Below are 126,812 nucleotides of genomic sequence, written 5' to 3'. Positions count from 1 at the left end.
ACTGCATGAAGACTTTCTTGAAGTGACAGAAAAGACAACATCCATCCCTAAGATCTGTTCAACCAAAGGGGTGAGTCACCCTTACATCTTGCCTGGAGCATTGTGTGTCCCAGGCCAGAGGTGCTAGCAAAATCTTGAAACAGTGGTCTGAGGAGAGCTGAAAGTATTGTGAAAGACTCCACCAGACTGTTTGCAGAGAAACCCTATCTTTGTAAAATGCTAATCAGAGCCAGCAAATTTCCAAGCATCCCAAGATGAGGAACTCATCCACCTAGTACTCTGTTGATGGTCAAGTAGGAGATCTGTTTCTAAGGACCACTGTGCCTTAGGACATCAGCTCACTCTTCAGACATCTTAAATGTACATAATAAAATAAGTTAATATGAAGTTAAGTTGTTTGCTGGAAGAAAAAAATAAAGGGAAAGAAAGAGAAGAAACAAAAGAAAGAGCAAGTAAAGAGCAGAAGCCTCCTTGATCTAGCCATCACTTGGCTGAATGGGAGGCACAGGTTCACATTACACTCCTTTGGAATGATAATCACACCCTTCTTTGAGGCTGACACACCACTGGGAGGATTATCTTTGCAGGGCAGCCCAGATCCTTCTCACTGATAAAGCTGCTGTATCTGAAAAGTATTTGGCAGAACTGTCACCATACACACAAACAGAGGAGCTGACTCTCCTAACCTCAGAGGCTTGGTATGGGGAGTTGTCTGCAGCAGCTCCTGTGCCCTCCCGATCAACTCTACAGATCACCTATGTAACTTGGAGAAGAAAACATGGTTTCCTTGGGGAGCTTTGAGGTGGTTTTATTAATGGTTTATAAACCTTTTGAGGTAACATTTTCAAGGTAACAAGCGTTTTCTTCACCCATTGCTTTCCCACCCACATCCACTTCTGAACAAACAGCTTTCTTCTCTCTCCTTATGGGCTAAGAAGTCACCAAAAAAAAAATTCCTTTTTGCTTTTCTTTCCAAAATTAAGAGATACTGCTTCTTCTACCCTTGCATGATCAATTGCACTTATTACTCCCTTTTTCTGGACTCCTTATGACTTACGTCATATAACATCATTTTTCCAGATACATTTTCTGTTTAACATTCCTGTTTACTGGTAGAGCCGAAGCCATAACTCAGTACTATAGGGGAAGGTCTGTCCCTTAAGACTTTTCATCATGGGTGTATAATAACTAAGCAATTACATCCCAGAGCTTGGTTTCTGCATGATGACACTTATCCCCACTGTTTTTTGGAATGTTCTATCTCCACCAGCAGTGGTTACATTGTATCTCAAGCATCAGGGAAATAATACCTGTCTACATCTACTTAGCTGGCATGTAGAAGTTTAATTTCTTCAAGTAACATGTGTCCTTTTTGTCATTTAGGACTAAAAAGAATCTGAACAAATTATCCAGTAGATGTGCTTCATTGGGACTACTCTGATCTGTCAGAGAAAGAACTCTCTTTATGGCCAAATAATGCTTATAGATAGACTTGCCAAACAATGCTTTTCTTTCCAAGGACCCATAAATCTCAGAGTACTTTTGAGAGTAATAAATGTTGCAATAATGTTGTTCTTGATTACAGGCAAGCCTATAACAGCTCTGACTGGTAGTGATTCCATAATTATATTTGATTACAGACGGGCTCTGTGCAGTGCAAGGGGGTTATTTGTTGCCTTCTATCAGTCCTGGATTCCACTGGGCTCCACTGGAGACCAAGAGCACGCCATGCCAGCACACACAGCTTACTCAGCTGCCTTCCTCAGAGCTTTGTCACTAAAGCAAAGCATTTAATAGCAGGAGCTGTGATAGTTGGGTGTGCAAAACCTTATATGGGACAGCAATTAAGCCACTCTGTAACTACATCAAGCGAGGGCCACTGCCTAAGAGGATCCTGAATTTCAGGAGCCCTTGAGGACCTGATCTTGCATACTTCATAGTGTGCAGGGGCTAAAGTTACTCGTGCCTTTATTACAAGGACAGTAAGGGCCAAAGTGACAATGAGAAATAAACTGTATCTGTAACATTGTCCACACTTTCTATTACTAAAGAACTTTAAAAAAGGAAAAGCTCCATTAAGTCAAATAGCCCTCCCTCTGTCAATGAACAAAAAAAAAAAAAAAAAAAAAAAATATCATGCCTTACAATTTATTCTCCAGTGCTTTGTTTATTTGGTATTAAATGACTCATGGAATAAGGTTTCCACCTCTCCCCGTGAGAGATTATTCCAGCTGCTGAGGGCCTACTAGCAGCTCCCTTTCTTTCCTTTCTCTTTTAATGATGCCGGAGTTTTGCATTATATTTTAGTTGTAAAAGAGACACAGGAAATTCACATCCCCAAACTTGCTTTAAAATGCAATTAAAGCTGTTGACATGAACTCAGAAATCTAAGGACACATGCAGTTAAAATAGAAATGCATCATATATTTCACTTAAATACTTGTGCCACCTCAACAGAACACATTTAAGCTAACTGCACACTTCCTTACTTTTACAGGTTTGTTCCTTACTGTTATGTAAATGCACTTTTATTGTATTTAGCATATTGTATTGTAAATTAGCATTAGGCAAACTCCTAAAGCCTGTTTTATAGCTGTCACACCAACAAACCACAAATTTTTATTTACAAATATTATTTACAAATAAATATTTATTTACAAATAAATATTTGTTTCTACAGGGGAGTATATTACCTACTTGGAAATGATAATTATTTCCAGCATTTTGACTCAGTGCTGGGACTCTGCTCCGGTCCCACAACCTGTTGTATGCACAGAATGGAAGATTCTTACAAAGAATACTTTGCTTATAGCGTAGCATGCCCTAAAATTATTTAAATGTGTCTCTCTAATGCATTTTATTGTTATTATTTTTACCAGGTGCTGCAAAATCTATTTAAAAAGAGAATATTCTCCTGCTTTAAAAATTCATAGCGTGTTTACCTCCCAGTAGTAGTTGTGGAGTCCACCATGTCACTCAACAGCATCCCATTTGGCTGGTAAAGGAGCAGTGATGATAAGTTCCAAATAAAATTAAGTCCTGTTTGTTGTGCCTAGAAAGAAAGGTCGTGGTGAACAAGGCTTTATTTGTCAGAAACAGTGAAGCAGGATAACTAGAGGGGTAGAAGCAACACAGAAAAGGACTCTCTGGAATGAAGGTTGAAGTTCCCTAACCCTCAGATTTGCCTTTTAAACTGGTATTGTCAAAATGTACCTTTATTAATACCAGCACCAATCTGACAGCTAGGACACTGGTGTGGTAGAGGCATTCATGCTTAATGTAATTCAAAAAAAAACAACATAAAACCAGATACAGACCAAATCAAGAAATCTTAATAGAAAGATGTCAGGGACTCTACTATCAGACACTTATTACTCTTTTAATGGATCATAATGGCTTCAAATCTACCTCGTTAAGGGGATGCTGCTCATTTAAAAAGTTTAATATCATACAAATCAAAGTACTATACAGTACATTTGTGCTTTCCTAATATCCTTAGCAAGGTAACTGCTCACATGAAATGGTGCTCTCCTTTTTTTTATTATATTGGTGTGAATGGTAATAGATATAACAGTATCATTATATTTAAATTGCTACTGGCATTTGCTTACTGTTTCTACCTTTTTCCATTAAAGATACTGTTGCTGTGCATAATACACACTACCTAAGTACTCTGAAAACAATTTTTTCCCCTCACAGATGGTTCTATGATGTGGCATGAAGATATTTTAAGAAATAATTACTTTTGTTAGGCCAACATGAAGTGTTGCATTATTTTGCTGTTATTATTGATATCTTTCAGATAAGAGACTGGCAAGAGAAATTATAGTAAAGAACTGCTAGAAGTGTCCTTTACATTTAACATAGCAAATTATCAGAATACCAGCCATTTTACCTGTGTTTCAATCAGTTTCACTTTGGAGAACAGCAACCACACATACTTGTCCAAAAGTATCCTCATACCAATTGCCTAGAAATTGAAAAGATGGAAAATAAACCTGCAGATCCCTCAGCTCCTCATTTGAAAGAACTTGGGTTTAGCCCCAGCTGTGCAAATCAGACTTTTTCCCAGATTATGAACTGGGGAAGGGAGATGGAGATGGTTGTTGAGTCAAGCAACCAAACTCAGAATATTAATGTAGGGCAGGATTGCTGCCTGCAGAAAACTCAGCTTCCCATGGGATATGGTCTGACATGGTGAACTTGCTAGTAAAGGAGAGCATGGAATGGAGCTACCTGTACCAATGAATAGAAAGAAAAATTTAAGACTGAATGCAGAGCTGGAAGAAAGGTTTGGTGATTTTAGCTGTGTGTTCAATGTTTGCCTTTATGTTAAAGCAGATGCCTAAGGAATACATAATTCAAAAGTCCAAAGTGGTTGGCCTATTTTCCTGAAGAAGACGATGTAGTAGTAGGTCTGATTCCAGATGAGATAAGACTTTCTTATGACAAATGTATATTTGTTCTGGTTTAAGTGAGTTATTCAGTATCACAAAAAGACTTCTGACAGGTAGGGAAAAAAAAGACAATTATCCAAAATGGTATTCAATTTTCTTAAGGGAAAAATCTAACAGCTGGCTCTTATTCTGTAGTTTCCTTGCTTGTTCATTATGCAGACCTCACTCTTAGTGACAATCCTTTGCAGTGAATGAAATAATGTTAACAACAGCATTTGACTAAAAAGGAAGTACTATAATACCTTCTGGCTGAAATTCGACTGTAAACTTGACTCTGAAATTTTCTGAAGTTTGTGAGTCAAATACTAAATTTGACCTAGTATAAATACTGTTGGACCATAGGTCTAACAGCCCTTTACTTAATGCATTTTCCCCATATGCAGGAAAAAAAGACACGAAAAAAAGAAATCTAACACTTGAGCACATGCTTGGCCCTAAACTGGATAATCAGCAGGGTTAAGGTAAGTCCTCAGTGGTGGGTTTCCTTCTGTTGGTGGAAGATAACTTGAGTGTGTAGCGACTCAAAAGTGATCATGAGTTGGAAGTCTCATCCCTGGCTAGTATCAACAAAGCCAGCAGTGGGGATAATGATGTTGTATCCGCAGCCCTGGAGAATTCAAGGGCTCAAATGCAAGGTAATTCCCAAGAGGCTTGGGGATAGAGAGTGCTTGGCTGATCTGAGGAGATCATATCTGTGCCACTGAACATTTGGGAGCAGTGAGAAGATGGAGTGTGGTTGATGAAGGCAGTGTCTGTTTGTCAAAAATCCTTGTAGTAAAAATAATTCCATATATATTCTTTCCCCATTACTGTCTTATTCTAGCTAGAACTTTGTTTGAAGGCAAAACAGACCAAAAATGAAACCAACATCTCCACAGCTTGAGACACATATTTTCTAGGAAAATGGGCCACTGCTGCTTCAGCAGAGCTGCTCAGCTCCAGACAGCAGCTGCATTTCACATGGGGGTCCTTACTATGTTCCTATTCCTGCCTAGGGATGCTTCAAGACCACAGAGGCAAGCCTCTGTTTTAGCCTCAGTTTTGTCATTTGAGAGCTGCAGTTTGGGTCATTAGGGGGTTGTTCTAGTTTTTGGCCACAGATAATTTTTTCTGGTCATCATCTCTTTGAGAATATTACTGGGATGTAAATACTTCTTGTTATTTCTCTCTTCCCAAATGCAATATTTCCAACTGTATATTCATTACAAATAACAGAAACACAGGGAATGGACCTGAACATACATGAAGATAAATGCACTCTTTCTCATTACTGTTTTGTGATAGACGCTGTGTGAATACCTCAGAGACACTCACAAAGGACTTGATTACAAGTGGAATGGGAAAATGGCAGCAAAGAAAACATAGAGGGAGATAAGAGAGACATAAAAATAATAAAACAAGCAGGTAGATACACTGGGAGCAGAGTATTGATGGCCTTATGCCCCTGTAAGAGCACAGAAGTAAAAGTTATGTTCAGATTTGAAGAGTTTGCCCTCTCTAAAACCTTCAAGTAGGAACAAAATAAGGATTAGGATTGCATAGTGTCTAATGACTGCTTAAAACTTCTCAGTTTCCATGGCTCATGGCACTCATGTAAATCTGTTTCTGACCTCAAGAGATGAACCCATTATCAATTGATAAGAGTAAGAGAGATGTAATTTTGCTTCAGTCTTGCCTGTCATTGCTCTGCTCCTAGAGTTCACTCCCTTGCTGTTGTGCTCTTGCTGTGATGCATAATTTCCACTGTTCTCAGGATGCCTCTCCCAGAAGCTGTGTTAATGATGTCCTTGTCTCCTAGAAGGATTTAAGATTCAGAAATACCTGTTACCTCCAGTATAAACTCCCTTAAGCACATGCCAGCTGGCAAGGTCGTTCCTTGAAGTGGAAAAGAGAAGCGAGAAATGCCTTTAACATGGCTTTTGAAAAGTTGAAAAGGTTATTTAAGGCAAACGTGTTTTTGAAAGATATGAAGATGCTGATAGGAGCTCAGCTTTACTTCACTTTCCCTGTAATATCTTCTTGGTATTATACAGCAGTGGTATTCCCTGAGAGAACCACTCTGGAACCTAGATGAAAAACAGTGAAAAATTCAACAGTTTTTTAAAACACTCTCTTCTAGAAAATACTCTGTTCATCTTTTCTGAAATCACTTTTTCCTAGGCACATGGCATGGTGCTGTAACATGTATGCTAACTCTAGTTTGGAAGGAATTAGGATGGAAATAACTTTTGGGGAGCAAAGTCTCCTGTTGCTGTGCCTGGTAACACTTTGGCTGGAAGCAGTCCCAGTGGATCTTTTTGTCTCTGGTTGCTGTGAAGGCAAGTGAAGTGGTGATTCAGTTTGGACTGTAAGGCTGTGGCATGGTCCCCAGCTTGTTTGGGAAGGAAGAGTTGCTACTGATATTTTACACTAACATGCCCTGTGGTTGGGGGTGTGTGGGTGTTCTTGTTTTGGGGCTGGTGGGATTTTCTTTGTCAGACATTTACCTTGTCTTTATGCATCTATTCTTCCTATCCAAATACCTTGCTTGTTTGATGTGCAAGAACATGGAAATTGTAAAATTTAGCCATTGTAAAATAGTATTTAAACAGACAAACTCAAGAGTTACATTAGTTCATTCTTATTTTAGCCTGACACAACCCTCAGCATTGGCAATAGCTGGAATGTATCAGCTATTGTTAGTCAAAGGGGTACTTTCTTTCTCAGCTGACACCAGATGATTTTTGGTTTGCAAGACACTACTGTATCAGCAATGCTATCTGACAAAGGTACAGATGCAGGAAAACGTGCTTACTGTTTAAAAGGCTGCTGATATTACTGTTTGGCAGATGGCTACTACAGGTGAATGCTTTCCAGTCATTTTAAGCCCAGTGCACTGAAGCAGAAAAAAAAAATAAACTAGATGGACATCATAGCTGTGATTAAGCACAGTGCAAAATCCTTAGGGGAAAAAGCCTCTACAGTCCCGTTTTACAAACAAATTTGGCTCATGCTAGCAGAAAACAAAAAGACCAGACTAGTGGAAAAATACATGGTTGCTGATTTTCGTTAAAATTAATTTATACGAGAGGCTTTGTTGAGTGAGCATGTTCACGTGGATGTGTGGTGTATTATTCCAACCCCTTCTGTAACATAACCACGGTGACTGCGTCACATGGTGCTAGTGCAAACAAAGTCTTGCTAACAGCCCATGAATAGAAGCATTTTCCAAGAATACGGTTTCTCATTGGGACTATCGACTGATTCCTGTGCTACCGAGGGATAAGGATAGCTAGGGACAGCTTTGGAGGTATATAAGTGCAGTAATCTGAAGCATGAAAAAAAAGAGTGTTTGCTACATAATCAGAAAATGGTACAAGGGATATAGTTAATTCTGTGGCACTTGTAATTAATTCCTGATTGGCAGGTGATATCAAAAATAATAGAGTGTATCTTGTTAAACATTCTACTTCTGTGTATATTCCATGTCCTTTTTGTTCTCCTCGTGTTTGAATCTGAGAGGCCATCACTGAGCCGACTTCCTCCACATAGCAAGACTCCCTGCATTTTCCCTTGTCCTCCATTAGCATCCTATTTGCATCAGATCCAAAATAAGCACTTTTTTCTTGATGGATTCAGCTCAACTTATCTTTCTGATCTCACAGCCATTTGTTTTCTTAGCTATTAAGCTACTCATCCTAGCCTTCATTTTGTTTCTCATTGTCTCAGGTTATGAATTCATCTAATGGCAGCTCTTTTTCCTAGAACAAAAGCACTTTCTAAAAATATCGCTACAAAACTTTTTCTTTTCCTCTTGATGTTCTCCGAGAAGTGTTTTTGGATGTATATTAGGAAAAACAGAGTAATATTCTATATATACTTGTAGGAAATGATGAAACCACACTTATTTAGACTTTGAAGAACAACTTGATTTTTTAACGACAGTAGAAATACTGTCAAGGTTTGATGGACGTGAACAGACTTTGTTGCGAGAAATTCTGGCTGTTTCTGAGCCTTTCCTTCATGGGAGTGGAGTAAGTGTGGAGGCCGACAGTCCCCTGGGAATAGGGACAGCGCAAGACTTGGTCCAGAGCACCGCCTTTCTGCAGTCAGTGTTAAGCCGGCACCCCGTAAAGCCCACTTTGACCTCAGCAGCACATCCCGGCACCTCGCCGGGCTCACACCAGGGCTGCTCTGCCCCGTTCCCCGCCGGGCACGGCACCGCATCCCCGAGCGCCGAGCCCGCCCCTCAGCCGCCGCCACATCCCACTTCCCCCGGGCCGCCCCTCGGCCGCCCGCCACGCCCCCGCCGCGCCGCCCGCTCCCATTGGCTGAGCGCGACGAGCGACAGGGCCGCTGGCCAACGGGACGCGCGCTGGTGCCGCGGTGGCGCCCAATGGGCTGGCGCGCCCCCCACCCCTGCCCGTCGCGGCCGGGCGCTGGGGCTGCGCGGTGCCATTCGGAGGGCGGGCGGCGTGGGGAGCGGATGGTGCGGGTAGCGGCTCCCGGGCGCTGGCGGGGGCAGGAGCAAGAGCTGGCTGCGAACGCCTCCCCCCTTCCCCATCCTTCCCGCTCCGGCTGCGTGTCCCCTCGTCGTGCTGTGCCGCCGACCGCCCTGAGCCGGCAGCGCTGTACGATGTGAGCGGTCGTTGGTCTCGGCAGCGCCCCCGGTGCTCTCGACGCTGGGGCGGGCAGCGATGGCCAGAGCTTGGCGTGGAAGCAGCAGCCGCCGTCGCCGATAGGAAGCGCCGGGGGCAGCTGGGCAGGCGGCGCGGAGTCTCCCCAGGGCCGTGCAGCGCTTGTCCCGCCCCGCCCCCTCCCTCCTTCCCTCCCCTCCTCCTCCTCTCCCCGCGGCCGGTGCATGCGGGGCGCTGGGGGCCGAGCTCGGGTCCCCCGCAGCCACCGGAGCGAGTGACCCGCGGGGGTCTTGCGCATCCCCGCTATGTCCTCGTCCAGCTCCTCGCAAACCCCCCCGTCCCACCACCAGCCCCCGCCGCAGAGGATGAGGCGCGGCGCTGCCGGGTCCCCCACCGCCGGCACGGCCGGGGGCCCCGGTAACGGCGCCGGGGGAGGCTCGGCGGGGACCAGCCGGCTGCTCCAGCCTATCCGAGCGACCGTCCCGTACCAGCTCCTGCGGGGCAACCAGCACAGCCCGACCCGGTCCCCATCCGCCTCGGTGGGCAGCAACACGGGGCCGGGGGGCGGCGGGGGTCGCGGCGGAGGCAGCCCCCCACCGCCGCCCAGCGCGACGCCGCCGCTGGCGGCGGGCGGCGGCGGAGCGGAGCCGGGCAGGGTGAAGGGCAGGCAGCGGCGGTCGCCGGAGAGCGGCGGCAGCAGGAGGAGCAGCTCACCTGAGAGACGGAGCCCCAGTTCCCCGGTGTACAGAGGTAAAGCACCGGGAGAAAGCCGGTCTCGCTTCCCTGCCCCGCGGGGGTGCTGGCCGGGCTGGGGCCGCCCAGGCTCCGGGCACCCTGGGCTCTGCTTTCCGCTCCTGGGCTGCGCCCTGCCTTCCCCCCGGGCCAGCGGGGGTGGGACACCGGGGACTCCCGGCCGGACGGGAGGAGCCCCGCCGGAGCCTTAGGGAGCGGGTCGGGGGTCGAGGGCGAGCTTTAAATCCCCCGCCCCCGGGGCAGGTGTCGTGCCCGGGTTTGCTTTGCCAGGAAGGGGGGCAAAAGCGCTTCGTCCCGCCGCCCTGCCCCGCGATGGGGGGAGGCGACGCCTGAAATGTCATCCTCCTTCTCGGGCAAGGTGAGAATCCTGCCTAGGAGCCCCCCCCGGGCCGGCCTTGGGAGGAGCGGCGCGGGGCGAGCCCGGGGCCCGGCGGCGGCTCCCCTCACCGGGGGAGAAGCAGTCGGGGGCTCCGGCGGCGCTGCTCTTGCCGCTACTACCCTTGGCCTCGGGCTCTGGCAGCGGAGATGTGTAATAGGGAAACGAGCCTAAAATTAACCCTCTTCCCTTTCTCTAGTTGTAACTGTCTAGTAGGGGTGATAATGAGTTAGATTTGTATCTGGGGTGTCACAACCCAGTTATGAAGTGTGTGTTAAAACCAAGCCTCCAAAGCTCTTCCTTTCTGCAGAGCTCGGTTTCTTAAAATACTTACATTTTTGTAAGATCATAGGTTAAAAGATGTGATGTTTTCAAGCACAGGCTCCAAAACAAGGAAATTCCCATACTGAGGTGCTTAAAAACAAGTCTGTCTCCTTGTGATATTTAGTACTGAATCCTTGGGACTGTAAAAAACTCAACCAAACAAAACCACTACAAACCAACCCCCGTGTAGCCAAAATAGGCCTATAAAATTTAAAATCTAAAATTGATTCCCAGCAAGTTCAGCTTAACCTGTGTCAGGTTGTCTGTTAAATTATTGAATGTGTTAAAGTGGCAGTGGCCATCTTACCTCCCCACTCCCTTCTGCCTTCCCCCATCACTTGAGCAGTTGAATGAATTGGGCTAAATGCACTTTTTATGTTGTTCTGCTGTAGCTATCAGGTATCGCACATCATCTCTTTCTGGGAATGCTTTCTGTGGTTCAATACCACTTGCTTTTTCTGTCCCTTCCATAAGTCTTAACTGTGTGTGATTTTTGTGGCAAATTGTGGTCTATGTTGGGTGCCAGTGTGTGTTGTAGCAGTGGAATCTTACCTTCTTTCCTCTTCAGTTTTTATGTGTAGTAAACCCTTGCTGTGTGTAGTATTTGCAACTTGGGCAGGTCTGTCATCGGAATTGTACTAGGTCAGGGCAGCATTTTACAAATGAGCAAAATGTCACTGCCAATTACAAATGGAGTTAATTTGCCCTATGCATCTGCTTATGCAGATGACCTAATTGATTGTGCTATAATATGGCTAGAGATACTTTGTAATGCATTTTTCAAAAAGAGTCTATTTCTGCAGAGGGTTTTGCGTGCTTGAAAATGGAACTGAGCTTCTGTGGTTTTGATTCATTCAAGCTCTATTTAAAATTTTGAAGATCGTATTTTTCTGACTGTATGGAGCACTAAATGTCGATTTCCCTTTTGCCTTTTAAACCTTTGGAAAATGCTAATAGGAAACTAGGAAAAAACCAAAATATCTGTGTGTATGAGTAGTGATAGTGCTGACGATGAGCAGTAAATTATTTAATTATGGGAACCCGGAGGAAAACATTGTAGTGGTGCAGTGTATAAAGCCTACACTTAAGGTGTATTGAAGAGGGAGGAATATGGGCAGCTACCTGCAAGCTAGAAAAATACTGCAAAGCTGTGAAGTACTTCATTAACAGGTATGATTTTTTTGTTGGAGGGGAAATTTTAATTTTAGAAAGTGGTTTCAGTCTTCTTCATCTGTGGGCTATTTTAGCCTTAATAAATCAGACTATAAATTAGTACTGAATGACTTTTCTGTCATTAAACTTGTTTGAGCTTGCCTCCTGGTGAACTGCGTCACAGAGCTTGATTTGGTTTAATGAGTGCAGTGTATAAAATCATAAATGGTCCGTCGAGAAATGCACCCTGTAATCTGTATGCACTGCAAAGACTTCGTTCCCCCTCCTCCAGGTCAAGCCAGCTGCTGCTGCAGAAGCTGACATCCTTTAGCAAATCCTGAATGAATGAATGAAAACAACGTGATCGCCCTAATAATGACCACAATTGCACACGTCAACAGCTTTATTTTACTGAAATACAGGCACCATTTTCTAGCAGGCGAGAGTAATAAGATACTCTATTTCTTCAGTCTTGCAAATGAAAAAAGGTTACCAAACCTCCCCTTCATCTTCCCCTCCCCCCCCCCCCCGCCCCAAAACTAGAGGTGTTTTTACACAATTTGGAATATAGTTCCATGCCATGGGGCAGTATTTTGTCTTTGTTTTTCTGCTTGTTCTCAACATTTTAGTAAATGACGTGTGGACACTAAAAACATGTTTGTAGCATGTATGGTGATAATAGTATATAGAAAATTGATTGCTGAGCTGGAGGACTACTGCAGTAATAATGGAGAAAAATTTTAAATGTTCCATTTTCAGACATGGACCATTTTGCTGTGGCTTGTTAAACAATGCTACTCCAGCTATTTATAGCTGTTATCAGTATGCAAGTCTTGGGGAAGTGGCTTGATTAAGTTTTTTTGTCAGTTTTTCAAAGCCATTTCCCACTGCTGTAAAATGTGAGCTTAGGCTCTAGGTTTAATCCTGTTGTTTTTCTCACCAGTGCAGGAGATGTTTGTCTTTGGCTCTGCAGTCTGACTTGGATTGTTTCACAAATATGCTCGTTCTAGAAACTGCTTATGATTCTGATGGATAGATGTTATTCTCTTAAGACACCTGTCCCTTCCCCACCTCCTTTCAGCCTTTTTCAGTATAGAGGCCTTGAACTGGCTATCCTACTAAACCATTTTGTGTGGATATTTTAGTGATTTGCTAGAGGTTCCTTTATGAAGGAGATTTCTGTGCAAACACTTCAGCTTTGAGCCTCTACAGGTCAGAGCAGCTACCACTGCAGGCACTGACATCACTGCTACATGAATGAAAGCAGCGTGGTCTGTTTTTTCTCCCATAATGATGTTTTCTACCCCTTCTTTGTAGTATATTGTAGAGGTTTTTGTTCTGTAGCAACACCCTGTGTTTTTATGACTGAAACTTTCAATAATGTTATATTTTCTTTCAAGTAAATTTGAGGACTTCTAGTTGTTAGGAAGCCATCAATGCCAGTAGCAGTATTTATTTGGTTAGTACTGTTGCTGAGTGGGTGAGAAATCATGAATGTTACATACATATTTTTAAGGTGCTAAAAAGAGGGAAAAAGAAGGGAAAAACCTGATATCATGGGATAAATCTGTGATGTGCAAGTCTATGCCTTTGCTCTTTCTTGAAATGTGTTTATTCCTTACTCGTAGATATTTTTTATAGTGTGTGTTCATGTTTTGGAGAGCTGGCAGTGGAAAAAGTGTCTGGTTGAATGTAACAACACGTGGTTTTCTTAGAGGGAATATATCTGTTAGATCTCTGAGTGCATAAAAGTAATGTCAACAGAATCTGAAGCTGTGTGGTTTATGACAAAGGATATTCTGGTAATAACCCAAAAAAGCCAAACCCTTGGACATGTCAAATAAAACTTGCTATTTGCCTGTGGACACATCTTTTAAAGAAAAAAGCAACTTGTTTTCCTCCTTGCCTTACCTGGATAAAATCAGTAGTGTCTGCTGTTATGTAAAGTAGCTTGTATAAATATGAGAGTGGGTTTCCTGTTTAGTTTCTTTTTTTATGATACATTAATATTTTGTATACAAGGAGGGTGTAAATTACTTCTATGATTCAAGCTCAACACTGCTCTCACCAAATGCTTTGATTTTAGTTTTAACTCTAGTAGTACTGTAATATTATGCCTCATATTTTTCTAACTTTCACTTACACATTTTATAGAACAAACGTTTTGCCATTCCATTTCAAATGTTAAAGACAAACATTAGTTTTAAGGACATATGAAAAATACTGTGATCAGTTTGGCTGCTAAAGGTTCCCAGTGTCTTTTACTTCCCAAAATAACTCCTGAAGATTTGCCAACATGAGTGAGAGAAAGGAATTACAAAAGATGCAAAACAACTGTATAACCCAGTTCAATATAAGAAGTATATATATCTGGTTTTAGGCTAGTGGAATTAGGAGTGGAGTAAAACAAACAATATTTTTGATCTCTAGACTTGTAAGGGATGTCAGTATTAAAAAAAAAAAACACCCAAAATTTGTACTTCAAAAGGTAGAATTAGTTTAATATACTAGATTCAAACCATCCAGTATTTTGGCATCATAAGCATTTATACCACAGATCAAGAAGATGTTGCCTTTATTTCTAGCAAATGTAGGTAAGGAAGTAATTTTTGTGACGCTTCCTATTTCCTGATCCCTGAATAATGCAGTATTCCCATAATTGTATGGCCAAAACAGTTTTGCTCCAGCTTTCTCCCTGTGGCTTCCCAAAATAGCTTTCATTGGAATATAATATGGTGACATAAAAGACCCTGAACTCAAAGCCTTTTTAGTTATATGTTTTAACATGACTATAAATGAGAATTTATTAAATGTCTTTAATAAATAATGCTTTTTAAAACAAATTAATTGAGCTTCTTTCAGGTGTTAAATTGCAGGAAGAAAAAAGAGAAAGTTATTTTCTGTATTGAACTTGAATAGTGCTGTACCAAGGCATTAGCTTTGAAGACAGAACCTCCCTGTTTCATGGAAAAAAAACCAAACAAACCTAACTTAAGAAGTATATGATTATACCTGTTTTAAATCACTACTTGATCTTTAATTCTTATTCTTTGGTCATAAGCAAGTATTTTTGTCTTACATGTGGCCAAACTGAAGTTACTTGCCGACATCTGTGCATAGCAAAACAGTGGCAAATACTGAAATTTGGTTTCTGAAATTCATGGTTCCTGTGTTTTGTTGTTTTCTTTCCCATGGTGGTGGGGTGAATGGAGGTTCTTAAAATGTATTTTAAAATGCAGGGAAGGTAGATCAGTGGAGTGTGTCTTAGAATCTTATAAAAAAGGCAGTGTTCATCAAGTATAGACTGCTGTATTGCAAAAATTCACAGTGGAAAGCCAGTTATTTTTAAAATGGATTTTGTGCTATTACTCTATATCATTATGAAAAAAAACCCAATAAAAATAACTGATGCAGTAATTCTGAAGTTTCAGTTAAGTCCAGACTTGAAAGCAGTAGTTGTAATAATGCAAAATGTATTGGAAATAGAGTATTTGCTCCTCAGTGTTTCAGTGTGACTGTCTGCAATATATTTTAAATGGGGCTTTGCCAGTTGATTAATTCTCTTTATCTGAAGAAGATAATATTTTTTTAACTTGCAGTGAAAAATGAAAGTTCCTCTTTAAATCAGTTCACAGTTACTTCACTAGAGAACAGTGTTGCCAGCACTTGACAAAATAGGTAGTTCTTCATGGATTTCACATGAAATGCATGAGTTCTTGGGAAGTTGAAAATAATAGAGTTTAAACATCAACTAGCATTTTTAATAAGTATCTCTTATTGATGAAAAAAATGACCGTGTATTAAACATACATAACTGGAAAATTGTGCTCAGGTATTTAACTGACAATGATCATAATTTTGCTTTAGTGTTAGTATTTAAATGGATGTTTATGTTAGTCTTTCAGTGCTGCCTCCTTTTGTAGTGCTTAAACAATGGCTTAAGGCATTTTCAGGCAAGTAAAATATTATTTACATCTCATCATTAGAATACATCACAGCAACTTGTCAGCCTGAAATTATGACCTTTTCCTTTGTGTCACCATTTTTGAGGTTTGGGTACTTGCACAATGAAGAGCATTGGAGATCAGGGTAAAGGAAAATGCGTGTTTGTACTTAATAATCAAATTCTGAATAGCAATGTATATGTATATTTGAATGTATATTCACTTCCCCAAAATGAGATAGTCTTTCAGTTATGCTTTATTTTTTCCCCATCTCATGTGACTCTGAAGCTCTTCTCCACTACAGTTTTGAATTGGAGATTGAATGCTGAGGTGTAGAAAGGGATCAGAGGCTTCTGCAGTATGGGTAGCACACAGAGTATCATGACCCAGTGTGTAATAGAAATCCTTTGGAATGGCGAGTTGGGCTCTCTGGTTCTTACCTTCCCGAAGCTGAGATGGTGTCCATGGAAGCCTTCATCCACAGCTGAAACTGAAAAACATGCACTCTGAGGAATTCTTCTCTGCTCTCCCAGCTGTGTGAGTCTGGGCTTAGGACCAGAGCTCTTCTGTTACATGGCCCCTTTGGATTGTCTGGTGATAACTTTGCTCTGCCAAGGTCTCCTGTTAGTAGGGCAGGGGAAAACATTTAGCTTCTGGAAGTCTGTTGTGGAAGGAAGCACAGGCAGGCCAGGTGTGGTAGAGTTGAGGAGTGCCCTCAGCCTGCTGGCTCAGGCCCTGTAATACTGTCTGCCCTGGGTGTGTTCATTTCACTTCTCCTCCTTTGGTATATGCACTTCCTAGCTGCAGCTGCTGATTCCTGCCAAACTATTCACCCTGTTAGATTAGTTTTCTCTGACAGGGAGAAAAAACATCCAGAAGGAGTGAGTGTCTGCACTCAAGCTATAACAGTTTTCTGCACAAAAAATTTGTAAATGGGGGATTAAACTAAACGGTTTGTTTTAGGTCATTGAAGATGGTTGTGATGGGAGGTTTTCATTTTTTGTAGTATTTGATCTTAATTAGCTTTTCATATTAGATATTGTTGCTTTGCAGATTGTATTTACTTCCCAGTAGGTGACAAAATGTTACCAGCTTGAGTTTTGAAACCTTAATGCAAAGTACACTAAACGGTTTGTTTTAGGTCATTGAAGATGGTTGTGATGGGAGGTTTTCATTTTTTTGTAGTATTAGATCTCTTAATTAGCTTTCTCTATTAGATATTGTTGCTTTGCAGATTGTATATACTTCCCAGTAGGTGATGAAATGTTACCAGCTTGAATTTTGAAACCTTAATGCAAAGTACTGTATGGTTAGGCTTCCTTATTTAGTGTTGCATATGCCCCAGTGATAAATGATGCCACTGATGTTGGTGTTTATAGGATTTGACTTTCACTGCTGCTGGTGTTAGATTGAGGAGTAGCTGTTTCCAATGGATATTGTTCTCACATGAGTGAATGATAGCCTTGGCTCTTACGTGCTATTTATTTTGCACAACTTGAAACTAGTTTTGCCTAAACTACACATTGTTTCCTCTTTAGGAAGAAAGTGTCTTGTATTTTGCTCACAAGAGCAGTAGGTAGTAGTTTTGTCATAGTTTTTGAATAATCTAATATCCTCTTTAGAATATTTTCTTCTCAATCTGCTGAGAGATAGCCTAAACAAGAATAATAATTTAAGTGTCTCATTCCTTGAACAATGCTAGTCACCTGTTTGGAAAAGGTTACCCTGAGCCTCCTTTCCTATGCCCTTACCACCAGGCATCAAGCAGTGTTGTAAAAACACTTCTGAACATCAGGAATGACTACTGATTTCTGACTGTCAGGTCATTGCAAGATGACTAACATTCATACTTGAATTTGAAATGAATTTCTGTAGCTAAATTAATTTTATATAATAAATATAAATACGTCTTCTAGAAATGTTTTGTGTAACAGTAGTTACTCAGTTGTGAACTGATTAAATGTATGGCAATGTGGGTATTGTTATATTATGTGCCTTTTAATCTCAGGTGTTTTGATGTACAATGCCTATTCTGGAGTTCTGAAATAAATAATTAGTAAAGGTTGGCTAGCTGGATTATCTTGGTGTTTACATTTTTAAAAATTCTACATAGTTAGAAAAAGAACCCCAAACATTTTAATATAGGTGCTTGGGCTGCAGTACAAAACTAGAAAAATCAAAACTCTAATAATTGTTTGACATTTGTCAGCAGTTGGAGACCAAGCTATCATTTGGAAATAACATGTTCTTACCAGGGAACAAGTTTTTGTTATTCAGTGTTCAATTACTAGCTAATTCAATTAATCATAGGCTGCAGAAATTACCCTGTAAATACAAACCCCACTTCAAATTATGCCATGAAGTCAGAAGTTGGCTCTTTGGGAGCAGATTACCTAAGTGCAGATAAAAAACTCCAGGTTTGTGAACATGTGGCTTTCAGGGATAACAGTGCAGTTGCTTTCCTTAGATGAAGTGCTGTGTCCATGCTGGATCAGAAATAAACTGGATAAACCTTGAAAATCTTGTGCTGTGTTCCCATAACTCAGGCTACAGAGACAGCATAGAGGAGCCAGCTCTTCAAGAGCTATGAATTTCTGTAGCTATTTAACGTGATCCCAGTACCACTCTTTCTGCATGCCATGGCAGAGCTCCCTAGCCCAGCAGGACTGGAAGATGGTGGTGGCTATAGTAGGTACCTCAGTGGTGCTGTTTGTGCTCTGGAAAGGTTGGGTGAGTCCAGTGCTCACATATGGAGTCCAGTTCAGTGCTGAGTGTCAGCTAGTCAGTCTTTCTGGAATCTGGAGCCATGGAAAGTACATTATGAAAACCAAGTGGCTTTGCAGCTTTGACTCTAGATGTTACACCTCCATATTCAGCATATATTATTCTAAATCTTTGTTATATGTGATGTCTTAACTTTCTGCTTTTCAAAGCAATGAAGAGTTGAGCTGCTTGCTGAAAGTTAAACCCAGATTTACGCTGTGTCCCGGAACAGACTTTGACCAGTGTGACTCTAAAAATACCAGCTAACTGCTGAAGAATGCAGAATGAGACTTAGGTTTACACAGTAGCTGGGAAACTGCCAGGTTAAAGGAGAAGCTGTCTTCACAGGAGTAAATTTCTGTTCAAGGTCTTAAAATCTTCATTCTTAACTGATAGCTGTGTTTGCTTAATTATGGCAATTGATAGTGGAATACCACACTTCCTTTCTCTCATACTCTGATTCCTCTTCTATTTCACCTTCAGTGGCTCCTTTGTTATACCTGATAACCTGCCTGTAATAATTATCTCTGCAATGTTTTCTTCACCCACAAAGAAACGATAAAATACATTTGAAATACTTTCTGTTCTTTTCAAAGGGAGCAAGGAAAAGGCCTAATCTGGAAGAGAAAAATTTCTCATGGGCAAAAATGTGATTAACTCACGCATGTTTAAAAGTAGTGTGTATTTGAGAAATGTCCATACAAGGAACTGACTGAAAACACGTACTCAGTGTAGGATATTGTCCATGTGGAAGATCCAAATAAACTTTGGTGTTGCTGTAGAAAGAAAGGCTCAATCTTTCAAAACAAGTTGTTCAGCAAAGTGTGCAGTCCATATATTATTTAAAATATTTTGTAAATCTGTTGTGTAGATCTACCTTAATCTCTTCCAAAGAAGGAACTAGGCTATTCAGATAATTGGAGGCTCATGATTTTTCTTTAGTGGTGTGTATAGCCTTTAATATGAAGTTGAAGGATACAGGGAGATCTTTTCACAGCAAGATTTATAGTAGAAACTTAGATTGGCTACATTGAAGATCAGAATTACCAACTGTAACAGCTCAGAATTTCGGAGAAGCAGAAGAAATGGATGTGCTGACACTGTACATGAAAGAAATGTTAGATCTAGCCTTTGTTTAGTCATGCAAATTTGCATGCATATACAGCAAAAGAAGAAAATCCTATGTAGAGGTTTGTTTAAAACTCATGCATCTGGAGTAAAGTTTTGGATTTCAGAAGGAAGTAGTTTGAAAATTTGTCTAAATGGGGTTGCTCTGCCTTGAATAATAGAGAATCTGTTTTAATGAAAATTGTTAATACTATTGGAGTCTTTCAGACATCAGAAAAGTTCGAGGATGTGATCTGATTGCATGGACACTGACCTCAGAAAGGCTGCTAGGAATAAGCAGAGCGCCTGCAAGAAACTGCAGGAAGAACTGAGGAAAGAATGTCATGTTACCAATCAAAAGGTGAACCTTAGCTGAGAATTGTTAAAACATGAACAGGCTTGGACTTTGTGTGGTTTAAGAGAGCTAATAGAAACATGCAGACTGAAAAATGAGGAAAAAGTTGTAACCATTTGGTATGAAGAAAAAAAGATCTGAGAATGATCTGAGAGTGATCTGCTAGAATGTATGGTTTCAAAGTCAGATCCAAGGAGTAGTGGCTACAGTCTCAGAGGAAATAGCACAGATATTTATTCAATGCTTTGCACTCACTAGAAAAAAGTCTAAGAAATCACTTTCCGTAAGGACAGTGATTTTTAACCCAGAAAGGTAAAAAAACCACCAAATTCTAAGGGACAAGGATAATTTGGAATTAGGAATTACCAAGACTGTAGTAAATACAGATTGCATATTTCAGTAAAGTCAATTCAGAGATGTCCATTGCAGGATTCTAGGAAAGCCTACTCAGAAATTGACATTGCCTTCAAATTTCTGAGGAAGTTGTGTTGGTAGAGAGAATACATACGTCCTGAGTATAGCAGGTATATCAGCAATGCTGATGTTTTAAAAATGTGAAAAACGTTGTGTCTAGTTCTAAAGTATGGAGAACTATTGGTGGAAATTGAGAAAAAATTGGAAGGGGTGGTAGAAACCAGGGAGAAATGTTAAAGTGCAAAATGAGCTTTCCAAGTGTTGTAATGCTAACCTGGTCGATTTGATAAGAAAACTGATCCCCTAGACGGGAAGTAGATGTTATCTGTTTAGGCAAATTTTGAAATTAGGGTGATGAAACCATTGATGAATATTGAGAGGTTTAATTAGTACACAGGAAGATTATGCAAGAAGAGTTTAAGAGCCATGGGAATTGAAGTAATAAGTTAAAAAATTACATTTAAAAGTAAAAAGTGGAAGTTAATGTATGTGGGGTTGTACTCAATCAGAGTATCTTTTCCTCACAGGAGGAGCATCTAATTTGAAAATTCTGGGGGGTGGAGTTGGGTGATGGTAAGATCTCTGAACTGCCAACATGAAGTAAGTGAAAAACTGGGCACAAGTCTGATCTCATATGAAGAGCACTTGGCCACACAGGGGCTGCTGAGGCATTAAATGGTGTACTCCACACTCTTTTCATGCTCCGTAGTTCAAGAAAGGTAAAGTCAAACTGGAGCTGACTCAGAGAAGGACTCACTGTGTGAGTCCTTAGAAGTTTAACTGTGTGATTGTAAAAAAATCTGGATAAAAATACAGTTGCTTTGTCAGAATCCAGGTGAGCCAGGAAGGGAATGAGCAGGTGGATTGGATTGACAATGTAAATATTTATATATTAAACTGTAAGAGGGCCTGAAACCATCAGGAAAAGAAAAGATCCTGCGTTATTTTTCTAGTAGGAGTTGTGATGCCAAATATCTCCTGTAAGACTGACTGTATACTCTGTTTTGAAGTGATTGTGTTTTGTCAGTGATAGTTGCAAAGTGGGCTCCAGATTTGGAAGTTGTTTCTAGTCCTTTGTTTCTATGTCTTTACTGATAATGAAAAGATTATTTAATCATCAAAGTTGAGCACTCTCATTTAGGCAATCAATTTTAATCTGGTTTTGCATTTCTATTTTCAAAAATTTTTTGCAAGAAAATATATTATTGTTGTTTAGTATTATTTGCTCTAGCTAGGAGAATGCTTTCTATCTCTAATAATTGGTGATCATTATGATGGCATTGTATAGCTTCTGTGCATTGATTACAGTTCTTTGTGTATTTTGATTATGGAAATGGTGAGTTGTGCCTTCTGATTTGTTTTATTCATTATTATGTCCAGCTGCATTTTGATGGAAAGAAGAATTAGATTAAAGGTTTACAAAAGCCTGACTTTCTACATCTTGTTAAATTTTAACTATTGACTTTGAAGGGGTTTTTTGTTGTTGTTATAAAGACATCAAGTTTATTTGAAAAAAGTGTTCTTCAGTTTCTGAACAAACTGCATGTGTTTATATTGACCCCAAGCACCTCAAGCTTTAGTGCTGTTCTTGGTTCCCAGTTTGATTCTCAATATTGGATACATAGAATAGATGATTCAGCTGATCTAAATTAATGAACTAAGAGGAAGGAAATTCTTTGTATCTGCTGAAGTGTCCAGCAGTTGATGGTTGTTTCATTGTGCTTTTTCCCAAGTGCCTAGCTGCTGAGCTCCAATCAAATTTGTCTTAACTTTAGAGTACAAACACTTTATACCTAAAATTAGGTATTTATACCTAAGTTTAGGTATTTGTGTAGTATTTAAATTTGAAGTAATGATCTTACAAAGAAAACTATATTCTAAAAACATAAAATACATAAAAATATGAAGGTTTGGAATTAGTGCTTTTTACCTACATGTCATCTTGTTAGAAGAGTGTGAGTGTGTAGGTTACATCTGTTGAACAAAGCAGGCTTTTGTGATATGAAATCCTACAGGTCCTATACATGCCAGCAGTAATCCTTGTTAGAAGAGTAGTTTAGCTTTAGCTGGCTGAAACTTTCTGCCATATGGTTTGTTTACTTTTCTTATGGAGATTAGAGCATTCTTTCTGTGTTTGATCCCTAAGGAAAACGTTGATTTTTAATAGGGGAGTTTTGCTTCTGACAAAATCTGACTTCTGAAACATATTCATAGTCACATTTTACCTGTACCTCTGGTTGGGGGAATAAGGGACATGAAGCAGAGACCTTGCTTCAACATACATGCATGGGCAACCAGGACTTTTGTCAGCTGCAGGTCCAGTGAAATACGCCTACAAATTCATCCATGTGTTCTTCTTCCACTGGTGTCCATACTAGCCCTGCCACTGTGCCATCCTGTGTGGCTAGGTGTCCTTGAGAACCTTGCATGAAACCTCCATTATGGAAAGAAATGCCTTAACCTGTGTGGTTGTTCAGTGACTAACCAGAAGATCTCTTCCCTTTTTAGATGACTTAGTCATACCTATAAAAGATAACTCAATATAGTTGATTGCTAAATCCCATTCTGTGGGTTGGTGTGTGTACAGTTTTCCTTAGAAGGAACCAGCTGGTTTTGTCTTAAGTTGTTTTACCAGTATAGGTAATGTCCTGCCTTGATAGACTTCTGTTTCTTGCAGTTCAGTCTGAATTCTCATAAGCCTTGTCAGGTACAAAACCAAATCAATCCTGACTACCAGACTGTAAAATGATCTGTGTGGAAGACTGGCTCCCCTCTTTATTTATTTATTCTTTTCTCCCTGAAGAATTCTGGATGTAGAAGGCATATGATTCATGGACCTGGATCTTTGAAAAGCTCTTCCCTCTCAAGAAGTAGCCTGCTTTCTGCATGGTTTTAGTTGTTGGAGCCTTGGTTAGATTATGGTGCTGCTCTGTGCTGCCTTTATTTTTCCCTTCAGTTAGGATGAGGAGAGGAAATTAGAGTGGATTTTGTCTGTCTCTTTAGGGTAGTAACTTCAGAATGTCAACCCTCTTCATTTTTAGTCATTCTCTCTTGTGATTTCTAAAGATAGAAACTGGGGAATAATTTCTGAAGTTGATAAAACTAAACCAAAACCAGTGTGGTGCACATAATGAAAACAAGTTTTAAGGAGCTGAATGTAAAATACTTTAGAGATGTATCGGAGGTAACTTAAAAAGATTGTCTCTTCTTATATTCTTTTAGAATTATCATTTTGGTAGCAAAGCATGGTGCTGCCTTTTAAATGTTTCAAAATGCTAGTATTTTGTTTTAAGCTATTAAAGAGATTATGCTATTTAATTTGAAATTATGAAGGAAGAGTGCAGTAATTTCATGGTTTTTTTCTTTTCAATTACATAGAAGGGTGCTGTGGGGTTTTTTTAAGATCCTATTTAAAATCCTATTTTTTGTTATTTTGTGTGAGCAGTACATGGCAAACAGCATGCTCTTTGTTGCTCTGCACCTTTCTGAACTGTTAATGCAGTCATGCAGCCATTTAGCAGATTGGGTCAGAAACAAGTCTGTCAGTCACTGGCAACTGGGAAATGTCTTTTGAGCCAATAGATCTCTTTACTTCTCTAGAGTAAAACTTCAGGGGACCCCAAATCCCTTGTTAATCTTTTTCATGAGAGATTTTGGCTCCAATTACAAGAGAAAAGCCTTCTTGAGAATAAAGATTGAAATATTTTTTTAGAGTGGCCTCTAAATCCCCATTATTCAATCTTTTTCCTGGCAGAGTCATAGAGACAAGTTCTGCAAATTAAACATGCACCAGTTTGACCATCTACCTACATAATTAGAGCAGGAGAGACCAATAAGATGTACATTCAGATATCAGTACCATGCCACTATATACATGCTTAAAAAGCAAGCAGAAAAACCAAACAAACGTCCCTTGACCAGATTCCTCAGAGACAGAGTTCTCTTGAATTAATTAGAGCAGGAGAGACCAATAAGATGTACATTCAGATATCAGTACCATGTCACTATATACATGCTTAAAAAGCAAGCAAAAAAACCAAACAAACCAGACTCCTCAGAGACAGAGTTCTCTTGAATCCAGAAATCTGCTTTTATGTTACTCAGGGAATCACTGTCCAAAGTATGCAAGAGCAAGTGTATCTCTTTTTCATGCTTTTACAGGGTGCTTTTATGTTACTCAGGGAATCACTGTCCAAAGTATGCAAGAGCAAGTGTATCTTTTTCATGCTTTTGCAGGATGTAACAGGAGAGGGGACTTTAATTAGCTGTAGGACAGTCATCAGTAGCTGCTGTGGGAAATGTGACTTAAGTGATGCCGGGCCATCATTCACTGTGGGTCACCATTCCTCAATATTCAGCTTTCCATTTCTAGTTTTTGATTTCCTAGACTGCATTCCCACATAATTCATTATTTCAGAAGCACTCACACAGGCACTTCTGCATCTCATTGGGTTAGTAGAGTGTTGTAAATTTCTTGTCAGATCTGATAGGAATGTCCTAGAAATATCTGATACTATTTTATGGTGGTGTACACAGTCTCTGAATATTTTTTGGGCCAGACTATTTGAACTCTGACTTTGTGGCTCTTGAAAAGAGTCTTAAGCAGACTAGGATATCCATCATAGTGAGTCTTCCCAACAGTATTTTTGGAGAAAATTCTTTTGAAGTTAGTATTTATTTCCTAGATAAAATCTGAAATTCTTCAGGAATGGATGAGTCCTAAGCTTGGGACTCATTTCATGAGTGGCTTGTAACCAGAAGGTTGTGCAGGGTGCAAGCAACTAAACTGAAGAGAAACGACATCTCATGAAAATTATTGTGGAATTTACTACTGATATTTCATGGTCTCAGGTTAATAGTTCAAGTTCAAGAACTTTCGAGAAGAGAAGTTAAGACATTACTTTTGGCAGGACAGTGTCACAATTAGCCGACATCAAAAGGGAGATGACAATACTCTTAGTTTCAAAGAAGAATGAATTTTATTTTTATTTCATGTTTTTCACTCAGTTTGAGAAGAGTCTGTGTTATCTGAGATTCTCAGGATAATTTTAGTCCTTTAAAATTAGTTATATCTATGTAAGTAGTGGAAAAGTTCTGGCCAAATTTGAACTGGATTTGCTAACTGTTGAAAGAAACATGGGAAGAAAAGATGTTGACAGGTGAGCTCTGGTGGATTGAGCTGAACCAGTTTTTTTTACTGCTACCAATGCTAGCTGTCAGTCTTGCTGTTCTGCAGGTGATTTTCCTCATTGCACATGTGGCACAAAGCTAGTTAAGCTAAAAATGGACTGTGAACATGGTTTTCAGATTATGTGCAGGTTAGCTGCCTCTATCCTAGACGAGAAGGCAAGCTCTTCATTTTAGAGTTTCAGCAGGTTTTATTTATTTTTATAGGTTTTATTTGAGCCCCCTGTCCTTCTCAAAAGAGCTGTCCTGTTAGGCTCTTACTGAATTACATTTTGCTGTCAGAGAAATGGAAACCTTTTTTCAGTCAGTCTAGGTGGCATAACTAGGATTCTCTTTGCTCTCAATGCAGCATGCAGAATCATGATTTCATGCAGGTTATTTTAGTTGATTCCTGCTGGGAGGTAGGATCACGCTGAATTTTGCCAGCTGTAGTTTTCAGGTGCTCCATTGTGTCACTTTGTGTAACATTCATAACTAGAATGGTGCAGCAATTTGTCCTAAATCCATGCCATTAAAATTTGTGACATGTATCAAGTAACACATAGAATCGCAGAATATTCTGAGTTGGGACTCACAAGGATCATAGAATCCCACTCTTAAGAGAGCAGCCATACAGGGGTCAAACTCACAACCTGGGCATTACTATCATCATGCTCTAATCAACCAAGCTCATCTCAGTGGTTGTGAGGTATTTTGCTTTGCTGCAAGCATATGCCTTGCTTTTCTTATTTCTACATAACTTCCTCAGGTAATGTTACACTGCTTAAGTGCTGTGATCTTAAGTTTGCTTATTTTAAGGTAGGGCTGAGTTTCATATGATATGTCTCACTTGTCACTAAAACAACAATCCTTTGACTTACTGCTGCAGTAAAATCCATTCATACCCTTGGGATATTGTCAGATGGGTTTTAGTCTGAAACTTGGATAAAATCAGTCTGTAATTTTAGAGATTTCTTAGTATTGTTGAAGCCTTTCTGAATGCTGAAGTCTGTTGGCTATCTTCAGGAGCTGTTGAAGCACTTCTGCTATTTTGATTCTCTGAGAAAACTGAAGCATGAAGTTTCCAACCAGAGAAAGAGAAGGGTATTCATTATAGTAGCATCAACATTCCATTGATAATGAAAATTTGGGAAGTGTTATGTAGTAGCTCCCTAGAGTAGTGGGAAGCCAGATGTATGATGAGGTGAGAAAAGCAAGATTAAGAAATAAACTCTGAGAGCAGTTCTAATATTTAGAAAACTACTTAAGCTGATCTGATCTGCCACTATTGGGGTCCAGTACAGTGATGCTCTCCAGGGCATCCCATCATGTCTGAGTACATTACTATACAAGACACTCTGTCAAATGCTAATTTGCAAAACTTCTTTCAAATGTCATGCTTATAGATCCCTATATTCTCCTTTATTTTTTATGTTCTAATGATGCATCGTAAAAGGTGAGGAACCAAAACTGTTATTGAACAGAATACAGGGCTGCTCCTGTTCTAGCTCTCCTGGTGGTTTCTGCCCATTATGTTGTGCCAACTCTGCTGTAATGGGGAAAACCCTGTGTTTATGACTTTAGGGACTGCACTTTAGTTTTCATTACGTTAAACTCAGTGGATTATTTTGCCAGGTGGATTCACACATCTGTCTGTGCATGCCATCTCAAAGGAGATGGAAGGAGTGCAGAAAACAGTGGAATAGGGATGACATTAAATTAGTGTTAACTTGAATTGGTTTATGCAGTTGAGAAGTGGTTTATTTCCTTAATTCAGGGAAATATTGATGAATAGTAGGGGCTTCGGAAACCACGTCTTGAACTTCTTCTCTCAGCTTTAAGGCTTGACAGTGTCTTGCAGTCCACTGCCAAGATGGCCATGGAAAAACAAAACTAGTAATTTTTGGTGGTGTTGATTTCTCTTCAGTTTTAATGGCATTATTTTAGTTATTAATGTTGGGGTTTCTGTTGCCTTTCCTCGGGGTGTAGAACAAGTTGCAAGCCTTAACTAATTCTCTGGTTGTATATATTTTGTTGTGTCTTTTGGTCTTGTGTTTTATTTGGTTTAGTCCTTACTTCCTCATCTTCAAACATTATCTTGTGCATTGTTTCTGACTTGTTTTAAAAGGGTTTTTTTTAAGAAACTTTCAAAACTTGGGCTGAGAGAGTAGCATAGAGCCATAGCATGACAGGGAATGTTGGAAGAATTCTTTGTTGCTTTTTATCCATTAGGTACACTTGTGTTTCAGTGCAAATGTAAACACAACTTTAATGTTTAAAATTTGTCATCTCTGTTTTGCATTTCAGATTTTTTTAGTTTTAATAGTTCAAGGATCATTCTTAAAATGCAGATTTGTCACAATTGGAATCCTGTGAGGATAGATCTGTTAGAAATGGTAGAGATTTGATTTATAGGTAAGGCAGTCAGAATAATTATAGTATAAAAGTCAGCATGATACATTACATCATGTCCAATTCACAGCATTATTTAGAACCCTTCACCTAAAATGAGTAGCTAATGCAGTGTTTCAGCAGGTCTATATATTTGTCTAAAATGGTCTGGGTTAACACTGTCTTCATATATCATACTATAACCATACTGTATTAGTGCAAGCTATACCCTAATTGTGCTGAATGCTATACATCACATTGATGATGGATTCTGCCTTTTGAGATCCATCAGTTCTAGGTAATACACAAATAGAAAATACTTGTGAAGGCCAGTGGCCATGTTTGGACTCAGAAGGGTGCCAGCAGATCTGCTCTCACGTTTGGTGGGTCAGATCAGTGCATGGCATGTGACTAACTTGGAAGTTATGTCACTTGTGAATTTCTTTTAGTACGGGTGAGCAGAACACACAGTAGCTGCCATGTAGGGCTTAGGTTGGCTAATGTGAAGTCTAGAAAGTGAGTATATGAAGTAATTTTGCCTAAAGGATAAAGGAGACAAAGACAATCCAGAGACCATGCCATAAAATTCTGTTCTTTCCCACATCAATCTCATGAATCACCCTGCACTTTGCTCTCCGAATGAAATGCAAGAAAAAGTGTTCCGTGATCTGGGTGTATGGCAAGAATAGTACAGGGAGAGGTCGAGGACTGCAGGCACAATGATGAGTGAAAACAAACAAGGCAGCTGCTCTGACCAGCACTCTGTCAGAGGGAAAGATGGAGTCACACTCTCAGCTTGCTAAGGCCTGCAGTGAGATCTTGTAAATAGTATGGAATTGATTTAAATCATGAAATAATATGGAAAAGAGTGTAAATTTGATATGCATCCTCTTAACAACCATGATTTTTCTCGTGATTTGCATTTTAGTATTTAGAAAGCTAAGCAAGCTGACTTAAAAAGTGCTGTGCTATATTTTCTATTTCTGCATGTCTGGCTTTCCTGAGTTGCATCATAACTGTATTTAAATTTGCTTGGTGTTTTTTGCTGATGAAAATACATAGCATAAGTAGCCCAGTTCTTTGTGGATATGAACGCCTTAAGGACTGGGGTTTTTGTAACTTTTACATTTTCCCTTTTCTATTTGTTTTTCTTTTGTCTGTTGTATTTGCTTTGATGTGATGGCATTCTTTTCAGCTTGGCATTTAGACAAAGGTTTCTGATGTATTCTTGCCATTGTGTGTCATAGCTAGCTTTTAACATTTCACATCAAATTTAGCCTGACTTTTTTGTTGATTTTGTTCTGGTTTTCTACAGTGGACAGGCCAAAATCCCAGCAAATCAGAACTTCTGGTACCATAAGGCGAACTTCTTCTTTGGACACAATAACAGGACCTTACCTCACAGGACAGTGGCCACGTGATCCCCATGTACACTACCCTTCATGTATGAAAGATAAATCTACTCAGGTAAAAGCAGTAAAACAAGACAACAGAGATGTTTCATATAATTGATGTCTGCTCAATTCTGAAGAAATGTGGATTCACTTAATTTTATGAGAAATATGAAATCCTAAAATAAGTTACAGTAGTCTTTTTTTAACCTTTGCTAATGCAGTAACATGGTATGCGACGATAATATTTTTATGCTTTTAGAAAACAGTTGTTAAAAATCATTTTCTCAGTGTGGGCAGATCTGTTGAGCTAAATAAGCAGATATCAATCTTAGCCTTGTATCTGGTTTATTTTGAAGCTGCTATATGCAAAATTGTGCTGAGTATTATTTAAGAAAAGGCGTCCACATATCAATGGCTGACAAACTAAAAGATTTTACTAAATCATGGTAATAAATCTGTCAGTCTCAAAAACTGTGTGTTTGTCTGTGTGTGTGGGGCTGAGGGAAGGCCACTGAGGTTATTCATGCCTGATAGTCTTGTGATAGTCTTGGATTCTCTTCAGGGCTCTGTCCTTAGTAGGACCCTCTGGCAGGTAGGTTGCTGGGGCATTCTACTGCTCCAGTGCTCTTTGCCTAGAAAGGTGAATGTTCTTTCTTGCCTGCTTCCTCCTTGTGCTGGAGCTTGTTGCCTGCAAAGATGATCACTGTCAAACAGATTAAAAAGACATAATTCTAACCACCCCTCCCCAATTATTATCAAAGGAGCTGCATTCTTTTTTCCAGCAGTGCTTTTGAGGTTTGGAATAAGCTATCTGAGGTCCTCGTCCAAACTAAATTGGAAACTAGAAGAAACCAGCTCTCTTTAGTTACAGTTTCAGTCTAACAGGCCATGTAGATTTGGTTGTTAAATCAGTTGTTTATCTCTTGTGCCATGATTCTGATCCATAGTTATCACGGGTCTTGAAATAGGTTCTATGATTCTGATCTTTTGTGTAATACTGAGTTTCTCAGGACAAGTTAGAATGTATATAGAAGTTTCTTCATCTCTAAAATATGGTGTTATGCAGCACAGGAAGCCCTTTGATGGGGTAAAGATAAGCACAGAAAGCTTAGAAAAGAAAAAAGTGTGTCTGTATGTTCAGAAATATTACTTAATGAATTTGAGAAACTGATGATTAAAATGTTCCAAGAAAATTTTTAGAAACTGGAATGAGGACCCTTTGTAAAAGGCTGTCTTCATGTCCTGCTTATTTTGAAATGAGACAGTCAATTTTAGCCAAAAAACAGCAGTCATATTTACTGTCAAAAAGATCTACTTAAAAAGCCCTTAATCCTGGATTTATTTTCAAGATGCCTTACTTTCACAATACTATGACTTTAAAGTCTTTCTGTTTTGAAAGCTTTGTAGTTACTGTATTTCTCAACCCCTTTCTTAAAATGCATATGCGTATCAATCTTTACAAATACTCATATGAATAGAAAATTTAGAATATTTAAACATTCACAAACAAACATTTTCACTAGTTACAGAAAAGATAAACAAACTGTTCTATAAATATTTCAGCTCCAAGTATTTGGCAGTAAAATTGCTTTCCTAGCGAGCTCAAGTAAGTGTTCAGGTTATGTGAACATTTGGCTGCCTCCCTTTGCCTCATTCAGAAACTAAAAATGAAATTTTACCTTTTCAGCATAAGTATAAAAGAGAGGAAAAGCATACTGTTGTCATTACAAAATGAAGTATTATTTCAAAGGGGAAGGAGCAGGGAGATCTCAAGGTTTGTATTTGTGGATATCTTCCAGCATGGGATTATGTTACCTGTCTTTTTATTCAAATTGTGCCAGACTCAAGCATTTATCAGTGCTTAAGTTGAGTCACTACTTGGGACTATGAATATGTAAAATGGAACAAGCATATTGATATGCACAGTGATTTCCAGTTGGAGGGCTTTTTTTGTTTGGTGGGGGGTCTTTTTGTTTGGTTGGATTTTTTTGGTTTTGGGGGGTTTTTCGCTTTTGTTCCTCCCCACCCCCCAAGATAAAATGCTTACTAGGGAGGCTTGAAGATGATCATAAAACATTGTCTTATGTTTTGGTGTGTGTCTGGGTTTTTGTTGTTTGAGCTCTGTGTAGTTTGAAGTATATCTAATTTCAAGAACTGAGGATGAGTTCCAAGTCGTTGATAGGGTGCATGCATAGCAAATTAAGTTAAATAAAAAGAAGTTAATGAAAATCAAGAAACCATTTTTCTGTATGAGCATATTTCATTGGAGAATAAATTATCTCTTGTTTAACTTCTAAATTCAAGAACAATGCTGTCAGTATAACTTACATTGTAGGTGGAATAATTATTTCTCTTTCAAAGGTGTATTTTGTTCCTAATTAAATATTAACCTAAAATCCAAATTTTGTGTAGCTTTGTTAAGGTGGCGATTATGGCTGTTCCAAGTTTCTTAGAATTCTTGTTTTTAAAAAAAATGTTTCTGGTCTTCATGGTGATCAGATGAACCTTTAATGAGCTTTATTCCAAGTCCTTGTTTCCACTTAAAGTCTTTCAACTTGTACGATACTCATTAATAAAATGTTTCTTCATAATAATATAAGGGAGGGAACAAAATTTTGCTTGGTCTAGTTTGTCGTATCTTATAGAATAGGAACTACAGTTCATATTTCTGTGTCCGTCTCACCCCAAGTGTTTTGACTGAAAATACAGAAGAGAAATGAAGGTTGTTTGCTTTTGGAGAAATGCACTGTAACACTGCATTGTGGTATTTGTACAATTCAGTATTTTTCAGAATTCTGTATGTACGTTTGTGTGTGTATATGTGCATATGCATGCAACTAGCTGATCTTTAAGGAGAAGCACATTTTGAACAACCAGAGTTATGCAATTTTATTTAGTAGTGTTTTAAGTATTTCAGAAATGCAGGTAAACTTCCTACCATAAGAAGTTACTTGTGTTGATGCACTTTGTGATCCCCTTCCCGAGTTCCTCCATTGTACTTTCTTCTCCCTTTGTAAAATCTGAACTTTTCATTAAGGCCATTTAAAACTCAGTATAATTTCATTCTCCATTTTTTCTGTCTCTTCTGGGAGCACTGATGGAACAATTTTGAACACCACTTCTTTATGCTTTATCATTTAAGTATTTCCCCCTTTACAGTGTAAAGAACAACTTAATATTGAAATGGCTGTGTCTAACCTTGGAGTCTTCAGAAACATTTGGATAATTGTCAGAGTGGATAAATATAATTATTTGGCAGTAGCTAAGTAATTTAAACGACACTTATAAAATTAAAGAAGAGAGATTAAAAAGAAACGTGATGTTGATGTCATGACAAAAGTATTGTCGGTTAAAGTTTGTCATGGAGTCTTTCTCAATCTAAATAATACAAAGAAATGAACAAATGGCCTAGTGGCATTTTATTATCCAGTGATTTCCAGTTGATGACTTAGGCATATCCAGCAGTATTGGAATCCAGTTTTTCTCATTGTGTATGGCAATTAGGTATGGAACAAATGAAACTGAAGAAAGTTTCCAAAATGCCTTTCAGAATTTTTATTTCTCTTTAACTTAGAGAATAGTGCAGAGTTTCTAGGCTTAAATGTGGTCAAGGTAGGTCAAGGCTTTAGTATAGCTGGCTGTCATTAGACACTTGTTTTTTTCTTATGGGTAGATTTTTTTTTTCTGTAATATTAACAGACGTGAACAAAGAGGCTCAGTTCCGTGAAACTTTTTTACTGGTATATTAGTTGTAATTGATTTTGTGGGATATTTTACATCGGAAAGGACAGGGAATAAGATACGTTGTAGAGCTGTGGATTTGTCATTCTAACTTAACCTGTCTGATGTTTAAGAGTCATCATCTATAGTCAAATTGACTTCTTAGGCAATTTTTCTTCGTAAAGTTTCTAGATGACCTTTGAATGCTTTAGAAATACCTGAAAACCCATCAGTTTTTATTTTCTGCCATTGGGTTTCTTTTGAATGTGAAAGTTCTTCAGAAACATGTTGCTTTCCCTGTAAAGCATAGACTTATGTAGATATTCCAGAATGTGGGTTGGATGTAGTAATTGGAGTGAAGGCATGGCAATAAATATGAGATACTTAAGGTTATACAGTCATATTTTAGGTTTAGGTAGGTTGGTATGTTATGCAGTCATTCTGATCTAAGTGGAAAGAATGTAGGTGTATGTCCCTGGCATGGGTGGAAAAGCAAGGCATGGTTACCAAATATGTTGGAAGAAGTGCTGATCTCCACAAAGCTGGGTGAGTTAGAACTGTGGTAATTGTGATTTACATGAAGACTGAAGAGAGCAAACAGACGTGGCATTCTGAGCATGTCTTATCCCATGTGTCAGCTGAAATGGACCACGAACCTTAATGTCTTAAAAACAAGGGATCCATGTCCTGTAGGTACAGTATGCATTATCTAGTGTTTTCAAGGATCTCCCCCTAAAATCTTAGTTTCTTAGTGTGGCCTTGCAAGACTATTCCTTCTTCATGAAGTTCACCACATCACTTCTGTGGTGCTCTGAAATGTTACCAGTTTCAGAGATAGTGCCTGACATCTCTTGCTACGAGAGGTACTTTTACTCTCCTTCTGACTTGAAGTACAGCAGCTGTGGTTTTGTTTGTGATTCAGAAATTTTTCTTCTAATACAATTCTGAATTACATTCTGGATTTAATATTTTTTTTCATATATTTAACACTTCAGAAGTACACTTGCAGCTTCAAATGAAGGCTTCTGTTGATGAGCCTGTTTTGTGGAAGTTGTAAATAAGATGAGAAAACAACTTCCATGAAATGTGACAGATTGTGGGTGCTACACACCCCCATCTTATTTGTGATCTAAATGACAGCATTTAAGTGAGATATGAGGTGTTCATGCATAAGCTAAACTTAGAAAATCAGAATTTCTGTTTGAATACAACAAGTCTGGGGTGCTTCTGTTTGTTTTTTTAAAGCTTTTGCTTGAATACAAAGATTTGTTGTTACAAACTCAAAATTATTCTTTATATAATGTGGATTCCAACATATTGCAAGCAGCAATTTCCAGGGTTTGAAGAAGACTATCTTGCAATAATATTCTAGTAACTCCTTATGTATTATTTTTGTAAAGCTTTTTCTTTTTTAAATTTGCCTCTAAATAGCACATAAATGTGACACTGTCTGACTTTAGTACTGTGCTAGGGACATCATACAATGTTTGTGATCTAATACTGCAGGTAGAACTGGGGATCAGAAATAGTGTGCCCCCTGTATACTGTGTATATCTGCAGGTTGTGTCGTGACTCAGTTTACCTGGGGCTGAAAGCATCCATGTAGTCCTTGTCTCAAGGGAGATGCTATTTGATTGGAAGAGAATGTCAAAGCATTCTTGAACAAGTACAAAATTTAGTATTACATGAATAGATATTTTCTGATTTTTATTTTTGATTTGTGAGTAGATCTTCTGCGCTATAAGGATTCCCACCTGTCTCTCCTAGCAGTCAGTGGTGTTGTTGATGAAGGTCTTCAGGGGTTGATCTTAGGTTGTGTTTTGTCCTTGCTATCTGGATCAATATCTGTGTTTATTAAAATACAGTTGGGCTCGTGTGTTCTACATATTTGGTTTTTAACCGTTTACTTCTCTATATTGAGAAAGTCAGTTTGGCTTTTTAGATTCTTGGTATCTTTTCAGTTTAGTAAGCTGTAGTTGAAAGGATAGGAGCTTACAGTGATCCCTGGTACATCCTTCTGCACTACAGGTAAGTATTTAAGCCCCCAAGCTGCCTAGTTCTACTTCATCCTGGTGTTCCCCAAATGGTGGAGCAGTGCTGTATTCAGAAAACACTTTTTAGAAGATAAATTTTCTTGGAATTCCATTTTATTGCTGGTGTTGTGTGAGGATATGGTTCCAGCTGTACTTGGGATATAGTAAAATATTGTAAGAGAAATTAAAATTGCAAATTGTAACAGATTGTGAAACCCTGTGATTTTAAAAAAAGTAAAAAAAATGTTCCCCATTTTCACTAGTTCAGTAGGAATCTGCAAGCTACTTCAATGTTTTTTATAAAAAAAAACCAACACTTAAACCCAACAGAATGTCTTCCACACAAATTTCAGGGAGATGAATCTGCAAAACCAAGTAATTATTTAGAAGGTGGCTCTGTTAAAATGCAGAGCAAGCAGATGCACACAGCACAGGTAGCACATGCATGTGGCAGAGGCTCTGCTTAGGGTCAGGAGAGTTAACTGCTGCCTGGCTGAGGGACTGCCTTGTCTTTCACATAGTTTTAAGTAGCTGTTTTAACATTTCACATTTGATTTTTTTTTTTCATAACCACATTATCTTCTGATTTCTTCCCCATGCCCAACAGTCATGTAGTCAGTACACAGAACTCTTAACTTTTCATATAGGGACTTATTTTTTTCTTTTTTGGGGACATGAAATAAAAACTTCAAGACTGACTTTTTCCATTTGGCTTTCTAGTCACCCACACAGCTTGCTGGGCCTTTGGTTGAAGTATTACTGGTGGTGTAAAAATAACAGAGAAAAAGCCCCACCAAAACTGTGGAAAGTGCAGGGGTGGCAGAAAATACAGGAGGGTTATGTAGGCCTGTGCACACAGAGACTGAGCAGATGCAATATTAGCACAGATGAGGTGGGTGCTGGGCTGTAGGCTGTGTAATCCCATGGCAGTGTGGTGGTTATGAAGGTGCAGCCCATGCTCTGAAGTTACAGTTCTGAGCTTGGTGCCGTGGCTGGCCTGGGGTGGCCTGGCCCTGGGGGCTGCTCCCAGCCGCCTTGCAGGGCACTGAGGAGCTCTAGGGGTTGTTTGATGGTGTTCTCCAGAGTGGTGCCCAGCCTCCTGCCTGGGCCAGACAGTCTCAGGGATCCATGTGGGTACTGCAAAAGCTTCTAGATCCTAGATGGGAAGCAAGAGTAAGGAAAGCTGTGGAGGAGCAGGGTTTCCATGCATGAGAACAAGTCCCACAGGCATGTGGATCCCAGATCCTATTTGTCTTGTGGGCTGGGGTTTTGTCTCCCTAGAAGAAGTGTCAGCAGTGGTCCCCTCCCTTAAAAACCCTATGGGCAAATTGTTATTTTCAGTGGTACAGTTTTATTTCTTGTGTGCTTACTGGGGAAGAGTCAGCTAATACTAGTAGGAGTTGTTGGGGAAAAAAATCCCAACATAAGCAGATTTATATTTATGTGCTTAAGAGCACTGAGATTATATAGTTCATATGTCAAACTCTTCCTGAATTTTACATGTTTTCATTGTTCCTGTGACTCTCTTGTTCAGGAATTCTGGTGGATAACCTCAATTTTCATGATAGCCTTGTGGCAAGTAAGCATAGTGGTTGAGAGTTTGGGCTTTCTGATGCTTCTCAGTCTTTGGGGTTTAATTTTAACTCCTACATCTAAGGACAGTCACTAGACTTACAGGCTTTGAGATATGGTTGGAAAAGGCCTGCTTGTCACTGTGCTGCTCATGTAAGTTGGTGCCAAAAATAATAAATGGTGTATAAAACTCCTATCAAGTTAGAGTTAGGAGAAGGGATTGGTTTTGTGGTCCAGTGGTTGAGGAAGACAGGCTTGAGTTTGTTCTACAGTTTTTTTTAATGGTGTGGTTTTTTAAACTGTCTGCTAAGTGAAATGTAGACATGGATGCCAAAGCACAGTGGGAGCATCCAGGTGACGTTTTTTGTCAGGCCTTTGATTCCTTCTTCAGTAATGTGCACTCTTCCCATCCTTTGTAAATGAGAAACTTTTTTTTTCTGTGTTGCTTTTTATTTATTGAGATTATTAGTGCTGCGTATTAGATTCTAAAATTTATTCACATAACTCTGACACTGCCTAAAGAGTAAAGCAGTAATGTGTGCCAGAGGTTTTTCTCACCTGGAGAACTCAGTACAACATATTTTCTTCTTTTTTTTCCCTTGTAGACACCCAGCTGTTGGGCCGAAGAGGGAGCAGAAAAGAGATCACATCAGCGCTCGGCGTCGTGGGGAAGTGCTGATCAGCTGAAAGAGGTGAGAAGTTTTGCACAGTGGAGCCCTTCAAGTTTTGATAAGCCAAAGACATTTTTTAAACCCTATCTGGAGTCCAGGAAGCTGCACCCTTTCCCTCTCCTCTTTTGCTTTTGAAACAGGTTTACCCCCGGTCTGAGAGTTGTTTGAAGAGTGATTGTTATTTTTTGCTTGTTGGACTTCCTCCCTGCATACTGTGAAGTATTGGTTGTGAAAGAGTGGCCAAAGTGAGGAGCCAGCTTCTTGTTGCTTTCTGTTCAGTGTTATGTTAGTTTTCTGACCTTTAACACTGCTCTCTTGGAAGAGGCAAAGTGTCAGGTGGTATGTTCACATATCCTTGGTCAGAAATGTTGTTCAGATTTTAGGCTGGAGATGGAGAGGACACCACTTCCAGAAAAAAGTATTGATACAGTAATGGTATAAGTACTTGAAATGCTCTTTAATCATAAATATTTTGCTGTAGACTATAATTGCAACTAGAAAGAACCTACAGAAAGTGGATTTGCATAATGAGCAAGTCGATACAGTAAAATGGTCTCCAGCTCAGCTGAAATGACAGTATCTCAGTTTTTGTCCCAGTAACCTCCATTTTGTCCAGAGTTTGAGTAACTAAATCTGTCCAGAACTTAATAAGGGGCTACATTCAGCCTCATGCCCCTGTCAGGAAGAATGTATGCTCTCTTCAAGAACTGCACTTTTCTTTTAGAAAAATGAGTCTTGCAGCATGTTCCCATGAGGCGAAATTTTTCCCTCATACTCTGGGCTTCTTGCATTCTCTTTCCTGACTCCCTGTTGAATAGGGCATTCAAAAATGAGAAGGAATGTATAGGTTATCTAAGGAGAAGAAGTTAAAAGGCAGTATACATTCTTCTTCTGGACAGCCATTGATAGAATAATTGTCAGAAGGAGTGATGCAAGTTTAATTACTCAAATTTTAAAATCACATTTGACAAATAAGGAATAATCTTGCAATCCATTGGTGGTAATAACCTCTTTTTCGAAAGTGAGGTCCTGGGCCAAAGACAGGTTGATCAAAAGAGGGTTTTCTGTTCCCATTTCACCGAATACATCTCATGAAACCTTGATGTATTGACACATGGGCCTTCAATTGCCTGAATGACTTCATCTGCAGCTGTGAGGAAGCATTTGGAATCACAGATAAAGTGACCAGAAATAAGTGCGGAAGGAGTTTTGTGTCTGAAAAGTTTTGGCTTAAACCTTACCTACCAGCACAAAGAAATTGTAATATGGACAGGAGTAGCATCTGTTTCTCTAGGATAATGTTTCCTTGCTTTTACTGAGAGACTATCCTTCATACTCTGGCAGTTTCCTATCAAGTTGTGCAACAAGCAGCTCTTCTTCACCACAGGCCTGTGGCTGTCAGTGATAGTAAACCCTTCAGCATGTAAGCAAGTCTCTGCCATTTGATAACTGTGAGCCATTGTGCTGGGTTGCCACCCTCTTGCTGTACTGACCACAAGAGAAAGAGAAAGATAAGAAGTGTGTGGCCAGTGTGTTTCACAGTTCCTTTTTTTTTTTTTTTTTTTTTCTAGAATGCCTTAATAGACAAAATAGGTTCTGTGGAAGAGAGTTGTTTCTATCCAAACTTTGTAATGGCTGTTCACCCCAAAACCTACCCTTGTCTTCTTCAGCATACAGTTCTTCCCCTTCCTCTGTTTTCCTTTCTCCAGCTACTCAGGCCAGTTTTCTTACCTTTTCTAGTTCCTTGGGTTCATAACCCATGTCATACTTCCTGCATCATCCAGCCACTATTCAGCTACCCTATTTGAGCTCTTACTCTGTTAACTTCCACCTCCTTGTTAGTTCTGGCTATCCATTGTTTGGCTTCTTCTTTTTCCTTTCCCTCAGTGTCAGTCTGTGTGGTGGATGTTAAGTGTTTGTTCAATACCAGCAGTATCTGTACACTCAGTTTCTTTATGCCACATTAATCTGTAGTTCCTGGAAGGAGAAATTCCCTGGGGTGGTTCTATTCAGACTGTAAAGCCCACAAGAGACAGAATTGTTAACAAGTGCAGCTGCCACTTCCAGATATCTTTCTTGAACATGTCCAAACTGAATTTTTTGCCAAAGCTTCACCTAATGTAAAGATTCTTCCAAAGGACTAGAGGAGCACATTCACAGCATAAAGGAGTCTCAGGCAAATGTTTGGCTTTTTCATCCAAAACAGTGGAAAACAGAACCATGCAGGTAAAAAGCTTAAAGTAATGTGCCTTGGCACATAAAATGGTAAAATCTCTTCCACCCTCTTTTTCATTTTAAATCACATTCTTAAACAGCCCTAACACTTTTACTGAAGTCTCTGATGGGAAGGAGATATAGAGCAGAATGTTGCATGGTAGACATTTGAGAAAGCTATGGGCAACTGAAAGCAAGAGCATAAGTAATGGAAATAAAAATATCACCTTCTCCTGGGTAACTGCATTTCTTATGTGTAGTGTAGGTAACATTGTTCTGCTCAGAATTTTGAATTGTTTTCTGCAGTATTTGACAGTAAGCAAGTAGATAGCTGATGGCAGTTTCTATGTCTTGTTTTAGCAATTTGTATTCATGTTTTCTTGCTTCAGAAAGTAATGCAATGATTTCTAGCATTTTTTAAAATATGTTGGTAGTGTAAACTAGCTAAACACTTGTATGATAGTTACTGGTTTTGATAAAATAAGACTGTTTAAGTTAAAAAAATAGTTTTTTCCTTGGTTAATTTGAGTACTATTAAAATTAAATAAATTTATTTAATGCAACTGGTAGCTCTTTTTAAATGAGCTACATCATAAAAACAAAAAGCAAGTGTATAGGTTTGACATCCCAAGCAAGCAAATTAATTCAGAATTACCACTTACAAATACGATTTCAGTTTGGCTAGTGAAACTTACTTTGCCCTTAATTGAAAAACTGTGTGTCAGGATTAAGTCTGTCTAGCACTAAAATAGATATATATTTGCTTTCTTGTTGTGAGTCTATTAGAAATTTAGAAGTCCTTACCTCTCAATATAAGCTTTCCTTTAATAATTTCATAATGAAATCTACTTGTAAAGAATTGGTTTATTCTGAAGGGCTCTACTTCTTGATTTTAAGTCTTAAGCTTAACTTGTCTAAGATGATGACACGCTACTTTAACATTACATGTCTTGACTGGGACATAAAGATTGCTGTCAGTCTTTATACTGGACACTCGTATTTTTTTCCCTTTTCAACCTGAATAACTAATTTGAAATTCTCTTGATGTTTTTCAGGGACAGTTTTAGTTACAGCTTACCCTGAACTGGAATTTACCCAGAACTGGGAAAAACCCTTTATTTAAAACTAGTAGTTTTCGCTTTGTATAGGTTTTTAAGGACATATTTCAGACAGCTGATTTTTCACTTCCCTTAAGCAGCTCTCTGTGTTGTATCTGTTACACAGACAGCAGCAGCCCCCCATTGGAAGGTCCCTTTTGCTTTAACAGAGTACTTGAAAAGGACTTAGGAATAAAAGAGAATTGAATATGAGAGCTTGCATGCCTAATGTGCTTTCATATAGCAATTGAAAGATTGTATTCAAAGGTTTAGGGGGAATTTCTAATGCTTGTTTTGCTCTTTGACCTACTGGTTAACTAGTTTATTAACAAACATTTAATGAATGAGATGGAGCTCACTCATTAACAAGGAGTTTGTGGCTGGATCAGCTTTGGGAAGTTACCATGTTGTGTAGCTGAGCTGTAGAAATACAGCCTATTGACTGGTAAATATTAGTGAGCAATTGAGAGATATGGTGGGATGTGTCAGGTTCCTTCATATTAGTCTGCATCTAGGTCCCTTCAAAAGGGAAAAATTACCATAATTAAAATTAAATAATCTAAATATTATCCCAGTGCTGTAAAGAACTGACCTAATTTGGTTGTTTCTCAATTTTGTGCCATTAGTTATATTAGACTGTATGCTAGACTGTATGCATGTCACAAGTGGCATAGACAAAATTCATGTTCGTTATACAGCTCCAAGCTATAGAAATACTTAGCAAGCAAGAAAGATATCAGGGGGTTTTCCTGATTTGTTTGTTCAATAATCCTGGATGGTCATCTTACCTTTGGCTGACATTAAACCATGAAGACCAAACTGAAACTTTGTGCCCTGAATGACTTTGTGTAGGTTTCTGATACACTGCTCTTTGTTTTCTCAGTGTTTTTTGTTGGTGGGAATTTTTATAAATTACTTTAAAATAGGTGAAGAAAAGAATCTTTCCACTGCATCAGCAGTGTTGCAGAGAACAGTCATTTGGAAGAGGAAAGTCTAAAATTTTCTTAATTTTTGTTGAAACGTGCGCAGATATGTGCTGTGTTTTTCCCCTCCATGCAGTCACATGAGAGTACTTGCCAAATGTGAATGAAAATATTTTTTTTAAATTTACTACCATATATGTTTACACATTGAAATGTGGCAAGACAGTTTTAGATAACAAATGGCATTTGAACATTGCAAGTAGTGTTCAAATTGAGTTTACTCCTTGATGAATTCCTGATTTTTTTTTTAAAGATATGTTTTACTTTCAGCTATATCCTCTAAGAAAATAGCTGTATTTTCTAATGATAGTGTTATGCCCTCTTCAAGTTAGGTAGGCAGAGAGAGATTTGAGTTGGTGTACAAAAATAATTCACATTACGGATCTAAGTGCACATATGTGCAAGGCCAAGGCTTAAATATCTCGAACAAGTGGGTGCTTTAGGATACAGATTAGATCTTTTCATGATGATTTGCACATGTTCCTTCATATGACTGTGTATATCCCACTCACACTCATGCTCAGTACTTGGGCATGTGGGGGAAGTGGTGTCCCAAACCCTTTCTGTTCTCAGCTGCTTGGTGAAAATGGAGTGTTTTCTTACTGCCCTTTGGTTTGCCCAGTGTAGCACATGGTTCCTTTCCTGCCACTTCCTTGTCGCTATTTTCTTCACACAGATCTGGTCTAATACTGGATCTTCAAATGCCAGTTTTCCTGATACCACTCACTTGGCACCATTTTCTTTACACAGCAGACTCCCTAGCTCATATTTGCTGCATCAGTTGAGTGCCCAGGAGATGAGATCTGCTGCTTCTCTGAGATAACTGGTAAAACAGGTGCCATCAAGGCATATGTTTCAGACTCTTTTCTTACTTCATGAATTATATTTGTTTTGCAAGAATATGCTGTAGATAATTTTGCTTATGTTTGGTGCTCTGATGGTGCTTCTCTGCTGCCTGAGAAGAAGGTGTAGATAAACTTGGAGGAAGCTAGCACAGCTGTCTATTTCTGTTAGTAGCAGTGGCTTTATTTCAGCTTGAAATAGAAAATAATTGGTAATTAGAAGATAATCTTGTAGAAGAAGAAAAGCTATTGCAATTTCAGGATTAGCAAGTGGTAGAATCACTGTGGGCCCCCCTTGGTGAAGAGATGGAGCATCGTTCAGTTCAGCAGATTTGGTGTACTCGTTGACGCTGCCAGCTTGTGGTTGTCTGTGCCAGCAAGCCTCTGTCTCCCAGGTCTGCAGGATAAACAGGAAATGGCAGATTCCTTTTTATATGCCCATTGTTACTTTCTTGTTTTCTTGTCCAACAGTAACTACCTTATCATGGACAGCTAGGGTCCTGCAAGTTCAGGGCTAAGGACATATGATCTAAGAAGGCACATCTGTTTCTACACTGCATTGCTTGTTTGGCTTAAGAGATTGTATCAGCTCCAGATACAGAGTCAAATCAACAATTTCCTATCTTCTGTTTCTCCTCAGTGACCCCAGCACTCTTTTCTTTGTTAGTGTCAAGAACCTACTGACTGCCAAAATACACATACTCTTGAGGTGGCTGAGAGAGCCTTAAATTCCAGGGATCCATTGATTCCTTTCACAACATCAGAGCTTCAAGGTTTCTGGCTAGCCTAGAGACATACCAGCCTATCAACACTCTCCCATTTAGAGTTTTCACTATCCAAATTTTACAGTGAGAGGCTATGTTGTCAAAGATTTGCAAGCTTATTTGTAACAGAAATCAGTCATATCTCTGAGGTGGTATTGTGTAGATATTTTCTTTTCACAGTGTGCTCTGGAAGAAAGCTCAGAAACTGTATTTCATTTAGATTAAACAAAGTAGTGTATGTAACTTTTTGACTTAGGAGGAAGTGCACAGAATCAAGGAGAGGCAGTGGAAATGATAGATTTATATACAGCACTCTCCTTGCTTTCTGATTATTCTTGTAGCCAGCCATCTCTGTCCACAGCTGTCTTCTGAGTTGGGCATCATTTTTCTCCTCTCCTGTTTTTAAAGGGGAAGATGAAGATTATTTCTCAGTTCTCCCCATTCTTCAACATTCTGATGTAAGACACAAATATTTGTAATGTGTGTATATTTACCAGAGTAGTTACTTGCATGTTTTATTCATCTATGGAGTTAGATTTCCTAACTGCTGTTACTCCTACAAGGAGAACGGGAAATTTCTGGACGAATGGATTTCTTTTTTTTTTGGAGATGAAATACCTCTTCAGACTTCAAGTTTCTTGCAACCTGGTGCTCGAGTTGCACCTTTGATCAAGAGTTTAGTGTCTCCGTTCTCTAAATGTAGCTCCTCTGTGTAACTAATGTGGTTGTATTAGGGCTCTGTTTTTCTGGATATATTCAACACACAGACCCTTTTGGAACTCTTGAACTGTTTGTCTGTTGTTTAGAGATCAAAGTATTCAGCCATTTCTGAGTAGCAGTTCTCTAAATATGGGTAATGAGCTGTGGCAAAACTTGATATGAAGCCTTAAAGATAGATTGCTCTTCTATGAGTGCTACCAGAGACAGCACAAAGAAGAGTTCACAGCCTGCAGCAGAGCTCCATCCAAACCTCTTCACCAAGCACTGTCATCTCTGACACTGTGAAGAGTGATGTGAAGTGATTCTCTGACATGGAGTTGCTTTGCAAGAGTACCAGTGATATATTTAACTACATGGAAATAACCACAGAGTGCATGTACTTGTGAGTTGTCACTCAGAGAGGTTAGTTTCCAGCTGATGTATGAATTCCATGTGCATTTATTCTCCTCACTTGCCCTTCAGGTTTTTAAAAATTGTATCTCTAGCTGAGTTAAAAATGAAATGAGGCCATGCATGGCCTTATATTTCAGTGTGCTGAGCATGAGGAACAGTGGGATTTGAGCCTAAGGGAACAAATTATCCAGTTTTAAGGAAGTGTCTGTACCTGTTGTGTGAATTTGCACACAGTCTAAACTTCTGAGACAATGTTTATAGAGGTAAGTACTCTCTTTCATGTAGAAGTTTCCCAGGAGGAATAAAAAAGTAGAGGAATCCCTATTTGGTTTCTTGTTAAGGAACAGGTCAAATGGATAATGGCTTTAGTTGCATTTGACATTTAAAATGTAACTTTTGATTAGACATCTTTGCAGCAGACAGCAGGAAAGATAATTCCATCTGCCTGAAGGAAGCTGTTGTAATATTGCCTGCAGGGAAGTGCTCTTAAATGTATTAGTAAGTTCTCTGTGATTAACAGTGCATTCCGAGTGACAGTTGTTTGTGAAGGTTAATTTATGATGAATTGTCACGAAAAACTTTCGTTTTGGTTTAAGATCAAACAAATTAAATGGTAGGCTTCAATGTTCCCAGTTTAAACCAGTTACAGATTAGAAGATGCTACAAATTGTAATTCTGACTACTTATATTTGCATCAGATATTACAGTGCTTGTGTGTAAATGAGGAAATACAAAAAATAAGCTGAGCCTGTTGTCATATTTGGGCTGGTGAATAGGGCAGATACTTTGGAGTAAGTATCTGATAAGCAGAAAGAAGCTTTAATGCTCATACTTCAAGGAAAGGCAATCCTATATGCCTGTAAAATCCTCCAAAGAGGATTAAAATGTCCGTGATTCACTTCATATGTGAAGATTTGAGCAGTTACCCATTCGATAACTCATTCTCACGTCGCCTGAACTTCTCTCCAGCAGATTGCCAAACTGAGGCAGCAGCTGCAGCGCAGTAAGCAGAGCAGTCGTCACAGCAAAGAGAAGGAACGTCACTCACCTCTCCATGGCAACCATATAGCAATCAGTCAGACTCAGGTAAGTGGGCAGCTCCTTATATTAACAGCCTCCCACCTTATCAGGGTTGGCTGAATAGCCTGCTGAGCCTTCCCATCTGTCTTGTGTTTGTTCTCTTGTGTGGTACATCAAATGCCTAACAGTCTGATACTGCTGTGCCTTCACTGGAGTTTATCTGTTGGTCGTCATATAATAAAAGAAGGGTTGCACCAAGATAGCAACTGAAATATATTACAATGCTGTAAAAGTTACGGGCATGGCCAGATAAGGCTGTGCTTCCAGGGATGCATACTTGCCTCCAAGACTAATTTTTTTGTGGTAAACTTTCAGAGCTCCTCTGGAAAGTATTTACTTATCAGTTTTGCAACCTACCTAATTCCATTTTTTTGTGGTAAACTTTCAGAGCTCCTCTGAAAGTATTTACTTATCAGTTTTGCAGCCTAATTCCATCTGGGCTAGTTAAAAAAAAAAAAAAAAAGGAAAAAGAAAGTACCAAAGCAAGGTGCAGTGGAGGATACCCCAAAGAAGTCATGATCTAGTCACTACAACCTGTCAGCAAAATTGAAACCCCATTGAAGTTCTAAAGCTCCGGTGAGGTTCAGCCAATATCTTCATAAATCTTAAGGCACTTGTAGAAAGCATTTAACCATGGCTTATTTGAGAGTGCAGATATTTGAGTCTTGATTAAATTTTACCTATAGTAGATCCTTAACTTGGACTCCCTGTTACTAACAGGCCACTCTTTGAACATTTGAAATTTTGGCTTTATAATGGTATTACCCGAGTACCTTTATAACTACCTGGTGTTCTATAGCAGCTAGTTACAGTAGCTGGTTGAGCTGTGAGGGCTTATTCCTTACATACCTTCTGTATGGATAAAATCTTGTGGTCAAATCCTAATGCATGAAGACTCTTGGAATTTGATGCTCTTCCTGAGCCTGTTAGCCTTTATAACAAAGGAGCCTGCTACATTTGGCATAGAAATGGATTTTACTTTACATCTCAAAGTAAGCTGTTGCAAGTACCTGTGCCATTATAGTCACATAGCAGGCAGTCTTTGACATGGATTGAAACCCACCTAGGACATATGCTGTGAAGAAACTTTGTTTAGTGCTTGGAGCTCACTTTGTCATTGCTCATGTGACATTTTGGTTTCTCAGGAAGATGCTCTCTGATAAAGCCATTCTGCAGGCTCTGTGTTCTGGCAGTCAGAGAATGCTTGCAGGCAAATGACTTGCACCTTGGGAGCTGCATGTTGTGCAAGATTCACTTGATAAGAACTCAAAAAATGTTTACATTTTGTCTTAAACATCCTGTGATTCTGTGAGGAGGAGAACATGTTGATTGACATATGAGACTGTTCATGGCTGTCAGTGTAGCCAAGGTGAAGGTTTTAAGATTGACTGTGCAAGACATGTGTGCACTCTTGGGAATGTTTCCTGTTGGTAACAAAGTTCCACTCAAGAGGGTTTTCTGAAAATCATATTTGTACTTCCTTAGATGCTTGTTTCTTAAACTCAAGATGATTTCTCTTAAGGCCTTTGACATAAAGCTCTGAAAAGGTGTAAGCTAATGAAATTAAAGGTTCAGAATGAATGTTTTATTTTGCATTCACTAAAACCAACCAAAAGAGAGTAAAAGTATATTAAGTGAATATTTTGGTTGAGTCATTAAGCTTCAGGAATGTTATGAAATGCCTCTTGGATCCCAGTCAGCATCAGGGCCCCATGCACTCCCCATACCCCTGCAGTGTAAACCTTTGTGCTTTCCAGACGCACAGACTTACACCTGTCTACTTACTACCAAGTGAAGTCATAGAGTGCTTTGATTATATAGTTTTTCTTTGAGTTAAGCAGAGATGATTTTATTGGCTTTTGATTTCTGCATTTGTTTTTATTTAAATTCACCAAGTAAAGATGATCTTCTAGATGGTAAAATTAATACACACCTTCCTTAGTAATGCTTTTAGTTTTGGTCTCAGACTTCTGCCTTTATTTGGTTTTCCATCTTTAAATTATGTTGCTGTCTACCTTCTAGGCTTGTATTTCCAGATCTGTCCCTATGCCACTGTCAAGCATTTCAGTGCCAAAATCAACTGCTTCACGTGTGCCGTGTAATGTAGAAGGAATAAGCCCTGAACTGGAAAAAGTATTCATTAAGGAGAACAGTGGAAAAGAAGAGGTATCCAAGGTAAGCGTATAGTAACATGTTGGTGGTTGTTATCTCTTTGTGATGTATACACACAGGGAAAACCTTCTTCTTGAAGAACCTTTGTTGTGGCTGAAATTACAAATAATTTTCTTCAAAGAACTGTTTGTTTGAAAACTTTGTTTCAGTGTTTTAGCATGGTGGGTTTTTGTGTTTTCTTTTTTATTTTTAAAGGGTTTCTGGCCAAACCTACTTTGTTTAGAATGCCCTTTCTGTAGAGAACTTGCAAGTTTTTGTGAGAGATACAAGTGTTAGAACATTCAGACACTTTAGGCTGCAGTAATAAGTAATGAGAGATCAGGAGGTTGTTATATTTGCTTCATTTTGCACTCTTTTTCTTGAGCAAGATATAAGTTTCCAGTGCTATGCTCTCCTTTTTGATTTTAATGCTTTTTTTCCCATGAACTGAATATGGACCATTTTGCTGCCATGAAACCTCTATGATCTGTCATGCGAGATCTCTGTATGGGAAATACTGACAAATGGGGCAGCTTTGCTTTGGAGCATTGGACTTCTCATTGAGGAATTTGATGATACTGAAAATGTGGAATACTTCGTTTACATCCACTGTTTCCTAAACAGCCAGTGAAAATTTTCTGCTGTGGAATAAAGTACTCCATGTTGTTTTTTTCTAATCTTCTCCAAGTTGTAGATGCTTTTCTCATGAATGGTCATATAATAGCAATTCAGTATACAAGTCAAGCTATAAAAATTCTATCAGAGGTTTAAGATTCTGCAACCTTACATATTTGCAGTTCTTCATATCATTAGTAAACTTAAAATTTTTTGGAGTAGTCTTGGCTTCTCCAGACCCCTAGTTGTGTGGACAAAGCAGTCTTAAGAATGTAGTAGTAGTTCTATGCTAAGTTTTCTTTCCTAAGGCTGTCTTATCCTTTAGGAGAGGTGTGTTTTGTGCCACGGGGATAAGGAAAAAAAAATCAAACATGCAGCCTGAATGCCCAGCTCAACAAGCCTTGTTGCAGCATCTCCAAAAAGTACAAAAAAGTGTGTATTGTAGTGCCACCGTTGATGTTGCTATGGCTAGGGTTGTAATCTCCTGCAGTTGGAAGATATTTCATTTATCTATCAGACAAATCATCCTTGTAAATGCTGTCCTTGGGTTTTAACAGCTTACTGCTTGGGATGCAGAGCTCTCCTGTGTTACTGAATGTACTGACTGTGATCCAGTAAAACAGTTAAGCACATACTTAAGTGCATTGTTGGCTTTGGGCCAGAGGTGCTCGGAGTTTACGCAACCAAGGCCATAGTGAACCCTTCCTCCAAACATTCAGCTGGCAAGAGCTTCAGACACAAAGGAAAGTCATAAATCACACATTGCCCTTGAAGTCAAGTCCATCTTTGTGGGCAGAGGGTTGTTTCCTGCTATGTAACTGTTAATTTCTGTGAACTCTGGTCTTGTGGGACTGCTAGCACTGTCTATGAGATTACAAGATCTCAGTTTGCTTATGGAAGATCATAACAAGATCATAATTTACTCAAATCTTATGGCCAGTGAACTTTCTCCTAATACAACAATTTAGCCTGGGGGACTGGGGGCAGCTGGGTTAAAGGTTAGGAATCACTGGACAAAAGACAAACCATAGGAAGCCAAACTCTAGTGAACCTGTTTTTCTTTCAGTTTTTCTGACATTCTTTCTCACTGTAACATTTTGTATTTTTAGAAACTATTTTAAAAGCACAGTCAAAGATAGTTTGTTGCTTTGGAGTACATCTTCTGTCTTTACTCATGCTGATTTAGTTCTGTTACTTCTCTGAAACATTTTTTTAAACTTTGTTTTAATATCTTAATGATGGTTAAAATTGTAGTTACAAAAGCAAAAATAACCCAACCACTCTTGTGTTGTCCACTTATTTTAGTATTTCATGAAGATAGTTGAGGATTAGTAATGTCTTTGTGTCATTACCTTTTAAAAATCCAATCGACTATGAGGTTTAGAGAGGTTGCATAGTGGTCAAAATACTAACAAAATTTCATTATTTGCAGTTTAGCCATAACTGTTTTTTCACATTCATCTTGCTTTGCTGAAGGTGTTTCCTTTTTGCATTCATAAAATGAATTTGTCCTTTTTGAGCCACTTCTTTAATCACCTCATTCACCTCTAACTTGTTAATAAACTTTTAATTAATGTTCTAATGCATTTATTCAAAATTCTTGGATATATTTTCCTTCTTTTATAACTTGCTGATTAACTCGGACAAGGTGTGATGGGGTGTCTCTGTTCTCACCATAACTTGCAAGATGGAATCAGCTTTTTGTGAATTTGTTGCAGGCTTTTGTTCTTTGTCCCATTGTGATTCCAGAACACCATCATTGGAGACTGAGGTACAATAAGGTGATGGACTTTTTGTAGGGATTAGGGGATAAGAGGTGTTCCCTCCTCTGGAATACAATAGTGAAAATTATGAAAAGTGCCCTGTAGCAGAACACAGACATATTCATAGGCCTTCTGTTATGAAAAACATTCTACCAGAACTATCAAGTATACAGAAGTAATTAAAAATAAAAAAATTCTGATGGACTGTCACACACAATTTCTGTTGCTTCTGGAAGGAGATGGCAAGGTGGTTTTACATACCTATCTGGAAACTGAATCCCTTAATAAAATGACTTCTTTTATTTTGCACAGATGCAGAGGATCCTTACTTAACTCTTCATAGACTTTATCTGAAAACTGTTTTTTTCCTAAATGTTCCTTCCTAGGATACATTATGGTTTTTGTACTTGCACCTTGTCTAGTGCATTGATGGCTTCACTGATGCCAGCAAGAAGAAGCACTTTTCTATGCTGGCCTTTGTTCCAGTGTAGAGGAAAATTTTTAAATCAATAGCATTGAATGCTTTGAAGAAGTTGTCTCCCAAGTAGAGATAGCTTGTGAGGAGACTCCCACTGATAATGCTATTACAGACTGGTAGCATTCCTTATTCTTCTAAGTAGAGTGTTGTGGAGGTTTTTTCCAGCAAAAAAGATTGTTAACATTCACCAATTGGTTTTCAGTAACAATGTATTGAGAAATGCATACTTGTTGTCAAATGCAGCTTTTTCATACCTTTGCTGGGAGATGAGAGCAGTATGTAACTGTGTCCAAGAACACACATCCAATAGGGATGGACAAGTTTCCTGTCAGAATGCATTTGGCATAAGGTTAAAGCATGACTGGACATACTTGAAAAAAAAAACCCCTCATGAAATAGCACATAGAATGCAGTAATTTCTAGAATGCATTTGGCATAAGGTTAAAGCATGACTGGACATACTTGAAAAAAAAACCAACCCTCATGAAATAGCACATAGAATGCATAATTTCCAGTTGTTTTCTATGCATTGGGCATTATGGGAAGTAATAGCAGCTGTACCAAATTAGTTACCCCTTTTCTTATCATGTAAGGTTGTGAGAACTTCAGTTTTAAAATAGTTCAGGCATGACTCATAGCAAGTAACTTCAAAAGTAATTTTTTACATTGATCAGGTTTTATACATAAAACTAAATACTTCTAGTTGATATTTTCATGGAGATTTTTCCACTTGTCAGCAGTGAGGGAAAGATAAATACAAGAACACAGTAATTTGAGACATTAACTGGCATTTTTTATGCCTATAAATGTTATTGCAATTGCAAAGAATGATAAATATTTAGCTTTTTCGGTTTGTGTGTATATTTAGATATTTGTCTAAAAGTATGGATTATTTTTGTACCTCAGGCTTTAGTTCAGGGGAGATTGAAATATGTGATGTGGGATATACTTCCTGCCTGCCTGAGACTACATTGTTCCTCCAGGTGTGGAAGAACATCTGTGTTATGCTGAGGTCTTTAATTATGTGATCACATGCTGTTTTTTTCCCCTCCCTGGAATCCTCATTTTACCTGTTACATAGACTGTAGTGTATGCCCTTAATGAGCAGCTGTTTGGTGTTTTTTCCTTCTCCTCCTTAGATTTGTGTCCTCATGCTTAGTGTTACACCTCGCTTTGAAGTGAGAAATCTGAATTTTTGCCTGAGATTTTGCTTCTTTATAATAGGAGCATGTCCGAAATTTTGTTTACTTTACATCACAGTTATGTGAGAAGAAAGATGATGTTATTTACACTTCATGGATGGGGAAACAAATCCATCAGGGTTCTATTGTGTGGTTGTTCAGGTAACTCGGGATGTTGCATTCCATTTTAGGAGTTCATAACGCTGCTCCTGTAGTCTCTTTCTGCATCTGTTAATGCAGAGGACTTACAAATCAGACCCATTTAAACTGGGCATCCAGAAGAGATACTATGAAAGACAGAGGTTTGTTCAACTGATTCCCTGACACCACACAGAATTTTTGTGGCAGAGAGAAATAAAAACGTTGTTTTGTATGTCAGTTTTTGGGAGGATTTTGGTTTTTTGTTTTTTTTTGGTGGTGGGGGTCTCTATTTTTTTTTTTGTATGGTCTTTTTTTCTTTGTTGGTTTGGTTATGATATTTATAAGACTGCTTTCTTTCTACAGCTGCAATCTTGTTTTCTCTCTTCTGTCTGTGTAACAAATGCTACAGAGCTGCAGGTCTGTCTTGAGCATTGAATGAGTCAGGGCCTGTTGGGGTGATGGGACTGGAACACCAAGTCATGTTGTAACGCATATGCAATGTGAACTGAGCTGTTGGAACAGACCACACAGCTGTGCCCAAACCTTACAGCAACTGTAATCTTCTCTTTATAGTGTGTTTCTTTGCTCTTATTTGAAATATGAAATGGTATTAACTGGAAGAGTCATAAGAAGAAAATTACCTTCCTGCTCTGCTATGTCTGCCTCTGTATAATATGTGGTGGTTTTCTGGATAGACTGTTGCTGAAAAAGGGAGAATGTGATACTCAGCCAATAGGTGTCATGTCCTCGTTGCTAGCAAAAGTGTTGGGTTGAATTTTAGGCTCTGGAACAAGCTGTTACAGTTTTGGAATATATGTGGAAGAGAGGCAATAAAATGAAAATGTTCACTTGAAGTGAGAAGGAAAATGACATTAATATTTTGTAGCTAGAACATTTAAGCTGTTCTTTATGGTTTGGACGCAGTTCTCACTGAAGTGAGAATAAATTTTTTTTAAATCTTGCAGACATTTTTTTCCCCTTTGCTTCTAAGCAAGACTCTAATTCCCACTTGGCTACTTACTTTTAAAGCAGCACTGTCTTTACTAAAAAACTAATTTCCCATTGGGAAGGACAAATAAGTAGAGTGTGCCAGTCTACTGCTGTGAACATGTTGCAGAATGGATGCAGCTTCACTGGCCAGTGCCAGCTAGGCTGATATGAGCAGGTAGAGCTTACTAGCTTTGGCTCAAGACAAAGCTTGTGAGCCTTGCTACAAGCCTGTGTGTGTGCATCATCTGTAGAAGGATGGAATGTAGGGGTATGCTGGAGAATTGCAACTAACTAGCAGAACTTGGATGGTTTCCTTTTATAATTGTAATTCAGTTGGTTGTTATGGCAATAGTATGCCATTGTATGTGACATTTTCTACTTTCCCTTTTATCCAAATGTGATCTCTGTCGGGGTACTTGTTTTTGTATTATAATAGCAGTGACCTTTATTGAAAATTGTAGTACTACATATAATTAGTGAGGGAGGTTTGCTTTTTAACTGCAGTAAAAACCATAAAAACATAACACTGGCATGTGCTGAGTTGTGGATGTTAACTTTGCATAGGAACGTGTGCACATTGCTCCGGTACTCTGTGTAATTAATGGATGTTGTACCCATTGTACACTGCATTATTTTCTTGTGTGAGAGCTCCCTGTTCTTTCTAAATTGCCATGTTTGTTCTTCTTAAGGCCTTTGCTTAGGGGTACTAGAGGCTGCCATTGCTTGTGAGTTTGATCTTTTCTCTGTAATTGCCTCGCAGCCTTTGGATATCCCTGACGGTCGGAGGGCGCCGTTGCCTGCTCACTACCGCAGCAGCAGCACCCGGAGCATTGACACGCAGACCCCGTCTGTGCAGGAGCGCAGCAGCAGCTGCAGCAGTCACTCACCGTGTGTCTCTCCCTTTTGCCCTCCTGAGTCTCAGGATGGGAGTCCCTGTTCAACAGAAGATTTGCTCTATGACCGTGATAAAGGTGAGAGTAGAATGGCCTGCCTTTACCTATGGGAGGCATGTGATGTCATGCTTTTACAACTACCTTCATTTTGCTCATTACATCAGTTTTTGTTTTTGTTTGATGGTTGTGGAGGGATTGAGGATTTATCTGAAAATTGGTTTTGTTTGTTTACATATCTTTTTCCCTCTTGTTTGTGAAACTTCACAAACATCTTCCATAAATACGTCAGAGGAGCACAGCAAACAGTTACCTATTTATGAAGATTCTAATGTGAAGAATTCAGACTGTAACATGTTTACATATAAGAAAGCTTTCAGGAAGGTTTGTGGTAGGCTGTGTATTTATCGTAGGTGATTTGCTTGCTGTTGAAAATGGTGATGAAGTTTTGGACTGCTTTTAAAAGAACTCTACTTTTGAACTCTTACATTCTACTAGAAGCTGTTTGGTGAGGAACGCAGATACCTGTTGGAACAACCTGGTGGAGGGTAATTACTTCTCTGTGTATGCTGCATAACAGCTCAAAAATTCTGAATAATTTATGCGTTTCTCAATATCCTACGGTTTTTCCGAAGTCTGTAAAATGTTGTTTGGTTTTAAAGTGGGAATATAACTGGAGTTTGGTAATTGAGTTACTGACAGACTATGGACTATGAGGCTCTAGGCACCAGTGTAAAAAGGACTGTGGCTTTTTTGACAACTGTTTACTAATAAAATTACCCTTGTGCTTCTGGTCAGCTAGCTGAAACATGGACTCAGTATGGAGGATGTAGGATTTGGGTAAATCATGCAAGCTAAGAGGAGTAAGTTTCACAGAGGAAATGAAAACTTCTAAGATTTAGCATATATTTATTTACCAGTGAGCTAAAGATGGCAGAGTTTTGAGGTGTAAGGTTAAACCTTTTTTTGTAAATACTGTTTAGTTAAAGTAATTTGGGAATAGGATTGGGGAAGTCAGCATGAGAGACACTAGCTTTTCTTGATTTCTGAAAAGTATTTTTTTCCATATCTTGGATTTAAAAGGAAATAGTGGAAAACAAATCCATCTGCCCAAATCCTGAACTGGGGGTGGGTGTGTGCAAGTTAACCACATTAAAGTAAAAGTCTTAGCTCAACATGAGAGTTGGCTATGCTCCAAAAATAGCAGTGTTATTAGCTTGCCCCCACCATACTCCTCTTTCTTATACTATACATGTGAATATTAATATGTTGTCGAGACTGAATCATTGTAGAAACATCTGCTAAAGTATTAGCACACAAAAAACCATCCTGACAGGAAAATTGGTTCATATATGTCCTGATAACAAATATAAGTTAAAAAGCAAGGAAATGAATAATTTCTTCTACAGTCAGTGCTCCGTTATCACAGTAATGGGAATTTTCAGTGGTACGTTTATTGGCAGTAGCGAGTGAAGACAGTTTGAAATAGTGCATCTAGCCTTTTTAATGCTTTTCAAGGCTTTTTATCTCTTGCCTTGGATTTTTGAACAGCTGACTGGAGTGAAATTTATGAATAGATACTTATTTGTGGATTTTGGCTTTAAGACTGGCTTTAATGCTAGGCTTGCATCAAAAGTCTTCTCCAGGAGAAGTGTGTAGGTGATGATGATAAACAGCCAGTTTTTTAAGTCATCACAATGGCATTTTAAACTTGGTTTAAGTAAGATACATAATACTGTGCATACAAAAGATAAAACCTTGAACTTCTCATCACAGCTTAATTTTTTAAGAGCAAGGTAAAAGCTAGGAAAATACATAGCAGTTTTCCAAGAGAAAGTAATTTTTTCAGAGGTTGCCATAGTATAGTCAGGTGCTTTTTGCTCTCATATCATCCAAATATTACAGGCTGGTTGTTCTGAATTAGAATGTTGCTTCAAAATCATTAGATAGTAGAGATATGAGGGATGTGGTTGGAAATTACAACAGAATAGCAAGTTTGAGGGACAGTTTATTACATTTGTTGTGGCTGTTAATTGCCCTATACAATAAAAACTTGGGAAGGTTCTCACACCTTCATTTTAAAAGCTTTTGTGAGCTAGAATAAAACCATCAGTTTTTTTGTGAGGCCTGTTAAGTTTGGAAATACACATTGTATAACCAAATGTAGATTTTGACGACATTTTCTTGTTACTTTTTTAAAGGTTTAGTTTTCCTCTTGATGAAAATAACTTGTCTTTACCAATAAAAGGTGGAGTTATTGGTGTTACTAATGGTTGTGGGGTGTGTTGCTGAATAGGAAAGGAAGGTTAGTTTGACTAAGAGACTAAGCAGTGAGAGGAGCCAATGTTCTGTACAGACACAGCACTGCTTTACTGTTTTACATTCCTAAAGCATCTTTTACTTTTTGTGCAAAGCTGTGCTTTGGCCCGAGGCCCTCCCAGCTGCCCTTTGGACTCTATCATTGGGTTAACCTTTCTGAAAGAAGCTGTTAAATAATTGAATTTTTCAAAAGCAAGAGAAAGCTGATTTTCAGAAGAGGCCCACAGTATTACTCTGAACAGAGCAGTGATACTTCACAGTACTGATTAGAGCAGACAAGGAAGGGTTGGGAAATAACGTGTTTTCATGGCACTGGCTTTATGATTTTGTATTAAAACTACTGGTTTCACTAGGTCTGTTTTGTGATACTCTGGTCTATGAAACTAATTCAGGAGCCCTACATAGCATCCTCAGCACCTGTGACAGGTGAAATTCAAAGGCCATCTGAAGGTATAAGCAGATGAAATCCGGAGGGGTTTCTTTCTACAAATACAGATTGTATACCCTGTTTTTCGGGGATTTTGATTTAGATAGCATTTAGTAGTCCCACTGTTGCTAGCAGGCTCTTCCAAGTAACATGTTTGTGAAGATGCTTGTTAAATTCTGGGCATCTGATTCATAGTTCTTTAAAGGAAATTTGCTAGTTGAGTCTTTGGATGGTCTTGTTAGTTATTTTTGAACCTATTAAAAGTAATGCTAAGGCTCGCTGGCAGAATTTCTTGTTAAAGTATAGTCACTCAAAAAACTGTTCTACAGATTGTTTTTTAGTGACTCTCTTTGGTTCTAATATGTGCAAGATATGATTTCCTGTATTAAGGTTAAAATAGTATTGTTAGTGTTTTAATTGCAGTCTTAAAATGTTTTCTAGATAACAGAATATATGTCTTTTAAATATGCATCCAGAAATTCCATGTGCTAAGGCTGTGTATTGTCTGCTGTGTGTTTGTGGCAGCGGAACTCCCTTTAAAGATTCCAGGATCAGTCACCGTCAGTGGGATGGAATGGAGCGGAATGGGATGGAATGGAGCAGAATGGGATGGGATAGGATGGAATGGAGTGGAATGGAATGGGACACACCGGCAGGGTGCTCCCTGCTGGAGGGAGCTGAGGGCCTGGCCTTGTGGCCTCGGGGGGCAGCGAACGCGCACGTGAAACCCTGGGACAGCACACGTGGATTTGCTGTGCCATCAGGGATTGATGACGGGACAGTTCAGCGCTGCAGAGCTCACAGCATGCACAAGTGGAGCCTGGCTTAAGCTGTGAATTCCACCTCTTGCCACTTCACTCGTGGCCTGTGTTCCCAGTCCCTTCTCCTCTCCCCAAGGCCCGGCTTGTCCGTGTGGGTCTCCTCATAACCGCCGCGTTCTCAAAATAGCGCGTGCCGTGCGTTTGGGCAAAACAAAAATCTAACAACTTTGTAAGCTTTAAAAGAGGGAGGGTAAAGAGAAATACTTGTTTAGCAGCTGTCTCACGTAGAAAGTTTCAGCCAGGCAGGGCTAACTAAACCAAAAACTTGATTGAAAGCTGAACTGGCTAGTAGACAAGACTCTTAAATCTTCCAAGAACTGACTTAACTTTGAATTCTGTTTGATTCTTCCCTTGGATGTACTGCCATGGTTTTCCACTATTCAGTGGAATGAACAGTAGTACATTTTATGTCTCTAATTTTTTAAATAGAAACTTGGATGTTCAATTTTAAATATTAGCAGGAGGAAACAAACTGTCTGGGTTCTGTTAATGATTTCTGTGTTTGGAATGAGTGGTGTGGGCCAACAATGGAAAGATGCCAACACGACCATCATGCTCCCAACTTGGCAAATATCTGTATCGTCTCTAAGCATTTTCTGCCTTCGTAGTTAACACCAAAACTTCTGTAAATAGAAGTTCTGTATTCACTCTACAGCAGGAAAGAGCTAAATAATCAATATGCTACTGAGGTTCACTTGAACATTATTTTTGTCTCGTATCTTTCATAATAGATCTTCAAAGGGAAGTGTGACATTTGAGTTGATTTGTTTCTTCTTGTAAGAGGAAGCAGAAATGTTTCAAAACATCTAATGATTAGCCTTAGTATTTGAGTCATGGTAATATAATGGTTTGTGTAGTTACTCTTTGCAAGCTGTTAAAGACAAATCTGTCCACTTTGGTGAAGTTAGATCATAGTGCTTGAAGCTTGGATAGCTGAAAAGGCAACACACATGCACAACTGGAAAGTAAACAAAGGTTATAAACTTGAGTTAAAAATAATGTACCCCACATTAGTGGAAAGACTTCAAAATAGCTAAAGCAAGAGCAGCTATTTCTCTCCAATTAAGGTGTATTTGTAAGTTGGTTGGTCCTTGTTAATTTTGCTATTTCATTTTTTAATTGTCATGCTAAGCAGGGAATAGGGAAGCAATAATACTACCTTGGGAGAGATGTTGCACTTCGACAAGGTAGAAGCCACTGCAGAAAGCTAATTTTCTGTGGAAAATTCTGTGGATAACTCTTTCTGTACCTACTGTATTTCCTTAATGCATTTACTGTCCAGTTGTCAGCATGACAGTTTTTAAAGTGAGCCCTTTCACAGTTTTAATATTTGAGCCTTTGTGCTTCTGTCATTACCAGACTTGAGCCTTCTCTCATACTTTCTGAGAACTACAAATAAATCTTCCCACTGCCTTTTGTCCTAGATCTTCACACCTTTAATTCTATCTGGCTAAAATACACACAGACAGCTGGAGTTCTGAAGACTACCTGTATCATGTAGCCAGTAGTGATGAGAGAATTAAACTGTAGAAGTTTTATTCTAGATACTAAAGCAACTTCACAAGCAAGTGAAGCAAGTAAAATAAGACACTGTAATGATGAGGTAGCAGTACCTGTGTTACTAATGTGTTTTGTTTCATTCCAACTTCTGAGCTTTCATGAGACTAATGAGATCAATATTCCAGTGAAGACTTATGTTTTAAAATAAGATACAAGTTGTATACACTGTTTATACAGTGAGAAAGCATTTTATCATTACCACTCATAATTCTTCTGCATGTATTATGCATATTGCCTTGTTCATTTATGGTTTTTGAACTATGTAATAAAGAATGTATTTGTTTCCAGGATCACAGCTCTGGTTTGTTCCAATTGCAGTGTTCTGGATAAAAATATCCTCCTGTTACGTGTTGTTATACAATAGATTGCTGCTGCACCGAAGCTGTTACTCAGAAGAAATGTGCTATACAAGGGTGTTAGAAGTAGCCTGCAATAAAGGAAGTGTTGTGGTAGAAGCAAACCAGCGCAGTGGCTAAATTGTGAAAAAAGGCATCTTGTTTGGAAATCGAATTTAATTAAAAAGCACTCTCAATCTCTAGTAATATAACTGCTTTAAATTTTCAGACAGTGGGAGTAGCTCACCGTTGCCCAAGTATGCCTCATCTCCCAAACCAAACAACAGCTACATGTTCAAACGAGAGCCCCCAGAGGGATGTGAGCGAGTGAAGGTCTTTGAGGAAATGTCGTAAGTAATGCCTTTTATATCAGCTGGTATCTGCAAAGCAGTAAACCTGTTTACTGAGCCTATCCAACTGCAGATGAATAAACTATTCCAGCTGATGGGTTTTTCAGGAGCAAACTATTCTTATAGTTTGTGCAAGAGAGAAGTTCAAGTGTTTACATTGGTGTGAAGAGAAAATGGAGTCTTTTACCTCTTTTTGTGCATTTACAAAAGGCAACAAAAATCCAAGCAGGAAAGATAAGGTACATTAATTTCCTAAGCATTTATATAAACCTCTTTCCATGTATTTTTTTAACATTTTAAATTTTCGTGGCTTAAGCAAAAACTAGCCTTTTCATAATTATTTGTTTCAAGTATAGGTTGCATAAAACATAGAAAATGGAATGAAACATATGAAAAGTGTTTGTAGATGGTAGTATGCTTACAGCATAGACTTTGCTCAATATTTTTGCTGAGCAAGAAATTGGAAATTAAACTCTTGGACAGCATGTCTTTTTTCCCTAGACCCAGCAGTATTTGAGCACAGCACATGCTGTTGAGGTTGCATGCTAAGCTCCTGTGGATGAAAGAATTAAGGAGGGGATGTTTCTTGCTCTAGCAGCATTTGTTGCCTTCTGGGTGGTAAAGGGAGCAATGTTGGATTGTGGAAAAAGCCTCCAGACAAATTATGGAATATGGGAAATTAGAGGTCTGTTTTGTGGAGGTCCTCAAAGGAATTTAAAATGACTAAATGTGTTGTTGCTGCATCGCTTATCAAAGAAGAATATGTGCCATTCTAAATTAATTGTGGCATTTTTTCATGTGCATATGTACTGCAGATTTTTCGTGCTGGAAGTTGCATGTTTGTCCAGTAATTACCAAGTCATTTTTTGTGATGGTACTATTTTTAATGCTGTGGATCAGTTAGCTGACTACCAATATGGAAGATGTTTGCCCCTTTGTCCAATTAATCCCATTCCTTGTCATTCACATTTTAGCAATGTATAGAATCACAAAGTTCATGATGTGGAGAACATCTCTGAGCTGGCCAGATATATAATCTTTTTTCTCGTTGTAGGTCTCGTCAGCCTGTCTCAGCCCCTCTCTTTTCATGTCCTGACAAAAACAAGGTTAATTTCATCCCAACCGGATCAGCTTTCTGTCCTGTAAAGCTTCTGGGCCCCCTCCTTCCCGCTTCAGACCTGACGCTGAAGAACTCTCCAAACTCTGGTCAAAGCACAGGTTTGAGCACCCTGACTGTTGAGCAGCTTTCGTCTCGGGTCTCTTTCTCATCTCTGTCAGATGACACCAGCACAATGGACTCCCCAGAGACCCCGGTTCAGCAGCCGTCCCAGCAGCAGCTTCTGCAGGAGATTCAGACTGAAGAGCATTCCTCTCCTCAGAGCTACGTGTTAATCTAGAGCAAGGTGGAGCAGGCCTCTGCCCCAGACAAGGAGTGAGGAGACTCTAGTCCAGATACATCTGCATGAGGTGGCAACCTTTCAGAACACCATGGAATACTTAGCAGCGTTCAAAAAAATATCTCAACACTGTTCTTGGCAGGGACAGAATCCGTATTCGGCATTTTTTGTGAGACAGCAGTAATGCCTGCAGAATCCATATTACATTAAACGTCTTAAGTGGAGACTATGCATTTCATAGTACGTTTGACCAGATTAGTACTGTGTTCTGTGTTCTGTTTCAAATTCTACAGTATAAATAAGCTCTCTCTATATATAAAAAAAATGTTGCCTGTCTGAATAGAAAATGTCTTGCTGTGTTGTGTCCTATGGAAAATACTGTACTTCAGGATTATGTTTACAATTGATCCAGGTGTTTATGTTTCTAACTTCTGTAATACACACAATGCAAAAAAAAAAAAAAATGGCCACAGCAGTTGCACAGTGCCCACCCTATGGCCTAGCTTCAGGTACTTCTCTTGAAGTGTAAACTCAGGTAACTTGGAATGTATATCATATTGGAATATAAAATATTTTACAGCTACAAAGCTAAAGAGGGAACATCACTCTTTTGCCTTTCCTTGTTTTATGCATTATATTTCCTCATTACATTCCACTTTCTTGGAATAAGTGCATTCAGATCCAGGTGAATGATGACCCTGGACATGGGTGAACATGAGGAGAACCAGCAAATCTGTGATGTATATCACTTTGTCATGTGCTTACAAGTAAAACAACTGTTGCATTTACTGTCATTTCAATAGATGTAAAATTGTGGCATTTAAAGGTTTCAGGTGTTGCTCAGTTAATGACTGTTAAACTGTTGCAAATAAAGTGTTCAGTACTAGGCTGTACATGAGAAACATTCCACATTGTGTGTGAGAGGATTTTGAAAGACAAGAATGTTTTTGTTAAAGGACAGAAATTCTTTTAGGTTTCACGGGGTGGGGGGGGGTGATTGGGGATTTCCTCTCATGGTTTTTGTTGGCAGTTAAGGATGTGAAATGCTACTGTTACCGTCTAAAAATCAAATTAATGTTTAGTTTCTCTTTTGGAAATGTTCATTCATTTGCTGGTTGGAAATAGGTTTTCACATTTTGTTGAGCAGTGTTAGATGAGCAGCATTTTATTTATGTAGTTAATTGTGTTTGGATGAAAGTCCAGAAGTAGCAAGTGGGTGTTCTAAGAGGGGTGGGGGAAAACAATAGTTTTAAGTTCATGTTACTTAAAGCTTCTCCCATAATTTTCAGTTACTTAAGCTGTGTGTGTAAAAGTGTGTTTTCCCCCCTCCTTAAGTGTAAATAAAAGAAAAAAATCCATGTAAAATAATCCTGGTTTTGCAGGCTGGACACTGTCTCAAAATAGTACATGGCAAGATTGGGTTTGTGGCACTCTTCTATTGTACTGGAAAAAGAGGAGCATTGCTTTCAGAGATAATTTCCTGTGATACAAAGAGGACCCCAAAGGCAAAATAAACTTGATGTTCTTGCTCCATTGCTTTCAGCTCAGTGAAACTGCGTGGATGCTTCTGCTCCTAAGAGAATAAGGTTCACCATTTCCAGGAATTGAAGAGATTAGTAGCCTGCAGCTACTAGGAGCATTTAAACATGCTCTTTTATGTTTTTTTTCTGCTTTTGAAGATGAGATTGGAGGGGGATGAGAGTGAGCCACCAGTAACTACTCACTAGATATGTGCTTTTTTTGGAGATAAAGCATTGCTTCCTTTTTATTACTGAGTTTTTGTTAACGCTGTCTTACAAGGTGGAATTCACAGCCTATAAAACATTCACTGTTTTTTGACTCCCCTTGCAGAAAATGTAGAAGGAGAGAGGTCTGTCTCTAACCATTTTCATGTGAAAAAGCTTATTGAAACACAGCAGCCATCTTTAACCCTACTAATCTCAGGCCTAGGTGAAAACACTATATATTTTATAGACTGAAGATTAAGGGGAGAAAATACTGATGATGTAAGTATCGATTCCTTTTAATATTTTTCTTTCTAGACTAACATTGCAGTATGATGACCTTTTTATGCTCTGGCTATGTCCAGATAAGAAATTGTAGTCTCAGTTATTGGTGTTAGGTTACCAGGGGATATGATGAGTGGTTTTTAGATCAGTGCTGAACTCTGTACAATATTTGCAATGCCATTACATGTTCTTTATATTTTTTCCATGAGAAACTAAATATTAATTAAAATGCACATTTGTTCTTAGCAGAATTGGAGGTTTTGAACCAAATGTGTTAAAGCTAATGCTTTGCCATGTAAATTTCCCAGCAGTTGTTTATCTCAATTGTATTCTACATCCAGCTGTAGAAATTTGTCAAATATTGTTTAAAGTTTTGTACATAGTTGTACTGTTATTTCTAGCCACTGTGCTGAACAGTATTCAAGTTATCACACAATATTGCTTTACACAAGGAAATGTGTGGCTTTTGTTTTGTATTTTTTTTCGGTATAGAAGTTCCTGTGTCTTATTTAAATAAAAATTATAGTTTAAAAAAAAAGTGGTGGGGACAACACACAAAAGCAGTGGTTCATTTATTTGTTTTGGAAACTGTGAGTGAAACACCATAGAAGGAGATTAAATTTTAATATTGTTCCAAATTTACATCTAGAATAATGCCAACAGTGTATGACTGTGTGTGCTATATCTTCTAGAACAAGATAATCTTTATCTATTGATTTTTGCATAATGCTGTACTGAGGAGCAGGGAAAACCCCTTAAAATAGCTGAATGTTTAAATATGCTTTAAATAGCATACTCTATTTCAACATAGCACAGGAAAAAAATCAGTTAAGAGTTATTTGAAACTGTGTATCTGCTGCTGTGTTTGTGGTATGGCTAATTTCAAGCTATCTGTTGAAAATTATGAAAGCCATTAGATGCTTCACTATGTGAAACTAAACTAAACTCCTAAAGGATGTGGTATAAATCTACTGACAGTCTTGGTTTCATGTTGTTTTGTATGACTCAAATGATTGTCATTTGACTTGCAGAATAATTCTTTCCAGATGGGGGTGGGGGAGAAGGAGGAAGAAAGAAGGATAATATTTAAATACATGTAAATCCTTCAAAGTAAGTGTTTACTGAAGAGTACTATGGCAATAACCATCAAGGATGGATTAATGCTTATTGTCGTCAGTCAGTGGAAATTTTAAGTTTTCAGCATCCTAAGGATTACAAGGTTTCTATGTGACTGTGTTAAAAACATTAACTGGAACTTGACTAAAAGTCCAGGGCCAGAAATTGGATTTCAGTAACCCTTGTGGGTCCTTCCAACATAGGATATTCTGTGGTTCTGTGATCCCACCCACCTACAAGAGTGCTTGGTGACTTTGTTTCAGCTGTTTCATCATCACCTTGAAGGGGTTCCTAGGAGTAGCTTTGTGACTGTCCTGTCCCCGAAATGGTCTTGGCTGCAGCAGTTTCAGGCTGTCTTTGAGTGGGAGGTGTTTTCTCAGGAAACATTTTGAAAAAAGCCTGTAGCTTGCCCTGCAGAGTTGTGATGCAGTTTGTGTCACAGGGAGCTTTTAAGCATCCCCATGAACCTAGGCCTTGCCTGGTTAGTCGCATTTTGGGTTTTTTTCCCATGCAAACCACACTTTGTGTGCTGTGTGCAGCTCACTGCCTCTGTCTTCCCCAAAGCCAAAACAAGGAGTCTGAAAAGCACTGAGAATAGAGAACTAATGAAATAATTTTGCCTTTAGTCCTGTTTTGTGAATAAAAGATCTTAGCTTGAATGTATATTTTTCTAGTAATTTGTGGCTCTGGAAGTGGATGCTTCAGAGACTGGAGGTCTGTGTAAGGAGAGCCATTAGCTCTGTATGCTGGGGTAGGGGACAACAGGTAGTGAGTGACCTGCTGCTTTTAGGAAACAGGATGCTGTCTGGGAAGTGATTTCTGGCTTCCTGACAAATTAGCTCTTGGGAAGGGCCAGATACTGGCACAAGGATAGAGTCTCAGAATCTTGACAGTATGCAAGTGTAAGGTGTAACAAGAACAAGAGAAATTGTGATGTCAGCCAACATTTCTAATTTATTCAGTTGTAGGCAAACACTATTGAGGCTTAGCAAAACCAGCTCCTCCTACCCTGGCCTTCCTCCAGGGTAGTGGATTGGGACCTTCAGACATTACTTGAGGTACAAGCCAAGCAGTTTGGAGATAACTAGTAAGAAGTTTACATCAATTACTGTTGTAAACCAGCCTGCCTTGCTGTGCAAAATACAGCCATGAAAACACAGATTTGAGGCAACTCAGCTGGGAGGAAATAGCCAGAGTTCCTACTGTGTATGTCCAGACTCTAAATGCAAGGAAAAAGTGAATTAAAGCTGGGAAGGTACATGCATTACACATACAGTGTTCCATACTTGGTACTTGGCTGAAAGAAGTTGTTTGATGAAAGATTGACATGCAGTTAAAATATGTGTATCTTGTTTCTGTTTGCATTAGTGTAAACAGTCCTGGAAAACTCTAGTTTGGGAGAGACTGTAAAAGGCTCAGGGAAGAGCTGTAGGAATAAAGTACTGGAAAAACCAGAAGATGGCTGTGTAGGAGCTCAACATGATTAACTTGATGGTTGAAGAGTGACTTAATTTCAGTTAGTAAATACCTACACATAGGAAATACTAATGAGTTTAGCAGATGTGGAATATTAAGCAGTAACAAAATGAAGGTAGATGAATTCATACTAAAAATGTGTATTTGTTTTACCACTAAGTATAATTAATTACTGGGCCAATGTGCAAGGAAAGATTTTTTTTCAAGTATTGATATGTTTAAAATTAGATGATTTTACAAAGGATGTGCTCAAATATGGTTTTTATAAGACTTACTAACTTGTGATTATTTGGGGCATTTTACATTTCAGTTGATGGTTAAGAGGTGGAATTCTTGAGCTACATAAGAATTCTTGCCTAACAAAAGAAGGACTTGCTGCAGTATTTTCATCTAGGGTGTTAACACATCTTTTAAACTGTCTGGAATAGGGTTTTGAGGGTAACTTTTGGCTTCTGGGAGTTTTTGGTTTGTCAACCATGAATGAGGTCTCCAGTAAAGTAGAGGTAGTTGAGTACTTTATTAGTTCTTTTGATTTTGGCACCTCCTCTATAGCGCTGTAATTATGAAGAGTTGGTAATAAACTGGAGAGTAGGAGTTGACTTTCTGGAGTGCAACAGGTCCCAGAAATAATGTGTTACTTGAGTGGGGCTGAGAGGAGGTAGGGAGTTTCCTCAGTACAGGCCATAGAAGTGAGTGAACATGTAAGTAAAACTGCAAATTCAGTTGATGACAAGAAAGAAGAGCAATTAGATGAAGCTGAATAGAGAGGTGACCCCATTTTTAAGAGTAGTTGAAATTTTATCTGTGGTTCTGAAGTTCTGGTGGGAAATTTTTAGGCTCCCTTGGTCTGTAGCCTGGAAAGCTCAGAGGTAGAGGAGCTGTAAGCCTGGGAGAAGAGAAGGTTGTGTAGTCTCTTCCCACCATTGAGTTAGAGTGAGCTTCATAACAAAGCACAATTAGGCTAATAACTGCCTGTAGAAAAGTAAGGGTGTGTGTGCGTGAGATTTATTTTTGTGTATGTGCACAGTGACGTGTGTGTGGTTAAACTTTTCAGTGCTTTGTGCAGCTGTTGGTTGAAAATAAGGTTTGCTTAGGGCAATAGTAATACCCATGGTAATCTATTTCTTGTACCTTTGTTTTTAATTTTTACTTATCCAAATAAGTAGTAAGTAAGTATCATCATCTAAATCCCAGACTGCCAGGTGTTAACTAAAATGTTAACTAAAACTGGATGCCCACCTGCTTTCTACAGGTGAGATCTGAGTGCTCTTGAGATTTTTATGGACAGAGGTTCTTTCTCCAAGGAGAAGAAAGCTGAAAGAAATTAGACTTCCTGTTCAAGTTTGTTGCCAGAAGTCTGGGTAATGCAATTACTCCCGTTCTGAGTTTTATTTGGATAAGAATTTCTAGTTGTACCCCATCTTTGTGATGCAGAGGTTTCTCAGAGAGTAGCAGCCTCCCTTTCCATAAGGTTGGTGCTATCCTTGGGCTTGTTACATAGGGAAGTAAGAACTCATGAAAGATTTAGAAAGGGTGTTGCCTTTGGAAACTAAATACTGTTATTAGGAAATAGGAGGTGGTGGGGAGAAGCACTTAAATCTGCTTTTGTGATTCCTTTGGATTCTACTTTGTTGTACATTCAGAGAATGCTGAGATCCATTCATTTTGATGTCAGTTGCTGAAAATACAGGAAGCTTCAGATGTAGCTTTCCATCTCCATGACAGTACAGAGATGGTACCATACTACCTACTTTCACTGCATGGTTATAGTTTGGATGGGGCATGTAGGTGTATTTTAAGGATTGTCACTTCATTCAGGGGCTCTTGTTCATGAAATGAGTTTGGGTACAATGGTGGATCTGGTTTTGGTTCTAGCGGAGAATTCCAAGGAGATAGTTTAAACACTTTATTAATTGAATACCTAAAAAATCTGTTCTCTTCTAGGGAGGATTTTCTGGTTTTCGTCTTCTGCAGGGGAATACTAAACCTTTGCAGGTAGGAGAGTGATGAAGATGAGAGCAGTAGGTCTTGCACTATCTAAACAATGGGAAAGCAAAGGCAGCTTAGGCCCCTGATTTGGAGGGCAGCCTTGTATGTCTTTATTGGTACATACAGGATGTTCCTTGGGTTAGGAACACAGCAGATCCTTAATACTCCAGAGGAGTATTACCCTGGATAAATGTCATTTGTTCTCTAAATCAGGCCATCTGTAGATTGCAATCTGTGCCTTTGGTTGCATCCTGGCTGGAAGGCTGTGAATGCTGCTCTGTATCATGACTTGCCTTTGTATTCAGTAAGTGAGAAAGTGTATCTCCAGACTGGACAACAAACTGGTACCTCTGTCAGGTGCAGGGGCTTCGTGGCACTGGCTCTGTCCTGTGGGTGCAGGTCTGCCAGAGCAGGAGCTGTTCTCCGTCTTTCAGCCTTCACCCTTGTGGAAGTTTCCATTTCCCACCATGGTACGTACAGGCTCTGCTGGCCCCTCCTGCATGGGAGTCTCATTTCCACCATCTCTGGTGACTGGGAGATGTTGTCTCCTTGTTGTAAACCAGGGGGAAAACCTACAAACCTGCCGCTGTTGGGAGTTCTGGCAGCACCGTGGTGGTGTTGTACAGTGGGGACAGGAACATCATTACCTGAGTCATGGTAAGACTGGCCCCAAACTACTTGATGCTCTCATGGGTCAGCTGTTAGTTTTTGGGTTTTTGTTTTTTTGGGTTTTTTTCTGATATGCCCTGGTACAGAAGCTTAAGCACCTTGATAGAGATTTTAAGATTGCTGATGGTGTATATATTGGATTAATCTTCCCTGAAGAAAGGCACTCCATTTTGGCAGTTGGCCCCTGCAGAAAGGAACTTAGTTTGTATTGGTGCTGCTACACAACAGGACTTTGGGCCCATAAAAGCATTTTCTTGTATCTTGAAACACTTTTCTTTTTTCACTTGGATAACAACCACTAAAGAACCACTTACGTGCCTCAACCTCAATGAAGCCCTGCATGAAATACTTCACATGTTTATGGGGAATAGAGAGGAACCCAAATCACTTATAGACAAGCTGCACTGTTCATTAAAAATCCCCCCAGGACAAACAGTTCAATCTGCTCCTCCAAATCTCAAGCAGGAAAATGACCATTATGCATTTTTAATGTTTTTCTATTGCATTTAATATTTGCTAACAGAATGGGCTGATAAAATGGATGGGGCAAGGGAGAGGCTATAAAGCACTGTCAGTGCAGCCTTTCTTCCTGAATGCTTCTGTTTGCTTGTTAATCTTATTTCCTTTTATACTTTGTTTCGGCAACATTCCCATGGCTTAAACTGCAAGCAGAGATGGACCTGCACACTCTGAGGTCTAGCCAGGCTTTGAAGCACAGCAGTAGTAACTTATGAACATTGCAAAGGCTGGTGAAGCCAAGAGGTCTCCTGCCTCCAAGGAGACCTCGGTCACTTCCCTTAAAAATGAAAGCAAAAGCTGCAAAGTGCTCAGTGCTGCAGTGGGGGGAGGGAAGGTTAAGAATTAACAAAAGCAAGATTTTGTTCAAGTAAGGTGTCTTGTAATCGTTACCCTACATGAAAAGTAGCAGTAGCTGTATCTTGCACGTGAGCTTGGCTGTGGTTTGGTGACAAGCAGAGGTGACCACAGGTCTTGCCCAAAGGCTGTGGTAGTGCTGCTGGCGTCTCCCCACTGTGCAGCTTCACACCCCCCTGTGGCCTCTGCTGCTCCAAACTTTTTTTTTTTTTTTTTTTTTTTTTTTTTTTTTTTTTTTTTTTTTTTTGCGGGGGGGGGGGTGGGGGAGAGTGGCAAGTTTTCAGCCAGATCAGTGCCATTGCAGGCTCTTTTCTAGCTGGAGGTGACCTGCTAGGACAGTGGTGGCCCACAGTGTTTAGGTGGGTTTGGGATGCTCACAGCCCCAGGCCCTGGGCAGGCTTCTGTGACTTCCAGAGCACACACTGGCTCTTGGGGAAAGAGCCTTGAATTGCTCCTGTGCCTGGGCTCTTGCAACCATGACTGCTGACTCCAAATCCAGGGAAAACCTTGCAGAAATGGCTGGATCAGCCCAAGACAGCTGAAACATAGATCAGAAAAGTCCCCCATGGGGTTTGTCTCATGTTTTGTGTGTTGTCTTCTAAAAATCTTTCTGAAAATCAAACTGTCACCTGCCACAGTGAGGGCTGCTCTTTGCTGCCAGGCTTTGGTGCTCTGAAGCCCTGGTACTCAAGTTCAAGGCAGAGATGGTCATGGGAGCACCACACAGACTGCCAAGAGTCCAGGAAGATAAGCAGCTGTAACAGCAAAGTGGCTTATGAATTCAATTCCTGTATTTTATGTGCCAAGGGTTTATTCTGAGGATTGTACTTGGAATAATAGGAGTTTGGGCTTTTTCCTTGCTGCATCCTGCTCCTGTTACATTCAGCATGCTTGTTTCCTGCAGCCAGCTGTTATCCACCCACCTAGAAGGAGACAGGGTTGGATGATTTAATTGTGTAGCACTTTTAAAGTTGTTTTTTACCTTGCTGCAGTCTATTGATGAAGCAAGCACATGGCTTCCAACACCTGTCCTTGCCTTTCCTACTGCCACTACAGCTTTGGAAGTCCAAAATAAAGGAAGCACCCAGCAAAGTAAGCTTCTGGGATAGATAAAAGACTTTAGTTTAAAGAGAAGACAGGCTGTAACTTCTTTAACAGCTTAGGTAGGTCTGCTCTCTCTTCTAAAATTGCTTATCTACTATTTTTCTAATTTTTTTGGGGTATTCCCTATCCCAAAAAGGATTCTGACAGTGACCGTGTAAATAGCTGTCAGCTAGTATCAGCCAGGCTTCCACCTCCAAGCTACAGCATGCTTCTATTAATTTAAATTTTGTAACTTTTTGCAAGCAGCTGAAACTTCAAACCCACTATGGATTAATTACAAGGCTGGGTCCATCAAAGTTTTGCTATGGTAGAACAGGGTTAAAAGTTGATGCAGCTGCTGGTCTGGCAAACAGCCTCCTGGCTTGGTCGCCAACTTGCAGAATGATTTGGATTGGCAGGGACCTCTGAAGGTCTTCTAGTCCAACCCCTCTGCCATGGACATTTTTTTATGAGATAAGGTTCTTTATAGTCCCATTGAACCAGACCTTGAACATTTCCAGGGCTGGGGCATCTGTCACTTTCCTGGCCAAACAGTACCAATGTCTCACCACAAAACATTTCTTATGTGCAATCTAAACCCTACACTCTTTCAGCTAAAAACTGAAATCCCTCTTGTCCTTCGGCCCCAGTAACATATCTCAGTCTTTCTTACAAACTGTATATATTGAAAAGAAAGCCCCACAGTAAAGTCTCCTGTAGAGACTCCTGCATCCCAGGCTGAACAACCCCAGCTCTCTCAGCCTTTCTCCACAGGACAGCTGCTCCAGCCCTGCTGACTGGTTTCATGGCCCTCCTCTGGAGCCACTCCAGCAGGGAGAGCTCCTGTGCTGGCAAGCACCTTGTCTGACTTGAAGGGAGGGCCATACTTTAGCCTTTAGGGTTTGTAATTAGTAAGTGAGGGGAAAAGCCAATTTTATGCTTGGGAGAGCACTGTTAATGAATGGCCAGGTACTGGTGTGATTGACTGCAAGGCCAGTGTGCCTTGGTGCTGGAGGCTGGCTGGTTAGCCAAGGCCAGACCTGCAGGGCCTGTTTGGCCACGGTGCCCTTGGTTACTGTCCCGGAGAGGCTCTGTGCCTGTGCACTCCGTGTGTGCTGAGCTGGCTGAGCACACACTCGGGGAGGATGGCAGCCCCAGCAGCTCCCTTGTGCTTGGCTGGCCAGTGAGGTGCTGGATCATCTCAGCATTTCTGCTGCTCAGCTGAGGCAAAGCCTCTGCTGCTTGGCTGTTGGCAAGCCTGGTGGTTGCTCTGCTTCCTGCCTCCCCCATATGGTGGCTTGTTTAAAAATAAGACACAAGGAGCAGAAGTTGTAAAACTAGGCTAACCAGAGGGGCATTTGCAGTAAGTGCTTGGAAGGAAGCTTGAAGAAGTGAGGAGGGACCCAATACTGGCAGCTGCACCTGTACCATGTTCATTTTTGCTGCTGCTCTGACATCTGAGCATCTTTGGGAACTGCACTGAGAGAAGACAGGATCTTCCAGCTGCCCTTCCTCTGCTCTGGGGCTATTTGACTCCACATACCCTCAACACCAAAACTGGACAGCACAGCCACCATTCACTCCTCGGTGCTGCTCATCCAGGGTCCCCTGGCACTCACAGTGGGATGTGATGGAAGGATGCAGACAGCTGTTTACAGAGGCCCCAGGAAAAGGCAGCATGATGCCAGCACCTGGGTACTGTGTCCTCACACCAGCCCCTACTCTGCTGAGCCCTTCCAGGCTCAGATGCTGTCAGGGCTTGTAGGCCATGACATTTCCTCTATTCCCACTTGGAGCAAAGCTGCTTGCTGGTCACCTTGTTGCTCAGGTGGTCTCACTTTTTCCTAGCAGCTGCAGCTCCTAATGTTTGAAGAGAATTTAAAAGGATGTTTGGGGAAGGCAGGTGGCTGCTTGTGGCCAAGTGGTCCTGCTTCAAAGTACATTAGCGTCATGCCCATGCAATGTTGGATATGGAAACAACAGAAAGGAATAAGGTAAGACCTGTTCTACTCTACTGAAATAAATCATGGTCATTTCAAAAGGCCAGAAAAGTTACTTGATAGTTTTCTCTACGAGCTATTTAATTGCCAAGGCTCACAGTCCAATTCCTCTGAAGCAGCTGCTCTGAGATTTGTAGAAACCTTGAATCATCAGAATCAATTACATCAAATTTAATAAACTTTAAAATAAGGACAGTTAATCAATTGCCACTGTTTTCATCTGCCATAGGCATTCTGCAGCTGTTTTTATTTTAAAACAATCCACTACTGAATCAGAATATGCAACTGGAATGGAGCACATTAAATCAAGATGAACATTATGTGTGTAGAAAATCAATCTGTAATTTTACCAGGATGATGAACTGCCCTGCTGTCCCAAGCCTGAAAGGACAGCACAGTCCTCTCAGTGGCTCTGGCCTGGGAGTGTCTCCACAGCCCAGGCTGCTGACAAGCACGTGCCAGACACTTCTTTATTAGTAGGGAAGTGTTGTTTGTAGCTCTGTACTTTTCATCAACAATGTCTGTTTGCAGGATGGTAGCTTTCTGCTCTTTCAACTTCACTAAATCTTTATGATGATAATGCATTGTACACAGGGATTTCAATTGATTTTCTTTAAGCAAAATTAATCACATTTTAAATACCTGTGGCTTGTTTTTTTTTTTTTTCTATTTTTTTCATTTGAAAGTGTGAAAAAAATTGCACTGCAAATTATTCAAAGCTTAAGTAATTTCAAAAATTACATATTACAAGAAATCAATGCTTAATATGAACTACTTGGTAGTGCAGTTTGTGTGAGGACAAGGGAAAAGAAAAAACCCTGCACCTGTGGTTTGCCTTGTGTGAAAGGGAAGATGATTCTGATGCTTTCCTACCTAAAAACAGGATAAGAATTTAGAACATCATTAGCTGAACCTCTGCAATGCTCTTAATTGACTCAGTCAAGACAGGAGTTTGTTTTTTTGTGCCTTGTTTTGATTGTTTTAGCTTTTTTTTATATCCTGGAAGTCTAGAATCTGTGACTTAAAGAACAAACAAAAGTTTTTTGAGCCTTTAAGAAATGTTTTGAACTCAATACAGCCTCCTCTCTGCTTTACACCTAACTGCTTTAGCTACTAAAAAATGCTGGAGTGGATTGTCCACAAGTGTTTTAGAAACTATCCAGACAAATGTAATCCACAGCAAATTTAGCAACCACAGACTTGCTTAAAGTTGCAAGAATCTGTTTAATGATTTTGTGGTAACCCAGCTGGGCTGAAGAACAGCCCGGCTCTCCCTCGAGCGCCTGACACAAACATTTTTGGCATTGCAGATAATTACAGTTTGGGACGGAGAGGATTTCAGGCAAACAGTCACTGTTATGAGTACAAACTAGCACTCCTAAGTGTAAGTGCAGCCCAGTGTAAACCTTAGGTATTTCCCAGTTAATCCCCTTTGTAGATGTCTTATTTACTGCCAGAACTGCAGCCCAAAGTTGTGAATTCAGCCCCCTCTTAGTGCTCAAGAAAGTTACAGAGTGCAGAAAAGGCAGCTCACTGAGCAAGAAGCTGCCAGTACCAAAGAGTAGCAAATACAGTGGAGGGAACCAAGTTTTACCTTTAGAAAGAACACAGCACTGACATCAGATTCCAGGTCTTACATGCCTCAGGGCCCGAGCTGGGCTGGGGACTGTGCAAAGAGAAGATCAGACCATCTTTACCCATTAGACATGAAAATCCACTCCTAAGCATCTGAAGAACTTCTCTGGCAACAACTGAGGTACTTTGACACTTCCAGGTTATGGAATGGGATGGGATAATGAACATGATAGTTTGAACAGGGATGTTTAAAGCTTGATGAGGATTGAACCTGGTGAACTCTGGTCAGTCCAACCTCATGTCCACTGCTACCATGTGGCTTTTGAGATAGGAAGCACCAAAAACACATTACTGCTGCTCAGTGCACTCATCCACCAATGTTCTGCTGCACTCAAGAAGAAGTTGGCCAATTCAGTGAAGATGTACATTTATATAGTTATTTTCAGGTACTTAGCTACCTACTAGACCATGAAACAGGGATTAACTGAGGCTGTGAAAGACTTCACCAATGTAAAAAGAAAATCAAACAAATTAAAAAAGGCTGAATATAATAAATTGTAAAGCAGGTCCTGTACAGTACACAGAGCTTGTGATCTTAACTGGCTAGTGACACATCCTCAGGGTGCACAAGGGGATGTCCAGGTTGGACATATGGAAGAATTTCAGCACTGAAGGGGTGGTCAGGCATTGGAATGGGCTGCCCAGGAAGGTGGTGGAGTATATGGAAGTGTTCAAAAGACAAGCAGACATAGCACTGAGTGCTGTGGTTTAGCTGGCAGGGGACTGTTTGTTCCAAGGTTGGACTCAGGAGTCTTGGAGGCCATTTCCAACCTCGATGATTCTATGAGCCTTTTCTCCTTCTTTTGTGGGGAAGCAAAGGGACACCACATTCAGTTCAAATTTTCTCATTGTCCTTCTTTTTGGATTACTATTCAGAAACAAAGGGTTCAGTACTCAACTGGTAATTTTTTATCTTCAGATGCTTGTTATGTATCAATTCCACAGCACACCAGCATTCTAGTGGGAATAAAGTTGTGGTTTTTGTCAAAATCATTTTATTAAAGAGTTAATGTCACAACAAGTTTAAAGTAACACATGCTTCAGAAATAAACTGGATGAAAAATTCTCAGAACAGAAACAGAAATGGATTGAAGGCATGGCAAAGCATCCGTTCCAAGAAACTTCTGCAAACAAGTGCGAATTCTGTTGGTGCAATGGAGAAAAAACTCAGAAAAAGCCTCCTGGGCATGACTTCTCTTTATGTTTATGTAGTGCAGTTTGTCAAATAAGTTAGATTGGAAAGGGCACAATTTCAATGGCTGCACAGACCCAAATTTACTTCTTCAATATTTAGCTCCAGCACAGGTTTTTCAACTGTGAGTACTAACAAAACAAATTTAGTTGACATCTTAACATAGCAGTAATAGATATATTATATACATGATAGATGTTTGACTCATGCAGCCTCTTCAGTTACATGATTTTTTTTTAATTTACTCAAGAAACATTATAAAAAAATAGGTTTCCAATTTGTATTTCGCTCTGGTGTTAACTCCACATCACCCCAGGCAAAGACAGTGTTTCAGCAGACAATCTAATTTGGCAAGAAATCTGCCCTAATTCTTAACCTCATTTTTGTAAGTCCACATAGAAAATAAATGCGAACTCTTTATACAAAACAAGAGCAAATAACTGTACCTATAGAAAAGGGGATTAATTCCCTTTAGTTTTATTATCATGGCACATACTTTATAATTTCACAACAGCATACTAATTTTCAGTTATTTTTTTAAAACTCCAAAATAGTGTTGATGAAGGGAAGAATGTGAGTTACCAGAGGCAGCTGACTCATGCATTAAGCAATTCATGTTCTTTATCAGTTTTCCCAACAGCATCAGGATTGGATAATGGGTCAAGGTCAGCAAAGAGACTGAACCAAGCAGTCAAGTCTTTAGGATTCTTTGTAGATTCTGGAAAGAAAAAGAAAAAAAGAAAGAAAAAAGAAATGCACAGACTTGTCAGCTATTTTAAAACAAAACTGACTGAATGTTTGACTGAGGTCAAACAAATGCCATGCTATTGTTTAATTTATTACCAAGGGCACTTCTGACAAGAAAATCTGAATGAGTGATTGCATTTTAAAACACTATCTTTGTCAGAATATAGAACTTCAGTAAGAATGAGTGTTTTACATGTCTGCTATGTATTTTATATGGCTCCTGCCATGATAAATACAGGAACACTTTAACTAGAAATAGAAACAATCTCACTCTGTCTAGCTTTGTTTCATGAAAAGTATTTGAGTGTGCCCCTGCATGCCTGCAAACAAGCAAAAGGTAAGTGAAGGCAGATTTTACTTTCAAGCTCTCTTAGAGGACTAAATTCCTTTCCCTAAATCCAATTCATGTGACTTTGCAACCAACAAGGTCATTACTCATCTGGAATGAAGTTTTAATGGGAAGGCACTGGCTGGAGAGAGAAAGAGAGGGGTTATATTTGATAGGCAGTCCCCAGCACAGCTTCTAGTTTAATTCTGATGGATATAGACAAACTGTGAATAGGGAATATATCCAATACCAGCTGGACTACTGCACCTCTGTGTCCACATTGATATATGTGGATATATGATATATTTCACAGAGGTCATCTGCCTGCTTTTATTCTAACTGGGCAGATGTTCAGGTTAAAACACTAACAACTTCAGCTGCTATGAAGAAGGCAAATCTCCACTTGCTTTTTTTTTTGTGGCCCTATCCCCAACATGTATTATACTGATAGTGAAATAAGATATGTTCTTCTCTCAGAGAGATAATGGCACACGAAAGCTTTCTTTGCGACACAAAGAATTTACAGACAAAATAGGCTCTGCCTGGCATGACACTCCTCTTGGTACCTGTCACTTTCAGAACCACAGGTTTCCAAATAGCTGAAGGCCATTCCTCTTGCTGGTGCCAGTCCTGTGCTGCATAATCACACTGATTTCCAAAACAGTTTCCAAAACACCTTAACCCTTCTTTTTTGTTTTTAATGCTGAGCTGAAAAATCTCAGGGGAAGGAATACATATTACCTCTTTCTTCTGTATCATCAAATGTGAATGCACAGAAATGGCTACAAACTGGCAACAGAATTCAACATAATTCTGGTTTACTTATCCAGGAAATCCTAGTCAAAAAAAAGCAGGCCACTGTCTCAGTAGATGGTAGGATTATGCACTCTTGGCTCAGTTGCAACAATTGAATTAAGTTTTACACAGATGATTACTGATATCGTGTATGTTTATCACAACAATTTGCAATTAGGGCTCTTCTGCCTTATCAGCAGCCTATATTTTAGCCACAATGCTAAATCTTAGAGCTTAAAAACATTGTATAGCTCAAAGTGCATGCAGATGCTATTCTGTGTGAGTCTTAATTAATATAGGTAAAATAAACTGTAGCTTCAACTCCTTTGTTACATAGTAAATGATTCTTTTGACATGCTATTTGCACTAAGCCTACCAAAGACATACATACACACACATATCATACACCTCATCAAGGTGAAACGGAGTAATCAGGGAGCACAAGATTGAGCTGTAGCTACTACAAAAATAAGTTTTGTTACCACAGTAACTGGGAAGACACGAGACACTATACAAGAGCTAAAAAGGAAAAGCCAAGTAACTGGAAAAAATACATGATTGTCACCTTTCACAGGCGTCTTGTCATCACTCACATTCAGGCTGTGTGGTTTCTGTGCTGGCTGTGGTATTGATGGTGGGCTCACACTGCTGGCTGCCCACCCTGAAATTCAGAAACACAGCAGCATTAGCATGAGGAGTTACTGTGTTAACTCCAACACCTCGGTGTCCGGCAGCATCAGACACAGGAGCAGAGTGTTGTTTATGGCATTTGTATCTGACCTTGTACACACAAAGTCAGCAGTCAGAGCTGCATAGGAGCAACACCCTTTACAAGAGAGTATCTCTAGATCACTTTCATCACCTCCAGCTTCAGGCAACTATACTGTTTTCAAACCTTTCACCTTGATAGAAAATATTTTTGTTTCTCTTATTGAATCACAGTAAATACTCATTCACAGAAAAGCCAGTTCAGTAATCAAGTCGAACACAGCTGTAGGGAAAAGAATCACTTACATTTGGGTAGAAATACCACACATAAGAAACATTTTTTCCAAGTCCAAAGACTTTAATTTCATCCAATGTTTTATACAAAACCTTATTTAGAGACCCTAAAGGTTTTAGTTAATTTTGAAGTAATTCTGGGAAAAAAAGATAATTCATTGCAAAACAATGAAGAATTAAATTCAAGATTAATTACTTCAAGTTAATTTAAAACTAAATTTTAATGAACTATTTTTTTTCTCCCTGTTTGAAAGGAGATTTTCAGCAAGAAGAGAGCAGCTATGCAGGAAAAAGTGATATAATTTTTTTGTTCTACATGCATATTCTATAGCCCCAAAAGAGTAATGATAAATACAGTTAATAAGGCCAGATGAACAGGCTGGCAAAATGAACTAGGGGTAGTATACTGCAGAAACATATTAGGAAAAAACCAGTATTTTTGTCCCTTGCTTAAGATATTTAAATTCATGTGCTTTATTACACTTAGAGGACTGGAGATAGTATTTCTAATTTAATTAATATATCCTTTAAGTTTGGCCTGGTCAATTATCCATCTAATTTGGCAGTATCACAAACAGGATGCTCATCTATGTACCCAGCTACCATTTCCTCATTCAGTCTCTTTGTTTCTACAAGTGCATGCTTTCACATCCTTTTTTTACTCTTTTTGTCCTTCCTCCTGTTACTTTCTGCTCTTTTGGGAGCCCTGTCAGATACTGGCACCCAGCATTCTGACAGGTAATGCAACAACCACATCAGTCACATCAACCCTTTCTCTCTCAGTAGATTATTCTCATCACTCTCTGATCTTACCTTGCCTATGAAAGGTCTAAAACCCAAGCTATGTCATAAAAAGAGGCAAGAAGCGTTTTTCTGTAAAATCACATGAATTAGGAAGGAAATTTAAAGCCACAAACATCCTCTGTATCTATCTCTAAGGAAAGTAACCAAAAACTTCTTCAAAATCTGGATGCAGAGTGCTCACATGTATTTGCTCTAGACAAAGGTGATACAGGCTTGTGAGCCAGCTTCTCGTGAGCTAGATCTTAGAGTTCAAGGTTTAGAGTCTTAGTTCAAGTTTTAGAGTTTTCAAATAAATTCAAATTCTGAATTATATTATCATTCAAATCTGACTGATAATAATGGAAAGCATGGCATTACCCCTGCAGAATGACATACTTTTCCAGGCATTTTCTCTGCTTGTGTTACAAACAAGAGGACATTATATACAACTACAGTAGACTGCAATGCTTTTGTGTGCTTGGAGATGCATTGTGAGGAAGTGTTTGATATGGCAATGAATGACAACAGGTAAATTCAGCTGCTTAAACAAAGAGGGACAAATCCTAATCTGATAGAAATGAATGGGAGCCCTGCCAGAAACTGTCTGTGCAAGTCCCAGCGACTTCAGAAAAATCAGGAACTGGCTCCCGGCGACCTCACTGCTGTTCTTTACACTGGAGTGCTTGGCAGGTCAGGGAGCAAAGCACTTCAGACCAGTGAACTCCTTTGGAGCCCTCCCTCTTTTTGAGCCCCTGCACTAAGGCCTGGCAGGCAGCACATCCATAAGACATGCTGTGGCCTGGCTGTCCTTTAATGAAATGCAGGTAGCTCACTTAGAAAACAAGAACCACCTAACAACAGCAACAAAAAATCCAACCAAATACACTCCAGAAAAGATGTATCATAATTTCATAATGAAATTACTGATCTATGAAGATACTGGGAAAGACTGACACAGAATTTGTATGAAATACTTCCACGAACTAAACTTTTAGTGAGCTACAAAGAACAACTTTGCCTTTCAAAACCAAACCGCAGCCTATCAGTTTGACAGCAGTTGTTGGCCCAAAGCCTGTTTTGGTTTGCCTGTTCACAGCATGGCTTTGTTACGTGACCAGACAAAAGGTTATTGCCAAGACAGCGAGGAAACCAAACAGCTTGCTGTTCAGCAAGCATCTTCACCAACATTGCAATGATTAAATGTAGAAAAGGAAATGGTAAGCTGTGCATTTTCTTATGAACTAGAATATATGCACATGTAGGGAAGATAAAGAGGGGCCCTTAATGGTACAAATGAGTAAGTAAATGAGGCCATAAACATCATGAAAACAGAAAGCCAATGCTCCCTCTGAAAAAGTAGAAAGGCAACTGAATTACAGAGCTGTATCTGGAGGAGAATCTAAAAGATATATTGGGAGCATGCTTTGTTTCTATTACACACACACACACATACATACACACATTTATATGTATTTTAAACCAGCACCTGGTAGCCCCATAGCAATTCAGAGTCCCATTGTGCTGGATCCTGCCTGTAAATACAGCCAGAGAAAACTCAGAGCTGGGAATTCCTGACCGTAACAGTTTATAACCTGCATAGCATTGTGCCTGTTTTACAGATTAAGATCTGAGGCAGGGAGAAAACAAAGCCCCAAAGATTTATGAGTGTGCTTAACGTAAAATAAGTAAGTAATCCCACTGAAGTTAATAGAAAAGTTAATGTGCTTAAAGTTAAGCATGTGAGTTTTAAGAATCTTTATGGTCTTAAGGCCAAATTCACACAGGAAGTATGCAACATTGAGGCTACAGTGTAGCACCTCACACTGAATAATTATTAAGCAATCCTACCAGTTAGGGAAATAAACACAGGAGATGTATCACAAGTCCTCAGTAAAAATATAATTAATATAGTCTAATATTTCCAACTCGTATGTCTGGATATGCTTATACTCCAGTTAGTATTTTTTAAAAAAAGTCTCTCTTGCCATATTTAATGATAAAGTCAAATTCTGAAAGAAAAGTTGTGAAGTGAAATGAAATGTAGTTTAAGATTAAAGCTGAGTTTTTACAATATATAAAATGGACCAAATTTCATCTTCTGTTAAAAAATAGGAAACAAAATCTTGGAAATATTTAGAAAGCTAAAACAAGAAATAAAACATTAAGAAAGATTATTTTCAGATACAATCACTCAGCTGACGATCCTGACTTTTCAAGAGCTGGTACATCAATTACCACAATCTTCTGCCAAACTTTGGAAACCCATTTGAAAACATCCACATAATTTACACTTTATTATTTTTTTTACTCAAAAAGATTTTGGAATACCATGTTGACTGGAATGGATTTTCCATTTCTACTATACCTTGAATGCAACATTACTGAATTCTGATTTTGAAGTCTCTAACACTGTACCCAATGCCAGTGCAAATGAAAGCTAATAGCCACATCAGAAAGGATGCACAACTCTGCTTGCTGTTTATACCTAAAAAATACTTTTCTTTTAAAAACACATTTACATTTAAAAATGGAAATTGCACTGAAATATAAATATATTTAAAAATATGTAAAGCTGTGGAAAACATCAATCTCATAATATTTCTGTTGCTATTTTTAGAAATTTGTTTAAAAACCACGTACCTTATAAAACTACATTTAAACCTGTGCATCATTACAAATGTCATTCTCCCATTTTTCATCTAAGTGCTGAAGCCAGTGAACTGAGGTATCTTGCTTTAGGGCTGCTGGTAGTAACTGTATTAATTATAAAGTAAATCTGACTTTCTTATTCCTGCCAAAATGTCACAGGTCATTTTACCTCACGTATGACTCTTCCAGTTGCATGGGTTCCAAGAAATAGACTTCAGGTTAGGATCAGCCTGCTACTGTCTCCTACATTGCTCTTCCCCAAGTGAGATTTAAATGACTTGGGACAGAGCCCAAAAAGGCACAGTCCCCTCCAGCTGGCAAAGCCCTACAGAAGATCCAGCCAGACTGCAAGGAGCACAAAGGTAGGTGCTGTTGACTGCTTGTCACCAGCCTGCCTTCCTCCCTCTCTTTCTTCCTCAAGGCCAAAGCAGCAGCAGGAAAACTCTGCCCTAGTTCCCCTCTTTTCCCCAGCAGTATCATGGAAAAGCCAAGAGAATTAACAGCACAGAAGAAAGAGGTGAGAGAGAGAGTTGCATTTGTAACCAGCCTGCAACAGAAATCCACCTATATGGTTGACAGGATGACAACCCATTCTACCTGACCCATATCCCTACATCCAATGTATAGCACGCTTGGGAAAGAAAAAAATAGAATGCATCGGATTTTCACTACATAGTTGAAAAATAGTATCCCCAGACAAAATACAGGAATCATTTTTGGTTCCTTGGCCCCTTAACACAGACATCAGTTGTTATTAAATCAGCAAAACTTAGTCATATTTTCTGTTTCAGGAAAAAAAAGATCTCAAAGTTCTACAGAACATTTCAAAAAATTAAATAGAAATGTTCAAGACAGTAATCTTGACTTTAGGTTTTGGGTACTTCATTCAAACACTGAATGAGAAGGGCTAGAAAAACAAATAAGTTACTCACGTGTTTTTTCTCTAGGCCATACTCTGCTTTAATTTCAGGCACAATTTCTGCAGCCATGGCACAATATAAACTCTCACCACACTTCTACATACCAGAAAATCATACTCTGAACCCTAACCCCAACACACCGACAGAACAAAATGAGCTCTCACCATGTAAGGATGACTGCAAGTCATTCATGTTTTGGTCTAGCAGCTGTGAGGGTAAGAAGCCTGATGGTGCTGGTACTGCAGACGATGAAGTGCTCTCCCCATCTCTAGCTGAAGAGTTCATGGTGACATCAGCAGCCTGTCCAAAAACAGCTGTCCACTCTTTGCTGAATTCCCCCTCATCCAGGGAGGAGGCGTTGAGGATCTCATTTAGTAATACCATGTCATCCTTATCACCAAGTTCTGGCTCCAAGGATCTCACAAACTTTTCCTTTGAAGCTGTCTCAGAACAAGAGAGGCAAGAGAAATAACTTTTTTAGACAAAGTAAATAAGGAACTTTGTAAAACATAGCCAGCCTAGGCTAGGTATGTTAAGTGAGATGGAGTATTTTTGCATGAATATTTATTTTCTTTTTTAGACTAAATTCTCTTGGACATCTGTGTTTATACCTTATGCAACAAATAATTCCTTCATTATCTTAGATAACCTCACTGCTCTAAACACTCTCTTCTCATTAAAAATAATACTACATACAAGTGTGCTTAAAAACCTATTAAACACACCAAAATTATTACACAGTCTAATATTTAAATAATTGGAAAATACTACTTTTATATTACTTCTTGAAACATTATATGAAAGACTCAAAAAAACCCCCAAATTGGTATAAACTAAAAAAAAAAAAGTATGTCTTGGGGATTTACGATCTCCCTTATGACCTTCTGATGAATACTTAAATTATTGGGGTATTTCCCCATAAAAAAAGTTAGTCTATCACACAGAGGTAGATTTCTGTGCTGACCAATGCTGTAGTATTTTTCTGTCTTCTCATAAGCTACTGAGAAATAATTGGGGCTCACTTTCCTTCTGATTCCCCGCGCTAGTTTTTCCAGCACCAGAACTGCAGCTGAAGAATCTCTTAGATCACTTGAGCCACTGCTCCTTAAAAACAATTTTTTTCCTATTTTAGAAATGTTGAAAAGTTATATAAAATACATGAAACTGGTAACCAGGATCAATATCCTTTCCCAAAACAATCTGAGAGTTAAACAACTATCAAGGACCCCCAAGTGTTATCTTACTTGGAAGCATTCAGAGCTCCACTGTGGAACAATCTGAGAGTTAAACAACTATCAAGGACCCCCAAGTGTTATCTTACTTGGAAGCATTCAGAGCTCCACTGTGGAAGTCTGCAGATGACCAAAATGGTGGCTAACAAGGCTGATAATGTTACATTCCTGAAAACCAGATCAGTTTATCCTTATGCTTGTTTCAAACTTGTGGTAAGGCACAGAAGAAACTTCAGTTTTCAAAGGTTTTGGCAGATAGCTGAACTCTCCAGTTTGCATTCAACTTATAAAATGCTTTTAACCCTTTTGAGTTGGGATAAAAGACTGACAGTAGCAAGTGTTTGCAACAGGCCATTTTACTGAAACTCAACAGCCTTCTCAGAAAAGTTTCCTGGCAACAGCTGTAATAATTTATAATTAAATGGTTGAAGTTGAGTCAGAGGAGGAAAAAAAGCACAAAACTGTGTTTTAAAATAGACTCATGCGTCAGCACACACACCTACGTACTAAGAAACAAATAAACCAACACAAGTTAAAATTATTTTATTCATTACTGATGTCAGCTGTGAGATTCAACTGCTATCTAACTCACATTTTGATATACCTCTGTACTCCCTGACAGGGCCTAAAAGTTAGAAATAGAAACATTAAAAACACATCAATTCTCCTGATGCTCTCCCTAGACTGTAACTAAAATACCACAGAAAACAAGCTATTCTTAAGAATTTTCAGGCTGCTTTCCCATCTTCAGATAAAGAGCAAAGAATATTAACATTGTCCTAGTACCTCCAATTCCCCCCAGTTATTCAGCAGGTAAGACAGAGGGGTAAATCCTCCCATGGGGGAAATACACCTGCTCTTTCAAAGGCCCTTAAGAACTCTGAGCTCTATGGGGCATCACCACCTCAAAGCTGCTCTCAGGAAGCCCCTTCCCGACCTTGCAGGGGGAGATGCAAAGGGAGCAGCATTTGTAGCAGATCTGCTACAACACAGCCCCAACACCACACGTAATCACAAGTGCCCTGAACGGAACAAATGCAGCAGCACAGCTCAGAGCCAAGCTCTGCTCCATTTGGGGAACCATCGCAGGAGCCCCATCTTGACTTTGGCAGCAAGCACAACATAAAGCTTTACATGTGAAGAGCAGCCAGGTCCTGCTGCAGGGTGTATGCCACCAGAAATCTGAGGAGTGACACGTTTTGTGGCTCAGCAATCTTCCCGATCTTCCTGTGGGGACTGTGCAGCCACGGCAGGGCAGGATAGGGCGTGTTCAGGCTCAGGCTGCTCCCAGTAAGCAGCAGCAGGCTTTACTCTTATTGAAATAAAGGTTATCTAGAAACCAGCCTTGCTTACCGAGATATTACTTATGTGGTATCTCTGCTAGATTACTAGAATGATAGGGACTTTCTCACTTTACCCATAAATCTTCTATTACTTCTTTTCCTGTTTCTGTTTTCACAGCTCATTTTCAGTCAAAATCCTTTTTTCAATCTGCACATGCTGCCCCAACCTTATAAATGCCCATGAAAAAATCAAACCTTCCATTAAAACACTGAAAGAACAATGTGACTATATTCTTTCTGTTCTGTTTGAACAAGCCCCTGGCAATGCTCACAATTCCTTTGTAAACTTACCTCTTTTTGTTGCTGTTAAAAAAGGGAAGAGAAACTAAAAATATTTACAACAGTACATGATTGGCAACACATGATAAAGACTTCCTTCTGAAACACACATGAAAGTATACCTCTACCTATACTGCTCCACTTAAAATAGTACAATATTCATTAGTCTAAAGCTAGCTAATGTGTAAAATTAGGGCAAATGGCTGATATTGCAACAGTGCCACAGCCAACCTTTGCCAATGCAGACACCCCACAGCAGTTTTTGCATTAATTTAACTGTTTAAGTAAAGAAAAAAGTGTTCTAAGTGACACAGCTAAGCATGTATGAGCAATAATTGTATGTATTATCTGTACCTCCACTAGAAAGGCCCAACATGGAATGGAACTGAGCAAGAAGAAAACCAGAAGAAAAAAAATGCCACCATCAGACATGCACCAATCTTTTTATTAACCACAGAAAAAAAGTCATTGTTACCTTATCTATTCACAGATTAGGGCTGCTTCTGCAGATAGCTGAGGAACTTTCTTGGTGCCTGTCTTCATGGGTGATTCTCTACATGGATAATTTCCCCCCCAGTGCAAGACACTGCCCATGGCAAATCCAAAGACAAGGTGTTTGCAAATGTTCTATCCACCATGAAGGCAGTGCTTTAAATACCCCAAAGGCTCTCACTCTGACTGACTAAACCACACAAAGGGATTTTTTACTTTGATTCATTTGCTTTTTGAGTGGCCACAATTGTTTTGGTTGTTGAAGTTTTTTTTTACTCATTCTTCTGAGATATATGAGTGAAAAGTAATTGAAAAATTACAGACAACACTCTAACTTCTTATGAAAACTTATAAAATTTTAACCCAGATATTTCATACGTTATCTGGTAAAACAGTACATCCCCTTGAGCTGCCAGAGATCTCACAGAAGTATAAGGACAGCGCAGAGGATTTAATTAGCTCTCTCTCTGAAAGAAGTCACCAGTCCTTACACGGTTTTAAGAAGACTACATTATTTGTTTCTGATATGTACACTTTTAACAGAAAATCTTGTGGTTATTAATGTATTGCCAAGAGCTGTAGCACAACTAAAAAACCAAAATGAAAAATTTGTGAAATGTTAGAGGAGGGGTAAGGTTTACAATGAAACCTACTTCAGTTTGGCAAAAAGGGTATAGTCCAGTCTACCTAATCTTGGTATCAACATTTTATCCCCAATAAGGTTTACTTCATATTGTAACATCAGGAATAGCGTCTCTGCTGAGTTTCCTTTAACACTATTTAAACACTGCAGCTGAATAATTTCATTGTACCTTTCAGACTGTGAAATAAATTAAGATCTAAGATTAAAAGTATACTTGGCTACTATGACTGAAACAGATGAAACAGACATGCACAATCACATCATACCATTTTCTTCAGGTTGCAGGTCTAATAACTCATCTATAGCACCTAAAAAAAAAAAAAAGAACAAATACAGAAAAATTAAAAGCCACAAAGAAAGATCTGCAGTACACTGACAATCAATATGTAAACATGTAAAGATAGCTTTCTGAAGTGTCTTCACCTGAGTTCTGCTCGTGGTTACAATGTCCTTGTAATGTGGAGATGACATCCTTGCCATCATCAGCTGTAATCGAGATCCACAAACATGTCAAATTGCACTTGGCAGGAGACCATGCTTATAAACAACACCACTATAGGATCAGCATGCAATGGTTGTTTGGATTCATGTTTTAAATGAGTCATGTTTAAAATGAGCCTGGTCACAATGAATGAAAGATCCAAGGTACAAGCATTTCAAAGTGAGGCAAATTTCTGAATAATAACCTGAGGGAGATCTTCCTTTGAGTCCCTGCCTTCTACACCACCCTCTCCAGGCTGAGTGCCCCCAACTAAGGCAACTGCAACAATCAGTCCTCCAGAAACAGAGAAATTTATTTTAGAGGCTTGTACTTAGGCCAGGAGAGTGCAAAAAAGTGCTGGCACATTATCACTCTCTAAACTGCCTTCCTTACAATCTGCTCTTCCTCATGACACAAACTCTGGGAACAGGAAGGAGTCTTCACCCAAGGTATCCCAAGTCTGCATATAAGTAACAGCATCTCCTCTGCAGGGAAATAAATGGACTAAGACCAATAGGGAGTAAAATGTAGAGCTGAGATTTATAGGTTATTAGAGGTGACAAAACACAGCTTAAATTCTCACCAAGTTTCTTAGATGACACATGAAATTGAAACAATTATCTAGATTCTGTTTATCAGTGAAGAGAAAAGATACCTCCCTCTGGTGATTAACCCCATTTAAGACAGGTAGCAAAATATGAGGGATGAGTTACTGCTGAATATGCTTTTTTCTCCCTTATTAACTGTTGAGTTAATAAGGGAGAAAATTAAGTCTGTACCTCTAAGAGCAGAGGACGGGCTTGCCCACAGTATTGCCAGAACTGGAAGGCCCATCTGCTGGAAGCCTCACACAAGAGGCTGGAAAGGTGTAACAGAATTCTCTATTGTGAAATAAAAACTGAATCCCAAACTATTTCAAGACAATTGCTAATCCCTTCCAAGAGAACTTCAAGGTGTGTTCAGAACCAAAGGAAACAGAACAGCTTGCTGTTTGTATAATTATCTTCATAAGGCTTTGCTAGGACAGAAATGTGCTCCAAGCACAAGAATCAGCTGGTCATTTAAGAGCCCATGAGCACATCTGATTACACTATATATAGATATAGACAGCAGAGGGATAAAAACATATGAACTAATATACATGATGCTTTCATAAAAACATAATGCACAAGGCTAAATGGGAAAATCCCAACCTTAAACTGTCTGGCAGAGGGGAAAGGAAAATCAGAAAGAGAAGTTCATGACAGGTGGGATATGGATGGCTACAATTCTGTAATGAAAAAGGTACAACTGTTGCCCAAAGCCTGTCTTAGTTGAGTGGTAAACATCATGGAGCCAATCTTAAAGGCATCTCTAGCATAGTAAGGGAAAATGCAGAGCAAACAATAAAAAAATGAAGTTATGAAGTAGAAGTAGTTGGTGAGGAAAACTAAGAAGCAACATAGCTCCCTCACTAGAAGCACTGTATCTGTATGACTTTAGAATATAAAGGGTAATTCAAGAAAAAAAAATCTCAGCAATGGCACAGACCTGCTGGTGTATGAAGATGGAAAAATTTAGAAGACCAATTAGAAATATTTCAAAACACTTCAGCTCCTTTTAGGGGTGATGAAGACAGAGTCAGAACAAGGTATTATAGTGAAATATTTCAGAGTCTGTAAGTAACTGAGATTCTAGAAAACATCTGCTAAGAAAATATAAGTCAGGTTTGTACCCATATATATTAAAATACCTTGTCAAAGATCAGTCTGATATAATTAATAGCAAAATGGGTGAAACTTCAAAACACTGGGAAAGTCCTAATATTGTGTCTTTATTACAAAAAAACACCCAAAGAACCATAATTAAACAGAGTGACTAAAATAACTGGAACTTACTACAAGCTGGTAGATCACTATTACTCCCAGTCAAAAGATTAATGGAATGCCATTCAGTATGGCATCCAGCAAAAGAAAGTGAGCATAATAAATGCTCCTATAATAATTTACTGTTGGTTTCATGGAAAGCAGACCTAGTTGAAAAAAAACAGCTGATTTAATTCTTTGATAAAACAAAGAGCTTTTTTCAGTAAAGATATTTGTTTAGAAACAACTTAACTTTGCTTTCAGTCTTCCAGCTGAAAAGTCAGCACTGCGTAATATCTATATCGAACATATTGAATAGATTAGGAATGTGACAACTAACAGATGTCAAAAACACGTTGTTAGGAGGAATAATTGCAGAGCAGAAGTGTTTCTAGTTTAGATCTGCAAAGCTTTACTGTTTTATCCATTGCTAGTCAATGGCTTTAGCAGTCATCTGGAAGTAAACACAAAATCACTCTAGAAAAAAAATATGCAAACAACTAACAGACTATTAGAGGTGGTCAGTCAGTCTACTCATTCTGTTGCTGTAGTCAGAGGTGGGAAAATTCAGTAACACCAAGCTGTAAGTTACATCTCCAGGACTAAGGCATAAAAGCCATGCTGTAGAAAGGACAAATGAATCCTGGAAAGCTATGACTAAAAGTAACTGACTCTTGGTAAATAATGCATTCAGATACGAGCTTCAAACTTGATGTTGAAGCAAAATGGGATGTTCTTCTTGGATATAGAAAGAGCAATGTGATTTTACCTTCTAGAAACATAAGGGGTGAGAACAACATTCAGAAATATCTTGTCCAGCTATGTACTTCATATTTGAAAAAGGATGTTGTGAAGAGGAGTGGAAACAAAAACCTCAAAAATAAAGATCAGATTATGAGTTCAAGATATCAATACAATTAACCCACTCAAATAAAGATTTGAGAGTAGTCTTGACTTTCATGTAGTACCTTATAAGTATCTTAATGAAGGATAAAATATAACACATTAAAATTATTCTCCATTGATTTAGTAGAAAAAGTTAGATCATCTTGAAGAATTCCGTGGATGAAGATTCCACTTTTTACAGTACTTCACCACCCTCACTGCAAGCACTTGCTTCTTAGTATGTACTCAGAATTTCTCTTTTTATCACTAGTATCTATTCCCTCCTTTCTTTCTCAGTGCATTTCCAGTTGGAGCCTGGCTGTGTCACTGGGTAATAACAACACATAAGGTCATTGGCAGCAGCTGAGTATGATCTTGCTGAAGTTCCACTGAATTCCTCAAGTTTTTCACAGACTACAGTTTAATGACTGGAACAAACTAGTCAGTTATGTGGCACACCTCCCTTGCCTCACCTACTAACCTGCAGATCCCTTTCTTGAAGGGCACATGCCTTGTGTAAGAATTAGGCTTTGGAACACAAGCTACTTGACCGTCTGAGAATGACTGAATGAAATGCAGTGGGATGTAACATGCAAGGGATTAACAGATTATTCTGGCCTTTGATTTTATGCATTTGTAGGGATTTGCTGGGTGAAGCTGATACAGGAAATAAACCAAAGCAAACAAAAAACCCCAAGTATTACAGCATTTATGGAGTTATGATAATATGAAATATAATACCTGAATAGTTTGATTCCTTGGTATGGCTCTCGTCATCTAATGAAATCAACCTTAATTTGAAAGAATAAGAAAAAATTGGAAAAATAATTCCAAGGCTCTAAAATAACAATACATTTTCCTCTTTTTGGTCAAATCATTACAGATTCATGTCATTAACAAATAAACTGTAATAACAGATGGACTTTTGTATTTGCTGGTCTGTTGTTACCTTTTATTGTTTCATTGGCAGGTCTGTTGTAAATGAAAATTAGATTGAACTAGCAAATCCTATCAGCTTCCATTTTTAGTCTGACTCGACCTCTACTGAAAAGTATTGTGTATTCTGTGTTTGCACATTTGATCTTTCATAGCTATCACGAAGGAGCTACAACTGTTTCCCAGCTCCCTCCCCCTCCTTCTCCCCAAAAATGGCAACCAACCACTTAGTGCTTCTCTTTTTAACAGCAACTAATTAAAAATCAACAGTCAGAACAGTTTTGCCCCATGTCAGCAGATTTCTAAAACAACAGATCAGCAGCATTGATGAAAAAAGCTCTCAACAGGGAAAAATAAAGGCACAGTTTATGTGCAATTCTTATACAGAGGTGATCTCTTCAGTGAAGAACACACACTTTCCAACTGCTATCACTTTGTTTAAAACCATTCAGGGAGTAGGGACTGAAGCAGCCACAGGGCTGATGTGGTGGTGAAAAGGACTGTGTAGGCACATTCCTCCTACCCTCTAGTGACAGGACAGAAAAAGACACCTCCCCTGCTCTTGGGGGTAGGACTGTGGCAGAGGAAAATTAGATTCAGGCCAAATTCTAGTATAATGAATGTTTACTGTGAATGGAAAATTCGTGAGGATTTAAAAAGCTTTGTCTTGCGTAATTCTTCTCGAATCTTAGATGTTTGTTTATGATTTTAGACAGCAAAAGGGTGACATGTTTTGTCCCTCACTTTTATGCCAGACAAGGACAAAGATAATCCATAAATAAACACAAGTAAAACCATGACATGACATCTGATGCATTTCCTGGTAGGTACCAATGCACACATCTTGCATAAATCACACATTCATTCTAGAACTTTACATTCAACATTGAGGAGAGAGCTATTTATTCAACTCTATTACTGTCATATGAGATGACACAGATGGACGTAAGTGCTGTGGAGACAACCACCTACCAAATGGTATGTAGTCAAGTCATTTCTAATATCAACAGCGCCAAATCTGAGCAATTTATAAAGTGGTATTGGTCAGTGGTTCTGAATCTGAACCAGAAAAATGACTGAAAATCTGAACCTCTTAAAAATCCATTATTATAATAATAAATAATTTTGCCAGGCAAAATCCACTAATCAGTCAAACTGTTCTCTGCTTTTTGACAACTGATCCTTTGCTGGGTGCTCCATTTAAGCAGGGATAGCCAAAACAACAGGTGGCAGCAGGATTGTATCAACATTGCATCTCCTGGCAACTGAATCCTGACGGTCAGGCAGGGGAGGGATCACATCGCTTTCTCCTGTTCTCTTCTCCCCACAGCAGCCCATTCATAAGTCTCTCTCAGCTCAGAGCTACAGGTAACTCAAAACTTGACAGCATCAGCTCACTTAGATGTACTTTATACTAAGTACCTACTGCTTCATTGGATTACTAACTGATGCTGTATACATTACAAAAACTAATCGCTGCTTGGAGCAATCAGTAATCTATATCCTATTTCCAGGTGAAAGGAGATGCTACTGAAAGGAGAAATACAATGCTCATGTATCTTCTCCCATGTATAGTTGTTTACCATTCCTTTCAATAAAGAAAAAATAAAGCAAAACCGGAAAAAAATAAAAAGAAGACCAGAAAAGATGAAAAACACATAAGGGTTTTGTGGGTCTTTTAAAACCTCTTGATTTTATCATCGTTAAGTTTATTAGCTTTGATGTACACATTACAACATTTCAGGAATTTTTATATTGAGGTAAGCAGTAAAATCAGACCAGCTGTGTCTGTATCTCTACTTATTTTTGGTGACTTTAGCAACCAGGAAGCAGATTATAGACAAAAATACTTATTATTTTGATATACAGGACACGTGACTTACTGACTCTGCTGATCTTCCACTGAATTGGTGCTCTCAATCTGCTGGTCCTCCTTTTCTGCTTTTTCTGTTAGTTTATTCACAGGATCTTGCAAGCTCTAGATCAAAACCATAATATAAATGTAAAGAAGAAAACCAATTAGAATCAGGGAAGCTAAAGTGTGTCATTTGAGACCAAACCTGATTCTAGAACCAGGAGAAATCAAGCAAAAATGGTTTTATACTATATCAAAACAGTATCTGACTCAAGCAGAATTAACAGTGTTAGAAGATACTCATTCAAATTCAGTCTGTGAACACTTCTTTATATAAGAAGGTGGCATGTGGCAACTTCTAAACTCATGTTCTGTTTCTAGTATTTATAAATTATTACTTCTAGATAAATATTTTCAATATTTCTAAGTAAATCTATCTATACCATGTGCAAAGCAGGCCAGATGGCATTTTTCTTTGCTATTTTTGGGATTTGCTTATTTTTTAATTCTCTTCATTTTTTAAGATGAGAAAAATAAATTCTTTACATCTGTTTGCTCCTCATATACTGCTTCTTTTCTTATTTTCTCTTTTTCCCCTCCACAATTGTTTACACAAATTTGGCAACTGCAGTGGTCGTGGGAAGACACTGATTGTATCCTGAATCTGGAAACAAGGGTTAAAATCTTGGATGTTAGTTTGATGAAGGCCAGGTGTGGTATTATGAAACCCTACTGTCCCTTTGCAGTCTGAAAGGTTGTGCTACAAGACAATAACATGCAGTTTCATGGTGAGCATTTTTAAACCAAAATTTGGAGATGAGAACAAGCCAACACAAGCATTATAGACTGACTCTGAAGTGATAAATATATTACTAGTTGTCACTCATGTATCAATTAGAAATTCTGTCTAAAAAAATTAAATAAAGGAACACAGTAATTAGGTAAAGCACATGTTAGCAATGTAAATATTTCTATCTCTATCAAATGATTTTGCTGTGAAGGTGAAAAAATTTCCTCTTTCTAAAATTCGACTCAGTTTCTGAAATATTAAACCATGTTACATGTGAATAGTCTTGACCATTTGTAATTAAATTTATTAATGTTGCCTTGATAGTAACAGTAATGCATCTCATTCCAACTTATTCTCACGCCCCCCCTGACCAAGGGTAAAACAGAGAAGTCACCTTCTATACAAACTTAAAACCCACAAAAATGTAGTGGTTTTACATCTGGAATTTGAATAAAACATGAATGTGTTTCATGAGAAAAGTAAAACGAAAAACCACAGCCTAATTGATTGAATAAAAGTTAGGGTGCCCAGCCCATCTGTCACAACAAAAGCATTCCCAGACATGCTGCAGGTCTTGTTTCCACTGCTCTGTTAACCAGGACAGAGGAGTTCCCAGAAGGAACATTCCAGTTTCTGCTTGGTTCAGTATTTGTCTGTATAAGGAATGTAAATTTCAGTATTTTAGAAACTAAACTTCTACATTTGTCATGTGCTGCAGTTGCTTTTTCTCCCCCCCTCTAAATAAGCTAATTCTGCATAGAACTGCTGATTAATTTGTCATAAGCAGCCTCAGCACCGCAGACATGGTCAAAAGAAGATCACAAAAGAAGGTCACAAAAACAGCAATAATAAAAAAGCCTTAAAGAAATGAACCTTATTCTGTGGTTGCCACTCTTCTATTTGACACTGTTGCTACCCAGAATCACATGTAAGTGCACTTCTTGGATGCTGAGTAAGGACACCAGCCAGTTCAGCTAGATAACCTATGTATGGATGTCACCCTTTACCTGCATATGTACTGGGTATTGATTAGACTGCACTTCTTGTGTTATTAAAATTGATGGAAATTATTCCATTGACATTCCATTCCAAGAAGTTCTGAACTGGAGTTCAAGAACAAGTATCGACTATACTTGCACAAAAGTGCAGTGTAGAGAAATAAAGCAGTGCTGCATTATGGAGATTGTGCTGCCTTGGGCACTTTAACCACCTGGACACCTTCACAGCAGGACTCTGAACCAGGAGGTGATGATCAAACAGGTGTGGTGCTCTGACTGCCACCAAGTATAGCACCTCAGAGCTGGCTCCAAAAAGGGTTAGGAAGATTTTGGACAAAAACCAGAATTACTTTGACCACTGCCTAGCTATACAAGTTAAAGAAAATTATTAGAAATAAAGTCTGCATATTCACAAAAAAAACTTCAGGGAAGTAAGTAGCCTTCTTTAAGGACCTATATTTTAAGAAGCTTCCTTCATCAGTTTCAGGAAATCCGTATTTAAAGGACTGTGATCAAACCACGGAAACAGCATATAGAAATGGAGTTCACAAGTACCTTGGGAAGGAAACAGCATGATAATAATGGCAGTTACCATTTCCTGTATCAGAAAAATAAACATAGCTCTGAAATACAGCTTTGGTTTCAATGGCGATTATTACAAAAACTGTCAATAATCAGAAGCTGTATTTTGATGCAATAATTCCACATAACAACTTTATTCGGACTCAAAATTGGACATCAAATAATAATATTATTTTCCTCTACTCTGCATTCTGAGGTTCACTACAAACTGAGGTATCTTTTCAAAAAGATTTAAAAACGCTAGAGAATGAGTATGATGTGAAACAAAGTTAAGCCACAGTCAAGCATTTTCTAAACATGAACCCACAATAATGTGATCACTACTGTCAGCAATCATAGAAATAAAAATATGATATTCTCTTAATTGTTTTAGGTTACATTAGAAGAAAGGGAAGAAGCCTCACCATGTAGAAAGTGCAGTGATTAAACAGAATTATGACAACAGAGATTGAGTTCAGACCACAGCGAGCACATTTCATCTGGACATAGCCCTGTCTTGGCTGCTCAGAGCACACAGATGTGTTACTTCACAGCACTTTTCTGGCTGCTCATGTGGGCTAGAATGGATTTTGTTGTGAGCTACACCATGTTTGTAGCTTGAAGTAGGATCCTTGCATATTTATAAACCTATCTTCCCAGCTTCTTAGATCTCTCTTATACTACAAAATCAGAGTAAGGCCTTACACACCAGTGGAGCAAGTTCACAATCGTTCAATCTGCCTGGTGTGTCTGTCTCTAACAGCAAAGTCACTCAGTCACCTGCTCCCAGGACTCAGACTGAGTATCCAAGCCAACAAGGGATTCCTCCACTGCAGAGTTAACTCTGGTTCCAGCTCAGGCTCCATTTCTGGCTGCTACTCACTCACTAAATTCCTTCACCTGCATCTGGGCTTCTTTCAAGTCAAGCCAAGATCATCTGGATTGCACATAAAATCTGCCCTCCACAGTTAACTCAGCAGTGTTGACATGGCACTCAGCTCACCCACAGCTCCTCCCAAGTGCCTTGGACAAGTAATGCACTTCTTGACAGAGAAAGAATCAAAGCAACACAGCTAAGGGCAGTTTCAGGAGCCAGGCATACACTCCAAGATGTAACAACATTTATGAAAAAGTGCAACAGCACTGAGCAGACAAAAACTTGAGCATATTTCATTTGGAGGGAGAACTGAAGAGGAAGAGGGAAAACAGGTTGTCTCAGAATTTCCTCCCATCAAGAAAAGAAATACCACACCTCCCCAAAACCCTTAGAGATGCAAAATCACAGGCAATCTTGTCTATGAGTAAAGAAACAAGAGAGGATACCAGACTACAGCAGAGGTCAGCAGAAGGCAGCACTGTTTTAGTACCTGCTTGGACAGAGTACTCCAAGGGAGCACTCCATGTAAGGAGTTCAGGCAGCAGTATTCCAATTCACACAGAAATAAATAGATGCACTGAGATTTCTGCCTTTTGACTCTCTCACCAGTGCAACTATTATTTCTAAGTTAATACAAACTCTTCAGAAAGTTTGATATTCTAGCATTTAAATTTAAAGAATGCAACTAAATATTATTTAAGTAACTAGGGCAAATAAATGGTAACAGAAATTAAAAGGTATTATTCATGAGAGGTAGTTCCTGAAATAAACTTGAATTCATTTGATATATGTTAATTTCAAGACAATGAAACCTTAATGGCTTTACCAAGACAGCAGCCCATCACCTGTAATAGTAAAGCGATGGATACAGTAACAGATACTTTTACATCACTATACATAGAGCTGTTAGCACATTAATAATGATCTTTCATCAAGCACAAAACTCAAGAGTTACAAAATACAGCTGCAATAGCACAATTATACTGCTCTCTGCACATGCCCCAAAGCAAAGAAAACAAATGGGCTGCTTTTCATTAAGGGAGTTTGGCAAACATCTCTAAAGACAATGTTTTCTTTCCAGAAACAATCCCAAGAGGCATTTCAGAGTCTCTTTCCTGAGGTAAACCTGGTACACAAATACATATTTATACTACAAAATACAAATAGCAGTTTTCTAGTACATAGCACCTCTTGATTTTTCAGTAAAACAATCTATGTCTAAATCAAATATTAACTTGCATTAGTTTCTTGTTTTAAAGTAGAACACTAATCCTACATTCACAGCTGCTTAGTTTAATTTGTATGAGCAAATTTTTGTCTTTTATGGGATCATAAAAGACAAAAATTATTTGCAAGCATCAAATTCAAAATTTCCGTTTAAGAAAGACCCCTTTTATGGTATCAGGCAGAAGAAACTTCCAATTAAATGTAGAGAGGGGCACATTGAAATATTTTATGTGTATTTTAATCCAGTATATATTCTGATTTTATATTTTCAGGCATAAAGTCAACAACAGACATGGCATCTCCATTGGGTACATTTTTAGATCAAAAGTTTTTCCATCAGAAACTACATGACCTTAGATCAGCTATAGCTATCTACCATACTTCATTAAAAAATAATACCTCATAATCTCAATGTAAAATTAGTTTGCAGCTCCTTTTTAATATATAGTTACTCTGGCATGAACATATGATATGACTGGTGAGGATCAGTTCCCTAACCATAATCACCTATTGTTATTCCACACCCAGGTGTAGCAGAGGTGAGATGGGACTCACCATACCCTCCAGAAGTGACAAGCAGAGCTCACTTACCCTAGTAATGCAACTGAAGTAGCAGCAGACATCTATTCTCTTAGGCAACACAATCTCACCTGATGCAATCACCAGATTTTGATTTAATCACCTTAGTAATCATTTAATGTAAACAATCAGAAACTAATTGCTGGGGACAAGAGATCATGGAGAAGACTTTGGTACAGCAAATAACCCCATACTCCAGAGACTGAAAGAAAAAAAAGCCCTGATACTAAAAGCCAGTAACACAGTCTTACCCCCAAGCAGCTGTTTTTACAGAATTACATAAAATCCTATAGTTTTAAACTATCTCCTGATTAGCATCATTTATCAGCATATATATCAGTGGAAAAACAGGAAATCACATCTTTTCAGTGCAGGAGGTGAGCAATATAATTGGTTAAGATTTTCATAACAGAAGCTGCATCCTAAACACACTACAATATTCACAACCATTTTTACAGTTATTTTTTGCTTCATGGGGTTGCTTGCTACATGTGTGGGTTCAATATAGATGGTATTTCTTTATCATAGATTCCCAATCTAATTTCAAATTTAAAGCATGGTGAAATGTTTCACAGGAGGAAGTTCAAAAGGCACAAAGTATCCCCAAATGTCCCTCCTCTTCCATCACAAGGGTACACCAAAGCAGATGCATTTTCTTCCCAAGTTCCTCTCCAAGGTGTCCAAATGTTATTATACATCTTGAAACATTCTATGTGTTGTTCAAATAATCAAACTTTTAGATACAAAAGAGCATAAAGAATAAATACCCAGCAACAATACAGGCTACCTACACCAATTAGACTGAAATTGTTCTGGATCAAAGCAAACATAAAAACATCTTCAGAAACCTTTTAACATCAGGAAGGTAAGAAAGGAGCCCACCAGCACAGCTGGTCACAAGGACATTAAACAGAAAACTTGTATTTAAATGAAAAGACAAAACAGGGATAAAAGTGTCAGAAAAAATATGGAGAAAATATCAACAAGCTTTCTACACTCTTGTATGATCTCTTACTGCTTATCACTGGGCAAACACATATATCTATATATTCCTTACCTTTAACATAGTGAATTCATATGGCTGATAACCTTTGAAACTTTCATGGATGGCTGCCATTGTGTGTGAAGTTTTTTCCCAAAAATGAAGCAGCGTTGTCTGTAAGACAAGGTAAAATTTCAGTGCCAATGTTAACACAAATCTGTTTTCAGTGCAAATTTCACATCTTCCTTCCAACACTAGCTACATATTCTTACGGTTGAATATTGCCATGGTAACCTCTTAAAAAGCCACATTAACAGGAAAGCATCCTTTCAGAGGTCAACATTTTCCTTGGATACCTGATATGTTGTTAACACGTGAGAAAGGAGGTTGCATCTGCTGGCTCCCAGAAGATCCACTTTTTGACAGACATCAGTCTTCAGTTTGTCAAAGTTGAGTTTTGCATGTCGCACTTGTGCTTGAACCTTCACAAAAAGGGACAATTGTTTATGTGATTTTTTTCTCTATTTTTAAGGAAAGAACAAACTAATACAACTTTGAGGGAAATCGGACAGCTGAACAGATTAAATTATAGTTTTATTTTCATCAATCCCACTGAAATTAAGATAAACTGGCTGATAAATTATACTACCTTACTATCTTCTCTGTTAGTGCTTTTTGTAATATATCCAGAGAAGAATTTTTGTTTTCTAACACCTCTTTTGTAAGATGGATATTAGTATAAAACATACACTGAGAACAACTGGAAAAGATACTTATATTGGTATCTCTTTCAAGAAAGACAAATTCAAAGCCCAACCAATACATTTAGAGCTAAAAGTTTACAACATAATATACAGGTGCACAGTCAGTAACATTTCCATGTACCTACAGCAAGAAACAAATTACACTGATAAAGTTTAAAAGTAAAAAGTTTAAATTCTGTCTGCAATGATACAGCACCTCAATATCTTTGGATCACTATAGAACTTTCACTCATTAAAGTTATCCTTCTAAAATGGGAGTGCCTTTTCTGTTTACTGCTATCAGAAAAAGTATCAAGCCCCCTTTTCCTAGGAACTAACAATTTTATTTGCAAGGGGTTTTATTTTTTCAAATTATTTTTCTATCACCTATTAAGTACATATACCTGTATGTTAAGTACATATACAACACCCTGTTCCACCAACTGCATGTGCTTGACAGCAACACTGACATAATTTGGTATCAATGTAGAAAGTAGATGTACTCATTTAGTATCCAGGATTTTCCATTTTTATGACAGCTTTGCACACTACCAAAATACTATATTAATGAAAGGTATTTAAATTCTGTAAACAAGCTTTGTTATAATTTTCTTCCAATGGAATGGGAAACAATCAAACCACAAAATATAATGAATCTCCTATAACACCTTCATAGCCAAAATAAAATATTTACCAAAAAAATAAAATGCTTCACAATGAAAACAAACTACTGAAGTAAATAATATATTTCTTTCCTTTTCTGGCCGAACTTGGAGAGTAAAACAATTTTGTCCAGAACACCCAAACTCAGTCAAAGATTTGTTGAACTAGTATGCTCCTATCTTCAGAAGTCAATCTGGAACTTTGCAGCAAGTACAACAAATACAGATATTGAATAATGCAATCTGAAATGTTATGTTTGCTGTACTTCTGCTCTTATTTTCCCAAACTCAGAGTATACAAGACCTCCAACCAGGCAGAAAACCAGCCAAAGATCTGTATCACAAATTCATCAGATGACCTACTCATACAAATTGTGGGACTCCTGGATTGCTGGACATGTGGCATCTTTGTTTTACTGATCAGATCAGTTCTGCTTAACCAATACTGCACATCAGCCTAATCTGTTCATAAGGAAACTACCGCCAATTCAAAATCTGTCATAAATGCAGAATCTTACAGGTGAGATTTAGAAAAAGATGTTGCCAATTGAAAAAAAAGCAAGCACTTTTTTCAGTAAAGAACGGTGCTACTTTACCTTTATAGCTCTGTGTTTACTGCACTCATCTAAAAGAGGAAGTCTTCCAGGGCGTCCTAGGTTACAATATAAAAATGTATTCTATTCCCATCCTCAAGAGCTGCTGAAACCAAGGTGGGGGAGGCATTGTTTTTTTCCTTATCTCCTGTTAACGGGCCAATCAATGCCTTGCCCCATGACTCAGAGATAATTCCCTCCAGGAGCCATTTCTGTTTAACAGGTAATCAAGGACCCACAGCGGCACGGGCCCATCAATGCCTTGCCCCATGACTCAGAGATAATTCCCTCCAGGAGCCATTTCTGTTTAACAGGTAATCAAGGACCCACGGTGTGACTCAGAAGGACAGCAGCCCATTGTGAGATGCTGTGCCTCGGAGGGGAGGAGCTAAGCATCCCGACCTGGATATAATCTGTGTTTTGGGACAGAGCAGTCAGTCTTTCCACTGGATTCCCAGAGGAATAGCCACCCTTACCCACTGGTTGTCACAGGACAGGAGGTACCAGATCATTTCTACAGGATCACCACTTCAACAAGACCATTTCATCTGGACTGCTACCACCACCCTAACCAGCAGGGTGTCAGGTTATATTCCAACTCTGTCAGTGGTTTTTCTTTTGTATTATTGTATGTATTTGGTTTTTTTCCCTTTTCCTAATAAATTGTATTTCTGACTTGGAATCTCTCACTGGTTTTGCCTTTAAACCGGGTAACACAGGGTAACCACCAAGCCACCAGTGAACAAATCTTGAGTTCTAGTAATAACAAAGACAGCTGAAATATCTGACTGGATCCAGCACTCTAAGCATGAATAAATATCTTACCGATGACTTGTTTGCTGTCTTCATATGTTGGAGAGCTCAAAAAAACAGAGGCGTCTCTAGAAGATGGAAGACTTCTTAGGTAGTCAGGAGATGTTTTAGTGAGGTAGAGATAATTTGATTTTCCTCAGGAAGGAGGAAATGGCTCCAATGGCTTCCACTTCTCAGGCAAACATGACAAATGCTAAGCTATGATATAAAAAGCAAGGAGCAGCTACTGCCAAGATATCTACCATAAGGTATGGAATCTCATGAAAAGCCTCACTCAGCCAGAATTACACTAGCATGAGCTAAGGCTGCTTCTTAGTTTGGGATCCCCAAGGATTGTTACACTCCCAGCTTGTGCCTGATGGAAGCCCATGCAAGGCACCATGCTATGCATGCCAGCAGTGCCATCTTGGGCACATCTGTCTAGTCCAAACAGCACATGGTTAAAGAGCTTATGGACCTGCAAAACTGAGCAGCAATGGAGGAAGACAGGAGCAGTGGCAGGAGAAGTGTAGAAGCTTTATCCAGTGCTGGATAAAGACATTTGTCCTGTGTTAGGTCCTCAAATCCTTTATTTGCTTTAGCTGCAAGTGCCTGAGGGCACAGTTACAACTTCAGAGTGAAAAGGAGAGTTGTGAAGAAAGTCATGAGCTTGTGCAGAAAGGAACTTCTAGCTGAAATCCAAATATGGGATTACGTACATCTTTTGCCACTAAGAATTGCTGCAATGGGTAGGGATTTAAGTAAGAGATGTTGTCGGGCTTTGAAAAAACTAATCTCAGTTACAGCCATGAAAATCCAGAGAAATTCAACTGCTGTAAATGGAAATGTGTCACATATATAACCATATTTTACAGTGGTGAAGCTGAGAACAGAATCCCTTTCCTACTTGGTATATCACAGCACTGGTGAAAGCATAGTAAGAACAGCTGTGGCTTTGTAGACTGAAAGTCCAAGTAAGCAAAGAATGTGAATTCTGGGGACTATAAATAGTCTGCCAGAGATGGTGAGCCACAATTTTTAAGAAAAGAAGTACTACTAAATGTAATTATGAATTCCTACTCCAACTCCTTAAGAAAGAAAAAAATATCCATAAAACAAAAGTACCTGTATAGTTTGAATTGCAGTCTTCCTGCATTCATTCTTCAGAGACATTTAGCAAAGAATAAAGGTTGTCATTTATCTTAACTGAACATGTAATTATAGTCTCTTTTAAAAACTAAAGCATTCATAAAGAGAAAGAGGTGATCCACAACACATGGTGGAATACAAGCCTTTATGTTTATCATGCTCATACAGATGATTCAAGATACTTAATGCTGTCTTACCAAATGATACACATTTCTTTTGCCAACCAGGAAAGATGTGGTATTATGAAAACTATTAAATTAAGCAAGCTTTTAGGTTTTTTGATATATTGAAAGTTTATTGAGCAGAAGTAATCTCCTTTTTTCAGCAGCAGTGCAGGACAACTAAGAAAGAACACCACACACTACATCAGCATGACCTTTTGCTTTTTATCTGTGCCAATAAATGCATTTTCAATTGAAATTATTATTATTAGACATCTTTTAAGATTACTTGTTGGCTTCAGGAATTAGGTATTAAACCTTAGTGCTTACAAAGCATAATCTACTTAATACCACACAAGTTATCAGAATGAACCTTTGGTTCTCTACTCAGGGGAAAGCTGATATAATACATACTAATCTTCTTCTCCTTTCTCTGCAATTACTCTCTAAGACATGAGAAACAGAACCTCATTGTGGTCTCAGTACTGCAAATTTTTATTCATATATTTAAATTTATTAATGCTGAACATACAAAGTTTCTTGAAAATCCTGGTCTGAAAACTGTCAGGATTTTACTGACCCTAGGAGAACTGCCTTGATCCAAACACAACCTGAACATTTTATGATAAATGAGCTTCTAACCATCTGAAACTATAGGTGCTAGATCATACAAGAAAATCTTACAGTACTCTTGACACAAAAAAGATTATTACTCTTTCTCTTTTTCTAAGCAGCAACCTGGCGCAATCTGCCTTTAATTTCCCAATGCAAACAACTAAGTACAATATTCATAAAGAGCACAAGAAAACATAAATTTGGAAATCAGTATCTTATTCAATCAACAGCTTGATAAACTATAAGATACCAGACAAACGTGAAATCATTTCAAAGGACTGAAATGCTACAATCCTAAATTCTGGGCGCTCAAAAATCAGATTCTAGAATGCTTTATTGTACGGGAAAATATTTGCTAACACAGTTTCCTAAACAGTATCCCAAAATGGATCAAGTTGGAAGGGACCACAGTAGATCCTCCAGTTCAACCTCCCTGCTCAAGCATGGCCATCCCAGAACACACAGCACAGGATTGTATCCAGACAGTTCTTGAGCATCTCCTGTGACAGAGACTCCACAGCCTCTCTGGACAACCTATTCCAGTGCATGGCCACCTGCACAGTGAAGTTGTTCTTTCTCATGTTCAGGTGGAATTTCCTGTGCATCAGTTTCTGCTCAGTCCCTTTTGTCCTGTTGCTTGGGACTATCAAGAAGAACCTGGACCATCCTCTTGGCACTCTCCCTTCAGGCACTTAGAGATATTGACTAGGTCCTTTCTCAGTCATCTCTTCCAGAATCTGAACAGGCCCAGCTCCCTCAGCCTTTCCTCGTAAGAGATGCTTCAGTCCCTAAACCATCTTTGTCAGTCTCCACTGACCCAGTTCAGGAGCCCCATGTCTCTTTTCACTGAGGAGCCCAGAACTGGATACAGCACTCCAGGTGTGGCCTCACTAGGGTAGAGTAAAAGGGCATGATCATCTCTCTCAAGCTGTTGTCAGTGGTTTTCCTATTGAACACCAGGATACCACTGGCCTTCTTGGTCAGTAAGGGCAGTACTGGCTCATGGACAGCTTGTTATTCACCAGTACCCCCAGCTGCTTCTCCACAGAGATGCTTTCCAGCAACTATGCTGAAAATCTTTATTCAAACAGAAAAATTCTAATCTTTAAGCATGCTAACAAAAAAAGAAAAAAATCCTCAGACCTAGTTAAAAAACTCAATTCAATATGTTCAATTATTAAAATACAGATTGGGCACATACTTTCAAGGAGTCCTTATGTTGTCTACAGTACATCTGTGTTACTACTTTCTTTCAGTCTCTTATAAAATGCAAAATGTATTTTCAGTAGTAGCCTAATTTCAGGGACAATTCAGCTAGTGGAGCATCATCTCCAAAATTATGCTGGATAAACGTACTAGCTCACTTTACATCCAGTGTATTTTTGTCTCAGCATTTCCAGCATAGAAGTAGAAACAGATGCTTTTAGTCTAATTTGTCACCCAACCTCTCACTTACTCGATCTGAAAAGCATGCAGTGTGTGTATAGGCTGGAAGGAGGGGATAAGTAAATTGAGGGGGGAAAACGCCTGGAATATAGCAAAACTTCCTGTTTGGGGCTCTGGGTGAGCTCTACCAGCAGATGGAATCAGTGCAAATCTTTGCATTAAATAAGTATAGCACCTTCTGGCATACCTGATCGTTGTAAAGACTAAATGAAATGAAATCAAACTGTAGTGTGAGGACCAAGTATTTACCATAGAGCACAACTTACAGCATTTCTGCATATGGCACAGAAAACATAAGGAACTAGATTCTCAGTTCCCACAAACTCTAGTAATTTCATAGTTTGAGTGGTGTTTTGATAAGGAACACCCATTATACATTCACATGAGCATAACTGAGTACTTACTAGTTTATTTTTCCCTTCTTTTTAATTCAAGATTGATGATGTGCCGTCAGAGAGCAGAAAAGGTAATGTTTTATACAAAATAATGCTTGTAACTAAACTTTTCCACAGGCAAGGTATGGACTTTCAATGCCTCGCACAGTATGAAACCTGATTTCCATGTGCTTTGATATATTCTGCATTTTGCAGCCTACACTTTAATTCAACTGTTCCCTTGGGTTGGAAAAGTATTCATTGCATTTATTAATCTCTGTTCCATCATTTTTTAAGAATAACACTTAAAAACACTAGTTAAAGAAGAGTGGGCATACTTCTGTTCATCTGCTTCAATCCTGGTTATTAAAATCTTCATTGATGGTCTGATGAGAAACACTGGTAGAAATTAATTTCAGGAGATGAAATTTTTGAAGTGAGCCACGTCTAGCTAAAAGGGAAAACCACTTGGAGAGTATAAACAGATCCAAATGGTATCTTTAAGTCTGAAGCTGAGCAGATGTACACCACATTTGTTCAAGAAACAAAACTATTCTTGACATTTGAATTAAGATAATTTTAGTGCAGACCAAGTTCCAATAATACATTTCTTAAATTTGCCATTTTGGACTTAATGATGATTGTCCGTCCTTGTGCAAAAGCTCTACGCACCTCACTCTATTAAGCTTGATTAAGCAAATTTGCAGTCATATTGCAACTCATATAAAGGACCTAATTACCACTGCAATTACCCATCTCACTCTGGAAACCAACCAAACATCTTCTATGGAAGGGGTCCCTGCCCGTGACAGAGGAGTTGAAACTAGATGATCTTTAAGGGCCTTCCCAACCAAACTACTCTATGATTCTGCAAAAAGTATTGTCTGCCTTTCTGCCACAAAAGAACAAGTGGCATGTCAGCTTTGAAAACGCACTTATGTTTGTGTTTTGAGGTATCTTAAATATATTCGCAAATTCATGTGGAGAGACAGCCAGTAAGTGAAAGCAGAATTGAAGATGTATTAGTGTAGCAGGCACAAGGCCTGCAAAGCCTAGGGCCTTCCCAACCAAACTACTCTATGATTCTGCAAAAAGTATTGTCTGCCTTTCTGCCACAAAAGAACAAGTGGCATGTCAGCTTTGAAAACGCACTTATGTTTGTGTTTTGAGGTATCTTAAATATATTCGCAAATTCATGCGGAGAGAGGGCCAGTAAGTGAAAGCAGAATTAAAGATGTATTAGGTCAGTTGCACTACAAGAGAAAGATTCTGGAAAAGAAGATGATAAAACTTCCTGATGTCCTGAAGGGGTAGAAATCTCCCATTATATATAGACTTGAACAAGGCAAGTCTATTCCAAGATAAAAGACAACACAAAAAATTTTAAGCCAACAAAGACCATTCTTCTAATGGCTGAAACAGTCATGATGAGAAACAATTAAAAGATTGCACTAAAACACAGTGATAGCCAACATAATCCAATGAAATCAATGCCAACTGAAATAACTGCAAATATCTATTAGAATATTACCTGCCATAATTACTCAGAGCTTTTAGGTTTAATTGTTCATGACAGTCCTGGAACTCAGTGTAAGCAACAGAAGAAGAGTGTTAAAGTAGACAAAAGAAAATTAAGACACTGCAAATATCTATTAGAATATTACCTGCCATAATTACTCAGAGCTTTTAGGTTTAATTGTTCATGACAGTCCTGGAACTCAGTGTAAGCAACAGAAGAAGAGTGTTAAAGTAGACAAAAGAAAATGAAGACAAAAAAAAGAGAAAAAAGGTAGAAGCAATGCTATATTGCTGCATAAGAGAATATAGACAAACACATCTTAACATGGATTAGTACTACAGTAGCAGCATTTCCCTGTATTAACTGGGACCAGATCATGTTTCTCTGCCAGAAAATTCAATATGAAACATCAACTATCTACAAACAGAATGACCATAAAGTCAGTATAAGTTGATTAAAAGTTTTTTTTTTCATTTAATGCTGACATTTTTGATTCTAGTCAGAACGATAAAATGTTCATGACTTAAACATGTATTCTGTAGCATTTCCCTGTATTAACTGGGACCAGATCATGTTTCTCTGCCAGAAAACTCAATGTGAAACATCAACTGTCTACAAACAGAATGACCATAAAGTCAGTGTAAGTTGATTAAAAGGTTTTTTTTCATTTAATGCTGACATTTTTTATTCTAGTCAGAACCATAAAATGTCCATGACTTAAACATGTATTCTGCTCTCCTTATGCTACAATGAAGAAGCGTAGAGAAAAAAAAATAGTAAAAAAGTCACATTATAACCAAAATTATTCCCCCAAATCCAGCAGCTTTCATGCAAACTCTGTCATTCAAAGCTGCTACAATTTATCTAATTTACTTTTTTCTGGTATGTTAAAAACATTTTATTAGAAAAATTTCATATCTGTGGATGGCAAAATTTTAAACCCCAACAAGGACCAAAAAGTTACGTATTTTGGGAAGCTCCACAGGTCTTCTAGAAAAGCCTTGCTGGAGTTGCTGTGAATTTCATCAGAGGTTAAAGGCAGTACAAATCAGCAGATGAACATCACAAAATACCACTCTTGCACTTACCCTCAGGCACACCTTCCACCCACAGAAGTATGCTAGGTGTGCCTAGCTCAGGCCTTGACATCCACCTTATTATCTTGTGCTTGTGCCAGTGGATGGAGATCTTGCAAACACAAACAACTGACACAAGAATTCACTTCATATTACCCTGTTTCTCTCTACCGAGAAGTAAAGGGAACTCTCATTGATCAATTTAGGTGTAGACATCTACAGAGCATGTGTCTGAAGTCATGTTTGATAAATCCTAATCTAAATGACATCCAGAAAATTATTTCCTTTATTGCTAATAATAACAACCATAAATATTTGAATGTGTGCCTTATTTACCCTTTTAATTCATCCAGTATAAGCTTCCAAGCCATGATTATTGAAAAACTCCAAATGAAAAGACTGAAGAGTCTCAGCAGCTTATGTATCGTGGTCTAAACAATTTTCATCTTGTCTTTGTTAAATGAGACAGATTGACTTAGAAACACCTCATCTTAAGTAGCTTCCCCTAGTCTCTGTATTACATCTTATACTTTTGATACTCTCCTCTCCAGGTTTTCAATCCAGAGATGTGGACTGTGATCTGTGCTTGCTCAAACTGCACCAAGAGACGCCACTGGCTTACAGCTACGCTACATCTTTACATAAGATCTTCACAAAAACCTCCTGCAAAAAGCTTTCAACTGTAGTTGTAGAGCTGCAATTAGCTGTTTGTTGCTGGGAGAAAAAATTAAATATACAAAAGAGATGAAATTGTGATTAAATACACAAAATAACTCTTTAATCTAGCACTTCAAACATACACTGTTTTGTTGTTTGTATCTCCAGTTACTGAAGATGAGGCCACTGTACTCGGGATACAAATATATCACAGAAGAAGTACAACTGCCATTCTCCGTTCTCTTTTTTGACCATAGCGCCTCATGCTTTTATTTTCTCCTGCCTATGTAACTTTGCCCTAATTTTTAGCTCTGTTATTATCCTCTCATTGCTTTGGGTCAGAGGTATGTGTTTTTATTCCTGTTTGAAATTCATGTCTACGGTCTGGGTCAAGGAGAATGCCATGTTAAGGAGCAATGTACTTAATGAGCTTTGCTGCAATTTCTACTTCAACAGCAATAGAAAAACCTAAGATAGGAAAATATGTTGTTAGGTACACTGAATTAACTGCTATTATTTTAAAATCCCAACAAAGGATTTTTTTCTAAAAGATATATATATATCTACCAAAGCAGCAGACCATGGATATACACCAGGATCTCTGTGGATTTTTTTCCCCAGGAGTATATGAAATTTGGTCTTTGTGTCACATTTATGCCACATTTCCCTCTTCAGTTTTTCAGTATTTGGCCTGTAAAAATTTTACTGCCTTCAGCCTGTTGGCTCACACACCATGCAACTCCAGCCTGGCAGTAATGAGTAAACCACGGCCAGAACTGCTTACTTCACAACCACTGAAAGCAGATGTGAGCAATTCTTTGAACCCTGTGAGGATATAAGGTTATGGCTGGCTTGAATATTCTTCCTTTTTTCCCCTCCAAAAAACAAAGGTTGGTTGTACCATCTCCTGATACATTCAAAGATGGCTATCACAGAAATTGAATAGCCCTGCCTCTCTCCTTCATACAAAACATAGACATTTATCTTACTCCTTTCTCTCTTTCTTTCCTACTGCCTCACTTCCTCCCCAGCCTTGTGTTTATTCCTGCTGTTTTATAATGTACCTTTTTCAATTCTCTTGTGTCTCTTTAAGGATGGAGAAAAATGAGAACCTTCTCACACTTTATGCATGTGATTCCATAAATATTATACAGCGACATGACTTTTCACTCTGCATTTTTCTTCAACTGAAAGCCAAGCTGGATCTGCAAACACAGATCAGTTCAGGCTTAGTAATGGGGGAAAAAAGGCAGGCAACAACAAAATATCTGACCAAATATGTAAATTAGTTTATGTAAAAAGAAAAATAGATGAGGGTTTGTCAGGCCAGGAAAAAAAAAATGAGTAAGGAGGAGTATGATGGAAGGCCATCATACCACAGATACAAAACTTGTAAAAGATAAGACTTCAGCCAACACAGGAACCAGAGGGCATTATACTGAACAAGCTATCTGAACACAAAATGAGGTGAGGCAATCTTTACACAACATCTGTGTCCGCAGGGCAGGTCTTTGATCACAGCCAGGCATTGGGGATGGCCAGAATTCATCTTGGTTCCAAAGGCAACTGGACAATTCTACAGGAAAACAAACCCTATGTCCTCTGATGTCTCCACTGGTCACAGTACTAAAAGAAAGCACCGCTGTGTATTTGCTCTATGCAGCTCCCTAGCTGCTACCATTGGACACCAGTGAAGAAAGATGATGCACAGACAGCAGATTTTGAAGAATAAAGTAACCCTGAGGCACATTTGCTGGTTAAGGGGAGTTTGAGAGTTTGTTCTGCTGGATTCAGACCAGCACAGCATCCTCTTATACCAGAAGAACTCTCTGTTCTGTGGTCTAAGGCAGCACAGATACTTCAAATTAGCTTTTCCAACATAACACCTGTGTAACTGCAGATTTTCTACTACAAAAATTCAAAACCATGAGTTACAGAATTTTGTAACTGTTAGAGGTGCCAGAGCGCATTCAAGCACTGCCTATGCCCAAACAGAAATCACATGGAAATGCTTCACATATTATAACTGTATGACAGAATGTAAGCTTTACATTCACACAGATTCACCAGGAGAAGGGGTAGGGGCAATTTTGACGTGCTCCAACATTCTATAATTACAACCGCAGTAGGGAGAGAAGATCAGAACTTTCAAAAAACTTTGTACTCCCTTGCAAAAACTCTACACATACATTAAGACGAGGTTTGAATTTTGGAAGTCAATTGCCAAAACCTCCAAGATTTACCCGGACAGACCTAGCTTATCTTTCAGCAACCACCACAAACCTCCTCTCTTCTTTCCAGCGGGTTGTCTGCCAAGTGAAGTGGTTACTCATGGTATTTAGGTGGGGGCTGAAATACTAAACAGTGCTACTGTCTTCATGAAACCTGTGGGAAATGCATATCTAACTCATTTTTTCCCTCTATTTTTTAGAGGGTAGATTGCTAAAAATAAATCTTGTTGAAACAGCCCTACATTTGGATTAGGCATTTCAACAGAACAGGCCCATTAACTTCATGTTCTCTAAATTTATATGAAAAAAGTTGCTCTGCTATTCAACCAACAAGATATTCTAATTTTAGATGTCTCAAGAAAATATGCTTTTTCCTTGCCTGTTTTAACCTTTTTTGATGCAAATTTGCCATATTTTCTTCCCTACTCTCACTATTATAGTAGTGCAAAGACATGGATCCAAACACCTCTTAGCAGCAGCAAAGTTTTGTTATATCCAAATTAAATTTCTCTGAGACATGAAAACTATTTGTGGCAAGCAATACAGTGCTCTGTACTAAATAATAACATTCTGAACAGCTGCCCTAAAGCAACAGACATATACTTCCTCCTTCATTATTAAAAAGTAATTTAGTCCCTTCATAGGGAAAAAAACCCCAACACCACAGGTTGAACGGCACAGCCCAACAGCAACAGAAAACCTCTGAAGTTTTTTTCTAAGGAATTAGCAGGAATTAAGGTAGTATTTTTCTCCTCCTTCCTGATTTTCGCCCCTCTAGCATGGTCGAGTAGAGGCAGACACAGTGTGTCATTTGGGGAGAGCAACGCCTCTACAGAATCCTTTCGACTTATCCAGCAGCTGGACACAGCCCTGATCAAAATTACATCCACAGTCCAGCAAGTTCATCCAGCCAAAAACCAGAGTCTTTAGCTTAAAGATTCACAACAACTTTCACAAACAGAACACACACTGCAGACCCAGAATGTGAATCCAAATCCTTAAAATAAAACAATTACAACAAAATATATAAAGAAATATTCCGTGAAAATACATCAGCTTAAAAAAAAATTCTATCAAATACAGCATGCAGCTGACTCTCAAATACATGATGTCAACTGCTTCTGTAATTCTAAACACTACTTAATGTAAAATGAAGCAAAGTCTGTTAAAAGTTAAGAAGATGAAAGTAACAACAGTCTTCAGTTTTTCAGAATCACTCGGAGTTATTAAAGAAATTATGTTCACATCACAACATAAAAATTCAGGCAAAGCAAAAAACCATTCCTGAGTTACCCCATTTTAAAACATTCAAGAGCTTTTGAGCTCACAGTCCAAGAAATGGAGACATGCTACTTTTCTGCAGGTTAGCTAAGCTATTTTAACAAAAACTTTGAATTAAACAAATGCTAAGTGTGTTTACACAAGACTTACTTCAAATTAGGAGTAGTTGACTTGAATTTAAGTTTGCGAAAAATGTATTTTTAAGCTAAATAGATAGATGCTATGTTCAAAACACAGTGAGTGTTTACACAAGAGTTCTGCACCAGGTCAGCTTCATCTAGGCTTCACCTTTCAGAAAAGCAGCATCTCTGCACAACCATACCTTTTCCCCAGAAAACAGGTCATACATACTCCAGTCTTTGCCTTTCGAAAAATCTTCCCATACTCTTCAAATACATAGCCCAATACTCCTTACATGTTGCCAAGCAACTTCTCTATCTCCTGCCTGTGCAGAAACAGATCAACTCCTAATGAATGTGTCCACACTCCATGCAGGACAGAACCTGGCCTCAGCAGCTTTATTCCAAAAAGCTGTAGCTTGTGTTCCCACAAAAGGTTCATGGGGAAATAAAAGATACAGTCAGCAACAGCATCCCAGCTGACATTACTGCTGGCTGCATGAGGCCTCTCCTCCTATTTTATCCAGCATAAAGACAAACTACTTATGGTCAATATGTTTAACTTCAAACTGTATCAAAGGAGGGAATTTTAATGCAGTGAGATATGTGACAGCTGAGAGCTGGAGTGCACCCAACTCTTTCACACAGGGACATTACAGGCATGAACTGTGTATGAAAGCAGCTCCACCTCTCAGAGCCTGTACCTCCTGGCTACTCTCAGATTATCAGTGACCACAGAATATGTCATGCTCCTGAAACTTTTAATATGGATTACTTCCTCACAGCCATTGTATTCGTTTTTACAGCTTAGATCAATGTGCAAATTATTTTAAAAAGGGAACAGATATGAAATGACAATTTAAATGAAAGGAAGGCAGTAAATATGAACTTCTAGCCTTGTTAAAACATCTGCTTTTCTTCTACTTTAAGAAGCCTTTTAAATACATGCTTCAGCTTGCTGTTGGCAACAAGTTTCAGTACTGGTTAAACCCAGAATGTGGAGTTTACTAGGCTGAAAGGAAAAAAAGACCAAAAACCACTTGCTGACACTGACAGGGACCTTGAAGCAAGGACATACAAAGAAAATATTCATGATCAGCAGCCTCTTAAATTGAATACAGAATGAACTTCATCTAAAAAGCATTATTTCAGAGTTTGGGGATAGACTTTACATTATGAGCCCCAAATGCAGTTCCAGTAGGAAACATACATCTGTCAGTCTGCAGACATCAGTCATTACCATCACAGTGCGCTTGGACACACCCCGCTAATTTACAAACAGGTGCATATTTTTATGCATGGACACATACCCTCTTTAGGGAAGAATATAGTCCTGAAAACTACTGAACTCTCCTCTCCTGAAATGACTCTAAGGGACTTGACAAAAAGCCAACAGTTCTTTGCATAGATGCAAATAATCATGTATAGTCTGAAAACAAAGAGTCATGTTTTATTGGTATGATCCAAATCTATGAGTTGCTATGAGTTGATAAAAAATTATTGCATAGATTTGTAGCAAGAAGTAGGCCAACCAAGATAAATTGCAAAAATGAAGAAATAATATGGTCTTTCAGGTTTGAAAGATCACATACAGCAGGCTTAACCTGGACTGAGTGTTAAAAGGACTGAGAATTGCTGAGCTTATCATAACTCGTGTCAATCACATTAGACAACCTGAGAGCAAAGGAGGGTTGCCATGCATGGTATGGGGGGAATGCTGGCAAGTGGAGAGCAATTAAACAGTCCAGCCCTGCAGGAAACTGAGACATGGAATTATTGCTTTTGAACACTGAAGACCAGAGGTGATGTAAAGAATATCATAATATAGCATAAAACTAACATGTTTACTATGCCCACAACTGTATTAATCTAGTAATTATACAGTTCAGTTTATCTTAGATAATGCAGATGATTTGGAGGTCTTCTTGACTCCTTCAGGTACAGTGTCCTCACAGGGAAAAATGTAATTCATATTTTTAATTTCTTTACATCCAAATTAAATTCTTCAAGGCCTGAACAAGACTGTTACTTAAATCTGGGTCTCCTCTGAGCAGGCAGATGAGAGGAGTGAATACGCTGGAATTAGGTAAAGGGACTTGAAAAGCTCCAATTCAGGTGCAGTAACAATATCCCCATTGAAAGCTCGCTGTAAAACAGTAAGCTGGCCTGTATGATCTCCTTAGCCACTGCAAAGGGCAGTGGGATGAACACATGTACAAACTGCCAGGGAATGGCACTGACACATGTTGCAAATCCTGGCTAGATGTGACACCAACATTTTAAGAAAAACACCTTTAACAAAATCAATATGACTACCAAGTTCCTTTAATATTCAGTCCCCAAATGCTCTCACTGTCCTGAGTGCAAAGCCACTCTGTTTACAGTGCTAATGCAGAAGTCCTGGAAGTCAAGGTTTTGTGTTTAATTTTCTAATATTTGACCTTTCAGCACAGAATATAAAATGGCACCCACAAATAATCAGGATTCATTAAGAACACAAAGTCTGTTGTAAATAATCCCATGCATTGTCATTGCTATTCCTGGTCGGCATTTAACATATCAATAAGCATGGCTTGCATCCATCAAAATAATTTAATTCTATTTTGTCAAGACACAAACTCTGAAAGAGCACAAATTTATAAAAAAGACACAAATCTTTTTCTGGTGCTCTTCAGACTTCACAGTGCGCTATTACAGATGAAACAACATTTGAAATCTAAGCAGGGTTCAGGCAGAACCCTGAATCAGAGGTGGTAGCTTTTTTTTTTTTTTAAATTTTTTTTTTTTGTTAGAACAGTATCTTCCCTTCTCTCTTTTTTTTTTTTTTTTTTTTTTTTTTTTTTTGGTTAGAACAGTATCGTTTTGTTTGTTAGGATATTTTTAATCCTATCTAATTTGGTTTCATTATATGAAGGAGAAAAATCAAACACAGCATTTTTTTAATCATTCAGAGGCTATGCAACATACAGCTGAATGGCTAAGGTCTTATGAAGTCAAAGCAGATGGACTACATTATGCATGTGCCCAAGCATTTTAGGAAAGTATAAGAAGAATTCCTGGGCAGTGGTGACTACAGAAAAACTTGGTTCTCTTGTGTAAACAATGTTTTCCCCAACAGCTGTATTCCCCTTCCTGTTTATTCTTCACTTCTGCAGAATTCTCTCAGTTCAGTCACATCTGTATTTCATTTATTTTTCAAAAATATTTCTTTAGCTATCCTCCTAGCCTTTTCAGATTATTAAGGCTGAGGGACTTTTCCAAATCTCATTTCTCTTTTTACAGCCTACCCTGGTCATATTTTTTACACTTCATTTAGGTTCTGAATTCACAAAATTATCCACACGGGTAAACAAGCTTTGCCCACATAGACCAGCTTGCAGGGTTTGAGTTTTGATGTGAGCAATAGAAATTGTCTAGGCAATCATCTTTTCTTTCTTATTTTGAGAATAATATTTCAGAAAATAGTGTTCAGCTCCTGTATTTTTAAAAAAATCCAATATTACATTTAATATTTACACATTCCTATAATTGTTAGACATGAGAAAATTCCTGGAGTTTAATTTTTTATCACATCATGTTTGAGAGCGTCTTTTTAATACTGGGACCAAAACAAATTATTACATATAAGTTAAAACTATTGATTTAAATAACTGATTGTTTTAGAAGATTTGTTGTACTCTGTTGAAACATTTTCTTATTGTGTTATTTAGGTGAACAGAAATTTTTAGGATGTGACTGATGTGTCTGCCTACCTTTTTTCAACATAAATACAAGTCTAAAAATGTACAAATAACCCAAACCTACCTTTTTTGATTTCAGCAGGGTTATATGAAACAAAGTTGTTAAAAAACTATATTGTAGCTGTAGTCTAGAAGACCAATTACCAGACTATTTTTATTTTACTTTAATGCCATTTTTCAGAGTCTCACCTCAAACTCTTCTTTTGTAAAAATAACTGAACAGATGATGAACCATTTCTCAAGGGTAAGCATTAATCTCTGGAAACAACCATATTCTACAAGCGATACCTCTAAAGATGATGTAATCTGTTCCAAGAAGTCTTGTTTCTATTTTTAAGTGGCATACTCTTATTATGCTTTTAAAAGGGCATCTCCATCACACATTGTTACTTTGCTTTTAACTCAGTAACAATCATCAGTGATATTTAATATACATGAAATAGCTTCAGAAAATATTGATTTTGTATCATTATGTACTCTGAGTCTTACAAATGGTACTTGAAATGGTAATTTAAAATTCTAAGACTATGAAATGCTTTTACTGTGAAGAAGATTTCTCCTAAAGGTTACATTTTCAAAAGAGGTACATTTTTCCTAACTGCCTTAAAATGCTTGGGCATTTTGTATGTGAGATATCTTGCAATGTTTTGGTTTCTCTGCTTAGTGTTACTAAATATGATATTGGAGAAGCCAGAAAGAGCATTACAGAAGAAACTCCTCAAAGAAAACATGCTCAGCACTGGAACTCCATCTGCTTTTACAAGGAGATGCAATAATCACAAAGCAACAACTACAATTTTGATTGAAGAGCCCTTTTTTATGTGCTTGTTTTTCACTACCCTAATTTCTCAGTAAATCCCTAAATTTAGCATTTCCAATGCCATATACTTTCATATTTAAAAATCTGACATCAAAACCCCTACTCTGACTGCTACGCCCTACCAGAATGAAACCAAACCTACTTTTGATGGCACAGGCATGTCACAAGAAGAGATACGTGTAGGTGTTACTTATCATCATATCATAAGAGTGGGCTGTTATCTTCATCTCCACTATCACATTGCTACACTAAGATGTGGATCTCAGAGTGCAGTTTGACACCATCTTTCTAATTTTAGAGGAGACACAGCTACCTTGCAGAGAGTATTATTTCATCTCCTGGAAGTTCACCTATTCTTCTAGTAAGCAGCAGAAGCAATCCAAATCACTGAGGAGAATAGGTGGGGGGTTGTTTTGGTTTTTTTTAAGGAAGATTTTGAGCCAAGGCTGATAAAAATCATATCTATTAATGGGAGAGGCTTTACTATCCCAGATTCCTAGCAGGTATTAAGAAAGCCACCATTCTTTTTCCACATTGCAGTGCCACATATATCCAGCAAGCAGTTTACTGAAGCAACTCAGATCTTTCTGACACCTCCAGAGCACAAACACCAACAAGTGCTCTCTCACATGTAGGGGCCTATATTATTGTCACCTCAAGATAAAAGTGCTTAAAATTTTTCAGATGAAGTTGGAATTTAATGGGAAAGTATCACCTAAAATCAAACAGAGACAACTACTGTCTAAAACTTTTTTTTAGAATTGTTTTTGTTAATTTTTAAAACCCAAGGTTGGCCAACAGTGACTACCCTAGCTGGCTCCAAACATCCATCAATTATACTGCTGCTAGTAACTATGACAACTTAGAGTCTTTTATTTACACCATTGTGACTGCCATGGCCAAAAATATTTTTCTTTAAGATGCTGGTGTACTTTGCTGCTGGAAAACTGAAAGACTTTCCAGCTTAATATCATCTGCAGATGCAAATAGCATTAGCATATTTTCTCTTGGTTGGTTTTTAATAATTGAACTAGAACATGACCAACAAACAGTACCACAAAATTTCTAAGAGGGTCACCCTCAAATGAATTGTTTTATTAGATATAGAAAAATATTTGGAAAATATATTACAGATGTACAGATTTCGTCCTGGCAGGAAGACACTTTGGTTGATCTTTAAGTTGTTTTCCATCTTTAAATTCTATGATCCTCTGAAACTTTATTAGTGTTCCTTGGTCAATATTCTCAATTCTCAGCTCCTGAGAGCTCTTATTTTTCTAGTAAAGTTAAATTCACTTTTCCAGTAATCACTCATAAGGAACTGCAACAATACAGATTTGCAATTTGTTTTCCATTAAAAGAACAATTTTACTAAAAATGCAAAAATATAAAAACCACCAACATGTAATGTTATTTATAAACCTGTGTTTTTTCTTGTTCTTCAGTTTGCTAGCTTCTAATTGCTTACAGATTTCCTTTTCACTTCATTTTTACCAGAAACTGAAATTTAGTTCCTAAAGATGGCAACTGCCAAGTCTGTTCTTATTTCAAAGATCAGCTTCATATTTGGTTTTTCTTCTTTCCTAGGCTTTTTGCATTTTCTGAACTTTCCAAGAGTTTTCAAAAGTAACAGAGAATTAATGAAAATTAAAACAATACTCCAGCACATCTCCACAGTGCCTTTAGGTTTGCTGGGCTGTTAGCAGCTGATGTTAACGGGGAGCAGCAGATGATGCTGTAACGTGGCACAGCACCTTTATCATCACACAAGCCAGAATGCCCTGGTGCCCAGCAGTGATAACAGGCAGGGGGACAGCAAGGGAATACAGCTGTAGGTCCTGAGCCTTCCTGACAGGCTGCAGCAGATGTATCAGCCATACGTGCTGAGACCTTTACAATGAATACATATAGTCAGTGTCTCCCTTATGACCTTTTAATCAATAGATTTATTTATATCTTCATTATTTCCCACCTATCCACAATTTTTTGAAGTTTTAACTTTCAAGAAATAGAAGATATTCAAGGAAAGCTTGCACAGGGTCAGCCACTCCCTAATAGTGGTACATTTATAACAGTTTAAGTTATTGCTATGTCATTTTGAGCTCTTCTTGTTGAAATTTCTTTCTTCCCGCTTTCCTTCTCTTGACAGATTTATCTTTAAAATTTCATTTAAGTGCATTCATTTTGTTTCAACTATAAAAAGGACTATAACTATAAAGAACTAGAGATAAAATGTACTAAAACAATTCAGCTTCTAGCTTGCAAGTTCTCAACATCTGCATGAAAGCCAAGAGCTGGGTGGTAAGGTGCAGTGCAGCCTGTCTCAGGGAGCCCAGCACAGCCACTGGGTATTTACAAAGATCCTCCAGCTCTGGTTCAAGCCGCAGAATGAAGGGGAAGCAGAGGAGTACGAGAACAACGGAAGCGAAAAGCAAATATAGAAAGGATTAATCTGCTTTGTCAATGTAGCATAATAAACAACCTATCCTGCCACAGATGTAATTTTCTCATAGCTAGCTTTAAGGTCAGCATGACAATTTTTTTCAGCTTTTATTTATTTGTTAGGGATGGCACTGAAATGTACAGATTTGAGGAGAAAGTTTATATTGAACTGTACATGAGATAGCACAGCCAAGTAAAATTGAACAGCACATCATCCTGTGTCCTGTAGGCTGCATGTGGAAGGCTGTTGCCTGGTCTCAGTTTGTCCCTACACACTGTTGCATTCCTGCTCAGAAAATGCATGGAAAAGCTTAACCTTTTCAGAGCTGGAAGAAGGAAACCAGCACTTAGGCCATTTGGTCTATATTTTTGTAACATCACAGCACAGTTCATGCTGTAGTGTACAGTCTCCAGACAGATAAAAGAGGCCAGATTTAAGAACTTTAAAAACATGATCAGTGTGGAGAATTTGGTAAAAGGATATTAGCTCATTAACATTCTTCTCTATATAACAGCACTTTATAGATGCTCTCAAGGAACACTTCAAACTCTGAACTTGGGATGGAAGACCTCTCTAACCAGAACAGCACTGGACTATTCATAAAAACTGCTAATAGGGGAAAAAAAAAAGACATTACATAGCATTTATAGAACTCTGCACGGAAAAGTAAATACCTATTTCCTTGACTCAAGTCAAGGTAGTTTGACTCAAGTAGCTACAATTACATAGCTATCTTCAAACAACAATGTAGAAAGGCTGCTTTGCAGTGCTGAGACACTCTAAAAGGAGTAGTGTTGCTGGGTCTTGCATACTTAGACTGACGCCTTAAGAACAGCATTAGAAAATTCCTTCAAGTACCTCATTGTTTTGAAAGAGAGCTACAAAAATGTCAGTGTTTTAACTCAGATTTTATCAGCTCTGAAAATACTGACTCAACTATTGATCTTTTAGCCTGAGCTATTCTGAGGGAAGGTATGAAAACCCCATCTGGATTGATTTAGCTTTGGTCTCCAAAAACAAGTACCATATCTGTATACATAATGATACATTAAGGATTACATTATAAAAGGCTACATACTTGAAAAACAGTCCTTTAACTAAATGATATAAATAATGATGATGTACTAGGTGCATTAAAGATCATTAAACCAGCACTGTTTACTAGAAATAAAAAAAACCCAAAAATGTTTACTTAAGTAATACTTTGGATTTTTACAATCAGAAGCCTGAAGAAAACTTTCTTTCAAGGGCTCTGACATGATCAACTTCACTAACTACTTGGTGGTGTACCACTCAATATGCAGCTCTGGCTCAAAATGCTTCTCTCTGGCAATGGTATATTTAAGAATGAAAAACCATACATGGTAATTATAACATTTTTCTCAACACAAAACTAGTGTGACTTCTTAAATTGTTATACATCCAAAACAAGCCCTAAAACCTCAGCATTACACTGCCACACTATGGCATAATTAAGATCTGCAAGTAAAAATAGAAAAAAGATACAATAAAAAACTCTTCTAATTATTTAGAACTACAGAATCCACCATTAATTTTTGTAAAGCACTAGAAAGAAATTTGGTTCTTAATCAGCAACAGCTACCTAGGAACATTATGCTTGTAGATTTTCAGTTTTTCCCCCTGATTAAAAACCAAAAAGTTTACTTTCTGCAAGTATTAAATCTTCAAAGACTAGTTTGATATGCCTGTTGCACAGATGGGATATGTGGGAAAGTGGATACTAGAGGTATTTCTTTACTTTGTTGGCTACAAAATGTAGAGCTTTTTGTTCCCTGCATTATAATGTGAACTGAAAGGTTTTCAGTCAACAGCCAGTTGGACAAGACAAAAGTTCGGAAGACTTTAAAGTTTGAGTTTTTTTTAACTATTTGAGGTCATGATACAGAATTTTAGAATCTACTCTTATTTTTTATCTCAGAATGTAATTTATTTCAGATCTACAAATATTGAAAAATACTTAGTATTTTCACATTTTTGCTACTAAATTTTGCAAGAATTTTTAAAAAATATATATTTTTTTGGCTGACCTTGAAGCACAGCAACTCAAGATTCCCAAAATTTCACATCTAGGTTTTTATCTGTAGCAGCCCACTGCACAAGCCATATGCTATTTTAACTACTTTGCCATTTATATAATTTATGCTTTCCACAGCACTTGTTTTGCAAGAAAGTTATAAATCAGTTTTCTATGACTATTACCAGTATTGCTTTATTCATTCTAACATTCCATTTTTAAGTGTTTTCCTAATAAATCAAACAATGTACATAAGCAATCAGCTGAGGCCAAGACCATACCAATTATTTTACCTGCAAGAACTTGCCATTACAAACATTTCCCATAGGGCATAATAAAATATATGTCTGGTGCCACAAAACTTACAGGAATACCCTGTACTGAAGCATTAAATAAAGATTAGATGACTAACTGGGGTACTATTTGTTCCATCCCTTTCTTAATTGCTATTGTCACCCACTTTGGTTTACAAAAAATGGCATAGTTAGATGCATCCCAGTCCTTTCCTGTTAGGATTGTTTAGTCAAGCTTTTAAAAACCACAATTATACAGCTTTTATCTTCAAACGCTTTCAGTTATAGACTGCTCAAGCTATCAATTAACAGGGCTTTCTCTTTTATACATTACCTGTCTCTAAGCCAGGTACATATACATGTACACTTGAATACAGTTTCTGTTATTAGACCTCTGCTTTCCATTATGACACAATTTCTGTAAATTATTTTTACTACCTGTACTCAAACATGAGCCACTTGGCTACACCTAAGATTCTAAGTCTTTCTCCTAGGCAGCATCTATAAACAGCCAACTGTGAACATTATAGACTTTTAACAAACTTGGCTCTAGGGCCTCACTAGAAAACGTGAAGTCTCATGTGCATTCCTGAACTGAGACAGAATCAGCCTAAATAAATTCTATACTCTCACTTGCTAGCAAAATTGCAGCCTACCATCCAGGACATGTGATTTTGCAAGTCTTTTGGGAGGGGAGGAGTTTAGCAAACTTGAGTGACACTGAATGAAGGCTATTTATGGAGAATGCCTCCTTAGCAGTTTTAGTATTTAGCAGTTGCCAACGAATCATGCATCAGGAACCTAAAAATAAATTCCAGATTTTCAATTCCTCCCCAAAATCCAACAACACCGAATTTTGAAAATGTTGTCTTTAACTGCCCTCAAAATTCAGCAGCAGAAAAATTAGATAGAACACTTCTGTTATTGTTTTTTAGTTGCAAAAATTAATATTCCCTCCCCCCTCTGACAGCAGACGTGTCTTCCTCTATTAGTCATTCAGGCATCACCATTAAGTATTCAAAATTAGATAACCTTCTTCAAAAAGATATGTTATTTAAATTATAAAGATGTATGCTGAAGTTGAATATACTACTAAGAAATGCCTTTCCTTACAACCCACAAAGAAGAGGTCAAGATCAATGGCATCCTTACTGCTTCTTAATTATGCCCTCCTTAGAAGAATCCAAACCATGCTTCATTGTCACTAATTAGGCAATCCCTTCTAGGAAACTTCATACCTTCCTGAACTTTTCCATCTGCTTATAAAGATCTGGATCCAGCTCCTGAGACACATCTTTCATCCAGAGCAGAGCTCCTCTGTATTCAGTCCGATACTGCTCCATTCTGTTCACTGTCAGCCACGTGTCTGAGATGGCCCTGTACCTGAAAGTCTCCACTTCTTGATACAATCTACTGAGAGGAGCACGGAGTGCTAACCTGGGGGAAGGCATGAAGGAAAGAGAGGAAGGAGAACATGTTAAACATGTTGTTCCACAAAGGATTAATACAACTCCTGACCATTTACTAGCACTCAAAAAAAACATACACAGCCAATACAGTTCACTTAAGTGCCAGTGTACGTTCAGATAAGTCTACCATGTGGTTGGAGGTACACATGAAATAATTTAGCAACTACAAAAATATACCCAAGGTAATTTATTATTGGAAAGGTATCACAGATGTATCAGGAATGTCATGCTAAACATCACAAAAAGCACTTCCATTAGACCTTCAATTTTCAAATATAAATGTAAATAAATAAGTCATTTGCTACTCAGATAGTAGATAACTGAGTTTTTCCTTGGTTTTTTTTTGTTTGTTTGGTTGGTTTTTGGGTTTTTTTTTAGTAACTTGAACAATTTCTTTGAAGGACATTACCTTTTGGAAGATTAAGACATTTATCTAAGTGTTTTTTCTGACAACCACACTTTAGAAAGGCAGTAGGGGACAGTGTTGTCCTCCCTATGCCATTACTTCAGCTCCTAATGGGATCTCAGCACTAGACAGGATTACTCCTTTTGCTTTGCTTCCTCTTGCTGCTTCTGCTTCCCTCTTGGTTTCCAGCAGCACCTCACTGAAACGAGGTTTAGCTCACACCAGCAGAGAGCTAGTTTAATGTGCTAGGAAGTCCCTTGGCATAAGAGAATTTCTAATTTTGGCTCCAGTACCCCAAGACATGTTGCCTTGATCTCCAGCTCCTGAGCTAGCTATGAGCATGAAACATAAATAAAAGCAGTCCAACCTCCAACAAGAGTTTGTGGATAGATCAACAGAAGAAAGACAAATGCTTTTATTTTTATGTGAATTTATTTGAAACGATGCCATAAAAATGTACTGAGCAAGAGCAATAATAATATGTGAATTTAATGTGACTTGTTTTTTTCCACTCTGTTTTTTCTCGTTCCACAAATTCTTACCCAGATATCCAAAAGAAAGTTTAGTTTATGTAAATAAGCATTGAGATTTCTATTAACAGTTAAGCTTCATAAAGAAGCAAGTCATCAGCACTTTTGCTCAAATGTGCCTTAAAGATCCCAGTCATGACTGTTACTGGAGGTGCTAATGACCAAACTCTACCCAAGATAATAAACATAAGAAACTCTCAGCACTCTGTATGCTATGCTTTATTTTAAGCCAAACAACTGCACTGTTAAGATAAAGCCAGATGTTAAAAGCCCTCCAAAATACTGTGAAACATAATACAATTTTCCTTTGTGAGTGATGGTGAATTTCATACTTTCATAGTCCCAATGCTGTGAAAAGAGCATCTCGATACTTAAAATGCCACCAGATAATGTTACTTTTAAACTTCTAGAGCAAACACTGGGTCAGTGACACATTAAGGACTCTGGTTAACAGCAGGTGTTAGTGTGCTATATGTCCATCTGGATTCCTTACCTTTTACTTGCCCCTGCACAACCTACATGAGCTCTGTAGGGATCTAGGATCTTCTCTCAGGGGGACTTTACACTAAAGTTCAAGCAGAAGATGGCATTCAGACTCCTCCTTTCTCCTCTATCTAGCTGAGCTATGAGACTTGAAGGCCCAGAAAAAAGTATTCCTTTACTCATTCCCTCTCTTGCAGGAACCAGACACCTCCACAGTGAGCTTGCTGCAGCATTTCTCTGCACAGTGAGAACTTCCACCAACAGGAGAGGGATCTGACATCAGCTCCTTTACAACCCTACTGCTGGAGATGCTCCAGTACAGCCTTAGAACTACTGAGCTGAACAGGCACAGGCAAGGGATCTGAAAATAGACATAGCAGGTCTAGGGACAAAAAGCAGCATCAGGCAAAATTCAAGAAGTCACTAATATTGCCAATACTACAGCAGATTTTGTCAATAATTTTCCCATCAATTGGGAAATTTCCTCAAACATTTCAAATGGCCAAATGAATTATGACATTGGTGAATCAACTACCATTATCACAAGTACTATGCAAATCAGACAGAAACATTGACTCATATACCTTTGCTGAGAAGAAAAGCAGAGGGCCTTTCCTGTTGCTTGCATCATTTTTCCTGCTCTTGTTTTATCCTGAGAACCCTGTGATCGAAGAAATTTCCCCAATTCATTTTCTTCCTGAGACAGAACTAACAAAAAATAAATGAGTTGTCAAATATGTTATTTAATTGGTTCCTAACAGCTTTACAACCAGCCTAACATCAAACAGTTTAAGTCACTTTATGTTCAAGCAGCAAAACAAAAATAATTTCACAGAATTCCTGCATTTAGTAGACAGAAGACTATTCATTTGAGACATTTGCTGATATACTTAACAAGAATCACAAAATTCCATCAGCACCAAAAGACAACAGGAAAAATGTGCTATTTCTTTCTTAAAAAGTTGGATTGGTTATATTACAAAAAGGGTTTTATTACATCTTGATTGCAGTTAACTTTCAGTGTTGGGATTTTTGGGTTCTGTCTGGTTTGCTAGGTTGGTTTTTAGTTCTTTTTTACTACTTGGACTGCCTCAGCTGATAGCATACTTTTATTGAAGCTAATTAATTCCAAGTTAATTCTCATTCACTTGCTTTTCTCTTACTCACCGTTTTTCATGCTTGACTACATAAAATTTCACACAACAAATCTAGTACCTCATTTTAAAGAACATTTACTTTCAAATTACTTGGCAACTTCAACATTCTATAACTTAAACACTGTATTTCAACCACCTGAAACATATCTACCTCAAAGTAACTGATCATTTTTTAAACAGGAAGATGAAGTGGTTTTACACTGAATTGTTGACTGCTTCTAAACTGGGACCATGGGCCTCAGAGAACCTTACAAAAACAGCTCATGATGCCCTTATCTCCTTGTCTTTTAAAGTGGCTATTTCCTATAGTACCAAAGTCAGTCGACTATCAAGAGGGGGAATGGCCTAAAACAAGAAAAGATCTCTTTAAGTCCTCTTGCCATTTCCAAAAACGGCAACAGTCAGCTCCAATGCAGACTCGGCACTCTTTGGTAGAAGACGCACATTTGCATCTGATGCAAATCTTTCCATCAGATTGCACCTGCCAATTCTTTAACTCGATACACTACTATTCTGTATTTCAATTTTACCTCCTGATTCTGAAACATGATCCCTGACTTTATTTGGATAAAGAAAAATTAAAGGCTCAAGAAAACGCATAATATTCAACAAAAGACAGTAAATTGGAAGATTATTTCATAGCTGGAGTCTCTCTTTCAGGCCAGAAATCAAAATATGGACTGCAGAGAACATTTAGAGGACATTTAATACAACTTGCTGTTTGAAACTTCCCAAATTAGGTCCCCCATTGCTCACTAATGACTGCCACTAATTACTGTACGGTTTTTACAATCAAGTCAGCATTATCAAATTCATCATAATAGCATAGATTACTTAATTATAAAACTAGTAATAAGACAAAAACTCTTAATCAGCAATCCTGATTTAAAAAAAAGCAAAACAAACCACTAAAACTGTTTAGAAAGGAGTTATGATTCCTAGACAAGATACTTTTGAATTTAGACAAGTCAACCACGTCATGGGAAAAAAAAATAAAAAAACCCACTTTCTCCAGTCACTATTGCTATAACTGCATTATATCAATATATAAAACTTCAGAACTGCGAAATCTTCAAACAAATAACCAATTCTGCATTCAGGTGTCTGCAAGGAACATTATCTTTACTTTTGAAAAGGAAGAAAGTAGTACTTCCCCGCTTTCATTTTTTACCTTCTCACTTGCTCAATGATTCCTAATGCAGGCCTTCTTATCATTTTAACTACTGTGTTTGATCATACTTACAACAAATCCTTTTTTGATACAGTTCAATTGCTTTCAGCAACTCCATACACGTTCTCTGAATAGAATGGAACAGCTGATATTGAAACAAAATATAAAAAAATTTGTCAAGTGTATGCAAGAAACACTGAGGTATAAAATACAAAAAACACCTCAATTTTAACTTTTTGTAGAAATTATTAGGGAACATTCTTTTCTTCTTTAACAATGAGCAGTATTTCTGGTATTTCCATTCTCAATTGTGCTCTTCTTTCAATTAAGTTTTTTACTGAAATGAAAGACTGAACAATCATAACTTTACAGAAGGGAAATAAAAAATAATTTTGGAAACAGGTCTACAACAAACAGTTGGTAGTTAACCAAATGACTTGTGCTGGATTTTTTTTAGGTGATACCTTTGTATAGATATGAAGATGTACAAATCTGTTTCTAAAAACCTCATGGAAGAACAGAGTTATCAAAATATTTATCAATCATTCTCACATGTGGGAATATGCATACTGAATTTTTCACAGACACTGTGCAGTCTAGGGGAACAAACGTGCATAGGTATGGCCAACACAGAAAGTTGTTGATTTAAACTGGAAGTTTTATTGGCATAAACACATTCCTAAAGGAGCAGCTTTCAAAGGAAGTAGGGGTTAAAAAAAAAAGTCAGCCATGACTATATTTGGAGATTATTTCTACAAAATAGAAAAATTACTACTCTTTCTGTCTGCCCATCTAAAACCCCTAGCCTGCAACTTAAATCTAAACTCTACCATATGAGGCACTACACAGCTAGAAGTA

General features: G+C 38.5%; 2 protein-coding genes across 8 annotated transcripts in view; one reads left to right on the top strand and one right to left on the bottom strand.

Moving 5' to 3' along the window:
• Positions 1–9,232: 9,232 nt before the first annotated feature.
• GLCCI1 (glucocorticoid induced 1) lies at positions 9,233–61,623 on the top strand. Of its 2 annotated transcripts, none has more exons than XM_039708331.1 (8): positions 9,233–9,823; positions 29,134–29,285; positions 37,143–37,229; positions 45,194–45,307; positions 47,324–47,476; positions 53,381–53,591; positions 59,202–59,322; positions 60,377–61,623. In XM_039708331.1, the coding sequence occupies exons 1-8, from the start codon at positions 9,379–9,381 to the stop codon at positions 60,717–60,719; spliced, it is 1,626 nt and encodes a 541-aa protein (XP_039564265.1). In that variant the 5' UTR covers positions 9,233–9,378; the 3' UTR covers positions 60,720–61,623. The 2 variants fall into 2 exon arrangements, with proteins under 2 accessions (XP_039564265.1, XP_039564257.1); XM_039708323.1 differs by having other exon boundaries at positions 45,191–45,307.
• A 12,904-nt stretch (positions 61,624–74,527) lies between these two features.
• ICA1 (islet cell autoantigen 1) overlaps positions 74,528–126,812 on the bottom strand; it is a 67,168-nt gene continuing 14,883 nt past the window's right edge. For 4 of the 6 annotated variants that reach the window (XM_039708118.1, XM_039708108.1, XM_039708080.1 and 1 more), the window contains 12 exons: positions 126,027–126,099; positions 124,211–124,334; positions 121,977–122,175; positions 98,346–98,471; positions 98,065–98,163; positions 92,004–92,098; positions 89,926–89,975; positions 86,398–86,460; positions 86,241–86,282; positions 82,150–82,425; positions 77,197–77,292; positions 74,545–75,479 (listed from right to left, as the gene is read on the bottom strand). In XM_039708118.1, coding sequence (XP_039564052.1) covers positions 75,358–75,479; positions 77,197–77,292; positions 82,150–82,425; positions 86,241–86,282; positions 86,398–86,460; positions 89,926–89,975; positions 92,004–92,098; positions 98,065–98,163; positions 98,346–98,471; positions 121,977–122,175; positions 124,211–124,334; positions 126,027–126,099 — 1,365 coding nt within the window. In that variant the 3' untranslated portion in view covers positions 74,545–75,357. Of the gene's footprint in view, positions 75,480–77,196; positions 77,293–82,149; positions 82,426–86,240; positions 86,283–86,397; positions 86,461–89,925; positions 89,976–92,003; positions 92,099–98,064; positions 98,164–98,345; positions 98,472–121,976; positions 122,176–124,210; positions 124,335–126,026; positions 126,100–126,812 lie in introns of all 6 variants that reach the window. The other 2 variants (XM_039708091.1, XM_039708128.1) reach the window with 2 other exon arrangements.

This window comes from Passer montanus, unplaced genomic scaffold (genome assembly GCF_014805655.1).
Source record: "Passer montanus isolate IOZ18808 unplaced genomic scaffold, ASM1480565v1 scaffold10, whole genome shotgun sequence".
NCBI lineage: Eukaryota > Metazoa > Chordata > Aves > Passeriformes > Passeridae > Passer > Passer montanus.
The sequence above is the reverse complement of the archived record's forward strand: the minus strand, read 5'-3'. Positions and strand labels throughout refer to the sequence as shown.

Excerpts from the sequence above, each read along its gene's own strand:
- GLCCI1 (XM_039708323.1), top strand. The coding sequence starts at position 9,379 with ATGTCCTCGTCCAGCTCCTCGCAAACCCCCCCGTCCCACCACCAGCCC. Across the intron at positions 29,286-37,142 it reads TGAAAGATAAATCTACTCAG|ACACCCAGCTGTTGGGCCGA; the intron begins GTAAAAGCAGTA and ends TTTCCCTTGTAG. Across the intron at positions 47,477-53,380 it reads GAAAAGAAGAGGTATCCAAG|CCTTTGGATATCCCTGACGG; the intron begins GTAAGCGTATAG and ends ATTGCCTCGCAG.